Source organism: Manihot esculenta, chromosome 14 (assembly GCF_001659605.2).
Source record: "Manihot esculenta cultivar AM560-2 chromosome 14, M.esculenta_v8, whole genome shotgun sequence".
Classification (NCBI taxonomy): Eukaryota; Viridiplantae; Streptophyta; class Magnoliopsida; order Malpighiales; family Euphorbiaceae; genus Manihot; species Manihot esculenta.
In genome coordinates this window covers 2,788,668-2,931,243 of record NC_035174.2, presented here as the reverse complement: position 1 = coordinate 2,931,243, position 142,576 = coordinate 2,788,668, and the positions used below count along the sequence as shown (strand labels likewise).

At 36.2% G+C, this 142,576-nt stretch overlaps 12 protein-coding genes, 1 long non-coding RNA gene and 1 pseudogene across 15 annotated transcripts in view; 10 read left to right on the top strand and 4 right to left on the bottom strand.

Moving 5' to 3' along the window:
* Positions 1-3,420: 3,420 nt before the first annotated feature.
* LOC110631364 (protein TPX2) lies at positions 3,421-8,346 on the top strand. Its single transcript, XM_021779171.2, has 16 exons — positions 3,421-3,930; positions 4,041-4,228; positions 4,987-5,125; positions 5,227-5,365; positions 5,763-5,813; positions 5,991-6,088; positions 6,233-6,311; positions 6,438-6,500; positions 6,612-6,662; positions 6,759-6,817; positions 6,903-6,978; positions 7,173-7,235; positions 7,357-7,419; positions 7,521-7,565; positions 7,672-7,766; positions 8,105-8,346. Exons 2-16 carry the CDS (start codon positions 4,057-4,059, stop codon positions 8,121-8,123), a joined length of 1,212 nt encoding a protein of 403 aa, XP_021634863.1. The 5' UTR covers positions 3,421-3,930; positions 4,041-4,056; the 3' UTR covers positions 8,124-8,346.
* Positions 8,347-25,034: 16,688 nt separating this feature from the next.
* LOC122721758 lies at positions 25,035-28,121 on the top strand. The gene is made up of 3 exons (XR_006348515.1): positions 25,035-25,310; positions 25,414-25,502; positions 27,837-28,121. It is a non-coding gene; the product is annotated as an uncharacterized LOC122721758 (long non-coding RNA).
* Positions 28,122-29,016: 895 nt separating this feature from the next.
* Positions 29,017-37,330, bottom strand: LOC110600104 (K(+) efflux antiporter 5). 3 transcript variants are annotated; one of them, XM_021736834.2, is made up of 21 exons: positions 36,840-37,330; positions 35,779-35,822; positions 35,144-35,211; positions 34,919-35,003; positions 34,742-34,803; positions 34,453-34,528; positions 34,228-34,302; positions 33,178-33,249; positions 32,970-33,053; positions 32,807-32,875; positions 32,643-32,720; positions 32,461-32,549; positions 32,116-32,212; positions 31,953-32,006; positions 31,257-31,352; positions 30,746-30,934; positions 30,554-30,631; positions 30,372-30,416; positions 30,186-30,281; positions 29,694-29,951; positions 29,017-29,583 (listed from the first exon to the last, which is right to left on the bottom strand). In XM_021736834.2, the coding sequence occupies exons 1-21, from the start codon at positions 37,066-37,068 to the stop codon at positions 29,542-29,544; spliced, it is 1,986 nt and encodes a 661-aa protein (XP_021592526.1). In that variant the 5' UTR covers positions 37,069-37,330; the 3' UTR covers positions 29,017-29,541. The 3 variants fall into 3 exon arrangements, with proteins under 3 accessions (XP_021592526.1, XP_021592528.1, XP_021592527.1); XM_021736836.2 differs by lacking the exon at positions 29,694-29,951 and having other exon boundaries at positions 36,840-37,328; XM_021736835.2 differs by lacking the exon at positions 29,694-29,951 and having other exon boundaries at positions 29,017-29,522; positions 36,840-37,326.
* Positions 37,331-39,216: 1,886 nt separating this feature from the next.
* On the top strand, positions 39,217-41,145 carry LOC110630924 (CDGSH iron-sulfur domain-containing protein NEET). The gene is made up of 2 exons (XM_021778574.2): positions 39,217-39,553; positions 40,804-41,145. The coding sequence occupies exons 1-2, from the start codon at positions 39,339-39,341 to the stop codon at positions 40,910-40,912; spliced, it is 324 nt and encodes a 107-aa protein (XP_021634266.1). The 5' UTR covers positions 39,217-39,338; the 3' UTR covers positions 40,913-41,145.
* A 3,170-nt stretch (positions 41,146-44,315) lies between these two features.
* Positions 44,316-46,413, top strand: LOC110600367 (xyloglucan galactosyltransferase XLT2). The gene has a single exon (XM_021737211.2). It carries the CDS (start codon positions 44,527-44,529, stop codon positions 46,054-46,056), a length of 1,530 nt encoding a protein of 509 aa, XP_021592903.1. The 5' UTR covers positions 44,316-44,526; the 3' UTR covers positions 46,057-46,413.
* A 3,890-nt stretch (positions 46,414-50,303) lies between these two features.
* Positions 50,304-67,163, top strand: LOC110599781 (annotated as a pseudogene).
* A 397-nt stretch (positions 67,164-67,560) lies between these two features.
* LOC110630935 (embryo-specific protein ATS3B) lies at positions 67,561-68,896 on the top strand. The gene is made up of 3 exons (XM_021778585.2): positions 67,561-67,776; positions 67,884-67,991; positions 68,439-68,896. Exons 1-3 carry the CDS (start codon positions 67,576-67,578, stop codon positions 68,760-68,762), a joined length of 633 nt encoding a protein of 210 aa, XP_021634277.1. The 5' UTR covers positions 67,561-67,575; the 3' UTR covers positions 68,763-68,896.
* Positions 68,897-83,536: 14,640 nt separating this feature from the next.
* Positions 83,537-89,968, top strand: LOC110599691 (DEAD-box ATP-dependent RNA helicase 7). Its single transcript, XM_021736224.1, has 14 exons — positions 83,537-84,147; positions 84,509-84,643; positions 84,747-84,887; positions 84,977-85,088; positions 86,795-86,865; positions 87,020-87,174; positions 87,291-87,402; positions 88,028-88,129; positions 88,245-88,305; positions 88,383-88,551; positions 88,644-88,740; positions 88,876-88,970; positions 89,204-89,340; positions 89,506-89,968. The coding sequence occupies exons 1-14, from the start codon at positions 83,686-83,688 to the stop codon at positions 89,751-89,753; spliced, it is 2,097 nt and encodes a 698-aa protein (XP_021591916.1). The 5' UTR covers positions 83,537-83,685; the 3' UTR covers positions 89,754-89,968.
* Positions 89,969-92,232: 2,264 nt separating this feature from the next.
* On the bottom strand, positions 92,233-94,277 carry LOC110630728 (alpha-L-fucosidase 1). The gene is made up of 3 exons (XM_021778281.2): positions 93,580-94,277; positions 93,263-93,502; positions 92,233-93,037 (listed from the first exon to the last, which is right to left on the bottom strand). Exons 1-3 carry the CDS (start codon positions 94,122-94,124, stop codon positions 92,380-92,382), a joined length of 1,443 nt encoding a protein of 480 aa, XP_021633973.1. The 5' UTR covers positions 94,125-94,277; the 3' UTR covers positions 92,233-92,379.
* A 7,596-nt stretch (positions 94,278-101,873) lies between these two features.
* LOC110600646 (transcription factor bHLH36) lies at positions 101,874-103,190 on the top strand. The gene is made up of 3 exons (XM_021737523.2): positions 101,874-102,279; positions 102,520-102,867; positions 102,958-103,190. The coding sequence occupies exons 1-3, from the start codon at positions 101,980-101,982 to the stop codon at positions 103,021-103,023; spliced, it is 714 nt and encodes a 237-aa protein (XP_021593215.1). The 5' UTR covers positions 101,874-101,979; the 3' UTR covers positions 103,024-103,190.
* Positions 103,191-106,241: 3,051 nt separating this feature from the next.
* Positions 106,242-107,574, top strand: LOC110631101 (transcription factor bHLH120). The gene is made up of 2 exons (XM_043950117.1): positions 106,242-106,679; positions 106,830-107,574. The coding sequence occupies exons 1-2, from the start codon at positions 106,365-106,367 to the stop codon at positions 107,205-107,207; spliced, it is 693 nt and encodes a 230-aa protein (XP_043806052.1). The 5' UTR covers positions 106,242-106,364; the 3' UTR covers positions 107,208-107,574.
* A 3,757-nt stretch (positions 107,575-111,331) lies between these two features.
* LOC110600190 (carboxylesterase 1) lies at positions 111,332-112,563 on the top strand. The gene has a single exon (XM_021736978.2). It carries the CDS (start codon positions 111,473-111,475, stop codon positions 112,451-112,453), a length of 981 nt encoding a protein of 326 aa, XP_021592670.1. The 5' UTR covers positions 111,332-111,472; the 3' UTR covers positions 112,454-112,563.
* Positions 112,564-120,452: 7,889 nt separating this feature from the next.
* On the bottom strand, positions 120,453-122,428 carry LOC110631078 (gibberellin 20 oxidase 1). The gene is made up of 3 exons (XM_021778791.2): positions 121,569-122,428; positions 121,129-121,450; positions 120,453-120,997 (listed from the first exon to the last, which is right to left on the bottom strand). The coding sequence occupies exons 1-3, from the start codon at positions 122,123-122,125 to the stop codon at positions 120,737-120,739; spliced, it is 1,140 nt and encodes a 379-aa protein (XP_021634483.1). The 5' UTR covers positions 122,126-122,428; the 3' UTR covers positions 120,453-120,736.
* Positions 122,429-134,796: 12,368 nt separating this feature from the next.
* LOC110600404 (phosphoglucomutase, chloroplastic) overlaps positions 134,797-142,576 on the bottom strand; it is a 9,667-nt gene continuing 1,887 nt past the window's right edge. Inside the window, exons 8-22 of the mRNA XM_021737252.2 lie at positions 142,002-142,070; positions 140,262-140,384; positions 140,131-140,183; positions 139,654-139,732; positions 139,505-139,569; positions 139,355-139,422; positions 137,515-137,633; positions 137,367-137,441; positions 137,140-137,255; positions 135,920-136,061; positions 135,695-135,776; positions 135,565-135,611; positions 135,376-135,453; positions 135,182-135,287; positions 134,797-135,063 (exon numbers count right to left, since the gene is read on the bottom strand). Coding sequence (XP_021592944.1) covers positions 134,996-135,063; positions 135,182-135,287; positions 135,376-135,453; positions 135,565-135,611; positions 135,695-135,776; positions 135,920-136,061; positions 137,140-137,255; positions 137,367-137,441; positions 137,515-137,633; positions 139,355-139,422; positions 139,505-139,569; positions 139,654-139,732; positions 140,131-140,183; positions 140,262-140,384; positions 142,002-142,070 — 1,290 coding nt within the window. The 3' untranslated portion in view covers positions 134,797-134,995. The remainder of the gene's footprint in view (positions 135,064-135,181; positions 135,288-135,375; positions 135,454-135,564; positions 135,612-135,694; positions 135,777-135,919; positions 136,062-137,139; positions 137,256-137,366; positions 137,442-137,514; positions 137,634-139,354; positions 139,423-139,504; positions 139,570-139,653; positions 139,733-140,130; positions 140,184-140,261; positions 140,385-142,001; positions 142,071-142,576) is intronic.

Below are 142,576 nucleotides of genomic sequence, written 5' to 3'. Positions count from 1 at the left end.
CCCAAAACTTAGCCAAAAGAGACTTCTATACCCTAAAATAAGTTAAGAAAAACAAACTAAAAATCAGCTCAAGGTCCAAATTGAATACAAACAACGCCTAAGCCTAGTTACAGTCCAAACAAGTCACGCCTACTAATCTTAGGGGGTAGAAGAGTGCCATTTTCTACTGAAACCGCAATCAGCTTATAAAAGTCATAAACTTACATGCAACAAAAGCCATTAAAGAAAGCAATTAGAGCAATCCAAACCAGTAAATGTATGGAAATTACTTTGCAGGAAGCTCTAATTTTTTAAAAATAAAAACAGATCTTATTTTTCTATAAACTCCACTAAAAAAAGAATGATGGTCCCAGATATAGAGAATAATAGTAACAAATGGACGAGAGTCATAAAGAAAAAAGAAAAGATAAAGAAGAAATGTGAGAGAGAAATAATAGGTCCAATTAAAATTTCACTTATCTGTAAGAATCATTCAAATTTGATTCAAAATGCATAAAATTAAGGATTAAGTTACGTTGTTTAATATTATCCTATATTTTTATTGTTTTTTCAAAAAAAAAAAATGCATCACTTGAATTTTATTTTAAATGAATAACATGGTTTTTACTAATTAATATTATAAATCGAGTTCTTTCTTTAATTAAGAATTTTTTTTTAAAGAAAAAAGGGCAAGTTTATTTTCTTTATTTACGTTTTTTTATCATGAAGAGAAAGTAAATAACTCTTAACATTCAAAATTTGTGCCAATCTCATTATTTATTTGCGTTTAACTGAAGTTCTAATCAAAGAGATCATCCTCAATACATTATGCTTGCTTTCATAATTATTTGTTATGTTTATTTCGTAATATCATTAAGTTTGAATTACTCTTAAATATTATTAGCTTTCGATTACTCTTAAAATCTAAATGATTTGGGATTGACGTGTATTATGATTTTTTCCCTTCACAAAGATAGATTTTATTTATTTATTTATTAAAAACCCTCAAACAAATGGGCCCCATTGTTGAGGTAACATAAGACAGGACCCTATTAGGAAAATTAAATATTCAAAATAACATCGTAAAATTTGATTTTTAAAAATGAGTTGATCAATATACATACATAAAAATTAATTTTACAATATTATATAAATAATTTCTATACGCCAATTGTTTTTTCTTTTGAACTGCATCATGCAAACGATAAACAATATAAGAAAATTATGTGATTGATTTTGCCTTCACAAATTTATACTAATTAATTATATAGGCAGCTACAATCCAATCAGAGTTTATATCGACTATTTTAATCAAATATTTTGTGACCTTAAAACACAGGACGAAAGCACATTTTCTTGGTTAATTAGAATTTGCATCACCTATTATGTAAAGCAAAGTATTTTCTTTATAAGTTTTGGTAATATTTATATTTAGTGTTTGAATTTGAGATTATTAATTAAAAAAGAAAAATCTTTGCCTTCTCATTTAAATCTTGGGATGGATATAATAATTTAGTTTTGTATTTTCAATATATTTCATCAAATTCAGTAGAAAATTTTTATTTGATAACAAGATGATGACGAATGTAGAATGTCTTACCTTGATCTTACCTATAATCCTGATAGCAAGAATTCTCCTTAGATTTCTTACCCATAATCCTGATTTCCTGGCACATCAGGATAAAAGGGCCAGGCATACAATACCCTTCTCAAGCAAATTCAGCTAATGGGCTGGCCCATTGCTGGGAATGCCGAAAACGAGTCGACACAGCAAAACTCAAAAGTTCGAAGTCGTATGCAGAAGAGAGAAAATACCATGAATGATAATGAGGACGCATGGTACGTGTCACGAGCTTAACGGCCAAGAAGGAGAAAATAAAGATGGGTTCTCATTGCCTTTTTCGCATGATTGTCTCATCATGGCTTCTGCTCCTCAACAACCCATCAGTGGGTTATATACATAAATCTTTATCTTAAAAAAATATATATATATTTGAACATATTAATTAATTTGAAATTAATTCAATATAACTTTTAGTTGTAAACTTCTTAAATAGGAAGTTTTTTCAGTACTTGTTTGTATGTGAATTTCGATCTAAGTGAACACCTAATTTTTTCAAAATAATGGGAGTTATAAATACCCATTTAATAATTTTAAAAATAATTAAAAAAAGAAAAGTATTTTTGTCTAGTGTGATGTTGTTTTCGTTGGCGCTCTTTAGGATGGAGGATGGAATCCTGAATGGAATTTGAATTCATATGATAGGAGGAGCGTATGGCTCTTTTTGGGTCAACTGGCAAAAGGCGAAGCTGTGCCTAAGTGTTTTTTATGTGCACGTGAAAATGAATAGCTGAGCTGAGCACACTGGTGACTGGACCTGGATATCAATATCATATAAATGGAAAAATGTGATTAGATTTCGCATTCCACGGGGAAGAAGTTTCATGGACAAAGACAACTACTACCACCGAAATTTTTTAGAAAATGACAACTATATTTACCAAATCATTGTCTTGTCCTTGTCTTCGTTTTTCATTTAAATTTCAAATTATTTACACTATTATTTACATCTCTGTTTCTTCTTCGTGCTTTCACTACATAAATAATTCTACAGATATTCAATTTAATAAATTTTCTCTGATGTTTTTTGTTTGAAAATAAAAAATCAGTTTTTTCTTTAAATTAAAAAAATTCATTTAAAAATGAATTTTTCATGATTTTTCAAATATTAATTTGAATAATTTTACTATAAAATAAATTATATCATACAAACACATATATATTCATTAAGAATATATACATAAAAAATTAATAATCTTCTTTTATCACTAATAACTTGAAAATTATTATAAAAATGTATGTTTGTAATGAATTATTTAATATAAAAAAATTACATGATAAATAATATATTTTTATCATATAATTACCTATTATGAATATTTTATATAATAAATAAAATAATATTATTCACTATATAACTTGTTCCTTCAAATTATTTTTGACATTTATTAATGAAAATTAAAATAATGGTATTAGTTAACTAACTAATATTTATATTTTATCATAGTAAAAATTAAATCAATTCAACAGCGAAGTTAATCAATGTAGTTTTCTTAAATTAATCAAGCTTTTAACCTCTTATGAAAAAGTACAAAATTTCATAAGCGGAGAGGTTTGCTATAATTCTTCTTTATAGCTTTCCAATGATTATTTTATTTGTTCTTCAATTGATTTTTTAATAAGTTTGTGAAATTGTAGTGTTATAAATATTATATATGAATAATTCTTACTCTTACAAATAAATTTAAAATAATAAAAATTCAGTAGATGAGTGGAAGTAGAAAATTTTCTATACACGTCGCCGGCTACAAACTAATCTTATAAGGAGGGTGAAATGGTCGCATAGAGAAAGTTTATTTATTTATTATAATAGGACTTAAAACCCGCCAGTTCAAAAATTCCCACTCCAAAGTCGAAACCACCACCCTACCTATATATAACGTCCATGCTCTGCTCTGTTCTGTTCTGTTTTTTTCGTTCCTTCCTTCCAATTGTATTATATCCAGCGTAATTATCGCCGTTCACTTGTATAAAAATCGTTTCTATCATTTCCCCATCCAGAAATTAGGATTTGCTTAGTCACATTTTCACAACTTTCTCTCCATCTCCACATCTCTCTCCCTCATTTTCCTGGAAAGTTTTGGGAGAGAAGCCACATCACTATAACTTTCTCTCTCATTTTCCCGAGAAAGTTTGGGGTGAAAGAAGGGAGAGAAAGGGAGAAATCGAGACAAATTTGCAAAATCGATACACGATACCTTACCCTAAGCTATCAACAGAGACAAAAAGGAAAGTAACGAGAATCAACTCATGTTAATAATTCTTTCCTCAGGATTTATCCTCTGAAGCCAAAACCGTAATTTTTTATTCTCTTTTTCCAAGAACAAAAGGTATATAGAAATGGAGAATATGTCAGCTTTCTTCAGATGAATGAATACCGCAAATTTTGTTACAATTTTGTGTGAAATGCATATTTAAGGACCTCATTTTTTTCTCTCAGAGAAGGAGGGACGAGAATGGATTTCGATATGGAAGAAGTTTATGTTGAGCATTTTTTTGCTAAAGAAATCGATATTGATTACGAGTTTGATGCAGCTACGTATTACGATTTCACCCGGCCAGAAACCGATTTCGAGGCTCGAGAAGCTGAGCGCTGGTTTGAAACCACAGGATTTTGTTCTACCCTGCGTAAGATTCTCTCATGAATACTACCTGTATCAGATCAAAACCTTCTTCATCTTCTTATCTCCTTTATTTATTTTTTCCAAAAACAGGAGTCTAGATTGGCTTGCTTTTGAGTATGGTTTCTTTGGCATGAAATGGAAGATTATATATGTTGTATTTAGCCAATAGAAGTACTGATCATAATTTATAATTGAAAAATAGTTTAAAAAGACGGTTTCTCATAAGCAGTTAATGCTTGTAGCCTGTAGCTGCCTTAATCAATTTTGAAACTCTTGTTTGTAATTGACTGTTCTACAAGTGCTAACTAATTGTATTTCGGTCTTAAATTTTAGTTCTCAATACAAAACTGAATTGTTAACCAAGCGTTCCAGTGAAAAGTGGAATTCCTCTTTCATTCTCAGAGATGCTGTAAACATTTATTCCATCAGCGCTGACTTGTCTACCAGGATGAACTCTGAAGCTACGTCAGCGACTAATAACTCGGATACATTTTTAGGTTTTAGAATTTCAGCTTCTTTTTAGTATTTTATTTAATGATGAGAAGACTCGGATGTTCACTAGGTGACCCTTCCAAATGCAAGTTATTTGGTGTTTTTACGAGTAATGAAATTATGTCGCTGAATCGAAATAATTAAATGCTAAACATTCGTCCCTTTAGCTGTTCACGTGATAATCACTGAATTATTGTATGAACGAAGCTTAGTTGTGTTTCTCTTTTATCCTTTAATCTTGCCGTAGTTTATGACCATTGATTTCTGCAGAATTACAATCATATGATGAACCCAAATCACCGGTCAAGTCACGTCTACTGAAGAGTTCAAGTTTCATGAATCCCACGGCAAGTCTGTTGGCCAAGCAAAATTGTCCTCCACAAATTCAATGTGACCGATTACTAAGAAGGTATGTTTTATTTATCTAGTTATCACACTGATTACTGATAATTGAGTGTTATATTCAGTTGTTTCATTTAGTTGTTGGGCTAATCTTAATGAAATTTGTAGATCTCAGAAGTTAGTTAAAAATGAGGACAATATGTCCCAGAAGTTGGTAAAAGATGACGAGAAGAGTTCACGGAATTCTTCCATGAACGGAACCCAGGCTACCAAAAGGCAAAAGCTCGAGGCCGGTTTTTCCCGCAAGGTGCAATAAAAATTTATATTTCGGTATCACGGGCTTTAACTTATTTATTCTTTATCTAATAATCATGAGTCGGGGCTCGGGCTTTCTTATTCGTGAATGGAACCCAGCTCGATTATTCATGCAAGTGCACTAAAAAAATTATCCTCGCTTTAATTTATTCAATCATAAGTGAGGCTTTCTTCTTCACAAATATATTTAAACTTTGAAATTGAAAATGAAGCGACATCTGTTTTCTTTTTTGCATTTGCAAATCAATATTTGTGTTTTTGAGTTTGAAGTAGCTAGGCATCATCCCTCTCTCTCTTGTCACCTTCTTCCTTTCTGCATTATAGAACACAACAGCTATAACGAATTTCAACCATCAAAGCCTCAAAAAACTGATTGAATTGCAACGCAGGTTGCTCGTTTGAAGCATCAAGCTCTTTTTTTACACAAGGCACCAAAAAAGGTCAGATATATATCTCAGGAAGTGCATGGTTACTTTGGAATTTTATTTTAATATAGTGCTGATATTTCCCTGGGAAATTTTCAACAATTCCCCAATTGCAGAGATTTTCTAGCTGTATTTTGGGTAAATATTATCCTTGTTATCCGCAATTCCGATAACTCAAGATTTATGTTGCAGGTTGGACTAGTTGACGTTCGTACATCATTTGCGAAACCGAAAGCTACAATTCCGAGAGAACCTAATCTAGAAACAGCTTGTAGGGCAGAAAGGCGTAGGTAGCATTCACATGTTTTCAGTTATCATATCCTCTTCCTTTTTCTCTCTTCATACTTGCATTGGAGGCTTGAAGTCTTGAACCGGGCAATATTGTCTGATTTGCTATAGGTTTGTTATTTCTGTTCACTGTTCTGAATTTTCAGGTCCAAGATTAACGTGGAGTCGGTTGAAAATACAAAATCAAATGCTTCTACCTTTAAAGCAAGACCCTTGAATAAAAAAGTAGGTACTCTCAATCAGAACCGAGTTTTATTCTCTCTCCAAACCTTGTGGGAACTGTATAAAGCTACTGTTTATAGATAGAAGGTCAATATTGGATCTTTTCTAAATGTTTCTTGGGCTTGGCAGATTCTTGAGGCTCCTTCACTTCCCCTCGCTAAAAAGAGCACTCCGCAGCTACCAGAATTTCAGGTAATTGGTAAACACGTGTCAGTGTCTTACATATGCTCTTTTTCTGGAAACGTCTGGAGCCTTCAAGCGTACTTTATGGTTTCTCACTCCTACTTTTTTCACGGCTTTTAGGTGTTTCATTTGAGGACGTCAAAGAGGGCTATGCAATATGAATCTGTTAACGTATGTGAATAAACAATTGTCCACATCCAACCTCTGATAGTTGTGCTACTTAAATTGATATTGACATGTTTTACATTAACCATTTACTCATTCCAGGCAGCAAAAGCACCGAGTTCTAGCCCTAGTCCACAAAATCAAACCAAAAGCTCTAGAAGGTAAAATTCCTGGAATAATAGCGCATACTAATTGTTAAAGGTTTCATAATAGTTACTTGAAGAGGTGGCCACTGTTTTTGAACAGAGTAACCCCTGTTGCCGCCTTAAAGGAGAAATTGGAAGCACTTGATAAATTTAAAGCTCGCTGTCTTAATAAAAAGGTGATATGAATTTCATGATAGGCCTATTGCTAATTTGTGGTGTTAGAGATTATTAACTACTGGAGCTATATTTGGTCTCACACAGATATTTGCAAGTAACAAGATATTAGTGTCTTCCAGACTCTGCTCTCTGATTCTGTCTCATCATTTGATTATTTGGGTTGCTTTAATCCTATGCTTTTACTTCTTCCTAGGAACGCAATATTCCGAATGATAGAAGATTCCCCAATGAGCCACCAATAGAAGCATTTAGTAAGGTTTGATTGATGTCTTTGATGATTTGATTTTGCATTTTTTATTTAAAAAAAAAAAAAAAACTTAACGGATTAACACTCTCCCTGTCCATACATTCCTATGCTTTCTTCAAACCGTATTCAGCTCTCCCTAAAATCTGAAGACTCTGATGCAAAATCTCGGTCAAAAATGCCACTGCATCATAAGGTTAGTTCCTTGAAACTTTTGATTTGTAGGGCTCCAAACTTCTTTCTATAGTTATGATTTATTGTTATTAATATGCAAACACTTCAATTATCTGAATCAAGGGGTCAAAGGAGAATGCACCAGATTCTCTCCATCCAGGATATAAGGTATGATGGTTTGTCCCCATGCATGCATAATTCAAGCTCTTACGTTCACATGGTATTTAAGCTCCAGTGAGAAGTGAATGATGGTCTGATGACACCAATCTAATAGATGAAGAATGCTGCCAAATCACAAAGGCTTTGTGGCAAACCTTTTCAATGTGGAAGCAATGGGAGGGTGCGTTCAATAGTACCACAAATCAACAGGTAGCATTATATCCTGATGAATTTGTTTCTTACTCCTATGTTGGCCTTGAGACTATAGCCTACAACTACACGCAACGCCATGCCGATCTAATAACTGGTTGCCCCTTCATGCCGATCTAATTACTGGTTGCCTTTTCATGCCTTTGCTAATCTGATTCTCGAGCACAGTTACAAATAAATTTTGTTTCCTTCCCTCTCTTTCACGAAGATATCATTTCTTACTAGTGGCGTGCATTTTAGCGGTGAAAATGTGACAGAATTCAAAGTGAAAATGTGCTTTTGGCGTGCATTTTAGCATATTGCTTTAACGGCTTGTTGTTGATGGCTAATTGTGACAGGAGCTTTCACATACGCTGATGGCGGTGCAGATAAATCCTTCCAAGGTCCTAACATTGTTGAATTTTGCCTACTTGTGTCTACGAGTTGTAAATAAATATTATAGATACCCATCCCAAACCAATAGGCTGTAAGTAAGGAGTAGCTTCAAGAGGAAATAATATGTTATTCATAGCTGCAAAGGAAGTGTAATCGATTTTGGAGACCAAGTGTATATATAGCATTGGTGTTAAAATTTCTTTTGGCTTTATATATCTTCTTTTATTCTTCTGCAATCCTTTTCTTCTTTTTTCTGGAGTTCTCTCCAATGGTGAAGAGGTGCGGTAATTACAGATCAAACGCAACATATCCTCGAAACATTGGGGTATGTAAATGAAAGAGTGTTGTTGGATTTAACTTGCTTGAAACCAAACAAATCACTGAACATCAGAATTGTTATCCTGTTGAGCTGGGTTAGGGTGTTGACTGCTGCTTCTGTCATTAAAAACTAAGCATTGTTTATGCGCGCTTTGTTGGAGCTGAACAAGGTTTTGTAGGAGGTCCAACATTTAGCCTTTTTTCTCCATATTTGAGATTTTAATGGTTTAGAAATTATGTGGTCATTTGTTTCAACAGATCTTATTTTATAAATAATTATTAAATAAATTAATTTTTATTTATTTAATAGAGAATAACAAAAAAATAAATTGTGATGTTTGAGATCGGAGAATAGATTTAGGATTAATCGTGTTTTGGTAACTTTAGTTTCTATTTTCTTTTTTTTTCCTTTAATTCATATTCCTTCTTGTCTTTTTTGGGAGTGCTACCATCTTCCTACACCCGTACTTATGTGTCACTTTTACGCAAGTAGTCTATACGTGCATACTGCATCTTCACCCTTGCCAAGCGGCTATTTAATTCCTTTCAGTGTTATTTTCACGTGGGCAGTCTATACGTGCGTACCGCATCCTCACTCTCGTCAGGCGACTATTTAATTCTCTTAAGCATCATATTTGGACATGATTCCTAGTATTCAAACTTTGACTTTATATGAAGACTGGCAATCATTTGGGCCGGATTGCCCCAAGCTCGTTCAAGTCGTACCCAACTCACTGGGATGGGCCTGCAATGGCATGAGGCTTATCTTTTCATTGCGTAGTGGGCCAGCATCAGGCCAGTCTAGCCCTTTCCAATTGGGCTGCGGTAGGCCTAGTGGTCTGGAGTCTGGTAGTCATCAAGTACCCATTTACTCTCTTATTAATTATTTCATGATCAGTGAGGGAGTAAATTTTAAAATTCTCAATTATTTTTGTGCGGCTCAAGAAGTGGATTCTGTTAGACGTTACTTCTTTCGTCTTCCTCACTTTGAATCCTCACTTTTGCTTGTTGCTCTTCATTTTGCATCGCTTTGGCTATTTAGCCTCCATTCTCTTGATTACCTCAATTCTTTGATTAATATTGCTCCTCTCATGGCTTCTACTGAGATACATGTGATGGACGGTTTAGTCTCCTCTGTCACTTCTTCTTCCCTGCTTTAATATTTTTCTCGCGACCTAATAGATATAGAGATTTTTAAGATTAGGGCGCCCCTGCGTAATAAGGGTATAGTCCTTCCTAACCCACCTCCTAGAGGCTTGGTAGATGCTCAGCAGGGACGCAATTTGGTCTTTTTCATAAAGCAATACGAGTTCGGATTAACTTTTTCTTTTACCCCTTTTTTCATCGAGGTCTTCCAGCGTTTTAGGGTAACTCCTCGATTGTTATCTCCTAGCTCCATCTTATTCATGTATTGCTTCGAACCTATCTGTCTATGCTGAGGTTTTGCCCCTTCTGTTAATTTATTCTCTACCTTCTTTCATTTAGTTAGGTCTTCCCACGGGTTTTATTATTTTGGTCTTCGAGCTGGGTTATTCATCTTTATTGGCTATAAAGTTTCTATTAAGAGCTGAGTAGAGCATTTCGTCATTGTTGAGCTAAAGGAGAGCTCAGGGGTTGAGTGGGATGTTGACCTCTCTTGGGGGGAGGTGCCTCAGGATTGCAATGAGTTCCCTAGGCTAAACCTCATAAATCAGATCTACCTTTTTCGACTAACATTTGTAAAGAAGAAATATGATGTTGAGAAGTACATGTTAATGTCCTCCCAATAAGACTGTCAACAAGCCGATACTTTTAAGTTTTTCTCTTGTGTTTTTCCTTTGTCATACTAAGTTCTAACTAAATCTTTATTTTTTTTCCAGCTTTTGACATGCCGGTGGACAAGATTAAGTTTTCCAAGAACTTCACCCAGTCTCGGGAGAACCTGAAGGACACTATGGCTGCTTTTAAAGCTAATAAATTTGTTGCCGATGTCTCAAGGGAGGTTTTTCATGTTGCGGCTCAAACGTCATCAACTCGTCCTCCTACTCGCACCCCTACACCTTCGCTAGCTTTGGTGCCGGTGTCAGAAGATTCTTATTTTGCAGCATCTATTCCCAAGACGCCGGCCTCCTCTAAGACTCCTGCTGCTCCAAAGGAGGTCTCTAAGGACCCCATCGTCGTCAACAAATCGAAGGAGGACAACTCAAAGGAAGGCACTAGGTCTCCAACTCTGAGTGTTTCTCCTATCTAGGCTATGAACAATATTGTCATAGAGGGTAGGGCTGCCAAGCGAGCTAGGATCTCTGCATCTGTTGAGGTAGGCCCTCCCCCTTCCATCAATAAAGGGAAGAGGGCAGTGGAGAATTTGTCTTTTGCGCCCGACAATGATCTACTGAATCCTACTGAGGTCGGCGTTGACTCCACACCGGGCTCCATTGGAATGCTATGCAACAAGGTGTCCGGGGGAGTTTCAGATGTCTCTGATCCCTGGTTCCTCGCGGTTGTCTGCAATTGGGCCTGTGCCACTAAATAGCAATCCGTTTGCAGCTCGCGTTCTCTAAAGGACAATATGAGTGAGTTACTTGCCTTTCTTTCCCATACTCTAATTTGAAGTTTTCTAACACCTTTTTCTTTTCTGTGGCAATCCTTGGATACGTTCATGGAGATTGATGTGCGAAACCAATCTCTTCAGAGCTCTATGGACTATCTCGTCGAAGAGGCGCGACAAGATGAAAATCTAGCTGCCACGACGGTGTGTTGTGAGTACATTATTAACCTTAAAGGGCAAGTCACAAACCTCACCAGGCAACTAGGGAATTAAGGGAGGAGGTCATCCAGTCATCTAAGTGGGCCTCTGTAGCAGAGTCTAAAAGGGATGAAGCCCTTGCGCAGTCGTCTTCCTTAAAAGAGACTCATTGTCAGCGAGATGAGTCCTTGGCTCATGCTACTGTTCTTCAGCAGGAATTTAACAAGCAAGCCGATGACCTGAAAGGCATGACTCTAGCGGTGGAGAAATCTCATCTTTAGCAACAACAACTCTATCAGGAGATCTCGGCTCTAGAGGAGAGGTGTGCTTCTCTGCTGAGGGATGCCAAGGCTACTAAGGACAAGGTTCAGCGGGCCTGCGAAGAACAGTTGCAGGAGTACAAGAGCTCAGAGGAGCTGCAGAAGAAGGTCTATGAGGAGGCATTCTGGATGTTCATTATTGGCTACAATCAAGGCCTCAAGATTGCCTGTGATACCCCTTTCGCTCTATTAGCTAACCTGAGAGCTCCGAAATTCGATTCTAACGACAAGGAGGTCCGCTATGGAGAGGATAATAACTCCCTTCCCAAGGATTCCTCTCCTTTGCCTTCTACCCTGCAAGGAGGTTGACTCTTCTAGTGCTCCTGTTAATAATAATTTAGTTAGTTCTGCTTCTCCCTCCCCTGCTGCTTATGTAACGAACTCCAATGGTGTAGCTAACCAATGAATAATAAATTGACTTTCTGGTCTATTTTCTTATCTTGGTTTCTTGATAATGGTTTGAGTTTTATTTGCACGTCTGTGACTTTAATGTGTTTTATGACTGTTACTTGTTGACACAACTATATAATTCGTTGAGACAACTGTATGCTTTATGAACGTTTTGTCTTTTCAATACCTGAACCTATTTCTAGGCTAAGTCCTAAGGTTATTTTAGTTGGACTGGCTTGGTGTCAGGGGTCAGTTTTTGAGGTCTACACCTACCGTGATTGTAACGATCCAGAAATCGGACCGCTACCGGTGCTAGGATCCAGATCGACATAAGGCCGCCGGGACCCGTAGCAAGCCTACTATGCATCCTGTACAGTTGGTATAATCCCAAACATGATCATACATTTCCATAAAACATTTAAAACTTTACCTTTACCAAGCTTGACCTGTGTATGCACTATGACTGAACTCATAGAACCCCTAGGGTCAGCATACCCTATGTCAAACTCGGTCCAACACATATATCAACATAATATAAAACTCATGTACAAAGGGATTATCCAACTCGAGCCAAGCACAATACTATAACTCTGAACACATTACATAATATCATTTTACAATACAACTCTTTTACATTATTACATAACCTTACATTACATCATGTCCACTACTATTCTATTACATATCATAACCATAGTCATATCCTGTTGACTTCCTGAACTATCTCTGACCCTGCAAACCTGGGGTTAGGGGAGAGGGGTGAGCTATAAAGCCCAGTGAGCAGAACGATAATAAAAAAAATCATTTGAACATATGCTTTCATGAAATGCATCACATCACAAACATATCACATCAAGGATGAACTTGTCACCAATAGCCCTCCACAAATCGTAACATGTCCAACTGTGCCAGGGGCGATAAGGCCACACCTGGTCTTTTCTTACATAACTCATATCATAACATGTCCAACTATGCCAGGGGCGATTAGGCCACACCTGGTCTTTTCTTACATATAATGTATTGCCAAGGGCGATTAGGCCACACCTGGTCTTTCCATCTCATGTCATACCATGTCATATCATATCATATCATATCGTACCGAGGGCTAGAGGATCATTCAATATTCATCCACATCATCATCATCGTATTATGCAATGCATCATATTCGTGAATTCTAATGCAAACAACCTATTACATAACATGGTATTCGTGATGCATGAACATGCTTAAATCAATTGTTTTAAATTTAACAAAAACATAAGGTTCAGTTCTACTCACCTCTGACTAGCTCTGGGCTAACTATGAAGCAGCTAACTCACTGCTGAACACCTCGGTTCCTTGGGTCCGATCCTACACAGGTGGACTCAAATGAGGGACCAAACACACTCTAAACAACTCATAAACAACTCCCCAAAAACCCCCTAAAACATCATCAAAGCATGCATAAAAATACCCAAGAAAAGGCTGGACAGGGCACTTTCGGCGACAGGTTCGGCGGCCGAAAGTCCCTCCAGAGCCGAAACTCAGACACTTTCGGCGGCACCTTCGGCGGCCGAATCTCCCCTCCAGAGCCGAAAGTCCAACTTTCGGGGGCAAGGTTCGGCAGCCAAAAGCTGCCTCCACAGGCAGGTTCGGCGGCCGAAAGTCCCTTCGGCTGCCGAACCTGAGTTCATCCAGAACTCAGCCTCATACACAAACAAGCCTTCAAACATCCTAAATATGCATACAACTTCTCAAAAACATGCATAAATCCTTAACCATGCATCAAGGAGCTTAACAACTAGATTAAACTCCAAAAACAACATCAAAAAGCACACATAAATAGCTTATGACCCACATAAGCCAAAACCATTAAAACAACCCATAATCTCACTTGCCCTCTCCCAATCATGCATACACTCTCCCACATGTAACAGCCCGGAAACCGAACTGCCACCGGCACTAGGATCCAGATCGACTTAAGGTCGCCGGGACCCGTAGTAAGCCTGCTATCCTGTCTGTATACCTGTGAAATCCCATACATGATCATACATTTGCTGTAAAACATAAAACTGTTCTTCATTCCAAGGCTTAACCTGTGCATGCACTCTCTCTGTGCTCTACTAATCCCTACTAGAGCTCCTCATGGCTCTAGGCGGATCAAACTCATAATGTTAAGCCTGGTTTTGCTCATAAACATACAACAATAAAGAAACATATATAAACTGATCATGTGACTCCACAAAGGGATTACAAGTCTTATAAGTCAAGCACTATGCTATACACTGTACATATACACGATCTCTTTACATTTACATGTCCACACTAGCTATTACAAGACTCTGAACTCTTCCTGTACCCTGCTGACCTGTCTCTGACCTCTGAACCTGCACAACTGGAGTTAGGGGAGAGGGATGAGCTACAATAGCCCAGTGAGTAGAATAGGCAAATACAGGTGATAAAACATGCTCTCATGGAATGCAACACATAATCACATAACCTCGGCCGGACGGATCAAAACTCCCTCTATCTCATCTGGGGTACCTAAGTACCATGTGCCTGGTCCCCGTAGGGCTGTTCCAGGTCTTTATATATGTGCCTGGTCCCCGTAGGGCTGTTCCAGGTCTTTATATATGTGCCTGGTCCCCGTAGGGCTGTTCCAGGTCTTTCCTCTGAGGGCTAATGAATCCTCACGAAGTCCGTGCCGTCTCACATAAGCAATGTACAAGGAGCAATGCCAAGTACAAGGATAAATGCAATGCATCATCTTTGTGTACACTAATGCACTCACCCTATAGCATATTCATGATGCATGAAGCATGAGAAAATATTCAGTTCTCATATTAAAACATTAAGTTAATTCCACTCACCTGTAGTTCTCTCTGAACTGACTCTGCAGGTTTTGACTCTGGACTCACTGCTGATGTCCCTGATTCCTCTGGTCCGTACCTACACAGGTGGACTCAAATGAGGGACTAAACTCACTCAAGAACATCTCTAAGAAACTCCCCAAAACCCCTCTAAACAATCCTCAAACCATCACATAAAACATGCAAAAGAAAGCTGGACAGGGCACTTTCGGCGGCAGGTTCGGCGGCCGAAACCCCACTCCAGAGACGAAACTCATGCATGTTCGGCGGCACCTTCGGCGGCCGAAGGTCTCGTCCAGAGACGAAACTCACACATTTTCGGCGGCCGAACTTCTTCTTTCGGCGACCGAAAGTCTCTGTCTAAACCGAAAGCCTAGCTTTCGGGGGCAACCTTTGGCAGCCGAACTGCCTCCACAAGGGGTTCGGCGGCCCAACCTTCCTTCGGCGGCCGAACCTGGTTTTGCCCGAAGGACAGAACCCTGCTCTGTTTCATGCAAACTTCGCCCAAAAACCTACAAACATGCATATCAACTACGCCCAACTAGCATATACCCATAGATATGCACAAAGGGGTCTAAAACTATCCTAAAACCCCAAACAAACATAGCACATAACACTTAAACATGTTTGAACACCACAAACAACCAAAAACCTCACCTAAACCTAAACATGCATACTACCCATACAAACTTCATAAAACCTTTCAAAATCATCAAAGAAGCTCAGGATCGTCACTTACCTCTTACACAACTTGAGGCTGAAGGATCCTAACGTGGAGATATGAAGAAAAGCTCTTCCAAAGCTCCAAGCTTCAAAACGTGGTTCTTTTGCTCAAAACCTTCATAAATCACCAAAACTCTTAAAACTCTTGAAAGATTTGATGAAAATCATGGAAAACATGAAAGTCAACGTAGGAGAGGCTGAAACTCACCTCTGGCTGCAAGTGGAGGAGAAATAACCTCCTTCCACCGACCCTTGGCCCTTTTATAGGTGGCTGGCCAGACCACCTTCGGCAGCCGAACGTGAAGCCGCAACCATGCAATGTTCGGCGGCCGAAAGTGACCTTCGGCGGCCGAACCTTTGCATTTCTCCCTTGTTGCTTTTCTTTAAAAACTCAATGCTTCTCACACTTCAAAACATGAAAACAAGTGAAAATACCTTGGAAAACATATGCATTACCCTTCTCGAGGGTTCCGACACCCGAGATTCCACCGGACTACAGGAATGCCGATGCCGGACTCGAGCCGGGTATTACATTCTCCCCCCCTTAAGAACATTCGTCCCCGAATGTCCCTAACACAACATAAACACATAGAAAAGGGGAAACACTAACCTCAAAACAAATATGGGTATTGCTGGAGCATGGACTCCCGAGTTTCCCAAGTGCACTCTTCTAGGTTGTGGTGGTTCCACAGCACTTTCACCATTGGTATCTCCTTGTTTCTCAGCTTTCTGATCTGGGTGTCAAGGATCCGCACTGGCTGCTCTACATAGGTGAGATCACTTAAGATTTCCACCTCCGGTTCACTAAGAACCTTCTCTGGATCTGACACAAACCTTCTCAACATAGAAACATGGAATACCGGGTGAATTCGTTCCATAGAAGCTGGTAAATCTAGCTTATACGACACAGGCCCGATCTTCTGCAAGATCTCAAAGGGACCAATGTACCGTGGGGCTAGTTTACCCTTCTTTCCAAACCGAACCACTCCCTTCATCGGAGACACTTTGAGCAATACCATATCCCCCTCCTGGAACTCTATCTGCTTCCTATGGATGTCTGCATAGCTTTTCTGTCTGCTTACAGCTGTTCTGATCCTCTCTCTGATGATAGGTACTAATTTGCTGGTTATCTCAACTAACTCTGGCCCTGCAAGAGTTTTCTCTCCTACCTCTTCCCAGCAAACAGGTGTTCGGCACTTCCTCCCATATAGAGCTTCATAAGGGGCCATCCCTATGCTAGCATGATGGCTGTTGTTGTAGGCAAACTCCACCAGAGGTAGATGCTGCCTCCAAGAACTGCCAAAGTCTAACACACACATTCTCAGCATATCTTCAATGGTCTGGATGGTCCTCTCTGACTGACCGTCTGTCTGTGGATGGAAAGCAGTGCTGAAATCCAACCTTGTGCCCATTTCATTTTGCAGACTCCGCCAAAACCTGGAGGTGAACTGAGGTCCTCGATCTGATACGATCGACACTGGAACTCCATGCAACCTTACTATCTCGTCTACATATACCTGCGCCAACTTGTCCACAGAGTAGTTACTCCTGACGGGAATGAAGTGAGCAGATTTCGTGAGTCTATCCACAATCACCCATATGGAGTCTAGTCTGTTAGACGTCGCCGGTAACCCCACTACAAAATCCATAGCTAGGTTCTCCCATTTCCATTCTGGAATCGGTAGTGGGTTAAGCATTCCAGCCGGCTTCTGGTGCTCTAGCTTCACCCTTTGACATGTCTCGCAGGCTGACACGAACTGTGCCACTTCTCTCTTCATTGCTGGCCACCAATACACCCTTCTCAGATCTTGATACATCTTGGTGGCTCCCGGGTGAATGCTATACCGCGTATTATGAGCTTCCCTCATAATATCTGCTTTCAAACTGCTATCATTTGGTACACATAACCTCTTACCCTGTCGAAGAATCCCCTCACTATCAAATCTGAACTCTGCACTGTTGCCCGACTGAACAGTCCTGGCAATCTTCACTAATTCGGGGTCTTCGTGCTGTTTTAGAGCCACTTGCTCTAGAAACACTGGTGTCACTCTCATCTGTGCGAGCAAAGCACCCGTACCAGATAACTGCAACTGTAACCCTTCTTCCACCAGCTTGTAGAAATCCTTCACCACCGGTCTTCTCTCTACTACAATGTGGGATAAACTGCCAAGTGACTTTCGGCTTAAGGCATCAGCTACAACATTAGCCTTGCCCGGATGATACTGGATCTTACAATCGTAATCACTGAGCAATTCTACCCACCGTCTCTGCCTCAAGTTTAAATCTTTCTGACTTAAGATGTGCTGCAGGCTCTTATGATCCGTATAGATCTCACATTTTACCCCATAGAGGTAATGCCTCCACATCTTAAGTGCAAAGATAACAGCTGCCATCTCAAGATCGTGTGTCGGGTAATTTAGCTCGTGCTTCTTCAGCTGTCTAGAAGCATAAGCTATCACTCTGTCATTTTGCATCAACACACAACCTAATCCCACTCGGGATGCATCACAGAACACTGTGAAATCTTCAGCACTGATCGGCAGAGCTAACACCGGTGCTGAAGTTAACCGTCTCTTCAACTCTGTAAAACTCTCCTCACATTCCTCTGACCACACAAACTTCTGATTCTTTTTGGTCAGTCTGGTCATAGGAGCAGCTATCTTCGAGAAGTCCTGAACAAACCTCCGATAGTAGCCTGCCAAACCCAGAAAACTCTTGATCTCTGTCACTGTAGTGGGTGTAGGCCAGTTGGCTACTGCCTCTACCTTTTTGGGATCTACTGCTATACCTTCCTCTGATACAACATGTCCCAAAAAGGAAATGCTCCTTAGCCAGAACTCGCACTTGGAGAACTTGGCATACAAGCCATGCTCTCTCAAGGTTTGCAGCACTATCCTCAGATGCTGGGCATGGTCCTCTGCATTCCTGGAGTACACCAAGATATCATCAATAAAGACGATCACAAAACGATCCAAGTACTCCCGGAAAACCCTGTTCATGAGATCCATGAATGCTGCAGGGGCGTTCGTCAACCCGAACGGCATCACAAGGAACTCATAATGCCCATATCTGGTTCTGAAAGCAGTCTTGGATACATCTCCTTCCCTGATCTTCAACTGATGGTATCCGGATCTCAGATCTATTTTAGAAAAACAACTTGCTCCTGCCAGCTGGTCGAATAGATCATCGATCCTGGGTAACGGATACTTATTTTTTATAGTGACTTTGTTCAACTGTCTATAGTCGACACAAAGTCTCAGAGGTCCATCCTTCTTTCTGACAAATAATACTGGAGCACCCCAGGGTGAGGTACTCGGGCGGATGAAACCCTTAGCTACCAAATCCTGTAACTGTTCTTTCAACTCTCGCAACTCTGCTGGTGCCATCCTGTAGGGAGGAATAGAGATCGGTCTAGCATTGGGCATCAACTCAATCTCGAACTCTATTTCCCTATCTGGTGGCAATCCTGGAAGCTCTTCAGGAAACAAATCTAGGAAGTCTCTGACAACTGGTACTGAGGATGGTTCCCTAACCTGACTGTCTAGCTCTCTCACATAAGCTAGGAACCCCTGACACCCCTTCCTTAACATCCTACGAGCCTGGAGGGCTGATATCAAACCCCTAGGTGTCCCTCTCCTGTCTCCTCTGAAGACACACTCTGACCCATCCTGGTCTCTGACACTGACTACTTTGTCTCTACAGTTCAGGGTAGCATCATACGTAGATAACCAGTCCATCCCTAGAATGACATCAAAATCTGTCAACTCTAGAACCACCAGGTCAGCTGGAAGGTATCTACCCTCTATGCACACTGGACTGAACCGATAGACTGACTCTGCCAAAGATGGATCACATTTGGGTCCACTGACCCATAGAGGACACTCTAACTCAGACACCATCAGACCCAACCTCTCTGCAGCTCTAGAAGAAATGAAAGAGTGAGAAGCACCGGGGTCCATTAAAGCATACACCTCAGAACACCCAATGATGAGATTACCTGACACCACCGTGTTCGACGTGTCTGCCTCCTGCTGAGTCAGGGTGAAAATCCGTGCTGGGGCTGACGGACCTGCACCTCGGGAACCCATCCCTGATGAAGAGGCTGCCCCTCTTCCTCTTCCTCTGCCACTGCTTGGTGGTATGGCTGAAGCTACTGGCTGTACTACACTGCCCGTACTCATCTGCTGGGATGGTGCAACTAAAGTCGCCTGAGGACATTCTCGTGCATAATGTCCCTCCTGCCCACATCTATAGCAGGCTGTGGATCCCAACTGACAAGCTCCTCTATGCTGTTTGCCACACCTCTTGCACACTAGAAAATCTGCACCAGAACTGGAGCCACTACTCATTCCTAGACCCGACTTAAGCCTGTTCCAGAACTTGCCTCTCTTCCCTCTGAATTTCTCCCATCTCTTCTTACTTGCACTTGCTGTACTCTGTGAGGAGGAACCTGGTTTAACACCAGAAGACTGTGCCTTGACTACACCTTGACTTATGGCACTGGCCTCCATCTTTCTAGCAGCATCCACAATAGAGTGGAAACTTTCCTTCTCCGCATGAAGAATCAAAGAGAAATACCTGGGATGAAGCCTTGTGGCATATCTCTTTGCCTTCTTCTGATCTGTATCATATGCCTGACCGACATATGGCAACAATTCCAGGAACTTATCTGTATATGCATCAACACTCATCTCCTCCGTCTGTCGCAACTGCTCAAACTCCACAACCTTTAATTCCCTGGAACTGTCAGGAAAAGCCCATCCAGCAAATTCATTGGCGAACTCTTCCCATGTCATACTCTCAAGTCTCGGGTCCACATAGTTCTTGAACCATTCTCTAGCTTTCTTACACTTTAAAGTGAACCCTGCCATCTCAATGGCTCTACCATCATCTGCTCCCAACTCACTTGTTATCATTCTGACTGCACTGAGATACTCAAAGGGATCATCTCCTGTATTGAATTTCGGAGCATCCAACTTTAAGTACTCGGTCATCTTCACCTTACTTCCCCCTGAAGAACTGGGTTGCTGTGCTTCCACAACAGGGGCTACTGGTTCAGGAGGTGGTGGTGGAGGAACTGGTTCCCTCACTACAGGCTGTACTGGACTTGGAGGAACAGGTGGGGGTGGATACATGTGATATGGTGGATAAAAGGAAGGATAGGGCATATAGGGCATGTAGGGTGGATAGGGGGCAAAGCTGGAGTAATCCGACGTGCCTCCCATCGGATACTCTGGGCCCTGAGGAAAGGGTGGATAGCCAAACCCCGAGGCCTGCATGCCTCCCTGGGACTCCCCCATACCTTCTTCTGACCTTCCGACACCCATGCTTATCTCTCTACTCTGATCCTCTTCCATCACACCTCTTTCTTCTACTGACCTTCCCCCTCTGCTTACTCCTCTCCTGCTCTCGTCAGAAGACCTTCTAGGGTCTCGTGACGTTCCTTCCCTGCTTGACCTATGCGATCTTGCCCTTGGCAAGGCAGGTGGACGAGCAGCTGTACCCTCACTTACGGGTGGGACTCCGGTCAATCTCGCGGATCGACGAGTTCCTCGCATCTTCACTCTCTGGAAAACAACATCACATAACACATCAGCAACACATCAAACACATGCACATGCAGAACTCATGGCATTGCACATCGGCATATAACGACAGGACGGACATCCTATCCTAGTGGACATGTGTGCCTATGATGCTTGACCTGATAAACCTCTCTATGAGCCCAACTCTCTCTCTATAGGTCCGACCATGTGAACCTAGGGCTCTGATACCAATCTGTAACAGCCCGGAAACCGAACTGCCACCGGCACTAGGATCCAGATCGACTTAAGGTCGCCGGGACCCGTAGTAAGCCTGCTATCCTGTCTGTATACCTGTGAAATCCCATACATGATCATACATTTGCTGTAAAACATAAAACTGTTCTTCATTCCAAGGCTTAACCTGTGCATGCACTCTCTCTGTGCTCTACTAATCCCTACTAGAGCTCCTCATGGCTCTAGGCGGATCAAACTCATAATGTTAAGCCTGGTTTTGCTCATAAACATACAACAATAAAGAAACATATATAAACTGATCATGTGACTCCACAAAGGGATTACAAGTCTTATAAGTCAAGCACTATGCTATACACTGTACATATACACGATCTCTTTACATTTACATGTCCACACTAGCTATTACAAGACTCTGAACTCTTCCTGTACCCTGCTGACCTGTCTCTGACCTCTGAACCTGCACAACTGGAGTTAGGGGAGAGGGATGAGCTACAATAGCCCAGTGAGTAGAATAGGCAAATACAGGTGATAAAACATGCTCTCATGGAATGCAACACATAATCACATAACCTCGGCTGGACGGATCAAAACTCCCTCTATCTCATCTGGGGTACCTAAGTACCATGTGCCTGGTCCCCGTAGGGCTGTTCCAGGTCTTTATATATGTGCCTGGTCCCCGTAGGGCTGTTCCAGGTCTTTCCTCTGAGGGCTAATGAATCCTCACGAAGTCCGTGCCGTCTCACATAAGCAATGTACAAGGAGCAATGCCAAGTACAAGGATAAATGCAATGCATCATCTTTGTGTACACTAATGCACTCACCCTATAGCATATTCATGATGCATGAAGCATGAGAAAATATTCAGTTCTCATATTAAAACATTAAGTTAATTCCACTCACCTGTAGTTCTCTCTGAACTGACTCTGCAGGTTCTGACTCTGGACTCACTGCTGATGTCCCTGATTCCTCTGGTCCGTACCTACACAGGTGGACTCAAATGAGGGACTAAACTCACTCAAGAACATCTCTAAGAAACTCCCCAAAACCCCTCTAAACAATCCTCAAACCATCACATAAAACATGCAAAAGAAAGCTGGACAGGGCACTTTCGGCGGCAGGTTCGGCGGTCGAAACCCCACTCCAGAGACGAAACTCATGCATGTTCGGCGGCACCTTCGGCGGCCGAAGGTCTCGTCCAGAGACGAAACTCACACATTTTCGGCGGCCGAACTTCTTCTTTCGGCGACCGAAAGTCTCTGTCTAAACCGAAAGCCTAGCTTTCGGGGGCAACCTTTGGCAGCCGAACTGCCTCCACAAGGGGTTCGGCGGCCCAACCTTCCTTCGGCGGCCGAACCTGGTTTTGCCCGAAGGACAGAACCCTGCTCTGTTTCATGCAAACTTCGCCCAAAAACCTACAAACATGCATATCAACTACGCCCAACTAGCATATACCCATAGATATGCACAAAGGGGTCTAAAACTATCCTAAAACCCCAAACAAACATAGCACATAACACTTAAACATGTTTGAACACCACAAATCACCAAAAACCTCACCTAAACCTAAACATGCATACTACCCATACAAACTTCATAAAACCTTTCAAAATCATCAAAGAAGCTCAGGATCGTCACTTACCTCTTACACAACTTGAGGCTGAAGGATCCTAACGTGGAGATATGAAGAAAAGCTCTTCCAAAGCTCCAAGCTTCAAAACGTGGTTCTTTTGCTCAAAACCTTCATAAATCACCAAAACTCTTAAAACTCTTGAAAGATTTGATGAAAATCATGGAAAACATGAAAGTCAACGTAGGAGAGGCTGAAACTCACCTCTGGCTGCAAGTGGAGGAGAAATAACCTCCTTCCACCGACCCTTGGCCCTTTTATAGGTGGCTGGCCAGACCACCTTCGGCAGCCGAACGTGAAGCCGCAACCATGCAATGTTCGACGGCCGAAAGTGACCTTCGGCGGCCGAACCTTTGCATTTCTCCCTTGTTGCTTTTCTTTAAAAACTCAATGCTTCTCACACTTCAAAACATGAAAACAAGTGAAAATACCTTGGAAAACATATGCATTACCCTTCTCGAGGGTTCCGACACCCGAGATTCCACCGGACTACAGGAATGCCGATGCCGGACTCGAGCCGGGTATTACAGCATATAGGGCATAAACACTAGTCTAGACCCCCAACAATCAGCACATAAACATACATTGGGCACAAAACCCACATAAACCTTAACATGCAAATCTACCCATACTCAACCATTAAAACTTCTTAAAACTTCATTAAACACCAAGGGAAGCAAGGATCTACACTTACCTCTTGAAGATCGAGGGTTGGTGCGATCCCTAACTCGGAGGTGTGGAGGATCCAAGCTCCAAAGCCTCCAAGCTCCAAAACTTCTATTTAAGTTTCAAAACTTCAAAACAAGGGTAGAACTCATGAAAACTTGAGGGATGGGTAAAGAAAGCATGAAAACGACCAAAGGAGGACCAAAACTCACCTGAGCTCGAGAATGGGGAGAAAACTCGCCCATTTCCAATCTGAGGGCTCTTTTATAGGTGGCCTGCTGAACCACCTTCGGCAGCCTAACGTGCCCCCTAAACTCATGCATGTTCGGCGGCCGAACCTTGGTTCGTTCAAACAAAGCTTTCGGAGGCCAAAAGTGCTCCTGAAACCTTCCCATGTTCGGCGGCCGAACTTCACTTTCGGCGGCCGAACCTGGCAAATGCCTCCTTGGCCTAATCTTTTCAAAACTCATTTCTTTGTCATTGAAAACTATAAAATCATGTGAAAACATTTTAAAAACTTACTTTACCCTTCTAGAAGACTTTGGCATCTTCAGAATTCCAGATTCCAATGGAGACTCCGCCGGAAGATAGGGATTCCGATGCCGGAATCTAGCCGGGTATTACAGTGATTGCCCATTTCTTTTATTTGATTTCCCAACTTGACTTTCATTGTACCAGGGGTCCATTTCTGAAGTCAGTCCTCGTAGCGATTAGGTTTTATTTATTTAGTTTTCAACTCGGCTTCTATGGTTCCAAGGGTCATTTTTTGAGGCCGGCACTTGCCTTAGGTTTTATTTACTTCATTTAACCCCTTAACTCGACTTATATAGTGCTAGGGGTCATTTTTCGAGGCCGGCACCTACCATGGCTTGGCTTTTTTCTTTGTTTAAGTCCTCAACTTGATTTATATAGTGCCAATGATCATTTTTCGAGGCCAGCACCTATCGTGATTGGGCTTCTTTCTTCGTTTAAATCCTCAACTCAGCTTATATGGTGCTAGTGATCATTTTCCGAGAGTGGCACTTGTCGTGGTTAGGCTTCTTTCTTCATTTAAGTCTTCAACTCGGCCTATATGATGCTAAAGGTCATTTTTCTAAGCCAATACCTGTCATGGTTGAGTTTCTTTCTTCGTTTAAGTCCTCAACTTTGCTTAAATGGTGCCAGGGGTCATTCTTTGAGGCGGGCATCTACCTTAGATTTTCTTTACTTCGTTTAAGTCCTCAACTCGACTTATATAGTGCCAAGGGTCATTTTCTGAGGCCGGCACCTGCCTGGATTGGGATTCTTTCTTCGTTTAAGTCCTCAACTCTATATGGTGCAAGGGTTCAATTTTTGAGGTCGGTATCTGCCGTAGTTGTAACATCCCAGAAAAAAAAAATAAAATAATTAATTAATTAAATAAGAAAAAAAAGAAGAAGAAAGAAAGAAAGAAAAAGATAAATTAAATTTTAATTTAAGGACAAGTGGCAATTTGCTGGCCACTTAACAAAAAAAAAGAAAAGAAAAGAAGAAAGGAGAAAAGACTAGAAGAGGAAGGGAATTCATATTTCCCATTCATTTTCTTCTCCTTCCCGTGAACATGCATAAACCCCACTTCTCCATCTTTTCTCTTCTACACTAAATTGCTTCAAAATTTCACCTCCAATAAATTACCCATCTTCTCCCAACACCTTTCCAAAGTAGAGTTTGAAGAAAAGAAGAGAAAATCAAAGAGAAAATTCAAGGTTGAGGGAGAGTGAATTACAGTAACCAAGGGTTGGAAAATTTAAAGGTATGTTAGGAGTTTTGATATAGGAATGTTTATTATCATTTTTATGTGAATATGTATGAGTAATATTGTATTAATATGATTTATTTGCTTATTTTTTTTAAAGAAGAAGTGGAAAGGAAGAGTGGAAGTTCCAAAGGGAAAGAAAAGGAAGAGTAGAGAACTAAAGCTTGTGAAAGATTTTGGAAAGTTAAGGTTTGTGCTCAACTCTGTTTGAATACATTTAAGAATTTGTTAATTATGTTCTATTTGAAAATTTTACTACCCTAGTAGAAATAGATCAAGTGAATAATAGTTTAATTATATTTGTATAATCAAAGTTTGAGAAATAATAGATTTAATAGATAGAAAAGTTTAAAATTAATATGTAATTTAACCAAAATTTAAGTTATAGATCTCATGAAATGACTCTATTTTCTTTGATAGAAATATAATTTGGTTAGATATAGTGCCAATAAAAAACATTAATAGACTAAAAAAAAAAAGAGATATTAGATTAGATAAAAAAAAATAAATAAATAGAAATTAAAAAAATAAGAAAAGGGAGATACAGTGTAAATGTGATATCTCCAACTCGGTTAATTAAATGACCGGGTAGGGGGTGTTACAGTAGTTAGATTCTAAAACTTTAAAATAAAAAATGAACTCAGAAGAGGAATTTCATTTCTTTAATGCCACAATTACATTATATTTTTTATTGGAAATATCTCTTCAAATGTTGGATGTTCCAAGCATGAGGTTCTGGATTTTCTTGCTGATCCTCGATTATGTGTACCCCTGGCCTAATGTCCTTAGTGACTCTGGATGGACCCTTCCAGGTCGGCACCAGTTTGCCCACAATAGCTCTTTTCCTAGTGGCTTTTAGCCTTCTTAGTACCAAGTCCTCAACATTTAGATTTCTTTCACAAAACTTTTGGTTGTAATATCTGACTGCTCTTTGTTGATATGCTGACGTTCGTACTTGTGCTTCATCTCTAATTTCCTCAAGGGCGTTCAATTACTTCTCAGCTTCTTACCGTTGAGGTATTCGTCGTTAAACTATACTCAATATGTTAGGATTTGCAGCTCTACGGGCACTACGACTTCTGTTCCAAACGCCAGCACAAATAGTCTCTCCAGTAGGTGTTCAGGGTATGGTCCAAAATGCCCACATGATGCTGGATAGTTTGAATGCTCAATTCTTCTTAGCCCCATCTAACTACTTCTTCAAGCCTTGAAGGATAGCCATGTTCATCACTTCAGTTTGACCGTTTGTCTGTGTATAGGCCACTGAAAAGAACTTATGCCATATCCTTGTGTTTCTGGTGAAATCTCTGAAGGTGTTACAATCAAACTGCTTTTCATTATCTGAAATAAGTATTCTCGGTATTTCGAAACAACAGGTGACATCACCCCATACAAATCTATCATCTTCCTAGCTGTAATGTTGGGAATAACTTATGTCCCAGGCCATTTAGAAAAATACTAATATCCTACACTCGTACCTATCTATCATACTCAAGTGGGCAGCCTGTACGTGCGTACCCTGTCCTCAGCCTCGTCAGACGGTTATTTAATTCCCTCCAACGTCATTTGGACACGATCCATTGCGGGCTTTGTTTTTATGTGGAGGTTGGTAGTAATTTGGATCGAATTGCCTTGAGCCCATCCAAGTCTTACCCACCTCACTGGGACGGGCCTGAACTGACATAGGGCTTATCCTTTCATTGCGTATTGGGCCAGTATCAGGCCGGCCTAGCGCTTTCTGTTTAGGCTGCAATAGGCCCAGTGATTTGGAACGCGGAGTCATCAAGCCGCTTTAATTTTCATTAAATATTAATGAACTTTTTATAATTTAAAATTAATTTTAATATTAATAAAATATAAATGTATTTTAATTCTAGCCGTCAACACAAAAGTAATTGTTCAACGAATAAAAAAAAACTTTCTTCAATGCATTTCTTCAGATAAACACTCCATTTTTTTTCTTTTTTTCATATGGTAAATATCTCAAAATATAGAATATAAATCAAATTCATGTTTAAATTGAATTGAGATATTAATGCAAGTTCTTTCATTCTAAATTGTTTTCTTTATTTATTTAATTGGTCAGACGCTGAAATCTCTGATACATTGAGCGCAACATTTTTATGGACCTATTTCACATATTAGGCTCTCTATTTAGTGCTATGTCTTCTGTCTTGTATTTCTAAATAAAGAATTTAAATTCAAATATTGAAGAATACATTATTAGAAGGATAAGCATCAACTTCAAGATATTTATATGGATCATAAAAAGAAGAAATGAGACATTTGGTGAAAGGAGAAGAAAAAAACATTTCAGTATTGGCTGGTGGACCATGTCTTTACATAAGAAAATAATGAATTTTTCTTTTTCCAATAACCACTTTGTCCTTTGAACTCACACTCATCAATGTCCATTTTCCATGGGAATGGTGAGTTTGTAGTTTTAAATTCTCTCTCTACAGTTCTCTCTACAGTTCTCTCTCATTCTCTATAGGGTCTAAGGTTCTTGACACTTTTTGCTAGCCAGTTGAGCTTGGATAAAAGATTCCTCTTGTTAGATGTGTGGAGTTCCTCCCTCTCCCTTTGGGATGGACTGTAAAAATGGCTTTTGTGATTTTGCTTGAGGTCCCGTGCTTGCATGGTGGTCCTATCGGTTCATGCTATTCTTTTTGCAACATTTAGTGTGACTTATATGGGATGGTGTTCTTTCGGAGGCTTGAAGATTATTGCTCGTCTCCATGGAACCCTTCATTGGCAGATTGTTTGATTGTGCTTGTTTTGGTTCAATATACGTGTTTTGCTTTGTGAGGTGCTTCCTGTGTGTTTTGCATGAGGTATCCTGGGATCTTTTTAACTGATCGATTACGTTGGAATGGTTGGCCTTCAACATACAAATGATGCCAATGAGCTATGTGAAAACAACCCCATTTCCTTAGCTACCAAATTCTTAAAAAAAATTAATAAATTATAAAAAATTTTAAATAATTTAATATAATGACAATTAGAATGAATCTTTTATAAATATAAGAATAAAAAAATACTATAAAATTATAAAAGACAGAAAGATCCTTCGAATCTAGTCATATCATTTCGTTTTCATATTATGAGTATACTGGCGGTCGGATAAACACACCTCATCATCTAATGGTTCAAGACATCTCTCCTAATTCAGGACATTTATTTCAAGGAGGCAGCTGGATTCGTCTAACTCTCCTAATTTAAGACATCAGAACATTTATTTCAAGGAGGCAGCTGGATTCGTCTAATAGTTCAGGACATCTCTCCTAATTTAAGACATCTATTTCAAGGAGGCAGCTGGATTCAACTTCCCATGAGTAGGGTATTATAAAAGATAGTTTAAGTTCGAGATTTTAGGTTTGCTTATCTTGATTTTCTGACCATTATCACGCTCCCTTGCCAGTGAATGTTTTTTTTTTTCTTTTTGGGTCTTAAGTAGTCTTTTTTATTAAGCTTGTATGTAATGCCTGTAACCCTCTTCAAACAACCAATGAATCATGATCTTCGAGAAAAATGGTAGTAGTGAGTTTTGCTCTCATATACAGTAAGAAGAGAAGGGAGGTGCCACATCATAGCAAACAAAACCAAATGGAACTTTAATTTAAGTATAATTTAACTTAAAAATAAAGAAACCTATACTTAGCCTAACTAGTCCCATTCATTTTTAAACAAAATAAAAACCCTCTGAAAAAGAAAATTTTAAATAATATAACCATTAAATTTAATAAAATCAAATTAAACCGGATCAATTTGAAACTGTGATCCGCCTAAAGAAGTGGCCGGCCCAAAACCGGGGTGACCGGCCCTATGTAATCTATCGTTATCCTTTACATCTCTCTTTTTCCCACTTACAAAATATGAATATTAGATCACAAAATCTAATTATGCCAGGACAACAACGGCTTTTCGGCAACAGAATGCCAAAAGAAATCACTACTAAGAAGTGGGCTAAAAAATATATATACACACTATTCAATGAATATGAAGATTTTATAATCTTGGAGCTAAATTGTTAATGGAACTGAAATTCTGACGGCCCATCTGAAATCTGACCAAGGAAGCGGCGGCGAGTGAAACCCATATATTTACAAACTGCTGAGGCCTTCTAACTTTACTTCCTGATATATCCAGATTGTAAAACGCGCCAGGTCATAACAATCTGTTATGCGTTTCAATCATGGAAGCTCTCTCCTGTAACCAGATACAACCATTATTTCATTCCAGATGTTCTTTCAAGATTCTTCACAATTTTCTGTGTGCAAACAGGAATAGTTAAAACAACATTCAAATGGCGTCCCCATGGATTAAGATAAAAGATTATAGCTTCCTACATAAATCCCTCCTGAACTAATGAATACATACCATGAGAACACCACAAATGGCATCCCCCTCGTAACCTATGATCAATGATGCGATGATGTGAACTGGGTAATGGAGTCCACCAAGCCTACTACTACTAAAAGTGCCCAGAATTACACTATAAAGCCAAGAAAAACATATGAAAACCTTACATAGTTCAAAAGAACACTTCATATGAGTCTTCCCAGGGAAATACGATGCCAACAACTCGGCAGTAAAGAAACTGCGGTTTAGCTTTCTAGGGATAACACCAGCAATTTTCTGTTTTTAATGGTACTGGTCAGTTTTGTCCTGATCAGGTCCCATACAGCACAACCCACTAAGTGTACAAATATTTAGTTTTCCTTTTTTTTTTTTTTGTTTAAAAAAATCTTAATATATTATTTAGTGATAAACATGCAAATCTCCAAGTGTAAGCACGCAAGTGCCCACCTATGTAAATGTCCATCACACACACACAGCAGAGACACAAAGATAGAGAGAAAGAGACAGAACCTCATTCTGCATGCCGCTTTCTGATGGAAACCATTGCAATAGAACGCCCAAATTCATGACGTTAGGTATCAATTTGAATAGAAGAGGAGTTGTTACCTGAAGAAACATTTCAATAAGAAAGATTAAATCCAAGAGAGGCAAAAGTATCATTAAAAGTTCTCAATGCTAATGTGTCAAGAAACAAACCAGACTAAGAGCTGTTGTTCCAAGAAGAAGAAGATACATCTTCCCCTGAAAAAGGCATGAACAAGGTTAAGCATCAACCAAGTTGTGAGTGTGTATAAACACGTGCCATTCACATACATCAACTTGGGTGATCTTACAGTATCATATCCATAATAGACACACACAAAGGAAAGAGAGGTCACCTCAACAAGATGAAGATTTGAGGCACGGCTTAGGAGAACAAAAGCAAATTCTCCAATTTGAGCAAGCAATACTCCAACCTAAACCACAAAACATTGAATAATTATCTTCAAAAGAAAAGGGAAATTCACATAAAATCATCACGTCAAACAGCTTTTTGTATCTTCTTCGGCGAGGTCAATAAGCCAACTCACATGGAATGATGTTCTCATGCCATAACCAAAGGCCTTAGTAACCATAGCAGCAACAGCTGTCTTAACCACTACAACAAGAATCACAGAAGCTAGCAATATATCCACATGGTTCCACAGAAAATGTACATGTATGAGCATTCCAATACTGGAAAGGAAGAGAGCTGCAAACAAGTTACGAATTGGTTCCACCTACAAAGAAGAAAAGCAACAAATTCAGAAAGGCAACTGTCAGGGTTTAAAAGATTGCATATTCCCCCAGCAGAATAAAATATATATAAACTATAATTTCAGTACATCTGCGCTTTAAAATTGAGGAGCATAGGCCATTTTTACACTAGCTCCTAGAGAGTTCATCTTTGATGATCAAGAATAATCTAACATATAATGTAATGACAGCAGCAACAGCTGTTCTCAAGCAGATACATATCATGAGAATGAAAAATACAGCAAATATTTTAAGTGTATAATAAATTTGGGATGATATATGACATCTCATTGCCCAGAAGAATACCTGGTCTAAGGTATGTTGCGCAAAGTCAGTGGTAGATATCATGACTCCAGCCACAAATGAACCCAACTCAAGACTAAGGCCAAGCTTGTCACTGCACTGAAATGGTTAAAGAAACTCCAATGAGTATTAAGAAGTGCTAAAAAATTTCACAACTAGCAATATGCTGGATTGAATCATACAAAAAGCAAATGGGAGAAACTAAAATAATATAAAATATTATTTATCACGAAAAAATGAATAAATGCTATTGCTTTGTGGCTTAGTTCTTAGCAGATGTAACATTCTTAAAGGAATGCAATGTCTGCAATGTCAGCATAACAAACATATGTTAGTTATCAACCTTTATTTTGCCAGTCTTAATCTTCCTTGGTTAATACTGATGTTTGATCTAGCTTCATTAGATAAGGAAGCAACAATTTTTAATCAGCAAGTAGGTTAAGAAATCTGCTATCCAATCTGCCCCCCTAATGATGAAGAATGCAAAAACTGTGGGCATGACCCTGCCAATTTAAAGGGCCTATTTATCTAAATCCCATTCGCTTTTGAACTTCGCAACAGTAAGTGAGCATCCAAAACTATGCCGACTACTTCAGAGTTCAGAGAGAGGTTAATATTCAGCAGGATACAAAATCCAAGTTCAACAATGCATTTAGTTAATTGTTTCAGTAAAAAATGGTTATTGTATTTTACACTTACCCAAGCAGATAATAAGCAGAAGGCCACAGCAGCAAGCTGATAAAGTTCATTTGTCTGAATGGAAACGAAAGATGTACTTATGAGTGTTAATCCAGAAAAGTACACAAGTTAAATCATATGAAGCAAGTTACACAATTTTTGAAAAACCACATTGAAAACTTACTTGAGATGACAGCTGTATCATTAACTTGAGAAAGCGAGGCACAAATGACCAGCACAATATAGATGAAACAGTGAGGAATATGGACAACACCACCAACCTGAAGTTAATAGCAAATAGCAGTTAAATTTGACCCACAGCATTTGAAAGGGGATCATAGCTTGTAATACCATTTAAGCTTTTTAAGAGAGAATAAAAGAAGCCACTCAAGGGAGAGGGTGGCAGGAACAAAGGAGTGGATAACTGCAGTAATTGTCTCTCTCTCTCTCTTCTCAAGCTGAGAAGAACACATGTACACGCGTAGTCACACAAAGAAGGGGAAGGGGACTAGTAACAAAACAAACTTACAGTTTGCCCATTGAAATTATTCCTTGAAGCAGCCCGCTACCGCCACCCAAGACGGGAAGCAAAGCAAATAACAAACCAACAGCACAATCCTGCAATAATTCATAGTGAAAGATATCAAGCCTTTCCAACATAGCAAGTCATCAAATAAATACAAACAATGTAAAAAATTATAACAATGAAACCTGAAGTATAAGCGTTCCAATTGTCACTTGACCATGAAGAGAACTACTACTATTGCGTTCAACTAAAAATTTCACCACCTGTTAAAGGATAAAAGGAAAAACATGAATTCAGCATTTTATAGGAAAGTTAGACATTGGCATCAGAAACTAGTCTAGAAGAGTACCACTGCAGTCGATGACATTGACAGGAAGGAGCCCACAAAAATGCCCTCGGACAACTTAGCTCCACATAACTGCATAGGCAACAGATATTCAAGTTCAACAGACTTTTTGATAGGAACCATAGAAACCTCTAGCAGATTAAACCACACACTTCAGGCAACATACCACAGCAGTTATGGCACACAATAACATAAATATCACAATTTGAAGTAGCCCTCCAAGAACAGCAACAGGCCCAACAATTTTTAACTGCAGTAACATGAGTTAGACAATTTCTAAACAGAAATGTTCTTGTAAAGAACTAGGTGACTTTGAGAAAAAGCTGAGGCAGAAAATACTGCAAATAAGATTTCCCAGACCAAATGTAGATCACCTTTGTCATAGAAAACTCCAGCCCTAAAGCAAAAAGAAGGAAAACAACACCAAATTGTGCCACAGTTTCAACCTGGGATGAAGCAAATGAGAACATTAACGATCATATAAATCTTATACCAGGTGCAGAAGCAAGCTAAAGGGCACATGCTGATGCCACATCAAATATTATTTCTGTGATGGTCTATTAAAGATATGGAAGTCACTTTTCCAGACAATTATTCCCATGAGTGACAACAAGAATGCTACCCAAAGAGTAGGTGACAATGATGCATTTCATAATCAACAGAACGTGCACAGGGAAAAAATAGAGATAGCTACACCTAGATTAACAACACTCCCAAATGGCCATGATCAACAACAATTTAGTAGGCAGCCATTGGTCAGACAGTGAAGAAGAAAATATTGCCTATCCATGCCCCCTTCCTTTCCCACCTAAACTTGAGAGAACAAAGATTCTTATAGTACATTTTTATTGGGCCAAGACCCTTGCCAATAATATGTTATTGGCAATATATCTCGTCATCCCCATTTTAATTAAGATCTGCTAATGAAAATTAGAACAAAATTGAAAATTTCTATCGGTAATGGCAATGGGGAAAGGGAGGGAAACTAAAGCCGGAGGAGAGAGTAAGCAATGAATTACATTCATACATATTTTAAAATTTTGGGATAAAATAAAAATGAGAACAGGGTGACTTAAACCCATCCCTGCCAGGTTCATGTGGATACAATTGTCAAATCTAAGTCTTCCACCTATACATAAATAACCTAGTGCTAAACTAGAGGACGATTGTAACACAGGTAATAAACCCACCATAAACTTTAAATAAGTCAGCTGGAAAAAAAAAATCCCGTCTCCTGGCCTTATGGAATTTTTATTGCCATCTAAACTTTGACCTTGAGAACATTAACATAGCAACGATGCCACAATATAACAAAATATATTGGATAGCCCCAAAATAGTTCAGTCCAGGCAACACACTTGTGGCTAAAAGCATGTAGAAAAAAAAAAAGCACTTAGGAAAATGGATAATAGAAAATGGCATACCTGCACCATCTCACTAATGAATTTCAGACCTCCCGGTCCAATAATTGAACCCGCAAGAAGATAGCCCACAATGACCTACCATGTGCATCCATATCAAATGAAAAATTATCACCTTGAATAATGCACAATACATCTCACAAAATAAACTTTCATGAATATCTCAACCTAAAAAACACAAATACAAGCAATTCAAGATGAATATAACAAACATATACAGACACTAACCGGCTGTCCCAAACAAGAAAAAACAATCCCACCGATGGCAGCAGAAACTATGACAACAACCAGATCTGAAATTAATCTGTAGAAATGTCAAACTATATGTTAAAGCATAAATCTAAATCAGTATAAACTATAAATACATAAAAGTCAAAAAAATTCAATGAAAGAGTTAGACCAAAAGAACAAGTTGTACAGACCATGTGCAACAGTTCAACATTTTATACAATGGGACCTCAGAATAACATATAACCTTGTATAATAGTAAGAAATAAGGATTTAAAAAGATATCAACCTCAAATCTACTTGAAGTACCGGGTACTTGGATTTCTTGTTTGACATGACAAATACATTATCCTACAATTAATAAGAGAAACATTTTATAAGCAATGAAAATGGAAATAAAACCAGTTCAATTCACAGCCAGTTCAAAAGCATATGCATAAATGGCTCATACTGAATTTCAGCACACCTTTTTGTCAATAAGTGTTGTCATGTCCTCAGAATCTTCATTTTCAAGTGAAAACACATTTGGAAACTGGAATGATTTTGTTCCACTGATAAGAGAGAGAGGGAGAGAAGGGCATATAAAATCAAACTCTCAGTTTTGAGACTGAAATAGAGAGAAAATATATCTCAATACAAATTGTCCAGTTCAATAATTTTGAACCACAAATATAATTATGTATTGCCTTACTTAGCCTCTTGAGTATCATTTTTCTTGGGCTTGTCATGAGTGATCTTAGCAACAGTCTCCAATACAGCCTGTAAAACACAATCAGAACTCTTCTTTAACACTAATACCATGATAATAGGCAAGAAACAACTTAACTAAAATATCTACCACATTGAAAGCCAAAAGAAAAGTTCTAGTTCTATTATGTAAGAGGTGTAAAGAATAAAAATGGCATATAAAGAAACCCAGTTTTCCCCGTTAACTATTAAAGATAGGACAAAAGCTAGATTTCGTATTAATCCTTTATACAAATTAGATCCCTGCAAGCATTCTTTGCTTTTTCTTCCAGTTATACATTAAAATAAAACCTTGTAGCATGCTCTAGTACGGTTAAAGCTTGATAACTGCTTCACGAGGGGATTTAATTGCAGAATGAGAATAAAAACATAACCTTGAAGGAAAAAAAAAATCAAAATCTATTAAATATAGCAAGGCAGCAAATCTGATTTCTCGCTCTGGACATTTTTGGAATATAGACCCAGATTTTTATCGGAGTGATGAGGGTGTCTTCTTATTTAAAATATATTTCATTGATGAAAAATAATGAAATGTGTTGCATTTTATCCAACATTTCTTTAAGGAAAATTTAAACCGACCTGTTGATCAGCTACACTGCTGTTGAAGCTGCTTCCATCAGAACCTATGTAAAGAATAGAACAAATTTAAATATCACCTAAACAACATTAAATGAATCAATACCAATGAGCATAGAACAAAGTAGGATATCATCATTTGGCACATAAAAGATATTTCTATTGATCTTAATTTGAAGCCGTATCACAGTCCTTCTGGCACCTCCGTGGCTCTCATTCTGCTGGCTTTCTGAGCTGTTATGTTCACTAAATATTAATCCACGGCTGATTTGCTGCTACCCGAGAACTAAAACCCACAAAGTCTAAAGTACTTGTATTCTGGGTTGTAGAGAGCTCAGGGTTTCCAATACTTCATTTCTACTGAATCACAAACGTTAAGCTCAGGGTTTCCATTACATCGCCATAGGCGTTAGTATGCCTAATTAGATATTTTGCACTTGAATGGGGGGCTAGGCCTATCTTTTCATCCACCTATTTGCTCCTAATAATTGTCTCTTCGTCAGCTTAATTCACTTAAGAGTACTAAATTTTGAGAACTGTTTCATGCAATCTCCATACCGCTTCCTCTCGTTATCAATTACAAAATAATTAGTCAAGTCCCTCTGTAAATTCTCTGATAACGTCAAGCTTCAAAAAATCAACTCAATAAAATCATATAATCGAAATCAAGAAAAGTGAGGTCATCCAAGCAAAACCGTCCACTCCCTTAATTGACAAACTTCATTTCTTACCCAGATTTCAGTCCTTTGCCAGTATGGTTGGCCACTTCCTATTCAACAAAGTCGCATATATTACAGATCTAAATAGCATTACTATGGATTTCACTCTTATATTCTCTCAGAAGCACACCACTTGCTTTAATGCAGCATTATATCTCTTCTTGGCCCTCCGTAGGCGTGCTTTTATATTCTACTGCTTTGCTAGTCCCTCATGCAAATTAAGCACCCATTATGTTTCTCCCATTTATCAAGTGAAATGCAGCATTGACTAATCAAATTGGGTCTAATTGTGAAATAATTCATAAAAAAAGGAAAAACAACGAAGTGCAGGCAAAGGCTGCTAACCTTCAGGCTGATCATTTTCGGAGAACTCTTTCTCCAGAACTCGATCAAACATTTGGGCTATACTGCCTTCTCCATTATCAGGCGCAGAGGAATTCAACAAATTCCCGTAAAACCGCTCCCTAATCTCCTTGTCAGATCTGGCGGACACACAAATCCTCGTGTAAACCAAAAGCAATAACAAGCAACACCAGAATCCAAATACTGCCCGTTTTGCACCAAAGATCGCCATGGATTATGGCAATCTCTCTCTCCCACGGTCTCCCTCTCCAGCAAGTTTGGAAGCAAATCGAATTTCCAAAGGGAAAAATTCGCAGAGAATATTACAACAACGGGAGATCCTGCGGGTTTCCAAGATCGAACACGAAAGGCTTTCGATAGTGTTTTTTAAATTTCCTTGTTTATGTTTTGTCAATAATTAGGATTGTAAAATAAATTAAATGAAAAAAGAAAAAAGGAAAAAGGAACGTAACCACTCATGGCGGGATCATAATGCAATTGGGATGTGGATGGAACGAGAAGTTAGCATCACTTTGACGTTTCGCACGTGTAAAGGTGTTCAAGCCTGGACCGTCTACTCAAATAAAGATGGTTTTTTACTATTATTTTGCTTAAAATAAGGTTCTTTCCAATAAATTTAATTTTCTAAAAAATTATGTATTTATTTTAGAAATTTTATTAAAATACTAGTATTTTATAAAAATAATATAAACATATATATAGTAAAAAATAAGTATTTAATATGATATAATAAATATACGTATAACTCTATATTTTTAAATAATAACTATTGAATACGATAATTTTATAATACCAATGAATAGTTTTATCTTAAAAAATATAAGTAAATTATTATTACTGTATTATTCGTTGATTTACATATTTTAACAGCCATCCGAGGACACGAATACAAGATAATACATATCTTCCATCAGCGAAGGAGCGAGAGCCAGCATCGGTGATCCTTTGCTATAGTCATTGGATTTCTCCATTTTTTGGTGGAGTTGGTTCAATGACTTTTCTTAGGTTTTGTTAGTTTTTATCTTAATTTTTTCTATTTTTCTCATTTTTTTTTTGTGAGTTTGTTTTTATTGGTGAATTTATTTTTATGAGATTTAATAAAATCCATTAATAATTAGTAATTTCAGAATAAAAGGGTGATTTTTTGATATTGAAATTTAAATGACTATTCAAACTGTTCCATGATTAAAAGAGATTGAGAATGTCGTGAAATAATTTTTTATATTATGAATAACAGCGATAATTCTATTAGTTTGCAACAACAAACGTTGATGGTTAGAGAATTGAGCTATTTAATTTTTATTGATGACGGTGTGATGATTAGAAAATTAAATTGTTTAATTTTTATTAATAACATTAATGGTTAGAGAATTAAAATGATTAATTTTTATTTACAACGATTACTTTATTTTATGTGTATTTAAGAAAATTTAATTTTTTTATTTTGAAAATTATCTCATACAAAATGGCCATTTAATACAACCTTTTAAAAGTTAAAATTGATAATTACACATACAGGCGATTTTTAACTTTTTATTTAGTAACATAGGACACTTAAATTCTTCTTTTTTTTTTTTTTTTTGATTTGTTGTGTCAAAGGAACTCAATAAATGATTAATTAGAGTTTATCTTTTTAATAAGTGTAGGTACGCCTTTAATCATTTAAATCTCTACCCTTCTATTCCCCCTTCTAGTAAACTATGATTGGTTTTTTCAATTGCCTGCTGGATCGACTTTAACTTTGAGTAGTGGAAGATTTGGTGGTGCTCCTCTATAGTTTCAGGGAGTTTTTTAGTCATGCATGATTTCTGATAATGGGAGTTTCACCACCTTCTATAGTTGGTCAACGAGAAAGATTGGCGGAATTTGCAACGCATGCGTCGTTTAGAATAGGATCATTGTCTCGGGTCCTGACCCATTTTTATCATGGGGTCCTGCTTTGCTACATGAGCTCGTAACTTACTGGGCTAGAAATAGAAGTATTTCTGAAATTTCTACTGAACTTTGTCCTTTATGTAAACAGACTTTGGGCCTTCATAATTCTGTTTGTATGACATAAATCTTACACGTGTGTGTATAATGGGCATGTTTTTTTTTAAAATATTTTTCAACTAGACAAACGACGTGTAGTTCACTAGTGAAGCCACATAAACTGATAAACTCAAACGGCATATAACGTTTCTTCACGAAGGACGGGAACGACTTGTCGTAGATTTTCACATAACGACAAAAATGCTGTTTATTTACGCAACTGTAAACAGGGATCCGATTTGCCATTGAGAAATTGACGTCATGGCTTACCCGATTTTAACGTCATCAAAATTCAACAGAGAGCGTGCTCTCCACAAGTTCAACACCCACTTTTAAATCTTGATAACCTTTCATCACCACCTACCATTACCAACCTCCTTCAAGTCTTTAGAAATTTGAGATACACAATTCCGAAACGACTAAGATAGAGAAACCTATTTGCCCATTTCAATGGTGACAATTGCTAGTACGTTAGTTGCTGGTTTCTGTTTCAGCAAATCGAGAGTCGAGGGACTTAAGCCAAGCACTCATTCATCTGCCAGGTCAAGGCGAATGGTGGCGGTGAGAGCTCAATCTATCAACCCAGAAATTAGAAAGAATGAGGAGAAGGTGGTGGACTCCGTTTTGGTCGCGGAGCTTTCTAAGCCCCTCACAGCTTATTGCAGGTTTCGTTCACTACCTATTTTCTTTTATTATTTTTTTAATAACGCATAAAAGGGAACAGAGAGAATATATACTGCTTATTTTGATAAGGTTTAGTGATTTGATTATATCAACATTTCATTCCAAGGGAGAAAACTACTAGGAAAAGATATTTCTGTTGACATTTTTCATGAGCGCCCTCTTCAATAACCCTCTTTCCTTTTCTAGTTTTAGCTTCAGTTTACATTGGATTCTATTATTCTACGAACAAAGGAATGGTTGTGTTTGAAAAGAGTGAGCGAAAATCATCAATTTCAATATTTGATTATTGACTGTCGTCCACGTTGTTACTGAGATACATTGCCCATTCTGGCACGTTAGTTCCTTCAATTGTATCAGGATTAGCGAGCATATTTTGGGGATAAAATTTGAAGTTAGAAGATGTGGTTAATTGAGTCTCTTCTTTGATAAGCAATAACACGTTTGAAAACAAAAGTAATTAACGATCTTTGCCTACAAATAGACATACCTAACCTTTTTCTTTTACTCTGAAAATGCAATTACCCACAGAGTTATTAATGATCTTTGCTCACTGTTCATGTTCTGTAAAATTACAATTTCCCTGTATGTATTTTATGTTTTCTCCAGGTTTTTTTTTCACTTGGCATGCCCTTGGTAATTGGGAAGGGTGTTTGGGTTTTATTTTCGGGTTTGGATGGCAATGCTAATGCTAATTTTTACTGGATTTAGAACAATAAAAACTTCCTTATTTTTTTAAGAAAAAAACCTACAGAGTGATGTGTTGCCTTGAGGATCTAAATAGATAGTTTAGAGACATACCAATGTGTTTAATTAGCAAGTGTTTTGGTGACCTTTTAAAAAAAAAATTATGGTTGAGTTCTTATATATCCACCGACTTTAAGGTTGACAATGCTGAGGTGACTGGAAGAATCTCACCTGCAATCTACAAGTATAAGATAATCTTAAGTGAAGTAGCATAGTCATTTCCTATCTGAAGTTCTTGCCAAGTTAGAATTTTTCTGCAATTCATATTTTCCCAATCTCAACTTCCAAATTTATGTGTTTACAAGAAGTTTGTCAAGCTAGAGCTTATACAAGCTTCCTATTACATGGTAGCATGAAACAATTAACATAGTCCAAAACTCCAAATTGCTAAATGTTGATGTTACAATGTCCTGATGTGATGTACGTTTGCTATTTGATCTCCCTTTCTTTATCTCAAATTCAATAACTTGTGCGCATTATATGCTAGATGTTGGAGATCAGGAACTTTCCCTCTATGTGATGGAAGCCATGTAAAGCACAACAAAGCTACTGGTGATAATGTTGGGCCTTTGCTCTTGAAAAAGCAGAAAGAGTGATTATGTCTTTCTTTTTTTTCCATTGTTTATTTCCTGTTGCCATGTAAAACTTTTTACTCTGGAAATTCGCATTGTTTGTTTATGACGAAGTCAGCTCGCTTCCTCTGGATTAGGGTGATTTCCCTACTTTAGCCACTTTCTTAATAGAACTTTTGCAGTGAGACAATATCAAATCTGTACTTGTTGGCATTCGTTATTGCATTTCTTATCTAGATGTAGCGAACACTTCTCCATAGAGTGGCATAAGGCTAGTTGACTTATTTTCTGGATCATGTTGATGTCCAATAATTAGTGTATAGAGTTTAATAGAGATATCCTGACATTAAAAAGACTTCAGCAATGAACTTAGATGTTCTACCAAGTCTTGGACGTGTTCTTTTTCTCTTTTTTGTTTTGAATAAAAATGGGAGGCAGCATAGGAAATTCAATGCCAGTTTGAAGTTGAGCCATCCCACAGATTCAAATTCTTGTATCTTTGGAGGAGTATGGGCATAAATGGGTTTCTATCTGAGATATTCTTTCTAGTCACTAAAGACTGTCTTTTCATGGATTCTTTGCAGCATTAGTGCACTGTTGTTAATATACATGGTCAGAAATAAGATTCTCCACAAGTTGTGTAGTCTCCATTTTATTCTCATGCAGAATGGAAACTGCAGCTTCATTCCCTTTGATCAATTTATACTTTAAGGGAAAAAAAACTGAGAAAATAAAATCTTTTTTTTCAGCTTTTTCTGATCAGTTGTCCTGTCTTTTTCAAAGAAACTGTTTCTTTTATTTGCTTCACATAGTTCGGAATCGTGGTTTTCTCGTCGGTGTTCTTTGTCGTTTACAAGTCTGGGAATAAAATTTATTCTCATTTTCTTTTGATCAGAGATAGAATCCAAATTCCTGAATCCCTTTCATTTGTATTTGTATCAAAATGGTAAATTTAAAGTTCATTAGCGGCAGACTAATCGTTTGCCTCGTAAGCATACTTGCTCGTCACTGCATAGCTCCATTTGTTGCAAATCCATGCTGCTTTTGTCATTGTATTGCATATCACAAAGTTAGAACCCTTTGTGCGTAGTAAGTTATTTGAGATTTTTCTTCTTTCTCCTAATCCCAGATGAATGCATAATTACCAATTGCCTAGTGTGTCATTTATGCAGGGTCCTATGCATCAATGCAAGAAACAAGTGAAATCATATGAATGATGGACCTTTACATAAATTATGAGAGTTTAAGAAAGTCGGAGTGAAAATTTGTTCAAATTTGATTTATTTTAAAAATAAATTAAATTTAAGTGGAATTTCAAATAATTCATGAATAGCAATTTGATTAATTTATCATTTTTGTGCACTTAAAGTTTTTTGTTTTATACTCTTAAAATGGAATTGGAGATTGAGAAAATAAAATTTAAAATCTCTTAAATTTATTCAGATACACTTATTATTAAATTAAATCTGTGAGTGTAAATTTTTTTATTTTCTTGTAGGCTATTTAACTAATGATGATTTTAGTCTATTTTTAACTGCGATTTCATTTAATAGAAAGCGATTAATACATTAGAGTTGGTCATTTATATTTGCAACTAAATTAGGAAAATATATTAAAATTACACATCAAATTAATGGAACTCATATTATCACACACCAGCTATTTATCGGTGTGGAACGCTTGAATTACACTCACTAATTTGGTATTTAGTTGATAGATTCTCCTAACAGGCCATTTCTTCTCTCGCTGCCATCTTTGACAAGAAAAAGCAACTCTTGATTGGAAAAGTTGCAAATATTAATAAAACAGAAGGCAATTAGAAGGAAAGTTTGACGCTAAAGAAGCAAAAAAGAACCCACAATGACAAATATTAATAAAACAGAAGGCAATTAGTTTATATCATGTCATTGATTTAAAATAAATTAAAAAATAAATCTATTTTTTTATAGCATAAATAATTAATTTAACCATCATTTTAATCTGAGGGCTCGAGAATCTAAAGCACGCTAATATTAGTGCAATCTAAGTATCTTGTGTCGGTAAATTTAACTGTAATTATATTTTATTTGTAAAGTTGTATACGGTGTTGTCCGAATCATGAAGTTTCCTCAAACCTTTAATTCTAATGCAAGACACTAATTAAATTATTTATTATCACGTGATGAATCACATCATATCTCTATCTATTAATTCTCATATTTTTTTTTAAATTGTATTAATAATTTTTTATATTTACATTTTTATCATTAGAATATATTAATTTTTTTAAAATAAAAATTAAAAATTAAAAAAATAGAATTCGAGATCACTAATTTATATTGCACATTAAATTTAATTATAAATATTTTACAATTTATATATTTACCAATATTATTTTTCCTATGGTAAAATCAATTTTCAAGCTGGAGATGCGAGATGCTGGTACAAGTCGCGTTATTTAAAATCCATTTTGTCGGCAACAATTTTCTTTTTTGGAGAGAACAAGCCCCACATTACGTGTCGTAATCAGTCAAAAAATTTTATATTTTATATATCACCCCGTCAACGCTCTATTATATTATTATCATCAGAAGTTCTACACACAACGATCTGGTTTAGTCTGGCGACAAAATCCAACAGGTGTCTCGGTCTGCTTCATTGGTCCACCTCAACGAAACGATGGTAATAATCGGTTATTTGCATACTCGATTCGAATAATATTAATTTAAATTTTATGTATTGAATATTAATTAATCGAAATCATTTATTTAAATAAATTAATATAAAAAAATATATTTAATAATATTTATAATTTTTTATATTTTTTATTTAAAATTTTAAATTAAGATATTATTTATAAAAAATAATTTATAAAAAAAAACTGATAATGAAAAAATATTTACTTGATTAAAATATATAGAATTAAATGGATTCATGTATGAATTTACAAAATAAATTTTAATCGATTTTGAAATAAAATTTAAAAAATTGAAATTTTTTGCCTTTTCAAATTCACATATATTCTTTTAAATATGTAAATTATTCATTCTATATTTATCTTTCTTCTTAAATAGTAATTTATTTTTAAAGAAATGAGATTTGAGAATGATTCGCTTCCTTTTTTTTATTTTTAAATTCCAAAAAACTAATTTTCTGAAAGTCATGAAGAAATTTCTGCTCAAAATATAATATATATTTTTAAGAATAAAAGGGTCAGGGGAGTTTCCAGTAAAAGGTGTCGCAATTAATTGCGGTGAAACTGAAAATTACACATTTTGGAAACATATTAATGAAAAAATCGCTGATTATTTAAGTTTGGTCTCGTCCCCGGATGATACTGACACGTGCCAGTTATAACAGCTGAATTGCTTGTCGGTTGCCTAAACAGCCAGTAATCTTATCGTACACGTGTTAGCCCTTCACATCTGTACTCTCTCCTGCCTTTTATCAGCTAAACCTCACTGCGTCCATTTGTACAAAAACCTCCAAAAAGCTCACAGCACAGACAGCAGAAATAAACGCCCATCTCTCACCGCCACCGAGCTTTTTCACACAGGAATAAGCTCCAACACTTTCCCATCGAGTGTATATGCATCGACTTTTCCGGTTCAGCCATCGCCGGTAATTTCAAACTCTAAACAACACATTCCATATTTGTGATGCTTTCCTTCTCCCGTCAGTCCTCACCGGAACCCTACATCAGAAGACCCAAATTTCCACCGGACAATGTCCTTTCTCGCAAGAGCTCTTTTATCTCGCTTAATTCTATCCTCGCGCATTCGTACTTTACTCAATCCCGCGCACGGCTCCTTCTTTCCATCTTCTCCGTCCAGATCATTCTCCTCCTTGCCCTCCGCTCAATTCCTCTCTCTTTTCCTCACCGCCGTTTCCATTTCCGCTCTCCATACATCGCTCACCTTGATGCGAACGTTTCCACCGACACAGTCATCAATATCAGCCCGAATACAGTAAAAATTGAAGATCATGAATGTGGATCAGGCAGAATCTTTGTCTACGATCTCCCCAGTAGGTTCAACACTGATTTGATTAGAAATTGCGACGAGTTAAACCCATGGAGTTCCAGGTGTGATGCGTTGGCGAATGACGGTTTTGGCCAGAAAGCCACCGGGCTTTCTCCGCTTGTTCCAAAAAATTTGGCTCCCGCCTGGTACTGGACCGATCAATTCGTCTCGGAGATTATCTTCCACAATCGGATTTTGAAGCACAATTGCAGGACCACAGAGCCAAACAATGCGACCGCTTTTTACATTCCATTTTATGCAGGACTTGCCGTCGGTAAATTTTTGTGGAATAATTACACTGCCAAAGACCGCGATAGGCACTGCGAGATGATGCTGTCATGGGTTCAAGATCAACCATACTACAAGAAATCAAACGGATGGGATCACTTCATTACCATGGGGCGTATCTCGTGGGATTTTCGACGGTCGAAGGATAGGGACTGGGGTTCGAGCTGCATTTACTCGCGAGGTATGAGAAACATTACCCGCCTCTTGATTGAGCGAAATCCATGGGATTATTTCGACGTTGGTGTGCCATACCCCACCGGGTTCCACCCCCGATCGGACTCTGATATCCTGCAGTGGCAGGAGTTCGTGCGTAACCGGAACCGCACGAAACTTTTCTGCTTCGCCGGCGCGAAACGTGGCGCTATTGAAAACGATTTCAGGGGTCTGTTGCTAAGCCACTGCCAGAATGAGTCGGAGTCGTGCCGAGTCGTAGATTGTGCTGGGACTCGGTGTTCAAACGGTACCTCTGTGATACTGGAAACGTTTTTGGATTCGCATTTTTGTCTGCAGCCGAGAGGCGATAGTTTCAGCCGCAGGTCTATCTTCGATTGCATGATAGCGGGTTCTATTCCGGTTTTCTTCTGGAAAAGAACCGCTTATTACCAGTACGAGTGGTTCTTACCGGGCGAACCGGAGAGTTACTCGGTTTTTATACATCGGAATGAGGTAAAAAATGGGACTTCCATACGGAAAGTGCTCGAGAGTTACAGCAAAGAAGATGTAAGGAAAATGAGAGAGAAAGTGATTGATTATATACCCAAATTTGTATATGCTAGAGGCCATGAAGGTTTAGAGAGCATAAAGGATGCCTTTGATGTCGCCATAGATGGGATATTGAAGAGATTCAAGGAGCAAGAGGATTGGGAATACAAATGGTAGTAAGACAGTAAAGATGAGGGTAAATTGGGGTATAAGTCCCTCTTTTCTGAAGCAGATAAGGGGTGTTATATGTAAAATGCACTTGTATTCATGATTTAGTACCACATTTCAGAGTGCAGGTTGTTGGCTTGGTTAATTTTATTACTCATCAACAAAGTAGATCAAGCGTCCCCACCCACCAGTTGGCCATTGGTGTTTGGATAGCAAACTGCGGTGGAGGCTATAATATAAATGTGGCTTTGGTTTGATGCATTGCTGTGATCAGTAGTTCAGTACCCCCTGATATCAGACAAATCAGAAACTGGTTATGTACAAAAATAATGTATACGTGGTAATGAAAATTTTATTTTCATTTTCTATCTTTTATTTCTATGATCTTATTGTAATTTGAAAAAAAAATTGAAATGGAGTAACATAAAGAAGGATGTAACAATTGCTCCATAATCATAATATTCCTTTTGAGAAAATTTCACAAAAGGGAAGTAGTTAAGAGCAATTGTAACAGTTTTGAAGTTACATTGCCTCTATTCATTAGCCTTTTTTCATAACATATGTTATTGATTCCTTTGATAATGACATTGCTTTATGTTAACATTATTATTATGTAGAGAATCTAACCGGTCCCACTAGAGGGCCGCGTTTCAAAGGTTAATAACCAGGAAGTGGCAGGAAGCACAAAAATTATATTAAATTGGCTTGTTTCTGTTGGTGTTTACTCTGCAGTTCAGTTAAAAGTAAGGCAGGAATTGGTTGGTGGGAATTGGGAGGATGCCTGAAAAGGATTTGAAGGAATCTTCCTTTATATTTTTGTAGTTTTCTTTTGGTTTGGATTGATGTGAAAATGGTTTATTCTATATTTTAATTGATGCTTCAAGTGTTTGTATTGGGGAACACTATGATAATAAACTAATGTATAAATTATCATGGAGTCCAGTGATAGAGATGCCATTCGTGGTAGCAGCACTTTCAAAATTCATGGAAGCCTCACATCAGGTTAAAATAGAAGGCAATATCAAAATATAAGAGCAGAACGTATTGCACAATTGGATTGTATTGTTAGTGTTACATAGCAAAGACAAAGTGGTAATGGAAAAGTGAACAAACAAAACGAGAGACAAAATACCATATCTGCCTGGCATGCTATTATTCAATAAAAAAAGGATTTTACTCATTTATATCATTGCACACGCGGAATCATTCTCATGGCTTGGACACGTTATAGTCATTGTGCAAATTTTAAATTATAAATAAATATCTATTGCAATTATGCGTTACTAGAAATAAAAAGATTTGATTGAATTTCAAATAAAAAAAGAAAAAGAAAAACAGACTTGATTGAAGAAGTCTCTGCGCGTTTCTTGGGTTGTGAAAGTAGTGATATACTGATTTCCGATATTTTTTTTTTTTCCAAGTGAAATAGAAAAATAAACTGTAACACAAGCAACAATAGCATGAAACAGCGAGTACTATTCCTATTTCCTACCTAATTTCCATGCGTAGATAAAGATAACAAAAGTAGAATTGATTTGTCGGCGACAATGAAGGGCACATTCACTAAGTTTCATGTGATTATTACTGACTAAGGTTTGCTTTCGGGTAATTAGAAAATGCAAAATCAGTCAGCGCTCTCACTCGCACCTTCTTGTCAGCGTGTGTGGTGGGAAACATGGTTATGCATATTTCAATTTTAATAATAATAAAAAATATCAATATCAATCTATTTAATTTATATTTTTTAATTTTTTATTAATTAATTTTATTTTAATTATTATTTTTTAAGTTTTTATTTACAATTAATTCAATTAAAAAATTAAATTAACTAAATCCAACCGTTTTGACACTATATTACGTCGTTTTTAATTATAGTTGAGGCTACAATACATCATTTCCTCATAATTGATATTTTCTCACTTTTCACACACACGGGCGTGTTTCCTTCTCATATTGTGAGACGAGATTTCAAATTAATTAATTCTATTTTTTATATTCTTTGATATAATGTAATATTTTAGATTTTAAATTTGATTGTATTACTTATTGGCTAGGGTTTTCTCGTGTTCTAATATTCCTCAATTCTATTAATAAAATTTGTAATTTTTCAAGAAAGCACATATATATATATATATATATTGTTTAAAATCTTCCACCTCTCCTTACATTTTTCAACTTCCACCTCAACAATTCCATGGAATTTCAAAATTTTATTATACAAAAAATTATTTCCACCTCTCTAGTGTATTTTTCTCTTTTTTTTTTATATTAGTATATAAATAATAATAATTATTTTCCTTGCATCTAATGTGGAAAGGAAATTTTCAGGTCTGTAAAGCAATTTTTTATATTTTATTTTTCATTTAAAAATGTGGTTTCTAATTCTCTATAAAAATAAGAAAAATATAAAAAAAGGTATCCATTTGTCATCAATAATATACAATTTTTTAATTTAAAAATTCCTCATATATATTTTCCCATAATTAAAAAAATAATTATAAAATATATTTAAATTTTATTTTGCTTATAACATTGTTGAGTATGTAATTTTTTATTTTATTTTATAACATTACAATTATTTTTTTTATCCTTGTAAATAAATAGTTTTAAAAGTTAATTGTCAATTTTAGTTATAGAAAAAACGTTATTTTTTATTTAAAAATAATTGAAATTATAAACTTTGTTTTGTATACATATATTAGTAAATTTATTGATTGATTATATGATTAATTTGAAATTAAAAATCAAGATAAATATTTCATAGAAATAAAAATTAAATTTAAAAATTAAAAATTATTTATAGAAGGAAAAAACATAAAAGGGAAAATAGAAAAATTATTTAATTTTATCTACAAATTAAAAAATTAGTGTATTTTTAATTTATTTTTATTTAATGTATTAAGAGATAAAACTCATTAGTTCAAAGAATAATTTAATAACAAAGTTATTTAACTTTTAATAGAATAATATAAGTAAAGAGTAAATTATGAAATGATTAAATAAAATTTATTATTTTAATTATATTAAATTACGCATACAAAAAATAAGCATAAACTACACCACACTAAAATTCTCAAAACTCAAAGAACCATCCAAGCGCTTCCACAGACAATCAAATGCGGAAATCAAAACAGGTAAAATGCAAACTAAGTATCAAATTTTAAAAAATATATATGAAAAAAAATAATATGCATCATAAAAAATAGAATTTTTAAAGTTGAATCGATTATTTATTCGATAAAACAAAAAAAAATACTAAAACGCAGTCAAATACGATATAAAAAAATAAAAATTATCGAATATAATAATGTGATCCTAAAATATTAACGTTATTAAAAATTAAATTTTATTTAATGGCAATATGAAACCTTCAAATAAATTTTAAATTTAAAAAAAAAAACTCTCATGATAAAAATGCCAAACTTATAAAATGAAAAAATAATTAAAAGTAAATAAAAAAAATCACCCATACAATCGATAAGAGCAATCGGAGGGTGGAAGAAAAAAAAACAAAAGAGAAATTAATATTTCCCTTTCCCGAAAGTAAGGGAAAGAAAATCAAAACTAAAAGATAACCAAGACAAAACAGAGACGGAAAAAATTCGAAGAAAGAGAGAAATGCTGAACAAAACAGAAATAATCGGTCCGACTATCGATCCAAAAACACTTTTGTTCTCGATCTTTCTTTTTTACTGTTCAAAAACCCTTTTTTTTTTTTTCTATTGGTTCTTCTGCCTCTCGCTCTTTCTGTTTCTTATACATGAAGTACCGGAGATTTTCTTTTAACTTATTCATACCTCACGAAATAAGGAATTTTTTGATATTCATATATAAAATTATGAACTTTTTCCTTTATTTTTTAATTAATAATATTTAAATATACAGACCTTTCACCAATATTGGAATTGATGAAAATGAATAGAAAAAAGAAAATAAGATTAGAATGTAAAAATGAAAACTTATTTTTCTTTTATTAGGAAAGAAAGGTTATATAATATTTTTAATTTAAAGAGAAAATATAAATAAATAAAAGATAATTATACTATTAAAATTAAATTACAAATTAAAAAAGTAAAAGACAAAAAAATTTACACATAATATTTTATTCTTTTCAAATTTTGAACTTTTATTCTTTCTTAATTTAAATAAGATAATATTTCGAAAAAAATAATTAAAAAAAAAGAAGTAAAAAGGTCCTTTTATAATTTTCTTTTCTTCGTAATATAGGGCTGAGGAAATAAAGAAAGGTCATTGCCATGGGCTATTTTGTTGGTATTAGGCGGAGGACAGAGCAGAGACGACGCGTTGTACGCAAGGCAATCTACCACACCAGCTGCCGCCCATTCAGCTTCTTCTCTTTCTTCTAAATCAGAGTCTTCAAAAGGAAGGAGGCTCTTTCAAACAACTGGAGAATATTTTTTTTTTTTTTTCTAAGTCTATTGTATATTTAATTTGTTGAATTCATTATTATTATTAAGTAATAAAAGCCTTTCGAGGTTAAAGTGCATAAATATAAATTAAAAATAATATTTTATTCTCACTTCTTTTTAAATAAAAAGAAAAGGATATATTTTCCTCACACTATCAATCATCATCCACCAGCCCGATCCATGAGAATATAGTTTTGTTCGTCATTTTTTTTGGTAGAGTTCGTTCGTCAATTATTATTATTTTTGTACGTGATAAGTTCGTCAATTATTAATTATCCTTTGGTTTTTCGGATATTTTTTATATTTATTTAATTATTTTGTAATAAAGAATCGTTGCATGGTCACCATCATTCTTGAGATCATGTCTTTGGTCCTCTGTATGTCGTTAGCTGCCTTATAATTCCAATGCATTCATTCGAACAAGGTAAGAAGAACTCAGGAGCTTTTGTAGATAAGAAGGATCATCCTCGTTTAGCACAACCAACAACAAAGAGAAAAATATAAATCCAGTCATTCTAATAAATCGTCCCCACTCCATGCCCTTCATTTTTGACAGAATTATTTCTCTGCGTGCTTGAATATTTCATTCATTCTTCTAATCGAGAAATTGCTACAGATAAGTTGGTCTCTTTGCTGTTCCTTTTCTCTTCAAACCATTCTGTTGCTGTTGTTACCCTTCATTCATAAACCCAACATGTCGAGTATGCTTCAGCTTCACACACAGTTCTCATAGTATACTTGTCCGGTTAATTGTTGTATCACTGCATGCCTCATAATCATCACTGCCTTTCCTTTTCTCTATCTATACCTCATATTCACCTCTTTTACTGCTTCATTTCCCTTCTCCCTCTCTTCTCAAGGACCTCAACCCATTTCCGCGCACAGCTTAGCCATAAAAAGTAACTCCTGTCCCTTCGGTAAGGTCTTTGTATATCATCTTCCCCCTATGTTCAACCATGATCTGTTAAGGAATTGTCACACATTGAATCCATGGAACTCAAGATGCCAAGCAGTATACAACGGTGGGCTTGGCAAGAAAGCCACCCACCAGCTTGCATGAGTCCTGCCGGAGAGTCTAGCACGGGCGTGGCACCAAACTGATCAGTTCATGCTGGAAGTTATTTTTCACAATAGGGTTCTTAACCTCAGTGTAGATATTGATGGATCTATAAAGTTTATTAGGTAGCGTATTTTAATAAATGGTTAATTAAAATAAAATATATATTTAAAAATTAATAAATATTGATGATCTGAGATCCAATAGAATAGGGTTTTTCAAGGGTTTTGTGTTACAGAATAAGGCTTAAAACTTTCTGAGGAGGGGACTCCTCTTTTATACATTGTCTTGCTTGCTGGTGACGTGTAAAGGTCTCTCCAGGATTGGGCCACGCGTCTCTGCCATACAGATTCGGGTGTACTAGGGTATCAGCTGCCTGTTACATGCGTAACGGCCTCTGATTCTCCTCATGCGTACGTTCGAGCGGATCTGCCAGGCTGTCTGGTGAGTACTGTTCTGGACCCCGGGCTGGGCCGAGAGTTGGGCTGGACGCTGGGCCTGAGAGGGGTCTGCTGGTCAGGGATCAGGCTGGACTGAGTGAGGAAGCTTGGTCGAGCCCGGCCCGGAAGCTGGAATGAGCCAGGCTTGTTGGGGGGTATCAAGTACGTGGGCCTCTGTGTCATGGGCCTTTGGCTGTGGTCAAGCCCCTGTTCTGGGGTGAAGAAATCCAGCGGTCATCAATTGCCCCTTCACCTTCTCGGGAGTTATTGCTCCAACTGCCGAGGGGGTGAATATCAAAAACCATCATGGCCGCGCCTGTTCGTGTCCAGGTGTCTTTATAATACTCTTTCATTTTTTTATCTTTGCGCAGTTTCTGAATCCTATCTGCTCTTTCCTCTTTCGGACTTTTCTTTATTCTCCGCGTTCTCGGTTATTTTTGCTTTCCTGTCATTGTTATCTGGACATGTCTTTTCTTTCCTTTCTCATGAATATCTTTGAAGGATTCTGACAGCATTAATTGAGAATTCGGCTCTACCTTGTCCTGCAAAACATAAACTTTTGGATATATATATTAACCTCACCTCTTTACCATTCCCAGGCACTTTGTTGGAACAGAGAGATTTTCTTGTTTTATCTGTGAAGGATCCATTTGGTGCCTTCTTCAAGCGGGCGAAGGCGAGCTTGATATTACATTGCTGTGTTGCCCCAGGAATTTGTTTTAATCTTACTTTTATCATCTCGACGGAAAATTGTGCTAACTTATCTCTGTTTTGGGACTCTTTCGTAGTACCTGAGACGAAAATGAGTCAATTCAAAATTTCAGAGGAGTGGATGTTACCTCTAAGGAGTTTGAATGTTGCTTTGGGGATCCGTCTGGTAGGGCGGTTGATGGGTGGGACCATTCGGCAAGTTGCTGAAATTATTTTGCCCAGATCTTCTGGCCGACCTCCCCCGTTGCTGCCTTCTTTGGATATAAATGGAAGGGGCTCAAGTGCTCGGCTTGTTGTTTTCTTTGATGTGAAGCACCAGTATTATTAGTCTCTTTGATGTGAAGTACCAGTATTACGCGAGACTGAGATCTGCTACACTCAGTCAAGCTTCTGCTGGTACCTTCACACGTTAACCCGGCGATCCTCCTGAGGTCGTAATCTGAAGCCCGTGTTTTTTTATGCGTGATATACACACAGCATATGACATGTGAGTTTGTCACGCGTATCACACTTGGGCAACCGAATGCCGACCTACAGAGGATCCATGGGAAACGCTTATGAGGATTAACTTCTTGGCTTTCTGCAGCTCTTTCTGCCAAACTCACATATCGAGCTGCGAGAGTTTCTCCGAACCGAAGGCCGAAGTAGTAGGATAGGTGATAACGATGTAATTGTTGATGATGATGCATGTGGCTATGTAAATCCTTTAAGGATAGTCTTTCGTCCCGTAGTGTAGGCCTTTGTAACGTGCTGTAATGTGCTTTTCTTTTAATGAAGTTCTCGTTTTCGTTCATACTTGAGTTGTTCTTTCTCTACCATGGATGGAGTACTGAAACTGCTTTTCTTCGTAGCTTTAACTGAAATTTGTTTTTTCCGAGCTGAACTAACTGTACTCGTGAGCCGGACTTCGGATCCATTTAGCCAACTGGGCTTTCATATTTCCAAACTGGGTTGTCTGACCGATCTATGAGCTCGGTCTCTACTTAGATGAATTGAGCTTTGAGTCTCCTTCATCCGGGCTCTCAGGTGCGTTGTCCGAGCTAGACTAGCCGACCTGAGAGCTCTGTCTTTCGCTTAGTGAAATGAGCTCTGGGTTAGCTGGCCGGGCTCTCAGGTCATGTTGTCCGAGCTGGACTATTCCGACCTATGAGCTCGGCTTCTGATAAGTTGAACTCTAAGCTCTCAGCTCAGTATAGATCCGAGGTACCCTTGTTTTAACAAGTCAAATCTTATATATTCTATGTGATGAGTAGGTCTAACCTTTATCATGCTTTCATCTGCTTGCATCTTTGAGTTTTTCTTTCCATTTCCTTGATACTTGCCATGGATGTGGTGAAGTGATGAATCTTGTGGGTTACGTTGTCTTGGCTGGAGATCAGGTCTGAACAAGTTGGGCTTGCCTGGGCCTTTAAGTGATGGGCTATCATTGTGGACCTGGCCCTTGATAGATGTAGACAAGCCCAGCGATCATCCTTTTGCCCCTTTACCTTCTCTCCGGTTATTACTTAACCGTTGAGAGGGTAAACTTTGAGAGCAATTAATGATCGCGCCGCTCCAAGACAAAACTGTTCAGATCAACGTTCCGTCTCATCATTGCCTTTCATTTCGAATTCCTTCTGTCTTCCGAAGAAATTAGCTCTCTTCTGCTCTCTGGCTTCCTGCGACTCCTTTTGCGTTTTTCACCTTATTGTGTTCTCAGGTACGCTCCCTTGTTCTTCAATGGCAAGTTCAAAGCTTCCTGATGTTGTTAACCTTGAGTCACGTATTACGTCTTCCAATATAACTGATCACATCTCCCGGAGGCTTCTAGATACTCCGTTGTATTTTATTCGAGCACCTCGTCCAAATGAGAGGATAGTTCTTCCCTACCCTCCCCCTCCTGGTTTAGTGGATCCCCAAGAGGGTCGTAGCATAGTGTTTTTCCTAAAGCAGAGAGAATTTGGTCTACCATTTCCTTTTTCCCCTTTCTTTGTTGAGGTCTTTGAATACTTTGGGGTAACTCCTCGAATGTTATCCCCAAATTCCATTTTATTCATGTCCTGTTTCGAGTCTATCTGTCTGTGTTGGGGTTTTACATCTACGGCCTGTCTGTTTGTTACTTTTTTCCGCCTGGTTAGGGCGAAGCAAAACTTCTATTACTTTTCCCCCCGCAATGGGCTATCTCTTCTTACGGGCTACAAGGATTCTATAAAGGGGTGGATAGAGAATTTCCTTGTGGCGGAGCTGAAACTAGGGTCCTGCCGATCGTGGGATGTGGGCCTAAGTTGGGGGGAGATCTTTCCGGGCTGTAATGATCTGCCCGAATTGAGTCTTATTGAGCAGGTTGGGCTGCTTCGACTGACTTCCGTTGAGAGGAAGTATGATGTCGAGAAGTGTATGTTTGCGGCCAACCTTAGGGATATCCAGGACACGGGTATAGTGCTTTGTCCGGCTATTCTGTTTCTTCGTTGTTAAGAATATCAGATAATATGCTGATTCTGTATAACTTCTTATTTTTTGCAGCTTCTGAGGTTAAAATGGACGGCATCAAATTCCCCAAGAACCTTGACCTGTCTCTGAAGAACATGCACGCAATTTTTGACGCCTTCGGGGATGGGCGTTCTGTAACTGAGATTGCTATAGAGCTAGCTCAGGTCGCTTCCTCCGAGAAGGTCAGCCGGCCTTCTGGTAAAGCTTCTTCTCGAGCTTCCAAGCCGAGCTCTCACAGCACTAAATCAGCTCAGCCATCTAGCCGTGGTGGATTGAGCTCAAAGTCTACTGAACAAGTGGGACAGGGTGCTGCCCATTCTACTGAGGAGGTGTCAAGGGGAAAGTTTAAGTCCCCTGCTGAAGACAAGGAGACCTCTGGGACGGGGATGGAGATCATCCTCCTAGGGGGTCAAAGTCCAGAGGTTTCTGGTGAAAGTGCCCCTGCCCCTGTGAGGACTGAACCTGAGGGTTCTGAGGGCATTCCAGCAAAGATCGGAGGCAAGCGCCCAGCCTCTTCTGGAAAATCTGCCTCTTCTCCTGTCCGGAAGAAGTCCAGGGTTGCAACAGGATCTTCTCCAGCTCTTCCTCCCATTGGGAAAGGGAAAGGTGTTGCTGCTGACCCGTCATTGCCTTCTCCTGGCAATTCTCTAAAGACGTCGGGTATTACATCCGAGTCTCCGGCCAGTGTTGTTGCCGACCTTCTTAGGGAGCAAATGTTTGGTGGAGCCACAGAGGCCTCGGATCCACGCCTTCTTGCTCTGACCGGCCTTTTAGCCAGCTTTACCAAGGAGCAAGCATCCTTCCAGTCTCGCTCTCGTGAGGAGCTCGGATCGTCCATTAGGGAGATGCTTCTAATGGTAAGTCATTTTTCCCCCTCCTTTCAGTTTGCTTTGTTTCTTTTTCTTGATGGTTGCGTTTTCATGTTAGGTGACGGGCCTCTTTATGGAGGTGGATATCCGTGATCGCTCCCTCCGGGAGTCCGTAGATCACCGAATTGAAGAGGCACGTCTGGAGGAGAATATATCTGCCACCAGTGATGCGAGGGGCAATTTGGTAGCTGCTCGGGAGCAAATCCAGTCCCTCCAGGTGGAATTGCATTCTGCGTTGGAGGCCCTCAAAAAGGCTGAAGAGAAAACAGCCGAGACGGCAAAGCATACCTCGTCCTTAGAAGATGAGTTGTCTCGGACTCGCAATGTTCTCCAGGAGGCTGATGAGAGGGCAGCTACCTTGGAGGTTCGCTGTAGAGGAGTGCTAGAGCAGCTGTCCTCTATGACAGAGGCTCTCAAGGAGAGAGATGAGGCCGTTAGCCAGAAAGCTGAAGTCCAGCGCCAATTTGATGCCTTAAAGGCTGATCTCGAAGGACTTCAGACTCATCTGGAGGAAGTAAAGGCTCAAAGAGAGATGACCTTAGCTCGGGTGCAGGTCCTTGAGCAGGAGTTGAGCACAAGCTCTGACCGTATCAGAGACTTGACTTCCTCGGCTGAAGAGTTCGACCTTCGCCAACAACAGCTGAAAAATGAAGTCAGAGTTTTGGAACGTAAATGTTTAGCCCTGCTTGAGGTGGTAAAGTATGCCGAAGGGAAGGCTCAGCTGAAGCGCGATCAGTACATAGCGGAGTATCAGGAGTCTGATGAGCTAAAGGGTAAAATTGAGCAGGCCTGTGAAGCTCATCTTCAGGACTACAAAGATTCTTCTGAGTTTGAGGAATTTGTAGCCGAGGCTTGTGAAGAACATCTTGATGAGTATAAAGCTTCTAGTGAAATGAAACAGGCTATCTTTGATAAGGCCTACCGCATGTATGTAACTGGCTACAATCGCGGTTTAAGAGAAGCTAGACAGGCTCCTGATATTCCTTTGGCCAAGCTTCGTAGGCGCGAAGTGGACTCAGATGGCGAGTCAGTGCTATACGGGGAGGATGATTTCCCTTTGCCCCGAGGAGATTGCCGGAGGGACCGAGATCGGCCAGCTGAGTCTTCTTCAGAGGGATCCGAGCTAGGGTCGGAGGAGGACGATCCTGATTCTGTGAAAGAAGGCCTTCACCCTGGGTCAGAAATTGCCCCTACTATTGAGAGCTCTGGTCCGAAGGACACCGAGCTTCCTTCAGGGGTGGCTGTAAATAGAAATAGTGAGGGTGTTCTTATTGATGTAAGTCCTTTAAGGACTATTCATCCTCCTTCCTCACCGGAGAAATAAATTGTAATAGTTATTAATGGAATATTAGTTTCCTTTTTGTTTTTCATATTCTTTGACATTTATCTTTACTCTTCGTATGTGTAATGTAGACTTCATATGTTTATTCAGAAGCTCTAAATTAATCTTTAGTTGTGAGTTCAGCTCTTAGCTGTCGTCTGAGAGATCAAATCTCGTACCCATTTGATGGCAACTGTCATGCTAGTTTTTGACTTCTAGTCCTTCTTTCTTCGTTGTGACTTTGTATATTTATTTTAAATAAACTGATTTAGGCTTTTGATTATAGCCTTAGTATCCTCCTAAGGATTTATGAGTTCTTCTATGGAGGGAGCTCGGCCTTTGTTTTTGGCTTTCGTATCTTGATCTTTTGAAGAAATGAATCTATCCGAGCTAGGAGCTCGGTCTTGGGCTTATCGGTCCGAGCTGGGAGCTCGACCTCTCTCTTTTCTTTTCTTTTTTTTTTTTTTTTTTTTTTTTTTTTCGGCAGCGCCGGACCTCTCTATGTTTGTGAGGTCGGAAATATAGTTTTGTAAGTTGTTCCTGCATAAAGTTATGGGAAATTTTCGTTTTTTGGGGGGCCCTGAAGTCCTTCACCAACTATTCTTACCTTCAGGAGGTCTTACGAGATCCTGGCTGTGCCGGGGTGACCTTGGGGCCTCACCGGCTATCCTTTATTTTGTTTTTCCGGGAGTTCTACGGGATTCCGGTCTTCTTCTTTACTGAGGTCTCTATGTCTTAGGGAGGTTTTCTTTTGCCAGGAGATCTTGGGGATCCTGGTCTTGTAATTCCGGGACGACCTATCCTGGTCTTGTAATTCCGGGACGACCTTGGGGATCCCGGTCTTCTACCTCCAGAAGGTCTCTATGTCTCAAGGAGGTCTTCTTAGTGCCAGGAGATCTTGGGGATCCTGGTCTTGCATCCGGGAGATCTTGGGGATCCCGGTCTTCTACCTCCAGGAGGTCTCTATGTCTCAAGGAGGTTTTCTAGTGCCAGGAGATCTTGGGGATCCTGGTCTTCTGCCTCACCGAGGTCTCTATGTCTCAGTAAGGTTTTCTAGTGCCAGGAGATCTTGGGGATCCTGGTCTTCTGTCCAGGAGATCTTGGGGATCCTGGTCTTGTGTCCGGGAGATCTTGGGGATCCCGATCTTCTACCTCCAGGAGGTCTCTATGTCTCAAGGAGGTCTTCTTTCGCCAGGAGATCTTGGGGATCCTGGTCTTGTGTCCGGGAGATCTTGGGGATCCCGGTCTTCTATCTCCAGGAGGTCTCTATGTCTCAAGGAGGTTTTCTAGTGCCAGGAGATCTTGGGGATCCTGGTCTTCTGCCTCACCGAGGTCTCTATGTCTCAGTAAGGTTTTCTAGTGCCAGGAGATCTTGGGGATCCTGGTCTTCTGTCCAGGAGATCTTGGGGATCCCGGTCTTCTACCTCCAGGAGGTCTCTATGTCTCAAGGAGGTCTTCTTTCGCCAGGAGATCTTGGCGATCCTGGTCTTGCATCCGGGAGATCTTGGGGATCCCGGTCTTCTACCTCCAGGAGGTCTCTATGTCTCAAGGAGGTCTTCTTTCGCCAGGAGATCTTGGGGATCCTGGTCTTGCATCCGGGAGATCTTGGGGATCCCGGTCTTCTACCTCCAGGAGGTCTCTATGTCTCAAGGAGGTCTTCTTTCGCCAGGAGATCTTGGGGATCCTGGTCTTGCATCCGGGAGATCTTGGGGATCCCGGTCTTCTACCTCCAGGAGATCTTGGGGATCCTGGTCTTGTATCCGGGAGATCTTGGGGATCCCGGTCTTCTAGTTTTGTTCTTTCTTTTTCAAAGAGAAGTAACATTCTTAATGGAGATAACATCATTGCGTAAAGAATGGCGTTATTTTATTTATTTGTGCCTTTCAGAGTACAATATTTTTCTTTACATATATTTCAAGGGAAGTACCTTTTTAAGTGCTGGATGTTCCAGGCGTGGGGCTCGGGGTTTCCTTGCATATCTTCAATTCGGTATACCCCGGGCTTAACCACTTTTGTCACCTTGAATGGACCTTCCCAGGTCGGTGCTAGCTTGCCTGCGGCTGCTCTTTTTCCTGTAGCTTCCAAGTTTCTTAAAGTCAGGTCTCCCACCTTTAAGCTTCTTTCTCTGACCTTTTGATTATAATATCTTGCCGCTCGTTGTTGATAAGCAGCAGTTCGGACTTGTGCTTCTTCCCTAACTTCTTCAAGAGCATCCAGGTTGCTTCTTAACTTGTCCCCATTAGTGTCCTCGCTGAGAAATTGAACTCGATGAGTGGGGATCTGTAATTCAACTGGAACTACGGCCTCTGTACCGTAAGCGAGTGCGAACGGTGTTTCCTTAGTGGGTACTCTGGGAGTAGTTCGGAGTGCCCATAGGATACTATTGAGTTCTTCTGCCCAGTTTTCCTTTGCACCATCCAGCCGCTTTTTTAATCCTTGGAGGATTGCTCTGTTAGTGACTTCCGTTTGACCATTGGTCTGAGGATGGGCCACGGAGGAGAACTTATGCCATATGCCCACGTTCGTCGTGAAGGTTTTGAAAGTGTTGCAGTCAAATTGTCTGCCGTTGTCTGAGATAAGCACTCTGGGTATGCCAAATCTGCAGATGATATGCCCCCATACGAAATCTATCATCTTTCTGGCTGTGATTGTTGCTATTGCTTCTGCCTCTGGCCATTTCGAGAAGTATTCCACAGCTACCACTACAAATTTTCTTTGCCCCGTAGTCTTGGGGAAAGGGCCCAGGATGTCAATTCCCCATTGCGAGAAAGGCCATGGACTGGATATGCTTGCTTGAGGAGTGGCAGGGGTCCTGATGGCATTAGCAAATCTCTGACATACGTCGCACCTTCGGACAAACTCTTCTGCTTCTTTCTTAACAGTGGGCCAGTAGTATCCTTGCCTGAATATTTTGTTAGCTAATGTCTCTGCTCCCTCGTGAGCCCCACATAGGCCTCTATGTATTTCCTCCATTACCCTTGCAGCTTCTTCCGGACTTACACACCGGAGCCATGGGCTGGACTTCCCCTTTCTGTACAAAGTTCCCCTTATTACTTGGTAATTGGCAGCTCGAGCTGCTATCTTTCTGGCTTCGTCTTTATCTTTAGGGAGTTCGCCCTTCTCCAAATATTTCAGATAGGGGCTCATCCAAGTTGGGCTCTGGTCCACCTGCAGTACCGTGTTTGTCTTCTTGAAAGCAGGTGTGCGGATATGCTGTATGTATACTTCGTCAGGGAGCTGCTCTAATTCTTCTTTGGTCAATCGACTAAGCAGGTCTGCCTCCTCATTTTCATCCCGAGGTATTCTTTGAAATCTGACAATAACTCCCCATTCTGCGAGCTCGGCTTCTATGGCTTTTACTTTATCAAGATAGTTCTGCATGATGGGGTCTCTGGCTTGATATACCCCCGTTACCTGGTTGATCACCAGTTGAGAGTCACTATTTACTTCGAGGTCGGTTACCCCTACTTCCGAGGCTACCAACATCCCATTCACCAAGGCCTCGTACTCGGCCATATTGTTAGAAGCCTTGAATTCTAACCGTAAAGCATAACACACTTTGAAGCCCTCCGGCCCCTTAAGCATTATCCCTGTGCCGCTGCCCTCAGATCCTGATGCTCCGTCTACATATAGCTTCCAGCTAAATTCTTGGGAAAGCTCTCGCTCTCCTTCCTTTCTAGGCATCTCCGAGGATGATTCTTCCTTCTCCTCGTTGAATGAGCATTCTGCTATGAAGTCAGCCAGCGCTTGAGATTTTATGGCTGTCCGAGGTCGGTATTCCAGACAGTAGGGGCTGATTTCCACGGACCATGCTAACATCCGTCCTGAAGTTTCCGGCCTACGTAGGATCTTCTTTAAGGGTTGGTTCGTCATCACAACTCCTTGGTGGCCTTCCAGATAAACTTTGAATTTCCGGACTGCTAACAACAAGGCATAAGCCAATTTTTCAATGTTCGAGTACCTGACCTCAGTGTCTCTAAGTACCTTGCTGATGTAGAAAACAGGTTTCTGCTCTCCTCCTTCTACCCTTACTAGTACCGCGCTGATTGCCTGTTCTGAGGCTGCCAAATATATCAGAAGCTCTTCCCCTTTTATGGGACTGCTGAGCACGTGAGGCGAGCTAAGATATTTCTTAAGTTCCGCGAAAGCTTTTTGGCAGTCTTCCGTCCATTCGAAGTTTGGTACCTTTCTCAACTTTTTGAAGAATGGTAAACACTTTTCTGCTGACTTCGACATAAATCGGTTAAGCGCCACCACTCTCCCGGTTAATCTCTGGACGTCCCTTACGCAGGTCGGCTCTGGCATATTCAATATGGCTTCTACTTTCTCCGGATTAGGCTCAATGCCTCTTCCACTCACCATGTATCCCAAGAACTTTCCTCCCCTGATGAAAAAAGCACATTTTGCTGGGTTTAACTTCATTCTGTATTGATCTAACACCCCAAATATCTCCCTTAGATCTGCTATGTGTTGTTGAAAAGTTGAACTTTTAACCACCATGTCATCCACATACACTTCTACATTCCTGCCAATCTGGTTCTTAAAGATTTTATTCATTAATCGTTGGTAAGTTGCCCCGGCGTTTCTTAATCCGAAAGGCATAGCTTTGTAGCAGTAAGTCCCGTCTTCAGTTATAAATGAGGTTTTCTCCTCATCCGACTTCTCCATTGGGATTTGGTGATAACCAGACATAGCATCCAAAGAAGACATATAATCAAATCCGGCCGTTGAATCGACCATTTTATTAATATCGGGGAGGGGGTAACAATCTTTGGGGCAGGCTTTATTTAGGTCGGTAAAATCTATGCACATCCTGTATTTGCCATTGGCTTTTTTGACTAACACAGGATTTGCCAACCATTGTGGGTACATTACTTCCCTAATAAAGCCTGCTTCTTCTAACTTCTGCACTTCCTCCCGGGTGGCTTGCTGTTTTTCTCTTCCTACTACTCTCTTCTTTTGCTTCACTGGTCTGGCCTCGGAGAGGACATTCAATCGGTGTGTCATCACTTTGGGGTCAATTCCTGGCATGTCTGAGGGCTTCCATGCGAAGGTCGACGCGTGACCTCGGATCAGAGTCATGACTTCACCTTTTTGTTCTTTGGTGAGGTTGGCATTAAGACTGAAAACCTTGCTTGCATCTGCTTCTGATAAGGGGAAGGTCTCCAATTCTCCGACTGGCTCTGTCCGGGCTTTTTTTGTTTCATCTTTGACCTCCAGAACTTCCGAGTCGAGTGCTTCTCCAGTTGAGCTCGGTTCTGTTACTGTGGCCAAGTATACCGCCCTTGCTTCTTCCTGGCTGCCCCGAACCATTCCCACTCCTTCTTCCGTTGGAAACTTGAGTGCCAAATACCTGATGCTGGTGACAGCTTCAAAGCTAAACAACGCCGGCCTCCCTAAAATCGCATTGTAACTCAGTGGGAGTTTAACCACCAAAAACACCTCATGATGGGTGCGAGCTCTGGGTGCTTCTCCCAAGGTAAGGGCCAGCTTCACCTTCCCTTCTACAAATACCGGTGCTCCTCCGATCCCTTTGATGGGTGACTGGTCCCGAACCAGCTGTTCCTCCGGGATTCCCATCTGCTGGAAAACCCGATATGGCAATAAATTGACCTTACTCCCATCATCCACCAGAACCTTCTTCACCCGAAAATTATGAATGACTGCTTCAATAACAAGCGCGTCATCATGGGGCATCTGAATGTCCTGTGCATCTTCTGAAGAGAAAACGATGGCCATGGGTGAGTGTTCAACGATCTGCATGACCTCGCCATTGCTGATCTCTCCTTCCCGGTTTCTCTTCTTTCCTCGACGGCTCATCCGTCCTCCAGTTCCTCCAACAATCATATTAATAGTCCCACTAGACCCATCATTCACTGGTCCAGCTCCGGTTCTCCTGGGCATCTGGGCTGCCGGACTGGGCGGAGGCCTCTGCCCCTCCGGTTTCTTCACAAAATTTTTGAGATGCCCCCTTTTTATCAATCTTTCAATCTCCGCGATTAACTGAAAACAGTTATTTGTATCGTGGCCATGTGTCCGGTGGTACTGACAATACTTGTCAGGATTCCTCTGATCTGCTTCCGACCTCATGGGTTTAGGCCACTGGAGGAACTCCTTATCCTGGACTGCCATGAGCACTTCGGCTCTGGAAGCGTTGAGGGGAGTAGGCTTCTCAGGAACCCAAGGGGGGAGCACTCGTGGTTCATGAGCCCTGGGAGGAGGGGGGGGGCCTTTGATCCCTTCTTTCCCAGGCCTGCTTATATGGCTCAGGCCTCTTCCCACGCTTCTTCTCGTGTTTCTCCAGCCTTCCTTCCTCCGGGGCTTTCTCTTTTCCTGCCACCCCTTTGGCAAATCTACTCGTTACTAAGGCGTCATCCTGCCTTATGTACTTTTCCGCCCTCTTCATCAACTCGGCCAGTGAGGTCGGAGGTTTCCTGCTCAAAGAACCAAAGAACTCGGCAGAGGTTGTTCCCTTTTGCATGGCCTCTACCGCCCTTCCTTCGTCGAGCTCGGGAATCTGCAGGGCCTCCGTATTGAAACGGGCGACATACTCTCTGAGAGATTCACCAGCTTTTTGCCTAACTGTTTCCAGATAGCTTGTCTTCCTATCTGCTGGCACCCCGGCTACGAACCGGCTGATGAAGCGGAGGGCAAGGTCTCCAAAACTTTTAATGCTTCCGGCCTCCAGGCTGTTGAACCATGCCCTCGCTGGTCCCGAGAGCGTTGTTGGGAACACCTTGCACATCAGAGCATCTGACAGAGTTTGCAACTCCATGAAGGTCTTATAGTTCATGACATGTTCTCTCGGGTTTCCAGCCCCATTATAGGCCGCCATCGGCGGCATCATAAACTTTTTGGGAACGGTCTCCTGCTGCATTACCTTTGAGAAGGGAGAAGAAGTAGGCAAGGAGGTTTGACTCTGATCTTTCTTACCTAGCTCGGCTAGGAGCTGCTCCTTCAACCTTTTCAGTTTTTGGTTCATTTTCTCGTCTTCTGGGTTGGATCTTTTGCCCAAACTACATTCTTCCTCCTCTGTTTCAGTTCCCGTTTCCCTGGTTGTTTCAGCAGAATAGTCGTCCACCTCTTCATTTTCTATCATCTCTCTTGCCCTTCTCCCATGGATTCGGGCCTCCGGTTCTTCCTCTTCTCCGACATCGTGGTTGTTAGTTTGGAGGCGGATAGAGGTAGGTCGGGGTTCATCGGTTCTGGGTTCCTCCACTACTGGGAGTGCGTTTACTGGGGTGCTAAGTCCCCTTTGTTGCATTATCTGCCCCAACCAGTGAGCAGTGGTTTGTAGCTGGAGAGCCATGGTTTGAATGTCTTGGTTAGACAGGGTCATGGTGGGAGTATTCCCTGCCAAGCCTGGCGAGGGATTAAGAGAGATGGGTGTTTGGTTATTCAACGTCGTAGGGCTAGAAAAAGAGAACTGCTGCCCCTCTTGGGCGGAGCTTAAGTCATTTGGAATATTAAGGTTACTTTCTTGGTGGTTTGCCATTGTGGATCTCAGTGGGTTTTGAAAGTGAAAACTCCGGTGATGAAAAGATCTCCTTCGTTTCCCACAGACGGCGCCAATTGATGATCTGAGATCCAATAGAATAGGGTTTTTCAAGGGTTTTGTGTTACAGAATAAGGCTTAAAACTTTCTGAGGAGGGGACTCCTCTTTTATACATTGTCTTGCTTGCTGGTGACGTGTAAAGGTCTCTCCAGGATTGGGTCACGCGTCTCTGCCATACAGATTCGGGTGTACTAGGGTATCAGCTGCCTGTTACATGCGTAACGGCCTCTGATTCTCCTCATGCGTACGTTCGAGCGGATCTGCCAGGCTGTCTGGTGAGTACTGTTCTGGACCCCGGGCTGGGCCGAGAGTTGGGCTGGACGCTGGGCCTGAGAGGGGTCTGCTGGTCAGGGATCAGGCTGGACTGAGTGAGGAAGCTTGGTCGAGCCCGGCCCGGAAGCTGGAATGAACCAGGCTTGTTGGGGGGTATCAAGTACGTGGGCCTCTGTGTCATGGGCCTTTGGCTGTGGTCAAGCCCCTGTTCTAGGGTGAAGAAATCCAGCGGTCATCAAATATTATAATTAAATTATAATTTATTTAATATTTTATTAATTAAAATATATTAATAACAACTTTATTTTTAATATTTATAAATATATTTTTTAATAATGTCAATGAATAATCGATTAATAATTTATTTTTTATTTTATTATAAAATTAATTTTTAATAATATTTGTTATAGAATAAACTCTTTTTACTATCATGACATATAAATTCATAAAAAAATATCACTGTTAAAATAATATAACAATTTAATATAATATTTATTATAAAATTTATGTATTTTTAAATAAATTAACATATTATTTTTATAAAAATAATATTTAATTTATATTTAAGTATTTTTAAATTTAAATTATTTAATTTATTGTCCATTAAATTTAAATAGTTCGGAAACTTATTAATTAATGAATATTTTTATTTATAAAAATCTAAAATTTATTTTTTTAAATTTGAATAATTTAATAAATAATTTTAATTATATAAATAAATTAAAACTAATTAAATGAGATAATTATTTTTTAATAATAGAAATAGTGTATAAAATTAAATTACATAATAAATAATTTAAAAAAATTATGTATTGGAGTTGAACTTTTAAAAATAAAAATAAATTTTTTAAATTAAAAAATGAAAATAAAAGAAATAAAATAAAATAAAAAATTAAAATTAAATGAATTACATGTTTTAAAATTAAATAAAAATTTAAATTTATAAAATATAAATATTTTAATTGAATAATTTTAAAATAAAAACTAATTAATAAAAATTATCAATATATAAAAATTTAATAATAATTTTTTCTATTATATGTTAAATACTCTACATAATTTAAAATTTTCAAGAGGCCATCCCTGCCTCCAAGGTGAATCCGTCCGTCCCTGAGTGTAGAACTTTGGAGCCAGAATCCGCTAAAGGAGGTATCTTTGGACTAACTACACTTTCCAGGGACGTGATGGGGACTGTAAGATGCTGTTGAGGTTGATCACAGAACAACCCTATTGGAAACGATCCAATGGCCATGATCATTTCATCACGTTGGACGCATCACATGGGATTTTCGTCAGTGGGAAGATAAAGAATGGGGTTCTGCTTTCCTCAACATGCCCGCAATGCAAAACGTGACCCGTCTCTTGATTGAAAGAAACCCTTGGGACCATCTTGATATCGATGTGCCCCACCCCACAGGATTCAACCCGAGATCAGACGCAGACACGTTTCTTTGGCAAAACTACGTTCGCACGTGTAACCGCAGAACGCTCTTCAGTTTTGTAGGAGCGACGCGTGGGCCGGTGAGAAATGATTTTAGAGGGCTGCTACTGAGTCAGTGTCACAGAGAGCCAGAATTCTGCCGGGTTGTTGACTGTACAGGGACACGATTGCATCAACGGCAACTCGGCGATTCTTGAGGCTTTTTTGGATTCGGATTTTTGCTTGCAACCAAGAGGAGATAGCTACACAAGACGGTCGGTTTTTGACTGCATGGTGGCCGGTTCTATCCCCCTTTTCTTTCTGGGAGAGAACGGCTTATGATCAATATGAATGGTTCTTACCGAATGAGCCAGGGAGTTAGTCGGTTTATTTAGACCGTAATGAAGTGAAAAATAATGGGACGTCTATAAGAAGAGTGCCGGAGAAGTATAGCAGAGAAAAAGTAAAGATTATATTTTTAGAGTGAAAGTATCATAAAACTGTCTTGTTATTAAGATTATATTTTTGTTTGTAATTAATCAGATCGTAAGATTGTTATAGTTTGGACTATATTCTGTTTCTCCCATTTAAAAGTGTTGTTTAAAAAAAAAAAAAAAATCTCTGCCCCACTTCCTTTTGCAATTTAAAAAAATTAACCTTATTATTATTGTTAATTCATTTATCTTTTAATCAATTATTAGTATTTATCTTTTAAAAATAAGAATATGCCAATGATACTTGAGTAATTTCCTTTTTATCAAAATGAAGTTATCCATTTATTTCATACTTTTTGTATAAGAATCTTTAAAAAGGATAAATTGAAGTAGGATGCTATTATACCGAAAAGAGTTATATTCCACATGGACAATGCAAGGGGAACAGGGCCTCCGTTACTTCCAAGCAATCTAATGCTGGGCTGGGCTGGGCTAGGCTGGCTGCAGTTATACCGAAAGCAACACATCATGCGCTCATTGACAAATGAATGACCTTTTTTATTGTAGATTTTCCTTCATCCTTCGACGCCGCTTGTCTCCCATATTTTTGGTTTTTCACCGCTTGGCCTTGGTTCATTAACAAAACGATGAAAGCCTTTTACTTTGCCTTTCTATTTATCATATCAGCAGCAGAATCAATCAGCCTCAAGCCTCATGCTCTCGATTCTTTCAATCTCAGTTTAATCCAGGTATTTCCAAAGTCACCTTCATATGTTATCTTGGATTTTCTTTCTTCTCCCCGTTGCTGGGCTGTTAAAATCCTCTATTTTTGTATATATATGGGGGATGAATTAAGAACGTGGGAAGCTGCTCTTACCAAGTGATAATCTCAACAAGCTGCTCCTCACCCAAATACACCCGCGATGCGATCAGCCTTTCTTTCGGAGACGCTTATGGCAATCAGGTTCGCTTTTTTCCTTCCCTGATTTTGCATTTTTGCGTGTATTAATTGACTGCCTTTAATTAAAAAAATCAACAAATTCATTTCTCAATACAATATCGAATTGCATCTTCCATATTAATAGAGAGATCAACACAGATGGCAGAGTAGCAATTAGTCGGATACTTCAACACAAATCCTGATCGTACGATTTTTTTTTTTTGAAGTTCATAAATAAGTTTGACCTGTGTTCATAAATGCAGTACTGACGTGTCGATTGCTGGGTCGTTAATGACTATGTCACTAACGACAAACGAGGTAGATAGAATCTGTGGCTAGGAAATTTCTTATCTATTGATTGGTCCCAACTCCTAATTGATCGAATGTTGTCTTTTTGAAGAGCACTTTACTTCCATGTTTGGAAACTAAGAAAACTATACAAATATAAGCTTAAACAAGTTGTGAAATCAGGTTTACGCTCCAAGGCTTGATGATCCATCCACAAAGACATTCGAGCGGTGCTCTTCCGATACATTTCAGATAACTGGGCCATGCGCCTATCAGATATGTTATGCTTATCTGTACAGAACTGGACCGGATGGCTGGAAACCAGAGAGTGTGAAGATTTATGCGTATAATTCGTATCCTGTTACATTTGACTACAACGTTTTCATTCCCAGAGATACTTGGTATGGATTCAATCTGTGCCAAGGTGCCTCTTCTGCGTATGTTGGACGAGTTCAAGTATGGTTTGTGTTTGTTTTTCTGTTAGTCGTTGTTGCTGTTATATTCTGATTCTGCTCATACACATTCTGATCAACTAGGTTCTTATGGTAGTAATAGATTAAGTTGTAGCTGTTGAAGTGAAACTGAACTGAACTGAAATGGTACAGATTTCATAAACAATAATGCTTTGAGCTTTTGTATCAGATCACAGCCCCAAAAACCATTCAAAACTACTAGTGTCTGAGCGTTGATTGCTTTGATCAATTCAAGGGGTGGCTGGAAAATCCTGGAGCACCCTATTCAGTGTGTGGATGTCTCGAAATGAAAAAGAAATGAGATAATTACAGTTTTGAATATGCCGTGCACCGTTTCCATCTCTGGTTAATGGTTACGGAGACCTTTTTCTAGTGCTACTAGAACGTACAAGTATGATAAAAGGTTAAGAAGCTCTCTACTATAGATATGAGAATAATTTTATCAATTTTTTCATAGTTTATTTTTATTTTTTATATTTAATACCGCGGCGATTTACTTTTTAATCTAAATATTTAAAACTAAGACTAATATAAAGAAACGAAATTCAAGTTTTTATGTAATTGACTCTAATGATAAATTTTTTAAAATCTCATTCTTCTAAAGTAAATCAATCCTGAAAAATAAAAGAAATGCTGTTGAGAGAGTACCAATATATTCTTAGCAAAGCAATTTTTATTTATAGTGGACTGAAAATACAAATAAATGAATCCCAATTATTTTTATTTTGAATTTACAGGAACCAAATTCAGGTAAGTTGATTGCCCATTACCATGTTTCAATCAATACCAGTTAAAAGAAAAAAAAATAGTCAATATATAACCAATAAATAAGATAATACAGTAAGAGATGTAAGAAGTAAATCGGTTGGATATATCGAAATTTTTGAATATTCATCAATATTCAGTGAAATTATTGTATAAAATTTGATAGCATTTGCGAGTGGGATTTAATTTAACAAAGTTACAAATTTGATCTCACTAAATTGAATTTAATCGTATATTAAATTAAGATTGTAATTATTAAGTTAATTGATAATTTATTTATAAACACATTATAATATATTAATTTCTTTTTGCGTTGATAATTTATTTATAATCACCTTATAATATATTAATTTCTTTTTGTGATTATAGCAAATTTTAATTAGTTGTACCATAGATGTGTTTGGAACGTGTATATATATCTTAAATTCTCTTCATATTAGAAAAATACCTTTTAACCTAATTTTAAAAATATATTTATAATTTTTAATGTTATTGAAATTCAGTAAAGGGTGAGTTCAAAATATATTTTAGTAGATTTGATTTGGTTTGTCCCCTTTTTTTTTTTTCTTTTTATTTTCTAATGACGTGTAACTATCCTTCTGCATTTGTACTTTCCTGTTATAATTACGTTTAGTCATATGTATGGATATGCTGCGTTCTTTGCTATCGTCAGTTGACCATTTAATCTATTCAGTATTATATGGACATGATCCTGGACGTTACGGGGTCTGTTGTCCCATCCAGCAAGTTAATCGAGATAGGCCTTCCATATGTATGCTCAAGTCTGGTTTGGTTCATCAAAATAAGTCTTAGACTTGTATGTGAAGCAGACCTATATATTGTGTAACGACCCGAAAATCGGACCGCTACCGGCGCTAGGATCCAGGTCAACATAAGGTCGCCGGGACCCGTAGCAAGCCTAACATATATCCTGTATACCTGTTAAATCCCCACATAATCAAACATATACATAATAATTTAAACTTTTTCCTTTCATTCATCAAGCTTAACCTGTGCATGCATAAACTCATAAACATAAAACCCCACATTGGAGCCCTCATCAAATGCTCCAATGGGGTAACATATCATACATTAAGCTTGGTTTACATAAACATCATTAAACCTTTCCTTAAAAAGATCATGTATCAAAAAGGGATTAACATACACTAGGGCCAAGCACAATTCTATCCTCAATACAATTCTTTATATTACACTACATTAAAACATTTTATAAAAACATGATTTTGCCCTTCTCGAGGTTTTCGACATCCGAGATTCCACCGGATGGTAGGAATTCTGATACTGGAGTCTAGCCGGGTATTACAATCTCTCCCCCTTAAGAACATTCGTCCCCGAATGTTCACCAAACAACACAAGCATAGCATAAAACATGAACATACATACAAAACACATAACACTAACCTTAGAAGAGATGAGGGTATTGCTGGAGCATAGACTCTCGTGTCTCCCAGGTACACTCCTCGATGTTGTGGTGATTCCAAAGGACTTTCACCATCAGGCTCACTAAGAACCTTGCCCGGATCTGACACGAACTTTCGTAACATGGAAACATGGAAAACCGGATGGATTCTCTCCATAGAAGCAGGTAAGTCCAACTTGTACGATACATTCCCAATCTTCTGCAAGATCTCAAGGGGTCCGATGTACCGTGGAGCTAGCTTACCTTTCTTTCCAAACCGAATCACCCCTTTCATAGGAGACACCTTGAGCAATACCAAATCCCCCTCCTGAAACTCCACTTGCCTTCTGCGGATATCTGCATAACTCTTCTGCTTGCTCACAGCAGTCTTGATCCTTTCTCTGATTATGGGCACCACTCTGCTGGTGATCTCTACTAGCTCAGACCCTGCCAAAGCCCTTTCTCCTACTTCCTCCCAGCATACAGGTGACCTGCACTTCCTTCCATACAAAGCTTCATATGGAGCCATCCCTATGCTAGCATGATAGCTGTTATTGTAGGCAAACTCCACCAAAGGTAGATGTTGCCTCCAAGAACCGCCAAAATCTAGCACACACATTCTGAGCATATCCTCTATAGTCTGGATGGTCCTCTCTGACTGTCCATTAGTCTGAGGATGGAAAGCAATGCTGAAGTCTAGCCTGGTACCCATCGCACTATGCAGACTCCGCCAAAACCTGGAGGTGAACTGGGGCCCTCTATCAGACACTATTGAAACAGGAACCCCATGCAACCTGATCACCTCATCAACAAACACCTGCGCCAACTTGTCTACAGAATAGCCACTCCTAACAGGGATGAAGTGAGCAGATTTGGTCAGTCTGTCCACAATCACCCATATGGAGTCCAATCTGTTGGACATTGCCGGTAACCCCACCACGAAGTCCATAGCGATATTCTCCCATTTCCACTCTGGAATAGGTAGTGGGTTAAGCATTCCAGCCGACTTCTGATGTTCCAGCTTCACCCTCTGACATACTTCGCAGGCTGACACGAACTGTGCCACTTCTCTTTTCATAGCTGGCCACCAATAAACTCTCTTCAGATCTTTATACATCTTGGTGGCTCCAGGGTGAACACTGTATCTGGCATTATGAGCTTCCCTTATAATGTCCCCTTTCAGACCCACGTCATCTAGTACACACAATCTTTTCCCATAGCGGAGGATCCCCTTGCTGTCAAATCTGAACTCTTCGTTCTTGCCTGACTAAACAGTCCTGTCAATCTTCACTAACTCTGGGTCCTCGTGCTGTTTCTGAGCCACCTGCTCCAGAAACACAGGTATTACTCTCATCTGGGCTATCAAAGCACCTGTACCAGACAACTCTAACTGTAGACCTCCATCAATGAGCTTATAAAACTCCCTCACCACCGGTCTCCTCTCTGCTGTAATATGGGACAAACTGCCAAGTGATTTCCGGCTTAAGGCATCTGCCACGACATTCGCCTTACCCGGATGGTATTGAATCTTGCAATCATAGTCACTAAGCAGTTCTACCCATCTTCTCTGCCGCAGGTTCAACTCTCTCTGACTCAAGATGTACTGCAAGCTTTTATGATCTGTGAAGATCTCACATTTTACCCCATAAAGGTAATGCCTCCACATCTTGAGTGCAAAGATTACAACTGCCATCTCTAGGTCATGTGTAGGATAATTCAACTCATGCTTCTTCAAATGCTTAGAAGCATAAGCAATCACCCTTTCATTCTGCATCAGCACACAACTCAGTCCCACACGGGACGCATCACCATACACTGTGAAGTCTTCATTACTAGTTGGCAGAGCTAACACCGGTGCCGACGTCAACCTCTTCTTTAGCTCTTCAAAGCTCTCTTCACACTGGTCAGTCCACACAAACCTCTGATTCTTCTTAGTCAATATGGTCATAGGAGCCGCAATCTTAGAGAAGTCCTGAACGAACCTCCTATAGTAACCTGCCAAACCCAAGAAGCTCTTGATCTCCGTCACTGTAGTGGGTCTAGGCCAGTTAGCCACAGCTTCTACCTTCTTGGGGTCTACTTCGATTCCATTTTCTGACACCACATGCCCCAAGAATGAAATGCTCCTCAGCCAGAACTCACACTTGGAGAACTTGGCATACAAGCCATGTTCCCTCAAGGTCTGCAAAACTGTCCTCAGATGATGGGCATGCTCCTCTGCATTCCTGGAATACACTAAGATATCATCAATGAAGACAATAACAAAGTGATCCAGATACTGACTGAAAACTATGTTCATGAGATCCATGAATGCTGCAGGGGCATTGGTTAACCCGAACGGCATCACAAGGAACTCATAGTGCCCATATCTGGTCCTGAATGCCTTCTTTGGCACATCATCTTCTCTTATTCTCAACTGATGGTACCCGGATCTCAGATCTATCTTGGAGAAACAACCTGCTCCTGCTAGCTGGTCGAATAGATCGTCGATCCTAGGCAACGGATACTTGTTATTGGTAGTGACTTTGTTCAACTGCTTGTAGTCGATACAAAGTCTGAGGGATCCATCCTTCTTTCTCACAAACAGAACTGGAGCACCCCAGGGTGAGGTACTCGGTCGGATGAAGCCCTTATCTACCAGCTCTTGCAACTGCTCCTTAAGCTCCTTCAATTCTGCTGGTGCCATCCTGTAGGGAGGGATAGAGATCGGTCTGGTTTCAGGCATCAATTCAATTTCAAACTCTATCTCCCTAGCAGGTGGTAAACCTGGCAGCTCGTCTGGGAAGACATCTAAAAACTCTTTGACCACGGGCACTGAGGCGGGCTCTCTGACATGACTATCCAGCTCTCTCACATGAGCTAAAAAACCCTGATAACCCCTTCTGAGCAACCTACGAGCCTGTAGGGCTGATATCCTGTATACCTGTTAAATCCCCACATGATCAAACATATACATAATAATTTAAACTTTTTCCTTTCATTCATCAAGCTTAACCTGTGCATGCATAAACTCATAAACATAAAACCCCACATTGGAGCCCTCATCAAATGCTCCAATGGGGTAACATATCATACATTAAGCTTGGTTTACATAAACATCATTAAACCTTTCCTTAAAAAGATCATGTATCAAAAAGGGATTAGCATACACTAGGGCCAAGCACAATTCTATTCTCAATACAATTCTTTACATTACACTACATTAAAACATTTTATAAAAACATGATTTTGCCCTTCTAGAGGTTTTCGACATCCGAGATTCCACCGGACGGTAGGAATTCCGATACCGGAGTCTAGCCGGGTATTACATATTGGGCCTTAATACAGTTAAGGTCTGACCTTTCTAGCACGGGCTCCACCTGGACTGGGGTGTACATGACTCGGTTATCATCAAGTGACCTTTCCAACACGAGCTCCACTTGGACTAGGTCCCCAACCTTCAGATTTCTCTCACAGACTTTCTAGTTATAATATCGAGCTGCCTTCTGCTGATAGGCGGTTGTTCGTGCCTGTGCTTCATTGCTAATCTCTTCTAAGGCATCCAGGTTGCTTCTCAATATTTCACCATTGGTACTTTCATCATTGAATTAGACCCGGTGTGTAGGGATATGTAACTCTATGGGGACTACAGCTTCTATCCCAAATGTTAGCGTGAACGGTGTTTCTCCTTCCGAGGTGTGGTCCGAAATGCCTATAAAATGCTATGCAGCTCGGCTACCCAATTATTTTTAGCACCACCTAACCATTTTTTCAGCCTTTGGAGGATAGCTCGGTTTGTCACCTTGGTTTGATCATTCGTCTGTGGATGAGCTACTGAGAAAAACTTATGCCATATACCCATGTTCCTTGTGAAATCTCAAAAAGAGTTGCAGTCGAATTGCTTTTTGTTTTTTGATATGAGTGTCATGGATATTCCGAACCGATAGATGATGTCTATCACTTTTCAGGCTGTGATGGTGAGTACGGCCTCTACTTCGAGCCACTTAGAGAAGTACTCTACAGCCGCGATTACAAATCTCTTCTGCTCCACTGTTTTAAGGAATAGCTCTAGAATGTCTATCCCTCACTATGAGAATGGCTACGGGCTTGATATACTTGATTATGGCGTAGTTGGGCTATTGATGGCATTGGCAAACCTTTGGCAAATGTCACATCTCTTCACTAATTTTTTGTCTTCTTTCTTCACTGTAGGCCAGTAATATCCCTGCCGAAAAATCTTATTTGCCAATGTGGTTGCTCCCTTGTGAATTCCACAGATCCCCTGGTGTATTTTCTGGATTATCTAGATTACTTTTTTCAGTCCTACACATCTCAGTTATGGGCTGGACTTTCACCTCTGATATAGGGTTCCTCTTACTGCTTGATCATTGACAACCTTAGCTATAATTTTTGGAGCTTCAACTTTTTCTTGAGGTAATTTCCTAGTCTCAAGGTATTCTAGGTGTGGAGTCATCAAGCTTCACTTTTCATCAACTTGCATGCCAGAGACTGACTTCTCGAAGGTAGGGATGTCCATTTGTTGCACATATACTTCATCCTGGAACTACTGTAGCTCATCCACAGACAATTTGCTGAGTAAGTCTGCCTTTTCATTCTCTTATCGAGGTATTTTTTGGTACTTGACAATGATTCCTTGCTCCTCGAGCTCGACTTCTAGAGCTTGTACTTTAGTTAAGTACCTTTGCATGACAGGATCCTTTGCCTGGTACACTTTTGTTATTTGGTTCACTACTATCTGCGAAGCGCTATTTATTACGAGGTCGGTTGCCTCCACCCCTGAGGCTATCTGCATTCAATTTAGAAGAGATTCGTATTCTACCATGTTATTGAACGCCATAAACTCAAAGCATAGGGTATAACATACTTTGAACTCAGCAGGCCCTTTTAGAAGAATTCCTGCCCCACTACTCGTGATGCTCGATTCGGCATCCTCCCTACCACTTCTTCCTTTGAACTCGACAATGCATCATTCTGTTTTTTCTCATCCAAGGTAAAGGAGCATTCAGTTAAGAAGTTAGCTAAGGCCTGAGTTTTGATTACTGTCTGAAGTTAGTAAATGAGGCAATACGGGCTGATTTCTACTGACTATGCTAGCATCCGTCCTGAAGTTTCAGGCTTGTGTAAGATCTTTTCCAAAGGCTGGTTCATCATCACTACTCCCTGGTGGTCTTCCAGATACATCCTGAACTTCCTCACTGCCAATAACAAAGCAAATGCCAATTTCTCTATGTTTATACACCTGACCTCGGCGTCTTTAAGTACCTTGCTGATGTAGAAGATGAGTTTCTAGATCCTCGCCTCTTCTCTTACAAGTACTGCGCTCACCGCTTGTTCTGATGCAACCAAGTAGATCAACAACTCTTCTCTTGCTACGCGAGCACGTGCAAAAAGCTGAGATATTCTTTGATCCTTTTGAAGGCCTCTTGGCAATCTTCCATCCATTCAAAGTTTGGGACTCTCCTTAGCTTCTTGAAGAAAGGTAGGCATCTCTCTGCTAACTTGGACATGAATTTGTTAAGCGCTATTACCCTTCCTGTGAGCCTCTGTACATCCCTTACACAAGTCTGCTCAGACATTCTCAATATGGCTTCTACTTTTCTAGATTCGGTTCTATGCCTTTCCCACTGAGCATATAGCCCAAAACTTATCCTTTTCTAATGAAGAAAAAGCATTTCGCTAGGGTTGATAAGTGTAATACCCGGCTAGACTCCGATATCAGAATTCCTACCGTCCGGTGGAATCTCGGATGTCGAAAACCTCTAGAAGGGTAAAATCATATTTTTATAAAATGTTTTAATGTATTTCATGGGTTTAATCAAGAAAGAAATTAAGTTTTGAATGAAAATAGTCTTGAGAGGAAGACTCAGGTTCGGCCGCCGAACCTCAAGTTCGGCCCCCGAACATGTATGCACTTCGGGCGTGCTTTAGGCCCCCGAAGGCAGAAGTGAGGGAAGTCCAGGTTCGGCAGCCGAACCTTATGTTCGGCCGCCGAACATGGCATGCATGCGGAGGCACGTTAGGCCCCCGAAAGTGGCCTGGCCAGCCACCTATAAAAGGGTCCCCTTGTCCGAATGGGCGAGCTTTTCTCCCCATTTTCAGCCAAGGTGAGTTCTCCGCCGTCCCTCGCCGATTTTGAGTCCTTTTCTTCAAATCTTTCATGATTTTCATGAGTTTTTACCTTATTTTGAAGATTTTTGAGCATAGAGCAAGTTTTGAGGCTTGAAAGACTCAGGAGCTCTTTTCCCTTGGTTTCCAAGTTTAGGTCGTCTCTCTCTCGATCTTCAAGAGGTAAGAGCCGATCTTGAGCTCATTGTATGTTTTAAACAAATTTTAAGTTGATCTATGGGGTAGAAATGCATGTTTAGGTTAGTTGAACTTTGTTAGGTTTTATGTGATTATATGGACAATGTGTGTTGGTTATGCGTGTTTGATGTGTTTGAGTTGGGGTTTAGGATAGTTTGAGACCCCTATGTGTTGATGCAAGTGTCTATGCATGATTTGAGAGAGTTGGATGCTTGATTGGAGGGTTTGGGAGGAAAGTGTGCATTGAAGAGCTGAGTTCGGCCGCCGAACCTGTCTGTGAGGCAAGCCTTTCGGCTGCCGAAGCCTGCCCCCGAAAATGGACTTTCGTCTCTGGAGGGCACTTTCGGCCGCCAAAGGTGCCGCCGAACCTGTATGACTTTCGGCTCTGGAGGGACTTTCGGCCGCCGAACCTGCCGCCGAAAGTGCCCTGTTTAGCCTTCCTTTGCATGTTTTCTATGGATGTTTTGAGGTGTTTTAGGGGGTTTTTGGAGAGTATTTTAGAGTCATATTCATGAATGTTTGGTCCCTCATTTGAGTCCACCTGTGTAGGTTCAGACCCGAGGAACCGAGGACCCCAGCAGTGAGTTCAGCTGCTTCTGAGTCTGTTAGAGCTTCAGCCAGAGGTGAGTGGAATACCTTATTTTGTTTCAAAGTAAATAAATAAATTCTGAGCATGATACACGCATCATGAATGCCATGAGATATATTAGGGTGCTTGCATTAGAATTCACGAATATGTTGCATTGCATAATATGTTGTTGATGTGGATGAATGTTGAATGATCCATTAGCCCTCACACGTTATGACATGATGTTATGCTATGGAAGTCCAGGCGTGCCTGCACTACGCCCCTGGCACTATGTAAGGGAAAGACCGGGTGAGCTTGCACTACGCCCCCGGCACTATTGGATATGTATATTATGCTATGGAAGTCCAGGCGTGCCTAAACTACGCTCCTGGCATGGTTTGACTGTATGGAGGGTTAAATGGTGACAAGTTCATCCTTGACGTGAATTGTTTGTGATGTGTTGCATTTCATGAAAGCATGAAATTTAAATTGAATGTTTAATTATTCTGCTCACTGGGCTTTATAGCTCACCCCTCTCCCTTAACCCCCAGGTTTGCAGGTATAGGGTAGACCAGGAGGTCAGCAGGAGTAGAGTTGTGTATTATGTAATAGCTAGAGGTGGACATGGATTTGATGTAATGTAAAAGTATGATATAGAAGTGTTATGTAATGATGCTTATGGAAGTTTAGAGTTGTGCTTGACCATAGTATGTGTTAATCCCTTTTTAGTACATGATCTCAAATGTTTAATGATGATTATTGAAAACCAAACTTAATGTATGTATGTTACCCCATTGGAGCATTGTTGAGGACTCCAGTGTGGGTTGATGATTATGATTATGTATAGTGTAATACCCGGCTAGACTCCGGTATCGGAATTCATACCGTCCGGTGGAATCTCGGATGTCGGAGACCTCTAGAAGGGTAAAACCATGTTTTCATAAAACGTTTTAATGTATCTTATGGTTTTAAGCAAAAAGGAAATTGAGTTTTAAATGAAAAAGACCAAGGAGACATTTCCAGGTTCGGCAGCCGAACCCCAAGTTCGGCCGCCGAACGTGGGATGATTTAGGGAGGCAAGTTAGGCTTCCGAAAGTTTCAAAGGTTCGGCCGCCGAACTTGCATGAGTTTTGGAGGCACTTTAGGCTGCCGAAAGGTGGTCTGCTAGCCCCTATATAAGAGCTCCATGGCCGAAACGGGCGAGTTTTCTCCCCATTTTCGGCCACGGTGAGTTCTTGCTCTCCCATGGTTCATTTTAGATGTTTTCCCCCCAATCTTTCATGTTTTAACTAGTTTTATGTTGATTTGAAGATATTTGAGCAAAAGAGCAAAGTTTTGAAGCTAGGAGACTAAGGAGCGGATTTCTCCCCACCTCCAAGCTAGGGTCGTCTCTCCTCTCGTTCTTCAAGAGGTAAGAGTAGATCTGTAGTTCATTCCATGTTTTAAACAAATTTTATGAAGTTTTTATGGGGTAGAAATGCATGTATAGGTTATGTTGAGTTTATGGGTTTACTTTGTGTTTTTGAGCAATGTATGTTGGATATGTATGTTTGATGTGTTGTAGTTGGGGTTTAGGATAGTTTGAGACCCCTAGGTGTTGATGTATGTATGTATGCATGCTTTGAGAGAGTGGTTGCTTGTTTGGAAGGTTTGAGGAGGAAAGTGTGCTTTGAAGAGCTGGTTTCTGCCCTTCGGGAGAAACCAGGTTCGGCAGCCGAAAGGATTTTCGGCCACCAAACCTGTCTGTGAGGCAAGCCTTTCGGTTGCCGAAGCTGCCCCCGAAAATGGACTTTCGTCTCTGGAGGGCACTTTCGGCCGCCGAAGGTGCTGCCGAACCTGCATGACTTTCGGCTCTGGAGGGACTTTCGGCCGCCGAACCTGCCGCCGAAAGTGCCCTGTTTAGCCTTCCTTTGCATGTTTTCTATGGATGTTTTGAGGTGTTTTAGGGGGTTTTTGGGGAGTATTTTAGAGTCATGTTTATGTATGTTAGGTCCCTCATTTAAGTCCACCTGTGTAGGTTCGGACCCGAGGAACCGAGGACCTCAGCAGTGAGATAGCTGCTTCAGAGTCAGTAGAGCTTTAGCCAGCTGTGAGTGGAACTAAACTTAATGTTTTAAATTGAGAAATTAAATGAAAGTATTAGCATGATTCACGCATCATGAATGCCATGAGATATATTAGGGTGTTTGCATTAGAATTCACGAATATGTTGCATTGCATAATATGTTGTTGATGTGGATGAATGTTGAATGATCCATTATCCCTCATATGTTATGACATGATGATATGATATGGAAGTTCAGGTGTGGCCTGCACTACGCCCCTGGCACTATGTAAGAGAAAGACCGGGTGTGGCCTGCATTACGCCCCCGGCACAGTTGGTTATGTATGATATGCTATGTATAAGAGAAAGACCATGTGTGGCCTGCACTACGCCCCTGGCATGTTTGGAATATGTAGCGGGCTAAATGGTGACAAGTTCTTCCTTGATATGATTAGTTGTGATATGATGCATTCCATGAAAGCATGAACCTTTAATATAAATGTTTTATTATTCTGCTCACTGGGCTCTAGTAGCTCACCCCACTCCCTTAACCCCAGGTTTGCAGGTACATGGTAGACCAGGAGGTCAGCAAGAGTAATGAAGTTATGGTCATGTAATAGCTAGTGTGGACATGAGAAATGATGATATATGATGTTTAGTACAATTATATAATGTAATGATGATATTGAGGATTAGAGATGTGCTTGACCCTAGTTGTATGTTAATCCCCTTTGTTTACATGATCTTTTAAATGTAATGATTTTAATAAATGTCTATGTTGAACCAAACTCCATGTATGTTATGCTACCCTATTGGAGCATTGTTGAGGACTCCAGTGTGGGTTGATGATTATGTTTATGATTAGTGCATGCACAGGTTGAGTTTGGTGATTGAATGGAAAGAATAATTCAAATTTTTTATGTATGTTGTTGATCATGTATGGGATTAAACAGGTTCACAGGATGAATGTTTGGCTTGCTACGGGTCCCGGCGGCCTTAAGCCGATCTGGATCCTAGCGCCGGTAGCGGTCCGATTTTCGGGTCGTTACATATAGTGCATGCACAGGTTGAGTTTGGTGATTGAATGGAAAGAAAAGTTCAAAATTTTTATGCATGTCGTTGATCATGCATGGGATTAAACAGGTTCACAGGATGAATGTTTGGCTTGCTACGGGTCCCGGCGGCCTTAAGTCGATCTGGATCCTAGCGCCAGTAGCGGTCCGATTTTCGGGTCGTTACAATAAGATCTTTGCTTCTTTCTCTCCCATCGGTGTTTGTTCAATGCCTCCGGTCTCCGATTCTGCCTCCTCTCCAGCCTGTCTTGTCTCTTGTCCTCCGCAACCCTTCATCTGTCTCTGTCATCTTTGGCAAGTCGACTGGTCGTCAAGACGTCATCCTGCCTTATATATTTCTCAACCCTCTTCATCAGCTCTGATAAGGAAGTGGGGGGATTTCTGCACAATGGCCCAAAGAACTCCGTGGAGGTTGTGCCATTTTGTAGGGCTTCTACCGCTCTCCCTTCATCCAGCTCAGGTATCTGCAAAGCCTTAGAGTTGAACCTGGCGACATATTCCCTGAGGGATTCATTCCTCCTTTATCGAACGGTCTCTAAATAGCTCGTTTTTCTTTCTACAGGAACTCCAGTGATGAATTTGCTAATGAATACACTAGTCACGTCTATGAAGCTCTTAATGCTTCTTGCCTCCAAGCTGTTAAACCTTATTCGGGCTGGTTAAGGCGATGGAAAAAACCTTGCATATCAAGGCATTCGAGTGGGTTTAGAATTTCATGAATGTCTTATAGTTCAAGGCATGCTCCCAAGGGTTTCTTGTCTCGTTATAAGCTATCATGGTTGGCATCATGAACTTCTTTGGAATGGTTTCTTGTTGAACCCATCTCACAAATGGTGATGAGGTTGGCAATAGGGGACTGCTGCTATCTCGTGCTCCTAACTTTGTGAGTAGTTGCTCTTTCAATCTTTTTAACTTTTTATCCACATTCACGTATTCTCTTTTAGGCCTCTTCTCCAAGCGGTAGTTTCTTTCTAACTCTTCACTTTTCGACCTTTTTGTTGGTTCGGAGGAGTATCTCTTAGGCCAGTCATTCTCAATGAGCTTTCTCACTACCCTGCCTCTTGCTCTGGCTATTGGCTCGTTTCTTTGATTGGCCTCTCCATATCCATCATTTGTTATCCTACTGTTCTGCTGAGGGGCTTGATAGTTTAATATGGGTTGGGGCTCATTGATGTTGAGCCCTTCAGCTACAGGGGGTATACTCAATGGGGTGCTGAGCCCTCTCTGTTGCAACATCTGGCCTAGCCACTGGGTAGTGTTTTATAATTAAAGACCCATACTTTGCAACTCTTGATCAGACAAAGTAGTTCGAGGCATAGTTTCGGCTGAGCTTAGTGATGGGTTAAACAATATAAGTGGTTGGTTTAATGGGGCAGTTGGGCTAGAGAATGAGAACTGTGATCCTTCTTGAGTTGAACTCAAGTCGTTTGGCGTGTTTCTAGTATGGTTTTCACCGTGATTGGCAATGTGGATCTCAGTGGGTGAAATGAGGATGAGAACTCCGATAATGAAAAAATCTCCTTCATACTCCAAACAGCGCCAATTGATGTCCTGAGATCCAATAAAGGGTGAATTCAATGTGTATTTTGGTAAGTTTGGTTTAGTTTGTCCTCCCATGCTTTCTTTTATTTCTTTTCTCTTTTGCCCTCTACTAACGTATAACCATTGTCCTGCATTTGTATCCTCTTGATATAGTCATGCTTGGCAGTATATACAGATATACTGCGTCATTTTCCATCGTTAGACGACCATTTAATATAATTTGGTGTCATATGAATATAATCCTGGACGTTAAGGAATCTGTTATCCCATTCAGCAAGTTAATGATCGAGTCCGGTTCAATTCGTCAAAATAAAATTTAAATTTGTATGAAGCAGAACTATTTATTGGGTCTTAATAGATATTTTTATTTGTTAATAGACATTCTCCGCTCACCTTCCTCCATAGGCATTTTGTGCTTCTACTGTATCTTTCATCGGACATGGAAGTTTTACTTTTTTTTATTATTATTTCTTTTACTCCCTGTTTAGACGGAAGATTTTTATAATAATTTAATTTATTTTGTTTTTTTAATAATTATTTTATTTTTTAATAATTATTTTATTTACAACGAAAAGAATTTATTTGTTTTAATTTAAAATTTTTTAATTTTATATGATTTTATAAAAATTTTATTTTATTTTTTTCTTTCAAAACTAATAAAGCCGGTGAGTGTTCTGATTTTGACGTGCATTTCTAAAACATGCAAGGACTTGTATAAAACCAGGCGATGGCGGCGAGGCCACTTGCTTGCAGCACCAACTCTCCCTCCGATCTGTAGCTGTAGGCTTCTTCCTGTTATTGAGCCTTGGGCTTTTAGGTTTGAATCTGTATGTAGGCTTAAGTTTTTAGAGAAAGAGTTAGGCCTCCAATTTCCGTTAGCTTTATGCCTGTTCTAATCCGATTGGACCCAAAGCCCTCTTGTCAAATTAAATATTTTATGTTATCGGTGTAAAAAGAAAAAAGGAATCAGAATTTGATGCGAACCTACTCGGATTCTAATCTAACGGCGAAAACCAAAATTAAATAGGGTTTTATAATCCAACGGCACCAAATTGCGCCCACCGCAAAACCATAAATTGCAACCCTAACATCAATTTCTTCTCCTCTTGCTCTCCTGCTTTTGCAACTCATCGCTACAACCTTCCGTAGCAGGAGAAAGCACGCACCTCTCTCTCTCTATCTCCCTTCTCTTTCACACACAGAAGAACTACATTCAACCTCTGCTGCTGCGTCTATAATATAATGCCATCCATAGCTCTAGCCAATAACTCCTCAGATTCTAAAGACAAGAAAGAGAAGAAGATGAAGAAGAAAATAGCTTTGGAAACCTCAGAGCCCCAGGATGAGATCTTTTCTGACAAAAAGCAGAAGAAGAAAGATAAGAAGAAGCGAAAAGCTATGGAAATTGACTCTGAAGATGAAGAGAGGAGCGAGACGAGTTCGGAGCTTGTCGAGCCCGTTAATTTGAAGTCAGAGAAAACAAAGAAGAATAAGAAGGCAAAGTTGGCTGAGGAGGATGATGAGGGAGAGGGAGAGGTAGCGAAGGCCGAGGATCCCAACGCTATATCGAGGTTTCGCATATCCGGCCCCCTTAGAGAGAAGCTCAAGTCTAAAGGGATCGAGTCGTTGTTCCCAATTCAGGCCAGAACCTTCGATGATGTTCTCGACGGGTCTGACTTGGTTGGGCGCGCACGGACTGGTCAGGTACAATATCATTCTGGGTTTACTCTGCGTTAGTTATACGTTAGGTTTTAAGTTTCTATTGTGGCACTACTTTGCCCCCCTCCCTGGTTTCCTATTTGTTTGCTTATGGTCTAGCTCTTGTTTCAATCTGTCTGTTTTTGTTTCAGCACCTTGATCAAAACTCTACTTTTTTAATAAGTGGCTTTGGTTTGTTATTATGTCTCGGTCAAGTAATGAATTTGCGAAGAACCTTTTTAGCAACTTGTGTGCGAGATACTTTTGCAATCGGTATCGAATGTGATTCTGCATTTTCATTGTTAAATACCTGACATGAACGAAGTGTTTTTTGATATCTGGTTTCTTTCCATACTAAATTCTGCAGGGTAAAACTCTGGCTTTTGTGTTGCCTATTTTGGAGTCTCTTACAAATGGGCCTGCAAAGGCATCAAGAAAGACCGGGTATGGCAGGCCTCCAAGCGTTCTGGTTCTTCTACCCACCAGGGAGTTGGCCAGTCAGGTACAACACAGATGGCTACTTCTGGATGTTTCTTATAGTTTCTGGGTATTCTTATTTTTGCCTTGTTTTTTTAAAAATTATTTATTTTATTATTGTTGAAAAGGTGTATGATGACTTCAAAGTTTATGGTGAGGCATTGGGCTTGGTATCTTGCTGTTTGTATGGAGGAGCTTCATACCATCCTCAGGAGATGAGCTTAAAGAGAGGGGTGGATATAGTTGTTGGAACACCAGGCCGCATAAAGGTGTCCTATTATTGTTGTACTATTTGACTCGTTGTAATGCTATATATATTTCCTCATAAAAAATTTAACTTTGTGGGAACTCCATACAGGATCACATAGAGAGGGGCAATATTGACTTAAGCTTGCTTAAGTTCCGAGTCCTTGATGAGGCGGATGAAATGTTGAGGATGGGTTTTGTTGAGGATGTTGAACTTATTCTTGGTATGTAGCTCTGAATAAAATGTCATGAGCATCACATTTAATTGATTGTTGTTGAATACCTGGTTGCTGTCATGGAGTTCATAGGGTGCAGTTGAACTGTTATGCTGCAAAGGTTATGATGTCATGATAGTTTATTTTGATCAAGCTAAGAACGTTAGATAATTAAGATGCATATAATGTTACAAAAATGTTTGGGAATTACTCGCTCTATTGAATGTGAGATATCACAAAGAAGGGGACAAAAGTGACTAATCTCAACAAGAAACACATGCCCTTTTGTGTTTTGAGCTTCACAATGGACTTCATACTTTTATATCTCCTCTAATTAAATGATAATAGTATTTTTTTTTGTCCCTAGGCCTGGTGCCTTGACTTTTATTTGTGCTCTATAGCACTGATAGGCATTACATAATAGTGGTTCACTGATTGGTTGTATTTACCTGTTCTCAATGGTTTGCCTTGTGTTTGGTTTAGAACTAAGTTGAACTGAGCCATCAGATGTTTTATGTATTCATTTTTTGATGGAATTTTAGTTATTTACTGCCAAGAAATGTAATTTGCATTTGGCTTTTGGATGCATCCTTGTTTCCCCATCTTATCCTGCATTTTTCCTTTCTACTGACCTTTCTCATTCCGTGTGCAATGTGGTGTAGTGACACATAGGCATTACATAATAGTGGTTCACTGATTGGTTGTATTTACCTGTTCTCAATGGTTTGCCTTGTGTTTGGTTTAGAACTAAGTTGAACTGAGCCATCAGATGTTTTATGTATTCATTTTTTGATGGAATTTTAGTTATTTACTGCTAAGAAATGTAATTTGCATTTGGCTTTTGGATGCATCCTTGTTTCCCCATCTTATCCTGCATTTTTCCTTTCTACTGACCTTTCTCATTCCGTGTGCAATGTGGTGTAGTGACACATGGTCACTTTCCTTCAGCCTTTCATAGCATTCCATTATGGATAATGGATAAATTAAATCCATAACAAATAGATTATATTTATATGTTATTTTATCTCGCCTATCTTATCTTAGCTCTAGTATTTTATCTTATCTTATACATTTGTTATTAGATTTTGTAGAAGTTCTTTATCTAATAGTTGTTTGTATTAGACTTCTATTGTAATTAGAAGTATTATAATTGTATCAACCTCCACTATATAAGAGATTTATTTTTATTCAATAAAAACGAGCAGAATTTATTCTTAAAATTGTGAGATTTAAGACTCTCTCCTTGGTGAGTCTAAGGTGTTAAGAGCTCCCTCTAATGAGCTCCTGTCCTATCAACCGCACCATGACGCGATCCATAATCCAGGATTGTAACACATTCATACAAAAGAAAAATCTTTAGATTGCCACACCATGTTCATTTAAGCTCCATTGCTTCTTGTTTGTTGTGAGCTTAAAATTGAAATTATGGTATCCAATGCTTTCTTCATATCGCAATTTAATTGGTTTAGCCATTTTTCTTGTCATACATATATAAAAAGAGATACAGATGCTACTTTTTACCACTTGTTCAATCTTTGTTTGTATAGTTTATTTGGCTTCTAGACAGAGCATGCTTGATGGCATGAGAAATTTCTAAAAGTTTTTCAATAGCCACCGTGTACCAGATATTATTAGTTACACTCCACTGAGCTGCTGACTGCACTTACATGAGGAATTGAATATGGGGTTATTTACTTTGTCCTTTTGTTTTGCAGGAAAAGTTGAGGATGTAAGCAAAGTTCAGACTCTTCTCTTCAGTGCCACCTTGCCAGATTGGGTGAAACATGTTCGTTTCTTAGCTATGATATCCACTTATGCCCCTTTCTGAATAAAGTTTTGAAACTGCTGCATCTTCTCTTTAAAAAAAAGCAGCTTTAGTATGTGTTATAGTTTCTTTGCCATTTTCCATATTTGACTATTATTTTCTTTTCCACTACCAGATCTCTTCTAGATTTCTGAAATCAACTAAGAAAACCATAGATCTTGTTGGTAATGAGAAAATGAAAGCTAGTACCAGTGTTAGGCATATTGTGCTTCCCTGTTTTACTTCAGCAATACCTCAGCTTATTCCTGATATAATTCGTTGTTATAGCAGGTCAGTTGGTTCTTATGCTACTTCATTTATTTGTGATACTTTGATAATCATGGTCTTGGTGAACAGTTTTGTTTAGCCTTTTCTGTGTGGAAATGTTATTTTTGTTTTTGTTTCAGTGGAGGCCGTACAATTATTTTCACCGAGAAAAGGGAATCTGCAAATGAACTTGCTGGTTTGTTGCATGGAGCTCGGGCTTTACATGGGGAGATACAACAATCTCAACGTGAGGTATGATTTGTGTCTGTTTGGAATTGCTGTTGGAGTTGCTATTGAGAAAGCAGTTTCATAAACATATTAAGTGTATGAAAAATGGTTTTAAAGTTAAATTTGATAAGTCTTAGTAACAAGAAGTACAAAACAATTAACCTTTTCCAACATCTAAAATGGTGCTTTTTTGAAAAGCACCTTTGTTTTTGATGTTCTACACACATCATCTTGATGTTTCTCCATGGGAGAATGCAGCTAGTTGTAGAGTTTGTCTTTATTATTTTTAATTTAAGTAGAGGACATGTTTGGTATTTAAAATTTTTAACATAAGAATGAACTTAAATATAATTTCCAAAAGGGAGTATTTTGTTCTCTTCCATTCCCTTAGTATCAGTAATTTTTACTTGGCTGTACCATAGCAGCACCTATTTAGAGCATCGACAGGTAATTTTAGTTGAGGCTAATCCAATGATTGTCCTGAAAATAGAAATGTACTGACAACAGGTTCGTATGAACTTTGAGATGAATCATGTATGTCCTTGATTTGAAAATGGAGCTCAACTCATTGAAAAAGGAAAGCCACATGGCGAATTTAATATGTTAATCCTTTTATTTTCTTTACTAATTTGAGATATAATGCCTACAGGTCACCCTTTCTGGGTTCAGGTCGGGGAAATTCATGACATTGGTAGCCACGAATGTGGCAGCCCGTGGACTGGATATAAATGATGTGCAATTAATTATCCAGGTGTGTGATTCAGTTCGCTTGTGTTCATGTTTGCATACATTAGAAACCTTTTCTGTTTTTCAGTTTATCTTCTTCCAAATATGTTTATATTCGGTTTCTATTTTTCCCTCTTTAGTGTGAGCCTCCTCGTGATGTGGAAGCTTATATACATCGTTCTGGACGCACTGGAAGGGCAGGTAATATGAAAAAATGACAACTTCTCTCATCTAAATACTGGGTTATATATGTGCTGACAGTCAATTGTTACTTTTAGGCAATACTGGAGTTGCTGTAATGCTCTACGATCCAAGGAGGTCCAATATATCAAAGATTCAAAGAGAATCTGGTGTGAAATTTGAGCATATTACTGCCCCTAAGCCTGCTGATATTGCCAAAGCTGTTGGGGTGGAAGCAGCTGAAAAAATAACCGAGGTTTCTGACAGGTAGGTTTCGATTAGAAATAAATGATGGGTTATTTGCATTTGGGTGCTTCTAAATGTGGACTTGAGGTACTTAAGACTGGCGAATGTTACAGTGTGGTTCCTGCATTCAAGTCTGCAGCAGAGGATCTGTTGAATAACTCTGGTCTGTCAGCAGTAGAATTACTTGCAAAAGCCCTTGCCACAGCTGCTGTGAGTCCCTCCCTTTGTCAAAATCAGCTTACATTTTAACTCTACTTTTTTTTTTTTTTTTTTTTTAAAAAAAATTGCTTTATTTCTTTTATGTGGTCATAAGCACAATGGACTGATCACATCATACGTATGCAGGGTTACACCGAGGTAAAGAGCAGATCACTTCTGACATCTATGGAGAACCATGTTACGTTGCTCCTTGAAGCTGGGAAACCCATCTACACACCATCGTGAGTTCTTGGCACTTCAGTTCTGTCTCTAATATTTGATTTAACTAAAGTACCTAATACAAGTGATGACATTCAAGCATACTTTATTTTCAATACATACTGCTAAATTATGTCAGTATAAAATTATAGAATGTGGTTCTCGAAAGTTACTACGTTATATAACTTATGTTGTTTGTCGTGATGATAGTTATCCGAGTACTTTACTTGTGTCTTTTGAATGAAATCTTTCTCAGATTTGCTTTTGGCATGTTGAGGAGATTCTTGCCAGAGGATAAGATCGACTCATCAGTGAAGGGTATGACTCTCACAGCCGATGGGAATGGTGCTGTGTTTGATGTGCCTGCAGCAGATCTAGACGCATTTCTTGCTGGTATTATTTAGTTGTGGGATTTTTTTATCCGCAAGACATTTATATACGGCCAAAATATATGTTTTTTCTTTTGATTTTAACTGAACGGCCATCTGAATGTTGTGGTCTTAATCTCTCTCTCTTAGATTTGGTCTTAATTTCTCTCTCTTCCAATTGGTGTTGTAGGTCAGGAAAATGCAGCTAATGTCAGCTTAGAAGTTCTACAAGCATTGCCTCCCTTGCAAGAAAGGGACCAATCAAGGGGAAGATTTGGCGGTGGTGGTGGTGGTCGAGGTCGGGGTGGCTTCAGTGACAGGAGTGGTGGTAGTAGGTTCTCGGGGGGCAAAGGTGGCAGGGGTGGGGGATTTTCTGATAGAAGAAATGATAGGTTCTCTAATGGCTTTGGCGGTCGCAGGAATGGCAAAAAATGGTGAAGGACCTTAAATATATCAATTGTAGTCTGGATTGGGCAACACAGGAATACAGTTTTTATCACTTTTGCTTGTTCTAATGAACCTTGTATTTCCTTCAAAATGTCGATGTATCTTTGATTTTTCCGGGGAATTTTGCAGTCTCCCCATTTTGTATTGAATTATGCTGGACATTTAAGACAACGATTAATTATTATTTGATGATTATTTGAAGGTAAGCCCTTGGAATTAAGACGTCCTTCAGCACCAGAATTATAGAATTTTGGTTAAACAAGGGATGAAAATTTCACCACTAATCACTCAATTAAACAGTGAACAGTAGCATTAAGTTTTAAGCAATCAGAGGAAAACAGATCATCTACACTATTGAAATTAATGTCAAAGTAATACATTACGTTGAATTTGAAAATAATTCAACAAGCCCACGGGACACGCATGTGGGGTGTCGGCTTTTGCCTACCCTTATCCCTGCAATTAATACTGTATAAATTTAATTGCCTTTTGTGTTGGTTTTTGCGTACCCTGTATAAATTTAATTATTTTTTAATTAAATATTATCTTTTATTTTTATTCTCTTAATTTTGGATGAATAATTTTATAAAAAAAATTTAAATGAAATTATAAAATCAGTCGTAATTTTATTTTTATTTATAATTAAAATTTTTCATAAATTTTTTTATTTGAAATAATTAAATTTTTATGAAATTCTTGATTTTAATATGGTAAAATTTTAATAAATTATGATACTCAATTATAAAAATTTTATTCATAAGAAGAGATACTCAAATATTATAATAATTAATATTTAGAAAAATAATCGAAGATCTATCTTTTTAGGCCGGTAGAAACTTTTATAATATTTAAATTATTATTAAAAAATATTATAGAATAGATTTTATTATTTCTGTAATCACATATTTTTTATTCATTAATCAGCATCCATCAAATTTTTAAAAGATTTATTAACTCTAATAAAAGCAAAATATATCAAAAAATTCAAGACACCACCTATTAAATTCAAATAATTTATTTATATTTACTTTTTAAAATAATTTATTAACTTAAATGTTAGATTAATTATTCATGAGCGCTGAACACATCACTTTTTTTATTTTGTAAATCATCTTTTATATAAAATTTTAAATAAATATTTATTTAAAAAAAATATTAAATTTACTTGTACACAAAAATAAATTTGTATCAAATATATTTTTATAATTAAAAAAAATGATAAAAAGAGTGTTAAAAGACTTAATTACCATATATTTTATTACAATCTAAATATAAAATATTATCGTGCAATACACAAAATGATATCTTTCCTAATGAAAGATGATTTTATTTTTCTCTTATTTTAGCAATTCAATTAATTTAATGGGCAAATACATCTTTCCTATTACCGTTAGAATAGGATTTCTAAAGAAAGAAAAAGCGATGAAATATATAGAATAACGTGCCAATCTACATATACATTATTTGGATATTTATGAACCTTCAGCGTGCTGCATCTGTAGTTAGTGCAGATTTACACCAAGTTCTTTTATCCTCTGTTTTCGAAATGAATTATTTTTTTATAATTATTTTATTTAAAATAAAAAAAAATTAATTATTTTTAAATTAAAAAGTTTTAATTATAATTTTATAAGATTTATTCGTATCCTTTAAAAGAAGGATTAAGTCCACGTGGTTGGGCGTGAGATTAAATATTCTTTAAAAAATTAAGAAGGTTTAGCAGAAAATTCTCTTTGATCTTGTATTAGTCTTCTCATGCTCTGTATTCTAAATACAATTTTGTTTTCCATTTTTTGGTCATTAAAGATAATATTTTATGATAGTTTATTTATTGACTTTCTAATTCTAAAGATAAAAAAATTATCGCTTTTTAGAAATAATTTATTAATAAAATAATATAAATAAAAAAATAAAATATTGACTATAGAATCAAAACCTATAAGAAAGTCAACAAATCTGTGCTTCGTATTTCCAAAGCAAGCATTACCAGAGAATCTGAATGATTTGGTTATGAATGTATTTCGGAATTTTGTCTGAATTATGATATTATCAATTAATGCATATCACATTAGTTTTACATAGTTTTTTTTTTTTTTTCTTAAATGCTCCTAAATGCATTATAACATGGCCCTTCTCAAACAATGAACCCAAAAGGAAAAGGAAAAAGAAAAAGAAAAAGACATACAGAAAATCTAATTTATTTTTAATTTTCATATATAATTGAAAGAATAAATGAATTTTTCTTATTTGTCAAAGTTTTCCATTATTCACAAATATATATGTACTGTGTACCACCCTTTTCAATTAAATCTAAATCTTTTCACAGTACATTAAAAGAGGTGGTTTATTTTTTATTTTTTTCATTTTCCGTTCTAGTGTCGAGAAATTTTGAAGAATTATTTAGAGAGAGAAAGTCGGAGAGAAAAAGCAACAATTAAGATGAAGATGAATTTTAAGATAATAAGAATAATTACTCCAAAGAAATTTCATTTGCATTTAGACATTTGTGATTGCGGACACTAGTACACGGCCACATACAGGCTAAAAGGCAAAACAAAAAGCGAGATAAAAGCCTGAAGGCCATAATTTATTATTTTAATTTATTTGCTTCTAAAAGCTAAAAAGGGTCATAGTGCAAACCAATGGAAGAAATCACTGGCACTTCTCTTGACTTCAAAAACTTAATCCTCACAATTTGGCCCTTAACGACCTTCTCTTCAAGCTTATGGAGCCTCTTGTACCCCACTGTTGTCCCTTTACCAACCTTCTTTCCATCTACATAAATTTCATGCCGTTTGATCCTCTGACCAAGACCAATTGCTTCTTGAATTCTAATGACGTTAAATCTTAGCCCTTCATTACATCGAATCTCAATCCAACTGCCCTCTTTTTCTTCATCTCTTGGAACCCAGTATGTTCGCAAATGGTCCCTGTCTATCACGTTTTCTGGTCCAAAGTCACCATCTTTACCTCCTCTTTGGCTGCTAGCTTTTATAGAGCATTTCTCTGCCAAATTGGAAGTAAAAATTGTGTCAATTGCGTTTCTGAATTGCTTCAATCTTTGAACATCAGTGTCAGATATGAGGCCAGTTGAATTGGGTGGAACATTCAGCAAAAGTACACAGTTTCTACCGACAGATTTGTAGTAGATATCAAGTAGTTTGCTCAGCTTCTTGGGTGACTCAGATTTATGCCAAAACCATCCCTTTCTGATGGAAACATCACACTCTGCTGGTAGCCAATCTGTCCCTTTTGGATCACCGGTGTTCAGATAACTGCATCATTGAAATGCATGTGAAACCAACTACTTTTGGTATGCCGAATTAATAGATCCCCAGCTTTTTCATAAAAAAAGTAAAATTAAACAAAAGAAGTATGCACAGTGAAATTGTCTCGTTGTCGAGTTCCAATCTAATCAAACTCAAATCAAGTGAAGAAATACTAATCATGAATAATAAGTTGACATGTGAGATTGTGGGTGAGAGAGAAGAGAAACTCACTCCATAATACTACCATTTCCGATTGAAAGAGAAGTCCGATTAATGGTGGACCAGCTTGTAGTTCCTGCAAATCCATTTTCATTGTCAACCCATCTGACATCAGGACCCGCATCAGAGAATATATTGATGGAGCTCTGTAACTCTTTCACCATCGCAAACCAAGATGAGAAGTAATATGACATATTTGGCGCATTTGAACCCTTAGCTCCATCAAACCATATCTCTCTCACATCCCCATACCTGCCAAAACAATCTCATTTCAATAAAATATTCACACGCAAACACTATTGGATTAATCACTTCTCTTTGCTAATTACTTGCTTAGCAGCTCTTGCAACTGAGCCAAGTAGTACTCGTTGTATGGTAAATTGTGTCCATATCTTCTATCGTGTCGATCCCACGGTGATAGATACAATCCCACGTCAACCCCACCATGGTTCTTGGCTGCATTCACAAGTTCCTGGACTACATCTCCATGGCCGTTCTTCCATGGACTACTAGCCACAGAATGGCGAGTGTATTTACTAGGCCACAAGCAGAACCCATCGTGGTGTTTTGCAGTTAGTATCACCAGAGAGACTGCTGCTTCAGCTGCTGTATCGACCCACTGTTTGGCGTTGAGACCAACCGGGTTAAAAATGGCTGGATTCTCATGGCCAGTGCCCCACTCGGAGTCCGTGAATGTATTGACCCCGAAGTGGAAGAACATGATGAGCTCCCTCTGTTGCCATTTCAATTGGGAAAATGATGGGAGTGGTAGGATTGGTAATGGTGGGGTTGGAAGTAGCTCCCGTTTTGAAATGACAAATTTGAAAAGTTGAATGAATGTAATTATGCACAGAAAGCACCATAGCTTAGCCATAGTGCTTTATGCTACTGTGGTCTGTGTAGTGCTTTATGCTACTGTGGTCTGTGGGTTATTTATAAAGAGTGATTAAAGAGAAGAGGGACACAGAGAGACTATGAATGGGATAAGGGACAGAACAAAAATGGGCGGAAAGAGGGGTGGGGATTCTGCGGATGGAGCCAGGCCAAAGGGAATAAAGGTTGAAACTTGAAATTTGAATGTGAGTGTGGTTTTGATTGGAATTTAGTTCGATTCTTTCTCTTTCTATTTGTTATGGTTCTCTTTATTATTTGCTTTCATGTAGCAATCATTCACGGATGTCGATGATGTTCAATCTTTCATCTCAAACAAAGTAAAAGGTGGGTTTCACTTTTCCCACGATCGTCCATTTTCTCGTGTTTTTACTGTCATTAGCTTTTGTTATCTGGGAGGGAAATAGTTTTTCCTGGCAATTGGGTCCTGAGTGAGTTTTGGTTGGCTATTGGGCTTGCTTATAGCAACCCACCCCACATGAGGTTAATGGGCCAAAATCGGGCCTAAACTTTTTTATCATCTTATGGGCTTTTTGAGGAGGATGTCGCAGAAGTCAGATACGTCGATTAAATTTAAACCTTTTATCTATATTCATTTTTTTAAAATGTTTTTTTTTAAAGACATCAATGTGAAAGAATTAAAAAAATTCATAGATCATAGATTGATTATTAAATATTTACAAATTAGAAATATGATATTATTATAGATTAACTTAATACTACTACTACTACTAATAACATAGAAAGGAAAGAAATTTTTATAATATAGTGTAAATAAATAAAAAAGAGAAAAATAGTAAGATATCAGAATCATGATAAAAAAAAGAAAAAGAAAATTAATTTTTCTTTAAAAATTAGCAAAAAGAGTTTGGCTTTTAATATTCTCCATAAGGGTGTGAAAGAAGTACAAGAGAGCTTCAACGTTTTGTAATTTTTTAAAATTAATTTGCTTCTTTCTCTTCATTTTAATTAGTGTTTACTTATAATGAATGATCCAAGTCCTGCCTTTTTCAACTAATCGAGTCTTTAATTGGCTACAAGCAGTTCTTTGAATTTTGAACAAGCAGCTTTCCTTTCCTCTTTGTAGTTCTTTGGTGAATGATCTAACTATCCCTCCTGTCTGGAACCTTTTCTAAGTTTGGTGAGCAATAATAGCTAAAGTAGTTCTTTGTGGGTTCCACTATTGGTTTTAGCAAAATTGTTACTTTTGCAAGTACTAACAATCTAACACCACCAATACCTGCTGTATATCGCATGGTGATTGTAATACCCGGCTCGAGTCCGGCATCGGAATTCCTGTAGTCCGGTGGAATCTCGGGTGTCGGAACCCTCGAGAAGGGTAATGCATATGTTTTCTAAAGTCTTTTCATTTGTTTTCATGGTTTGAAGGGTTAAAAGACTTGAGTTTTGAAAGAAAAGCAACAAGGGAGAAATGCAAAGGTTCGGCCGCCGAAGGTAACTTTCGGCCGCCGAACATTGCATGGTTGCGGCTTCACGTTCGGCTGCCGAAGGTGGTCTGGCCAGCCACCTATAAAAGGGCCAAGGGTCGGTGGAAGGAGGTTATTTCTCCTCCACTTGCAGCCAGAGGTGAGTTCCAGCCTCTCCTACGTTGACTTTCCTGTTTTCCATGATTTTCATCAAATCTTTCAAGAGTTTTAAGAGTTTTGGTGATTTATGAAGGTTTTGAGCAAAAGAACCAAGTTTTGAAGCTTGGAGCTTTGGAAGAGCTTTTCTTCATATCTCCACGTTAGGATCCTTCATCCTCAAGTTGTGTAAGAGGTAAGTGAAGATCCTGAGCTTCTTTGATGATTTTGAAAGGTTTTATGAAGTTTGTATGGGTAGTATGCATGTTTAGGTTTAGGTGAGGTTTTGGTGATTTGTGGTGTTCTAGCATGATTAAGTGTTATGTGCTATGTTTGTTTGGGGTTTTAGGATAGTTTTAGACCCCTTTGTGCATATATATGTGTATATGCTAGTTGGGAGTAGTTGCTATGCATGTTGGTAGGTTTTTGGGCAAAGTTTGCATGAAACAGAGCAGGGTTCTGCCCTTCGGGCAAAACCAGGTTCGGCCGCCGAAGGAAGGTTCGGCCGCCGAACCCTTTGTGGAGGCAGTTCGGCTGCCAAAGGTTGCCCCCGAAAGCTAGGCTTTCGGTTTAGAAAGGGACTTTCGGCCGCCGAAAGAGGGAGTTCGGCCGCCGAAACTTAATGTTTTAATATGAAAACTGATATTTTATCATGCTTCATGCATCATGAATATGCTTTAGGGTGAGTGCATTAGTGTACACAAAGATGATGCATTGCATTGATCCTTGTACTTGGCATTGCTCCTTGTACATTGCTTATGTGAGACGGCACGGACTTCGTGAGGATTCATTAGCCCTCAGAGGAAAGACCTGGAACAGCCTTACGAGGACCAGGCATAAAGACCTGGAACAGCCCTACGGGGACCAGGCAAATGGTACTTAGGTACCCCAGATGAGATAGAGGGAGTTTTGATCCGTCCGGCCGAGGTTATGTGATTATGTGTTGCATTCCATGAGAGCATGTTTTATCACCTGTATTTGCCTATTCTACTCACTGGGCTATTGTAGCTCATCCCTCTCTCCTAACTTCAGTTGTGCAGGTTCAGAGATCAGAGAGAACTCAGCAGGGTACAGGAAGAGTACAGAGTTTTGTAATAGCTAGTGTGGACATGTATTTGGACAGAGATAATGTATATGTACAGTGTATAGAATGGTGCTTGATTTATAAGACTTGTAATCCCTTGGAGTCACATGATTAGTTTATGTATGTTTCTTTATTGTTGTATGTTTATGAGTAAAACCAGGCTTAACATTATGAGCTTGATCCGCCTAGAGCCATGAGGAGCTCTAGTAGGGATTAGTAGAGCACAGAGAGAGTGCATGCACAGGTTAAGCCTTGGACTAAAGAAAAGTTTTATGGTTTTACAGAAAATGTATGATCATGTATGGGAGTTCACAGGTCTACAGACAGGATAGCAGGCTTACTACGGGTCCCGGCGACCTTAAGTCGATCTGGATCCTAGTGCCGGTGGCAGTTCGGTTTCCGGGCTGTTACAGTGATGCCCTCGTTCCACAAGCTTGAGATGAGAAGGAGAAAGGAAAATGAAGCCAACTTACTTGTCTGCCATATTTTTGGCCTTGGACCTTTTGTTTGGATTGAGGATCTCTACATGCCCATGTTTTGAGCTAATGGAGAAGGGACCATTCAATCATCAGAAGTGCTGACTTATTCATGGTTGCTGATTGGGCTCATGTTCCCCAAACTACCAAGAAAGGCTTGAATTCTCGGTCAATGTATTTGGTATGTTTACTTGCTCTGTGGTAGGTGAAACATTGCAATTTTTCACCTGTTCTGCCCAAAAGTTAAAGAATTTTTTATACTTAGCTCTATCATTGTGGCAAATAGTCCATCAATTCATTGACAACACGAAGCCCCTTTGATTATCTCTGACGAAGAAAGAGGGGAAATAAAAAGACTGTCCTTATATGTCTTTTATCAAGTCATTTGTTCTAAAGCTTCAAATCGAGTGTTTTCTCAAAATTTTTCATTAAAAATAAATTTCTCATAAGTATTGTTGATGTACTCTTCAGCTACTTTTCCAGTGATGCTATCTGGCTACAAGAAATTGATTTCGTATTCTTTATTTTTGTTTGACTTGCATATTTGATATTGATCTGAGTCATAAGATTATGATTTTATAATTCACTTGTAAGACTGATGAACTTCTTAGACACACTACGACTTTTTCCTAAAAAATTTTAATACATATTCAATGGTTTAAAAAATTATTATGATATGTGCACATGGACGAAAATACTTTCACAATAAGTCAATCAATCATGTATAATATGGTGCGTTAGATAATTATGCACAACAAACTTTGAGAATGTCTCCATATTTATGATCTAAATACATTCGTATTTGCTCTTATCGTTAGAATCATAAAAAGTTAATATTTTGCACGCATACGCACGCGTACGTTGATTTAAAATTTAAATAGCGTATACTTGTTTGGAAGAACTGTCTCCTGTGTATTGAGGATGAAGTTGATGAGTTTTATTTAAACCATTATACATGGCAATTCGTTGATGAGTTTTCAAGTAAAGGAGACGCTTTAGCAAGCAGCTTTTGTGGGTTCACAGGATTTTGCTATGTTAGAAAAACTCCCAGTTTTTGTCAGGACTTCTAGAACCTGAGATTGAGAACCATAGCGAAGTCAGATGGGCCTAAGCCTTTGAACGGAATTTTGGCCCTTCAGTCTTAATTTTCTAACCCATTCATGCTTAAGAAAAATCTTCCTATTTCCCTATCTCTGGGAAGATCAGACACGGTTCATTCTCTTTAAAAATGAAGGCACCGGCATGTTACTTCGGGTTTTTACATTTCATCATGCTCATAGACTGTAATTGACTTTTTAAATTAATTAAAGGCTGAGTTTGGAATCAAATAAATAATAATTCATTTCATTTTCAGATAAAAGGACATGATGATCCTTTACTTCTTTAGAACGTCAATTGGGCTTATATAGCTAAGCAGTAGATTGAGATTGTATTGTCGCACATAGGACATTGAGCTTTGCCCAACCCCATAAGGAAAAATTACAGTCCCTTGGAATAATGATGCTGTGTTCATCTAAAATTACCTCTACAAAGAGCTTATATGTTAATTAAATATTTTATTATATAAGTACACTGAAAAAAGTTTATAATTTCAATTTAATTTTAAAAAATAAGCTTAAAAAACTGGACCATTCAATTATAAAAAAAAATCTGATTTTTAAAATAATAATAATAATAAGTAATGCGTAGATTCCTTTAGTTAAATAAATTAAAGGAGAATCATATATAAGTATTGGTCCTGTACCAAACTAGTGTCAGCAAATCTCAAACACATGATACGAATGAAATACCTTTATCAGATGATTTCTTTAATCTCTTTTTATATTATATATAAATCTCTAACATTGTTTAATTAATTATTAAGCAAGTACAAAATAATTGTTTTGTTTTTTCCTTTTTCTTTTCAAATGGGTGGTGATCATCTCTCATTATCTCCTCAGTTGGTCTTAATATATATTTATGATAAATCCAAATGTGGATCAAAGAATAAAATCCATTTATTTATTTAATCAAATAATTAATAAAGTAAACAGCTTTATCCATAATATCATAATATCCTTTTTTATTTTTCATTTTTTTTATACACTTTTCTCCTTTAACATACACAGAAATTTAATGTAAAATGGTAATTAAGCACAAATAGGATGAGAAGAAGCAAAGCAGCCAAAATACCTAGTAGGGGAATCCCAAAACTTGAAGAGCTGACTGATTGGTTTGGTTTGGTAAGCACTATGAATAATAAAGAAAAAAATAATTCAGTAAGCAAGACGGCAGGAAAAAGGCAAAAAGAAATTAATCTTATAAAATAATAATTATAGAAAGCAAGAAGTGGTTCCTGGAGATCTTTTTTATTCATCCTGTTTGATATGTGTCTGCCCCTTTTCATTTCTTATGATTACTGCAGAAACTAAGCTGCACCATTTGGAATTACAATTAACTAATAAAATACCAATTTTCTACTCCCTTTATTAAGGTTCTTGCGCTCGAGGACGTACTGCTATATTCACAGTTTTAAATTCATAATTTTTTTAAAAAAAATTTATTGGCAATATTTACATTTGGGTTTGGACTAAGCTGAGTACTGATTAGGCAGATCATAATTCCATTTAACTTGATGATCAAACTGATTACATCTGATTTTCTGCAGATTTGTCATTCAGTTCAAGTAACTCAGCTTTCATTGCAATTCTTTTAAAAAGTTCTAAATTTTAATTTGTTTCCATGAATTATATTATTTAAAATAAAACTGAAAAGATTAATTGTTAATATATATATATTTCCCTTTCAGTTTCACCAGGCTCAATGGCTTCCCTCGCTAGGCCTTTGCAATTATTCTCCCTTGCTCTTTTTTTGTGATTCTTCTTCTTCTTCTTGATTTTTTTTTTGATTATTCTACGCATTTCCACCTGCAGACAATACAAAGTTGTAATTTTTGGGAACCATGCAAATCCACATGCAGATGTATACATTTGAGTTTTGACTATGAATTTGTGAAATTTTCATAGTCTCACGTCTGAAATGATGAATGCTAGGTATTGTAGGTTGATAATAACTGTAATAGCTCCACCTTATACACAAATAACTACTTCCTTCTGAGCTTACATATTTTGCTCAAATTTTTAACTGAAAGTGGCTCTAATACTATCAAGTCTAAAATGATTAGACCCAAATTTTTTTAATAGTTTACTTAATAAAATCACACATAAAAAAGTATTTAATTAGTGTATCTAGGATACAAAATAATAATATGTTTTTATGCTAACAGATATGAAATCTTTCACTAATATATTGCATTCGTCTAAAACAGAACTTGGAGTATTGTTCACAATTTCTCTATGCACTACTTTTTTAATGAATTTATTGAGAATAAAGTTTAGAAAAACTTAATATAATTAAGTAGAATAAAAGCATAGTTTATAGATACACCAAACTAAATATATTTGAAACAAGAAAAAACAATAAAGAAAACCAAAAGACTAGTAGGACATCAACCAAAACAAAATGCCAAAAAGATATTGTAGCCTCAAGACATGCCTTCAATGCATTTCCAACATGTTTAAAATACAGAATCGATGCACTCCAAGACTTAATCTGGTGGAAAGTGCACCCTGTAATCTTGAAAGGTCTAAGATTCGACTCCCCCAACCCCTATTTCAAAAAAAAAAAAAAATGGAAAATCGATACCATGATAAATTATTCACTAAAACCATATTATATAGATTATTAATTATTATAATAGAATTTGTACTATATTTATATTTATTATGAAATTTCACTAAAACCAAAAGAAACTCTTAATCTATATTCCTACAAATATTTAGTAGCATGTCATGAAAACCCTTTTCGCTCCGCTTAGCCCTATCCCCTCTAATGAGTAATTGAAAAAAATATATATATAAAACTAACATTAAACACAGATATAATTACCGTTGTATGAGAATAAATAATTGAGTTATTTTCATAATATAATAAGTGATTTTTTTTGAAATGATAATAAAAGAATAAAATTTAAAATATTTCATATTTATTTAAATATATTTATTATAGCGATATAATTTTTATAACATAATAAAATAATTTTTATTTATAATATATTATTTTTTTTAATGATATTCAAATTAAATACATTATTTATTGGGCAAATTATTGTAATAATTATTATTATTTCAATGATGGTAACTTAATGAAAAGGAGAGGGAAAAAAAAAAATCAAAGCAGTCATCATCGTGCATTTATGTCGTGATGATGTCGACCAAGTGTATCTCACCCGGAGTTCTTCTTGTGCAAAGTCAAATCAATAATGTAGCCCTTTTGAATACTTGCTTGACACATCACGCCCTACTCATAATCCAACGGATATTTTGCTCTCAAAATTGATGCAATGATGGAAAGAAAAAAGGGTAAATAAAAAATAAATAAATAAAACATTGTTTATGGAGAAATGCCCACCATATGTGAAAACGAAGAGTGGATTAACTTTTGTACAAAGCTACAGTGTCCACAAGCAAGCTTTTAAGAAATGGATCGTTAAGTCACATTGTTTAATCGATATAATAAAAAAAAAAGGAAAATTGAGGGAATCTTGGCATCTCAGGGCCATAGAAGATCAAATACCCTAACAAACATATCTGCTTCTTTAACCTCCATCGCTTCTTGCCACCTTACCCTTTGAAGCTTCAAATAATTTTTGTGACTATGTTTCCTTTACAACAAGGCAATGAACTGTGCTTCCAGATTTCTTCTAATACTCGCAACGAAATCCCACAAGATTTGATTACCTCTCATCCTGCGCTTTATGGCAGTACTGATGTAGCAGATGACTTGGGACAAAGTAGGCGGCGAAAATCCATTTCTATGGACAATGATCAGAGTGCTAGGGATAACAGTAATGATAAGAAGAAGTTGTTGCATAGGGATATTGAACGCCAAAGAAGGCAAGAAATGACTACCCTTTATGCATCCCTTCGATCTTTACTCCCTCTTGAATATATCAAGGTCAGAACTTGCCCATAAGTTCCTGTTTCTACAGTCGCAAATAAATTGTACTTGTAAAATATTATATGGGTTACACTTACGTTTAAATTGTAAAATTTTGCCCAGAAATTAATGGGTTCCTATTTGTGGCTCTTGCCTCTTGATTTCTCAAAGATCCTGTTCTCTGTGTGTGTGAGAGAGAGTTTTGGGGCTAAAGATTGACGCCACAACTCACAAGGTTTATTTTGCTGGGTTTTTCAGGGAAAGCGTTCAATATCTGACCACATGAACGAGGCTGTGAATTATATAAAGCACCTGAAGAAAAGGATCAAAGAACTAGATTCCAAGAGGGATGAGTTGAAGAAGAAGACTAATTTCAGAAATATTCCCATACAAAGTAGTGGAAATTCAAATAACTGTTCCCTAAGTACGGGATTCATAATCCGTCCTTGTTTGAGCGGCATTCAGATTGTGTTTAGTAGCGGCTTTGGGGAGCAAAGTTCGAGCCTATCAAGAGCACTGCAACTACTCCTTGAAGCTGAAATTTCTGTAGTTAACTGTGTTTCCACCAAAGTGAATGAAAGGGTATTTCACACCATCCATGCTGAGGTATATATATAATCACTTATTCTCAGTTGCTATGTTAAGGGTTTTAAGTTTAGGATCATCTTAGCTTCATGTATGATGCTTACTCCACAGGTGAAAGATTCAACTTGCGTAAATCTATCCGAGCTGCAGCAGAAATTAAACCCGCTTGTCCCTTGATCTTGGTGATGTTATTTATTCAAATAACCATGTTCCTGAGTGTTGAGGACACCATAGTTCTGCACTGTACATTTCTAACTTTTGATCCGAAAACTAAACTTGGTTGTAATTGCTTAGTTAGGCTTTGACCTGATTTTCCTTAATAATATCACTACAAAGATACTCTATCCTCGTGATTCTGAGAAAATAATGTGGCTGTACTTGCTAGTTATCTTGTAAGCATTTTGAGAAATATTTGAGGTTCATTAGTTCAGAAACTCTCTTTAAGCCTCATATATGTGTGACATGGTGTGCATACACTTGTTGGATTTCTAGGATTCAAGTTCTCTACTGTTTCGGTTGTAATTTGGATAATTATAAAAAATTAGATACTTCTTGCATAGAATTGATACAGGAAGTACTTAAACATAAAAACTTGAATTCTATTTAATTTTCATGTGCTTTAGAAATAAGTACTCAATATCTCAATCTTGAGCTTCTTTCTATGGAATTATGATATGTAGATTAAGTTTTTGTTTGCGTTTTTTTTTTTTTTTTTTTTTTTTTTGATATTCATGGCAATATCTTTGCCTTAGTTCCTCTTCCTTTTGGGGGTCCTATTATTTATTTGTGTTCTTATTAACTTTGATATTTTCTTCATCCGCACATATTTTGCATTAATGCTTAATATTAATTTGTTTGCCATTTGTTTTTTGTTAAAAGATGTTGATCAACTTGCATTTTGATTATTATTATTATTATTTGTACTTAGTTTTCCAGCCCTTTTGCATGCAAGTATATGTATATATGGCCAAGTGAGTGATCTCTCAAATGGAAATATATAAATTTTGTGGGTTAGTTTTCTAACAATCTGGTGTGCTACCAACCAGCAGAATGATGTGTCTTGTCCAATGTAATGAGTTGTACTGAATCCAATTCCAGCTATGCATATATATATGCCCAACTCACAAAGATCCCTATCCATTATCCTGTAGGATTTGATGCCAGCTTGTGAACATGTACACACCTGTTATAAAATATCCTTGTATTATATGTTTACAGTATACTCTCCCATTGGAAACCTTGGCATTGATGAGATAGATGATGGGGTCACGTCCTGCATGCAAACACCAGCCCTATTATTGAGATAGTACCTTTGTCATTGTTTTGCTCCACATGCGTAGATATAATGAACAGCTTCGGTTTCTCATCTTAGAAATTATTCTAATTACCTTTAGGATGATATTTTAGGAATTAATTACAAGTCGTGGAGTCATTGTAGTTTGCTAATCTTTAATGTCTATCTCTAAATAGTTTGCTTACTTGCAGATCATCATTTTTTTTTTTTTTTTTTTTGTAATGGAAGTAATGTTTCTTGCTTCTAGAGTAAATGAGATTCATTTTGTTGTATGAAAAATTTTAATGTCAATTCAAGTTGGTGGATTATTGCAATCCAAGAGGAAAATTAATGCTTGTTTGTTTACTTTGATCAAATGTTTTTTTAACTCTTCATTTGCTCAAGGACACTCCATGATGAAGCTAAAATATATTCAAATGTTGTAAAATATATAATTTTATTAAAAAATAAAATAATAAATTAGCATTAATAGCGCGCAGGAAGCTCGCATAGGTTGAAAACAAATACAATTGGCTCCAAAAAGCTTATCATATATGGCCTCATTTTTGCAATTAATTATTTACATATTAATTCTCTCTCTCTTATTGATTTCCCTTTCTACAAATTAAAATAAATAATGAAAATCCAGATGTAATCCCAATAGACTACTTAATTTTTAGTCCGCAAGAGAAGAGTATAACGAAATTTGCCTTATTTGTATTTAGATCAAATTTAATTAATAATTTGATATTTAAATTTATTTGTTATTATTTAGATCTGTTTAATTTTATGTATTTTAATAAATAATCTATAAGGAATATTTTTACTAATAATTTATATTTCAAAATTTAAATATTTTATATGATATATAATTCTCTTTATTTAAAAAAGTTCAAGAAATTTATAAATATTATTATAAAATATTTACTCAATTAAATTAAATATATTTATATAAATAAATATCTATACATATATTTAAATTAAAAATAAATATTAAAAAATAATTGACGGCTATTATAGATAAGGATATCAAAACCTTCAATAAGCATGGCTCCATGATTGTAAGCGATTTGTTGACAACAATCACATGAATAAATGAATAGATTAAACAACCACCAACTCCCGTTGGATCATTATAACCCCAGCCAAATTGAATGGTCGTTTTTTCTTGACACGTGTGATGTCTTTAAAATATTAAATCTATTTTTATATAATTTTCTTTATTGAATGAGTATGGAAATTAAGGTGATGGGAGCATCTTCATCTTAACCTTTACTTTTATATGTTGCGTTCACAAACTGTAGTAAAAGCAGCTGCGCTGTTAGACCCATAATTCATTTTTATTTGTTGAAGATCTTCACATAACGCTTTGACTTCTAATGTTAATAACTAATTAATTAGTCTGTTAATATTTTCGGAATGCTTATTGATTGTGAATGCTATATGCAAGGTCCTTATTTGATGAACAGCAGACTCTCCATATTCTCAAAAAAGCTATTGAAGCCGCTGATTGACTTACAATCATTCTAAGAGTTATATTTTTAGAACTCATGTGATTGTTTTGGTGCCAGGAAATCTGAAAGAGCTCACGAGGAAGGATTTGTGTGATGCGTTTAGCGCCTAGCTTTAATTTCTTTGTCAACCAAAAAAACAAAAGTAACTACCACTGAGAGTTTCGCATATTCTCCTTTTCTCTTTGCTCTCGCTTAACACTGCCACTGCATAATTATTTTATAAAATCTTGTCTTTGAATCTCAATTAAATACAAAAAGAATTAATCAATGAATTATATGACGAATTTAATCAATTAAATTATTTAACCTCTAATATAAAACACATACAATTTTGAATAACAAATTATATTAAAAATGTTTTAACATTTAAATTATAAATTATATGTGAATTTTTATATTTATTTAGAAATCTTAACTCGACAGTGGTTCAATACTCTTAAACTAATCTATTTTAAAGAATGAGTAAATGATATAACGCCCTTATCCTTAATGAATTATCAATATAAATTAGGTGGTGGGTGAGGATCACTTCTTTTAATATGATGAAAAAATGATATCATTTTGAGCGTATCCATCTTATTTGGAGAGACAATCAGACAGTGGAATCTTGGCCTTGTTGACCTCCATCCCATATCTCAAACCCTAACAAACGTATCCAGTCTTTGTCCTAATCCAGGTTGCAGGCAAAAAACATACACCCAAATCATTGCATACCCATCTACGGCGCTGCCATGTTTCCCTCACACCAGAACAACGAGCTCTCCTTCCAGATTTCTTCTACTCCGTACCAAGAAACCTCAGTTCCACAAGATATGATCCTGATTCTGCAGGGTCATACTACAGCAGATGGCATTGACCCATGTAATGAGAATAAAAAGAGAAAAGACCAGCAGCGAATCCCATGTTTTAGTCGCAAGAAAGACGAGAAATCTGCTGAAATTAGTACCAAGAAGATTATGCATAGAGATTTTGAGAGACGAAGAAGGCAAGATATGACCACCCTTTACACTTCTCTTAGAAATCTGCTACCTCTTGAATATATCAAGGTGATGAAATCGTCTTTGTTTTAATTTCTTTGTATATGATTGATAATAATTGTTCAATTATGTCCAAGGATATCTCTATTTATCTCGCCCTCAGCATATATTTTATGGGTTTCATTAGGGTATATGCATTTTCCCTTTCTGGAGTTGCAGGGAAAGCGTGCAATATCGGATCAAATCCACCAAGCAGAGAAATATATAAAAGATTTGCAAAAGAAGATTAAACAACTTAGTTTGTACAGAGATGAGATGAAAAACTCATCCAATTTGAGAGCTCTCGGCCATGAGGCTGAGGGTGAGAGGATAAATAGCTTTGCTCCAACTTCGGTAGTGGTACGCTCATCATTTCTTGGGGTTGAGATCGTGATCAGTAGTGGTGGCTTAGGGAAGCAAGTTTTTCACCTTTCAAGAGTATTGGAATTGCTTCGTGAAGAAGGGCTAGATGTCGTTTGTTTTACTTCCGCCAAAGTAAATCAAAGAGTTATCCACACCATCCAATCTGAGGTACCATTACCAACCATAAATCAATGATCACTAGCTAGGTTTAGGGTTCAATGTTTAGTTTTGTTTATTTATTCTCAAGTTCTTGTCTAAGTGCAACACTCCTTTGGCTTCACAGGTCAGCTACATGACATGCATTGATATATCTGAGCTGCAAAATAAACTAATTGAAGCAATGCCTTCAACAAGTACTGAAAATCCCAACTAGTTAGCAAAATATCTGTGAACATTAGGAATAAATTTCTCCATTGCATAGGGTATCATCTGATCTTCATGTATGAATATAAATTATCGCACCAGATTGCTTGTGAGATACTGATTAGCATATTAACATCTTCAGAAGTTATAAAAATAACATGGTTGCCGTGTTGCCCTCACCTTTTTCTAGCTTGGCTTCTCTTTTATTTAGTCAGATTTCTTCACTTGATAGGTAGAGTTTTAATTGAATGCTAAGTTTTTCTAACAATTCATAATTAATATTATTGATAAATTTTTTCTCATAACAAATGAATATGTTTGGTGTTAATGATATTACGCAGCTATATCTAGAAAAGGCATGGGAGGTTGTAGGATAATGTTGGGATAAAAATATACTGACGAAGATAGAAAAAAGTTTGGATGGCGCTAATTTTTCTGTACAACTCAATAACTACAACACTAACTAAATATACCGTGTATATAGCATTAAAGATTTAACTAAATGTAATAAAATCTCTATAATCTCTTTACAACTAGCTAGGTATAGGATTGCGATTTTTTACTTTAGAAATTGAAATAATATAATCTTAAAAATATAAATTTAAAATCTTATAAAATATTATAAAAATAAAAACAACCTGAAATAAAACTGTTTATCTTCCGTCAAATCGTCAAATTTTAATATATAATGTAGAAAACCGAATGTTAAAACCTTAAATTTCTTATTAATTCTTAAAAATTGAAAAGTGTCTCAAACAGTTTAAAAAATAATTATTTATAATAGAAAAATTTTTAATATAAAAAATTATGAAATAAATTTAAAAAAATAATAAAAATACAAAATTGATTTTGTAAACGATAAAATTTTCGTTTCGAACTTTATAACAGTTATGTGACTCTCGTCACACTTTTGAAAGTTGTGCGTTTAGAAATTCACGTTTTTGAAAAACTAATTTGGGCCTCCTATGAATGCCAGCAATAGAAATTATACCCGGTCCAAACCTGCCATAAAATTTAAAGTTAATTGCTCTGCATCATTCCCTTCCACTTATAAAGAACTTGACCTCGAGTTGTCATCAGCAGAGTAGTACTAAAATAGATCTATCACGTTAAATATTTTAGAAATTTTTATATAACCTGAAAGGTAAAAAATATAGGTATTATTGTTAATTTTTTAAATAATTCGAAATGGACCAATCTTCTTTGCATCAAGTTTTTTCAGTCTTCCACCACATTCTTGTACAGATGCACCATAAGTTGATCATAAATATTGAATAACTTGAAGCGCCTATGTTTATCAGCTGCAACTTTATACTTGTTATTAGTTTCTGTAAGATATTATTGTACATATTTGAAAAATGTCCACATATTGATTTGCCAAATTATTTGCTGCAATAGTATTATGAAAACCTCTAGGAAAAGCAATAAGATTAACTGCAATATTGATTTGCCAACTCGATCCTCTTTCACATTTATAACTTCGAAATACCGATCATCCTCCGCTAACCAATTAAGAACAGATTCTATATCCAATAAACCAGTAATTAAAGTTTTGAAAATCTATCTTTATCTTATAAGTTTCGTGATAATCCTATTGAAAATTTGTGACTATAGGATTTGAAACTGGCTGTGGGCGTTCAACTGCGGCGGATTAGTTGTTATTCCGTTATAGGGCTAATTGTCTGATCATCTTTCTCAATTTTGCCAACGATACTTTAATTACACCGAATCGTGCCTTTTGGTTGTCGGTTGAAAACGAAAGGCTAAAAGTCAAAATTTTTAATTGATTCTTGAAAATTAAAAAGTATTTTAAACAGTTAAAAAAATGTTTATCATAGAAAAATTCTAATATAAAAAATTAAAAAAAATCTAAAAAAATAATAAAAATATAAAATTTCTTTTAAATGATAAAATTTTCACTTACAACTTTATTATAAACTTGTGGCACTTGTCACATTTTTAAAAATCGTACGTCTCTAAATTTTTTATCCGAAAATTTATTATGGATCTCTGACAGATATCGGCAACAGAAATTAGGTACAATTTAAATCTGCTATAATATACAAGACTAATTGTTCTATAGATGAAATTCAATCTTTGGTAAATTTTAGATTAATATTATAAAACCAATGGAAAAAATCTGGTTAGTAAATCTGTAAAATTCTTGGTGTTAATATGCCGCCAAAGTAGGACGCTTTTCGGCAGGTTAATTTAGTTTTGCAAAAATAATGTTACAAATGATATAGAATATATTTAATATTGTAAAATTTAATTTTCAAAATATTGAATTAACCTTTTTAATTATTTTTTTAGGTGCATTGATATTTAAGGCTGTAGCATAAGAAAGAGATTCAGCAAATTTAACCACTTTATGATGCCTTTAATTAATAAGTCCGTTGATTTGCTGTTAGAAATAAAAATTAGAACTATAAGGAATATTTCATCATATACGCAGTATTTAAAAATGCTGTCAGAAAATGAAGATCGAGATTGCTCTTTCTCCTCTCACACATGATACTCTAAATGCAAATCCACAAATGCACTTTTAAGTTTTGTTAATTAGAATGAAATAGTAATTGATTAAGCTATCTTTAATTAATATTTGCAATCGAGAATCGTATGCATGGAGGAAAGTGCCAAGTCCAAAGGTGATCACATGATGTGAGGGATTTGTGGTAATTCGCTACGAGTATTATGGCATGGAGGAAATTGTTCAGTAGCATATGTTCGCTGAACAGCACAATAGGGCGCTGGTGAAATTCAAGAAGCTGTGCAAAAGATGAGAAAGGAGGATACAAAATTCTTTCATTAAAGCTCTTATTGTTTTATGAAAAGAAAATTTTTTACTAAGGCTGAAGCCGATAAAAAAAATATAAAATTGCCTGCATATATAGATATATACACTTAATTATTAAAATATTGTTAATTTAAATTTGAATGTGGAATATGCGCTATTAAATTAAATGGAACAACCCATGTCACAACGGCCCGAGAGTGAGGCCCAGTAGCTCTAAAATAGCCTTTCTCTAAATTTAGGCCCAGTAGTACAACGAGACTCTTTTTTAAAAATTAAGGCCCTGAAGTACACCAGCAACAGACACAGAAAGCCTAGGACAACTTGGCCTTGACATTGTGGTCTTTGTAAAGTTTATTTCGCGTTTTCTTCCTCACCAAGTCACCTCGTTTCTTCTTTTCAATAAATAAATAAATTTCTGCCAACCGTAAGAAATATTAAGTGGTGTTTTTTTTTAATTTTACTATTATACATATATATTAAACACAATAATGATTTATACAATTTTTTAAAACACATGAAAATGTCAGATAATTAATGTAAATAAAAACATAAATGATAAAATGCGTTATACTAATGGAGAGATAATTATTGAAGAAATAATTAAAGTAAATACTAAATAATTTAGTCAAATTATTATAATTTAAGTAATTTAATTACTTTTTTAATTAATGCTCTGAATTTATAAGAAAATGGGAACATAAAAATAATAATCCATAAAGTTGTAATAAAATTTTTTTATTTAAATTTAGAATATTCAATGGGTGTTTATGTGAGATTTTTCTTTTTAGACGTGAGAAACTCACCGTTGCACTCACAGGTTTAGCCTGGTGGTAAGTGCATCCGTGTAAACCTGAGAAGGTTTCAGGTTCGAATCCCCAAACCCCAATTAAAAAAAATAAAAAAAAAAAAAAAAAAAAACTCACCGTTAACATTGCGGTTTATATATATTTTTGAAATTCGGTTTTTATATAGTTGGTTTCCCGTTTAGTCGTTTTACTCAACAAGTAACGTAGTCCTCATCACCTCATAAATTATGAGGACAAGTTGCATTAAATACAAAAATGGAAAAGAAAAATTCTGCCAACTGTTTTCTTCCTCAACAAGTAACGCAGTTGACTTCACAAGGACAAGTTGCATTTAAAAAACAAAAAATTTCTGCTCAACTGTCTATCTAGCACTAGCAGATTGAGCTATTTAGCAACACTCTTGTAAGAATTATTTTTGTTCATTATTAATACCGACTTTACAAGAAAACTGGAAAATATTTCACAAATTATCCTCCGGTAAACATAGTCCTCCAATGTCTGGTCAAAATTCGGCATCCAATTGCAGAGTCAATCCGTACGAATATCTCCAAATTCTGGTAAATCCCGATGGCACGATCACAAGAGATCCCAACCGGTTCCCAAATTCTGCACCTTCACTTGATTCTAATCATGTTCTTTCTCGAGACATACCCATCAACCATTCCAACAATACATGGGTCCGTGTCTTTTTACCTGATTCTTCCTTTTCTTGCAGCAAACTTCCTCTCATAGTGTACTTCCATGGCGGAGGATTCATCAACTGCAGTGCATCCTCAACGATTTTTCATGATTTTTGCTCCAACATGGCCGCTGATATTCCCGCTATTGTTGTCTCATTTAACTATCGACTGGCTCCTGAGCATCGTCTACCCGCGGCCTACGATGATGCTGTGGAGGTATTCCAGTGGATCAAGAACAATAGCCAACTCGACTGGATGAGAGAATGTGCTGATTATAATAGATGTTTCATTATGGGTAGTAGTGCAGGAGCTAATATAGCCTACCATGCGGGCTTTCGTGTGAGCAAAGAAGTTGATAGGCTTGAGCCGTTGAAGATCAAAGGGCTGATATTACACCATCCATTCATCGGTGGAACCCAGAGGACAGAGTCGGAGTTGAGGTTAGTGAACGACCTCCATTTGCCACAAAGTGTGAGCGATCTCATGTGGGAGTTGGCCCTGCCAATTGGGGTCGACCGTGATCATGAGTATTGCAATCCAATGGCAAATGGTGGGTCGAAGCTCTGGGACAAAATGAGGTTGCTGGGATGGAGAGTGTTGGTGACTGGATGCAATGGTGACCCAACGATTGATCGTCAGATGGAGCTTGTGCAAATGTTGAGGGCTAAAAATGTAGGAATCACGGGCCATTTTAGCGAGGGAGGTTATCATGTTGTGGAGCTTAAGGAGCCCTCCAAGTTTAAGGCTATGCTTTTGGTTTTGAAAGAAGAGAATTCATGGTTTGTTGAGCAGTGATTAGAAAATTAGTAAGTAAGTTTTAATTAATTAAATAAAAGAATTATGAGTATTTTTAATTAAGAAAGAAAGGAGTTTACTTATGGCAAGTCTAATTTTCATCCAATAAATAAAAAAAATCAACTTATTTGGATAAATTATATAATTTAGTTATAAACTCAACTGCAATTTCATTTGAAATGTGGCATAGTTTATGAAATATTAATTACGACTTTTATTAGGGCAAGGATTGTAAATAATTAACCTAGATTATGAAATTATATTATTTTAAACTCATGTTGAATTTTCAAATGGAACTGCCAAGGGCCTACTATTAGTCCAGGAAAAGGCCCACATGAATAATTATTCCAAGGGCCTATTAGTCCCGAAATTTCAGCCCACAGAAACAAATTAGGTTCCTAGTTTCTAGGAGACCTTCAGGATTAGCTTTAGATCACCCTTCCAATTAAAACCCTAGCTTATCTCAGAAATTTCAATATAATTGGTATTTTATAAATATTAAGAAGATAATTATTCATTTATATGAAATTAAGCTACATGTAAATACAAATGTTTAATATTTATAGTAAAAAATAAAATTTAATTGATTTATTTAAGGCGCAATATTTAATTAATATCTTTATTTAATTTTTAGTGACTTATTATTGGTCAAATTGTGGATGTTAAACTAGTGATACATCAGCCGGGTCTCTGAGCTGGATTTAATAACAACGATATTTAGGACAAATTTTTTAGTGCACCACATAATTTACGCAAATATAAAAACCAAATATACGCCAATGCATGCAACACATGCATCCAATGAATATATATTTTCTGAAAAATAAGATTAATTAATCCTCTATAATTATAAGCAACGCTCATTTTCATCCAAAATGCTTAATTCATGATGCAAAAGTTTTGTACTTTATACTATTATCCTTTTCAAACAGTTACGTGAAAGCATAAAATATCACTATAATGAAAATATATATATAAAAACAATTATTTATCGGCTTCATGTTCTTTGCATTGCGTGGCGAATGCTTATCCCCTCCTTGCATATTTTTAAGAATCCATGTGAATTTGTTTATTTAATTTGAATTACCATTGTTGTAGATGTCTTAGAGTGAGAGAGGATAAGAGATATGAGGAGTGAATACATATATGTACATAAATATTTCGTCGTTTTTTCTCTCTATGTATACATTTCATTATCAAGGCAAGCAGCCAAGACAAAAGACAAGGAAATAGAAGAAAATAAGATTTTGTGTCATTGAATAGCCGTTGTTGTGTGTTCGACATCCTGGCACGTAATTATAGAAGAAGGGATCTTCTATGCAACAAAAATATCACTCAATTGTTTAGAAAGGAACTAGCTAGGTATCCCAATTCAATCTGATCATGCTCTTTGTCACTATGTGGTCCTAAATCTTAATGGGTCTAAATTAGCCAACTCGAACAAACCTTTGAGTCAGCTAATCTCGTAGTGGTAGGTTATTTTATATTATCATGTAATTAACAGAAAGGTAACTAGGGTTTTCACTTTTGTCTTATACGCCACGAAAACTAGATGATGTAAACCAGGGCAGCAAACACAAAAACTTGCAGTACAAAGCCCAATCTAAGGCTAGTGCTAGTTGATAAAGACATGAAAATGATAAGCTTTTTAAGCATTGGTTGGGCATATTATTAATGGAAACCATTTGAACTGTTGCTTTGTTGTTTTTGCTATTTGTATATGGGGGAGGTTTGTGAGTATGCATGTTAGTTTATTTTATGTATCGCACTTATTATTCAGCAAGATAACGACACATTTACCTATTGAGGCAAGCCCCAGTTTGTCCTTATAACCAAAATCCAAACTACAGTTGCATGGGAAGCACTGGATAGAGACCTCTCATGTGCATTGGTCCCAACATTTGAAGTGAATCTACCACGCCATGATTGAAGAACCTCTACATAATCATGGTAGATTTCAGGGTTTTTGTTTCACACAGGAAACATGCATGTGGGTGCGCTAGCAAGCTCTGCTGTTGGTAACATTAATTCTTTAAGTCCAACGTCCTATGTATATGCTTATTTGGGTTAATAATTAATATAATTTTGCCAAGAACTGAAGGATTATTTAAGAATAGATGAAAGAAAGAAATGGGGGAGTAAAGTTTCTATGGATGTGGTGGGGAAAGGCAGGTGAGGTGGATATCCATGAAAGAAATCCTAAGAAATGTCGTGTAGCGACAGGGGAATAGTTTGCTGGGAAAAATGTTGGTGAATGGAGAGTGGAGGCAGGACAAAGAACAAATGTTTACACGTGATGCGGGCCTTTTGTAAGGGAGTACGGGAATGGCACTGTCGTTGTCCTTACCTGCGGCGGCTGTGTAACTAAACTACATTTCTCAATTGGAAAAATTCATGCATAATCACGGTTTATGTTTCCACAGTTCCACTCATGACACGGTGGTGCAGGTCCAGGTGCACCCACCTAAGATTTAAGATAAGCTGTCACCACCAAAAGTTCGGACAACTTGCAATATATAAAATCTTTTTCTATTTTCATTGATGGATCTGAATTTGCATTAGATTCAGCTCTTAGTTTCTGAATACCCAATTAACAGTGCGCCTTACAGAGAAACGTGGCAATGATAGACTCGTTGCCGCCACCGACGTCGACGTTGGGAATACTCAATTAACAGTGCCTTACAGAGAAACGTGGCAATGATAGACTCGTTGCCGCCACGGCCACCGCCACCGACGACGTTGGGAATGGAGGTCGACGTTGGGAATGGAGGTGTTGGAGTTAAAATAGTTGCAGTCATGGAAATTGAGCCGAAAGTATAGGTAAGCTAAATTTGGAATTGAAATTAATTTAGTATGGAGTAGGAATGCAATGGAGCTGATATTTTTTATTATTTAATTTGACTTAATATTAATAAAATAAATTTGAGTAGTTATAATTCAGTTTGGAATGGATTTGAATTTAAAAAATAATACTAGTAGTGAATTTGGATCGGGTCTGAGTTTTATATATAATATATTCATTATTTGAATTCGTTTATGTAAATAATTAATTTTTAATATAAAAAATATATGTTATAATAATATTTATAAATTTTTTTATAAATTTTTATTTAAAATTTAAAATTTAAATATTTTTTAAAAATATTAAATTTTTTAAATAAAAATTATTAATAAAAAATATTTTTTATATAAATTATTAATTAAAATATATAAGAGTAAACGAGTTTAGATTTTATTCAGATAATAATAATCGAGTTTGGGATGAATTTAAATGGTTTAAATTAATTTTTAATCGTATTAAAAATGGATTCAAATATTACTAATATAAATCGAATTTGAGTTTGAATAGTAAAATTTTAACGAATATCTTATTTATATTCGAGTTTGAATCAAATTAAAATAGATATATAATTTTATAGTTCAGTTTAATTTAACTCATAATTTTAATAAAAAATCATTAAATTGTCTTCATCTTAATCGAGCTGAATTAAATATTGGAATCAAATCAATACCATAGTGACTTCGAATTACTTGGTCGGGTTTGAATAATTGAATTGGTCCAAAAACTAGAATTATCGATTTAATATGAAAGTGCCATTTATTCCATCCTGTATCAACAATGTTATAATCTCACGTTATTGAATTAAAATTGATTGTTTATTACTATATATATATATATATATATATATATATATATATATTTGTATTATAAATCATCATAATTTTTTCTAATTAAATTGTGCCCAATTAATTATTATTAGCTCTTTGTATTTTATCAAAACTATTTGATCTCTATTTTTAAATCATTCAATTATTACATTTTATTTTGTAAAATTAAAATTTTTATTTATTTTGTTAAATAAAGTGATAATAAACTTATTTTAGTCTTAATTATGGAGATTAGATAATATAAATATTTAAAAAATTACATAAAAATTAAATAATATAAATAGTTAAAGATACATGTACTAAGCAATATATGTACAAAAATTAAAATATATTGACTAATTTTTTTAACAAAATAATTGAAATTTTTAATTTTATAAAATACAAAGTATGTTTAAGTAGAGGGTTAGCTAGGGTTTAATTGAGACAAAATACATAAATTGAATAGAAATTCATCCTGAATTAATTAAATATAAATATTTTAATGGAGACATGTAATTGAATTTTAAATATATGGCATGGATCTGTTTTTAAATAATCTCAAATTGACCCCACAAAATTACATAAAGAGAATTTATGGAGACTGCATAAAAGAAAATTTAGGTTACATAAGATGTAAGGTTTAAATTACTCCTCGGTTTCATAGAGATGGCTTTATATTTATTTTTCATATAAATTAAAAAAATATAATCAAAGGAATAATATATTTTTAATATAACTTTCACCCATATAGTTTAATTATTAATTTATTATTTAAATTAAAAGTTTTATTTTTAATAATATATTAAATAAAAATATAATAAATAAATTATTATTTTAAAAAGAAAAATAAACTATGTTTTTTAATGGACTTAGAAATGGAAAGTTTTATGGTAGGTGGGATTGATGGTATCAGTGAAAGAAATAAAAAATAAGAAAAGCGGCGTTATATGACGTTTGAAAAGACTTTTTTAATAATTTTATAATTTAAATTTATTTATAATTTAAATAAATTTAAGTTATATTGAATTTAATTATAATATAATCAAATTTAAATTTAAATTTAAATAAGATTAAATTTAAATTTTTTAAATAAAATTTAAATTAACATTCGAATTTCAACTCAACTCGAATTTAATATTTATTTTATGAATTAAATTTAAATTTATAAATAAAATTCAAATTGATATAAAAATAAAAATTTATTTTTAAATTTATTTTTTAATGGAGTTTAATAAGTTAAGACTCAACTCTGTTGGATTATAACCCTGTGTATACGAAGGTTACAAAAGGAAAGCTCTGTCAATCCAATCCTGCTCCTTGAATCATTCAATTGGTGGGCCATATGATTTTTCGGTTTGAGATTAGTGTTATCCTTCTTCAATATTTATATTTTTATAATTTTAAATATTCATATTATGTAATTTATTTTATTAAATTTAAAATAAATAATTTTTTTAATAATAAAATTAAATAATTTAATTTTATAAATATAAATATATTTTAATTAAAATAAAAATAAATTAATAAATCTTTTAAAAAGTTAAGAATCTAATAATAATTTTTTATCATATTTATTTGAATCACTCCTAATCCTACCGATATGTCGAAGGAGGTCCAACAACAGCAGCACACAGCAGCAATGGTTGATGTTAGCCCTGACGTAGGATTTTGAATCGTGGAAGTTGTATTTTAACTTCAATCTCAACTTTTACGTATGTACATATTTTTTATATAATCGTAATATGTATACAAATACACTGAACTCTCTTACGTGATAAGAAATTTTAATAATTTTTAAAGTCAATTATCAATTGGTTTTCTTGGAACTTGACCTGCTTGTTCGGTGATTTCGGCACATACCAACACACAAGGCAATTTGGTTTGCATCAGCTTGTAACAATATATAAGCGACACTGAAAAGCGGCTCCTCATCTGCATGGTAGTCTATTTTAGAACAATAGCAATTACGGATCACTAGATATTACGATCAGTTTCTGCAAATGCATGTGCAGCACGTAGCTTTTGTGTGGCGTGCCGCTGCTACTGCCACATCTCCTCTATGATCTTGGCAATAACTATAAAAATATTTGTATGCCCTATCTATATCTGCTTTGCTGTATGGATCTAATTAGTTATGAAAAGAATATTAAAAATAAGTAACATTCGTATCTTCAATCTATCATCAAATCAGTGTTATTAAAGTCATATAAATAATTTTGTGATTCGATTCCATTCTAATTCAAAAAATTTAAGATTTTATTACAATTATGGTTGAAGCCACCTTAAATAAAAATTATTAAGAATTCAAAAATCACAAAACGTGAATCATGAAAATTGTTATAAATTAATTGATTTATCGGTTTATAAAGAGAATGATAATAAATGACTAAAATTTTTTTTTTTTTTAAAAAAAAAAAAGAAAAGGTAGAAAACCCACGAGAATCACAACAAATTAATGAAAAAGATTTAATCAAGAATTTATAAACATATCAGTATTTTCTTCTCATCTTATATCCTTCCGAATAAGAATAAATAAATATATTTTTCTCTTCCTTCTTTATTTTTTACTAAGAGAAATGAAAATAACAACATGAAAAATATTTTTTTGTTTTCCTTTCCCTTCAAAAAATTTTCCAAGTAAAGCGTAAAAGTTAATATATTTTAGTATATATATATATATATTATTTATAATTGATTTTTTTAAAAATTATATAAAATTTTATGATTTAATTCGATTTTTGAGATTTTAATTCTCAATTTGATTTTTAATTCAATAACTATGTAATAACCGTTCGCCCTCTCACCTTTCCCTGAGCCGAGTCAGGGCCGCAAAAATAGATCATACTTAGAATTCAAAACGATCTTAGATAGGCCTGCCCGTCAGCCCAAACTTGGACCACCAAATACTCAGCGGGCTGAATCGCATTTGAGCTCAGAAACCCAACATTATAATAGATGAACCGATTTAGTTCTTCCGCAGCCCTTTTTCGTATGCGCACTAAAGAAAATTAAATGATCGTCTGACGTAGGTAAAAAACTGACACTTTTACACGTACGAATCTGTCTGACAGGAATAGACGAGTAAAAAAGCCGTTAGAAGTTACTAGAAAGTAAGAAAGGGAATAAGAGGGAAAAGGAAGCCTTCAGCAAGCATCAAGCTCACTCAACTATTATAAATTCTATTTTCTCTGAATTTCAAAACTATCATTATGATTGAAACCGCTTTCAACAAAAATTATTAGGAATTAGACAAAAATCACCATAAATTAAACATGAATAAAAAATAATTATGAATTGATTGATTTAACGGTTTATAAAGAACGACGATAAATGACTAAATTTTTTAAAAAAATGGAAAAGATAGAAATCCAAGAGAATCACAAAAAATTAATTCAAAAGAGATGAGGAAATGGTTAAGATAGTTTTAATTATTTTTGTTTTAAAGTTTTAATTTGCTAATTTGATACTTTGAATTTGCTGCAACATAATCATTTGCTTCGTTTTGATTGTTAGGTTTAATACCTGCTTTTAAATTAATATATGTATATATAAACACAACTAAATGTTAATATTTTTAATATGTATATCTTATTTTCAATTGATTTTTTTAAAAAATTATATTGAATTTTATGATCCGGTTCTAATTAAAAAAAAAAATTAAGATTTCGATTCCCAATCGATTCTTAAATTAACAACTGCGGTTCAAGTTACTTTAAAAAAATATATTAATTAAGAATTAAAGAAATTGCATAAAATTAAACGTGAATCTTGAAAATTATTATGAATTAATTGATTTATCAGTTTATATAAAGAACAACAATAAATGACTAGATTAAAAAAAATGAAAAGATAAAAAGCCCAAGAAATTGCACTCTTAGGCTTAGCCTGATGGTAAGTGCATCCGGTTAAACCTGATAGATCTCATGTTCGAATCCCCATCCCTATTTCCAAAAAAAAAAAAACCCAAGAAATTAGTGAAAAAGAAATCCCATCCCCATTTCCAAAAAAAAAAAAAAAAGCCCAAGAAATTAGTGAAAAAGAAATGGGCAAATGGATCGAGATAATTTTAATTATTATTGTTTTAAATTTTTAATGTGCTAATTAATTTGATACTTTGAGTTTGCTACAACATAAATCATTTGGTTCATTTTGATTTATATAGGATATTATAACCAAATTTAGAAGTTCTATATTAATAGAGAATATTGGAAAAATATATATATTTTATATGATATTAATTGCTTATGATGTAATTCACGTGAAGTGATGTAAGGCTAGTAATATGAGTTTTTGGTTTTTTAAGGAATATTTTTTCTATACTTAAAAAAAAAAAAAAAAGAAATACAAGAGATTAGAGAAACATCAAAGTTTTTATTGATTCTTTATATGTCCATTGTCTCACTAGCAAAGTAAAACTAAGTTACATGCGACTGTGAAAATAAAAACTGGCACTTTCATCTCTTAAGTTATTGCTCCTATTTGTCTTCCTCCATATCTTAACTAAACTTCCATCTCAATCTTACCCTTCCCTTTCCTCTCCCACCATGTCACTTTCCTGGCTAAAAAAAAAAGGACCAATAGCATGCAGAGGTCTGAGTATTTGTGACTCGCTACTGGCTGCCCCACTTTATTTAGCTAATTTGTCTGCTGAAGCCATTTTTTGAACATTTCAAGGGTTTTCATGTCGGCTCTGTAATGCTTCTGTGTAAATTCAAGCAGCATGGCCCATGTAAAATCAGGACATATTCTTGGGTTGCAACTGTCCACCAGTTCAGTTGGTGGAGTAACCATCTTGTCACTCTTTGGACATAGAAAAAAGGCCAGAGATTTCCTTTGTGCCACACTGTTCACTACGGCTCGATGCAAGCAGCTCTTGTATTTCCCATTAGAAAGAGCCTGATAAAACAAATGAAACAAAGGAAGTCCAATATTTATATTCTTCTCCTGAAATTTAATTATCATCCTATTTAACAAACGCATCATATCATCATATATGGCTATTGCGTTAAACAAAGAAGGAAAATTACCATGAATGTGTCGCCAATGTTGACGACAAAGGCTTTGGAATTTGGGTTAATTGAGCGCCACTCATCATCTACGAAAACCTGAAGACCGCCCACTTGGTCTTGATGAAGGATTGTTAATGATGTTGGATCGCAATGAGGCCCAGTTCCTAACGTCAGGTCAGGTTTTTGGCACGTAGGATAGTAGTTAAGCCTCATTATGGAATCGTTATCTTCGAAAAATTCTCTGAAATGGGCTTTGCTTACTCCTAAGCTTATTCCAAGGAGTTCCATGATTCCCAGTGACAGAGTGCTCATACACTCGCAGTAGCGTTGGTATAGCTTCCTGCTCACACAAGATAGACGAAAACTTAGTGCTTTTACGTCTTTAATCTTAAATTATATGGAACCAACAAAAGAAAAAAGAAGGAAATATAGTATTATCTGTCTGGTCTCTGCCTTACCCGAATTCTGCGTAATTATCACCCATTGTATTAAGGAAATAGTCTTGGACGAGTTTTACTGAGTTTTTGTCAGCAGAATAGCGAAAAGAAAGCGTTTCTTTCCATGGAAGCTTAGAGCAAAACCTGCCAGTGAAGCTACTGGCATATCCCCAGTGCTCGCCAATTTTCCTCTGCGCCTTTTGCTTCTCAGAGAGTGGCAATTCAAAGAAGCTGTCCATGTAGCGATGGGCATCTGCTATGAGCTTTTCGTCGACTCCGTGATTGACAACCAGAAAGAAACCGTGCTTCTGGCATGCCTCGCCAACTAGCTTTGAAGCCTCCATTGCTGCGACAGGGTCACCAGAGAGGAAGCCACCCAAGTCAATAAGGGGAACAAGGAGTTCTGGTGCATTGACCTTAGGCTTTTCAGTGTCTGGCCAAATGAACTGTTGGGGTATGCTGGATTGGTGGCTAAGCACTCTAGCATCGAAAACTAGAGGTTTCTGTTCATCTTTGCGTTCTTCTTTTGGATTGTGGTGAGGTATTGATAGATTGGTTTTGATGCAGTCTAATGCCATTGTATTACAATTCTTAATTTTCAGTTAAGTGATAGGGAAATTGAGAGAAGGAAAGGTCAGTTATGGGGATATAAGAAGAAGAAGAAGAAGAAGAAAGGAGGGAGAGAAACAAGTAGATTTGAGAGGAGCTACGCGTGTTGTGTTAAAAGAAAAGCCAAGACCGCTCACATCGGGAAGATCGGTGAGCAAAAATTTGGAATCTTAGTAGCTCTCTGTGGGATGCTTTTTGCAAGGGAGGGCTTGTTGAGAGAAAGCATTGCAGTTTGAGGAGTTTCTCAATGAGAAATTTAGGTGATGGTCCAATCTACTGGAGTTGTGTCCTTTTTATAGCTGGGGGGATTTTTTTTTTTTTTTTTTAGGAGGGAGGTAGAGAAATGCTACTCTCACCAGTGAAGTGTGATCTGTCTTGTATCAAAGGAGAGGACTTGCTCTGCCTCTTACACCCAGAAGAATCCCAACTTATTATTCATTTATTGTATACCCAGAAGAATCCCAACTTATTGTCCATTTATTGTGTACAGATAAGATCTGCAAATAAATAAATAACCAAATCTATATTTAAGGAAATTTTTAGCTAGATTGAAAAAATAGTAAAGTGAATTTTATTTATTTTTTTATTATGAAAAAATTCATTTATCATTTAGAGGTGTTTTAATTTATTATGAATATTTTTCTTACATCTATAATTATAAGTTTGGAGTTGTGTCTTCCGACGAAATAAGGATGACCAAACCGAACTTGGTGATCTTGGTGTCCAAAGAGGTTGATTTAAATTTAATTTTACATAGTTAAGTGTGTTGATGTAGGAACATGTTTATGTCGCTGCAGTGTAACTTAACACACATTATAGTCTCTTTGGCAATACTACTTATCATGGACTATTTTCCTTCTAGTTATTAATTCCTTCAATGGTTGTTAGATTACTATTTTTATAATTTTAGTTTAAAGAATAAAACATCTCAACACTCTGGTTTACATGTATAAAATAAAATGCGATAATTAATTGAATATTTAAATTCAATATTAAAGAAAAGACGTTTTGAAATAATACTGTTGCTTTTCCATGTCTAGTATAATCTACTTTTCAAGAGCTGTTGGCAGAAAACCAACAGGATACAGAACAGAAGCATTAGAAATTTAGAATGGGATAGATGGGAAAGTTGAGGACATTTCCCAGGGTTATCAATATGCATATCCTTGGTTCATAAACCACCTACCTATTTAAATTTAAGAAAATATTGAGTTTAAGCTGCTCCTGAAATCTCTGCTTCTAATTCATAAATTTAATATAACCTTTTAAAATTCAACAAGTAAAATTTGAGCGTGAATTTGTTGCTTTCTTTCCTTCGAATTCCCAAGAGACGTTCTGTTTATTCTGAAAAGAAAGGGAAAGGGCTTTAAGGGTCCCACTAATGTTCTCAGCTGAGCCTACCAGGGCAAATTTGTTGTTACTGATGCCCGGATCTTCTTCTCTTTTTCTTTTCCTCTTATTTTTCATTTTATTTTTATATATTTATTCAGAGTGAGGTTGGGAATAATTTCGTCATTATATACGCAGGTCATTATCTTCTTTCTTTAAATAGACATTTTAGCAAAAAGTTACAAATCCTCAATCTTCTCTCTAGAGTGTGAATTTCTCTTCCACTCACTACTTCATGTAATTAGTCAACTTTTTTCTATTTTATCTAGTCGAGGGAAGTTTTATTTTTTACGATTTCCCTTCTCCTCTCTGAATGATGTTTTGAATTATTTATTTTTTCTTTGTTTTTATTTGTTTTCTTAGTAGATATTAAGAGAAAAAAAGAGATCTATTGATCAGTTTAATTTTTATAATTATATTTTTCTTTCTTTCTTTCTGTCCGCTCAAATTCCAAATCTTTTTTCTCTAGTTACATTCGGAGAGAGAATTTTTATCTTTTTTTTCCCTGAAAGTTAATCTCTCTATATTCTTCTGCTAGCCAGTTTCTACTTGCTCAAACTATTTTCGACAAGCCTAGAGAGTGAGTTACTGTCCCCATCCAGTGGGTTCTTTGTTTTGATTTTGTTTCTTTCGTAGTTTTCGTGGCATATATAAGGAGATCAAAGAGGTCATAGAATATAAATTTAGTATATATTCTCTTCTCTTATATTATAGGTGTAAGTAATTTTTTTATTAATAATGTATCTTTATTATATTTTTGCAGAAAAGTAAATGATAAAAAAAATAGATCAAAATAATAAGAAATGAAGTTGATTATTTGATTGAATAGATTTGATTCAAAATTTACCTAAATTTTTGGGCAAACATCCGAATAGAAGCGGAAGTAGACCTAACGAAAAAAAAAAATCAGATCTTTTCATTAAAAAATGCATGATATCATACATTTTAGTTCAGATATCACTTATTTAAATACGGCATAATCTCTTCCAAAACTCAAGAAATCTAATCTCAAAAAAACAAATTAAAAAGAGATATCTTGTTAAAGTAATTCAAATAAAACCTTTACGAAAATTTGCAACAAATGTGCTAGGGTTTGACGTCTGCATAATTCTACTTGGGTGAATAGCAGTAGCAACAAACTCTTTTTCTTTAGCCGATTTTTTCTCTTTTTTTTATATTTTCTTTCACGGATACCTAAACTCTTTTCTTCTAATCGAAAATAAAGTAAAATTCCAATTTCTTCATAAATTTATCTAAATATCATGATTTATTTTTTATTTTTTTAATATTTATATAATTTTAATTTTATTATTATGACTGCTTTATTATTCATATTTTTAAAATAATATATTATTAGCTTTAACGCTTGAAATTCATAATTTCTTGATATATCAATAACAACTAACAATTAGTGTAACTCACTAACGAATTGCATTATCTAATTTAAACTCATCACGCAGTTTAATTTATTAATTATAATTAGGTCTTTCTATTTCTTTAGGCGCTTGATAAATTAAATTCAATATACATTCTTTTTTGTTATTTACTGATTAAAGTTAATTAGCGAATATTTTTTAATTAATTAAAATTTAAAAGAGAAATTGATTATATCGAGCGTTTTTCATAATTAGAACTACTTTATTAAAATAAATAAAAATATTTTTTTATTTTTATGATCAATTCTCACCATTAAAAATGAATACTAATTTTCAACTAAAATTTATTTGTATTAATTTTATTTTCTCTTAATTATTACTTTATTTAATTATTTTACTTTTTATTTTGTTCTCTTTCCATTAAAACTCTTATTTTTATTTTTATTGTTTATTTTTTTAATTATTGATTGAAAATTTTTGATGTCAATTTTTTATAAATTTAATTTTATTCACCCTATATATAATTGAATATATAATTTATACTTATTGAATTTGAATCGATTATTACTTAGAATCTCTTTATCTTACTCTTCACTTTACTGTTCAAGTCCACACGAAAAATAGAATCGATGATCTTCATTCTTAAAATAGACAATTTAACCTGAAAATTAAAATTTCACCCCATATAGGGTAGATTATACATATTAGTCATATATTCTTAGAAATAAAAATTTATAGTGGATAATATTTTCTGGCATAAATTATAAGCTCGTTAATTTTAAATATATATCAGTATATTGTTTTCTATCTATAAAAATTTTTTAATTTAAAATATAAGTGTAGACTAATTACATAATTATAAAAAATATTATAATATATAAACATAAAAAGATTTTAATTATATATCATCGCTTCAAAATTTTTGTCACTATATCTAAATGGAACAATATAATTTGATTTTTCAGTTTTATTTTCTATTAACTGGTTTGATTTTAATTTAGTTTAAAAATCAATTTTTGGCCATTTGATTTTTTTTTCGATTTAATTTACTTATAAAGTTTATTTTTTTAGGAAAGATAATTATTTAATTTTTAATTATTGCAATTCAATTTGTTATAAACTGAAATAATTAAATTTAATTTAATTCCATTTGAAATAAAAATAATTAATTTGAATTTATTCAATTAAAATTAAAATTATTAATTTCAGTTGGATTAATAATTGTATATTTTTTAATTGTATATTAAAAAATATTGATATACTCTTATCAATATTTTGATGATCCAAGTAAAATATTAGTAGTTTATAGATTCAGAGTTTAACTAATATATTATTAAATTGTATATTTTTTAATAAAGAATATAAAATATAATAATTTAATTAAAAAAATAAATTATCTCTATTTATTTAAATTATATTTTTATTGTATGAAATTTTTTTTTCACTGTTTATACGTATATCATAATTTTAGTAGACTATTCTATAATTTTAAATAAAATTTATAATAATTTTAAATAATATAACATCTTTTAATTAAAAGCTATTAAACAAAAAAAATTAAATATATTATATTCTATAATTTAAATTTTGAATTGTAAAATTAAATATTTTTAATTTGTCATAATTAAAATAAGAGGACTAAATTAAATTTAGAAAAATTAATAATAAATTATAATATAATATTTAAATTTTATTTGACTAATGTAAATATATATTTTTATTACAATAATATTATTTTTTATTAATTTTATTATTTATTCTATAATTTCACTTTTATATAATATTATAGATTATGAATTTATTTTTACTTTTATATAATATTATAGATAATAAATAAAAATTTAAAATATAAAAAGTAAATAAAACTTTACCATTTAAAACATATAATATTTTATTTTATTTAAAATATTATTAATAAGAATTAAAAATTTTCAAATATAAAAAATATACACATAATATATAATATTTAATATAAATCCTCAATGAAATATTTTAATATATATTTTTTATATATAATATTTTATATAATATAAAATTTTCTGTAATAAATATTTATAATATATTTGATATTATATATAATAAATATAAGATATATTTAATTTTAATATAAAATTTAAATTAAAAAATTATATATTTTATTAATAATATAAAATTTCAAAGACTAGTGTAATTTAGTATTAATTTTTTAAAAATTTAATTTAGTCATTTTAATTATATAATTATGATAAATTAAAATATTTAATTTTATCATTCAAAATTTAAAAATTTAAATATAAATATGAATTACCACAAATATTTATATATTTTTATTAAATAAATATATAATTAATTGAATATATACTCCAAATATAAATAAAATTTTAGCGAAATTATAAGAGACATATTTATGGCCCCTCTAATTATCTCTCGTAGTTCCAGCCGTGCCCTCCATTCAGAAATGCTTTACCAAACATCCTTAATAAATTTCTTAATTATTAAAATTTCACTTTCATTCCCTTTTTCTTATATATAATCAAACGCACCCTTAGCTTAGGTGTGCAACAACTATCTCTTTATTAATTATAAATCATTTAGAAAATGTGATAATCATTTATTTATCGAAATAAGATTAAAAATTAAAATTAATAGCATAATCTCTTTCAATTTAACTACCGAGCATAAACTTATACTTTCAAATACACATGGTCAAAATCTGATTTAAATATAAAAATATTAAATTATATAATATAGGTCCATTATTAGATGAATTTTTCAAACACTTACGTTCAAAAGGGCCTCCAAAGGAAAGTGAATTTTGACCCAAGAAAATGATAATTAGAACTAAATAAAATTTTGCATTTAATTTTCCACTTAAATTATGAAAGTTTTTTCCTTTTGTAGCATGTGTTCCTTTAATTTTGTGGATTTCATGCACTTTATATAGAATTTATTTTTTACTTTTGATTTCAATTTAAATTTCACAATGTTAAAGACCATTTTAATATTTAAACATTTCAATTTCTCTATAGAGTTGGTTGTCGTTAAAGTTCTTCTATTCCAATTGAGAAATTGGATATAATAGACAGCAAAAAACCAAAAGATAAAACTTGAAAATCTCAATCTTAAGCAATGGGGTATGACAAAAAAATTTATGTGTGATGGTGTTAGGGCAGAAGGAGTTTCCCAAAAATGAGGATTAAAACAATGGGAAATTCCGTAATTATGTGAAACTTGCAAGAAGAAAGTGAATAGATGAATTGGTGGATTGTAGGTGGCAATTAGGGTGGAAGTGATTGATGAGGCAACTAGCAAAGCAATGGTGGTGGGTTGGACAAAACGTCATTCATTCACATAGAACGAAACCCTATGATGTTACTCCAACACAGGTCCCTCCCCAAATTTGATTGAACATCTTATTTGTTCACTATACCCATAAATAGAATGTTAAGCCCAACATTTACACTTCTATCTTCTCCAAGTACTCACTCCACCAATATTTGCTTTGCTTTTTTTGCCCCCATTTTCTAACATCATTTCCTAGTGGGTCCAATTAATGGAGATTTTCATTTCATTTGAAAATGACAAACCCAATTCATCATTCTTTTCCTCTCTCTCTCTCTTTCTTCCATGTGTTCTTTGTTTTTTTTTCTTTCTTTTTAATTAAATTTGATGGAATAAGTCTCGTAATCAACTTATACCTTAACATATTACTTGATAATTATTGCATGTTTTGTGGAAGAATTCTCCTTTAATTTAATTTTTTAGGATATGTGAAGTTGAAGCAGTCCTTTACATAGATACAAACAAACACTGTACCACTTGCCATAAGAAGCTCCGCCATGTCATACAAGAGAAGGGACAAAAACTAATGTTGCAACTTGCAAGAGACTGTATCTGTATTGTATATATTACGTGGCTGCCCATCAAAATCTAACTCTTTATATTTTAATTTAAAACAAGTGGAAAAACAAAAAAGAATAATCTTTTTCAGGTTTCACTTATGCAGACACTAAATGCAGATTTGATATAATTATAGTTAGTGAATATAATATGGCAATCTTGGGTATTGAAACGTAGAATTCTAAAGTTTCAGTCTAGATCCTAACTGGGGGACTGAAGCTGTGTACGTAACTCAATGCAAGGATTTGATGTAGAGATCGTGGCAGCTCAAGTTTAGGCACTGTTCTAGAGAAGCCAATACTGTTACAAATGGTTTGGCGAGTCTATCTGTTCAAGTTGAGATTAGCATACATCAGTTATGAATATTTAATTCTATCAAGTGTTCCACTCATGTCTGCGTTTGAATGGTTTAAAAAAAAACATATTAGATGGTAGATCAACAGATATTTTAGAATGAATAAGCAGCAAAGTAGAATGAATAACTCCAAATTGGAATTCAACTTAAAACAGGAGAAGAAAAAAAAGTTTACAACTTTGAATTGGAGGATGAATGACTAATTAGTATACTGTAAATAAAAGCAAGATATAGATACGTAATCTTCGAATTTCAAAAGAGTTCTCTAAGATTTGACTTTGCAAGTTAAATCTATGTTGCAGTTGCTGGGTCCCAAATTCACATGTGTTCTTGTCTAATTGCTACTTCTGTATAATAATTAAATTAAATTAAATTAAATATTTAGTTAGTTTGGAGCATGCTTGATCCTAGCTCTTTTTACTTGGGCCAAAATACCATGGAAATCATATTGAAATCCTTAATTTTCACGAGCAAAACCCTTTAAGTGGAAGGATGTTTGACTCCCAAGTAAAGTGTTTTTTTTTTTTTTTTTTCTCTCTAATTCAGTATATTATGTATATTGAAAAGAGACAATTTTTTTTTAGAAAATAAGAAAAAGAAATAAGAAGAAGAAGAAGCAGAAACTGTGAAGGAGACAGAAGATCGTGGTAACTATCAAACAGAAACACTTGTTGATGAGATAGTCTATTCAGTACTATAGTAGTGGGAAATGAGAATGAAAGTGCGCGTAGGAGCACTAAGGTACGATCACAACTACTGTTTAAACTATAAAACTGAAAAAAAAATAATTAATAAGAGAATATTTATTTATTTTCGGTTGACTTATAAAGTTGCATGTTAAAGCATCATGCATTACCCCATTCCATATTGAAACTGAAAGGTGATTTTTTTTTTGAAAAAAAAAATCCAATATTATTGAAAATAAATTAAAAAATATTTAACTATTCATAAATTTAATTTTAAATATATAATATATTAAAAAAATCACACATCTTAAAAGATCCTCCATTAAGCATTTGAAAGAAGTGGGAGACTGAAAATAATTAAGAGACTCTTTTCAACAGACTTAGTACTGAGTGATGAGTAAGCAACAGTGCAGCAAAAAGAGAAGATGGGTTGTTACTTGCTCCATTTTAATCATTAAGTTTTGACATTTATTAATTATTATCCCAATTATGTCTACCAATAAATTATTTATCTTCTCATAATACAACAATATAAGTAAACGTTACATTAAAAAAATCAAACATATAAATAATTAATTATCGTATATTTAGAAAGAAAATTCTTGAATATTTTTAATTTAATTTAAAAATAAAATTTAAGATTTCTCAAATTTATTTATTATCCTGTTAATCACGAGGGCAAATTTAAAATTTTTTTAATTTGATAAAAAAAAATTGTAATAAACTATTAATTCTGAGTAAGAGTTGTCTCTTCACGGGCCATCCCTTTCATTAGATTTTAAGTAGACTTGTACTCTATCTAAATCATGGGATGCAAAACAATAAAATAGTAATAATATCAATAATAATAAACAGATAATAATTTTTTACAATTATATATATATAAATATTAAAAGAAAAAATATTATTTGTAAAATTCTATGTTAATTGTTATAATAAATTTTACTGTTACATTCGCTGATATTGTACCTATTAAATTTAAAAAAAATATAAGTATTAGTTTTAATAGATAAAATTAATAAAAAAACAAATAATAAATTTTTTAAAACTATATAAATATTTTAATTTATTTTTTAAAATAAAAAAAATTAACTAATGAATTTTTTTAAAATAATAATGATAAGAATGATAATTTTAAATATATTAATAAAAAATTAATTAAATTACATATGATATTTTAATTATAAAAAACTAAATTAACAAAAGTATATTTTTAACATATATATATTTATTTTCAGGAAAAAACATTAATTAAAATATTTGACGGTCGTATTTACATCATGTCAGTATCCTGTCCATCCCATTTTAAATGCTTTTTAAGGTGTAACTTTTTTATAGAAGAAAAATATATTACTAGGAAAGAGCCGATATCACGCAAGATTCATGGGCAAGATCGTGAGCAATGCATAATCTGCTACTGTGATTTTAGGAAGCTGTAGATTTGAGTGATCATACCTGTACAAACAATTCGCTGTCTTTTCAGATATCATTCAACACAAAAGAATTATAAATTATCCCTAACTAACAAATTCTCCAAATGAGCAAACCCCGAGCTAATGAGCCCCAATCTAGAATTGCGGGCAACCAAATTTGCACAATGGTCAGCTAATCTATTAACATGAACCACCACAATGAGAGAACAAACTTGATAAATATGTTCTAATGTCATGAACAATAGGTTCCAAGTCTCAAGGAGAGGAGACTTGAAGGTTAGAAATCAAATCAGCCAGCTGCACAGAGTGCAACGCACATAGCCCCTACCACTGCCAAAGGGGAGAGAGAATGAAAAGAAGCCAAAATGCGATGAAGAAGATAGCCAACTGAGTGTTATTGTAATTCCAAATCCAATAGAAGAAGAACTTGTGTGCTGGGAGGGGAGTAGACGTAGAAGATGCTTGGGGAGCTGGCAGAGAACGTTATTGCAGAAGAGCTACAAGGATAGGATCTGGCACTGCAGATTTAAAGATAGCATTGTTCCAAATTTGCCAACACAAAACACTTGCTAGACTGAGTCCTTGAAGACCCGGATGACTCGGCTTTTGTTCAAAACCACCAACTACTTTTTACAGGACGTAGCCGCCTTTAGTGTTGGGATTAAATACCAAAGAAGAGCCAAATCAGGCAGCACCAAGATGGTTACAAAAGAAGAGCAGATTCTCCAAGATTTCCTCATTTTGGTTGTACAAAAGAAACAAAGGATAAGCGATACACTTTGTCTTGAAAAGGTCGACTGTAGGGGCAACTATATTAAAAGAAAAAGTAATTAACTAAAGTATCCTTGTACTATTGACATATTATTTTCCAATTTTCTAATAACAGATACTACCTCTTTTTACAGGTTATTTTATCCAAAATTATCTATTGTTTTGAGAAAATTAAAGAGTATTAGTTAATTGTTTTTTCCAATTTTACCTTATTTTATTTCTGTCATTTTTTTAAACTTATTTTATCTTTTCCTTTCTCCCTCTCGTAACATCTCACTTTTATAGTATTATATTAATAGAAGGAGAATCATTCAGATTGTAGTAATTGATAAGATAAAAATAATTTATTCAAATTAATGAGTATTTTGTTATAACTTAAGAGATTTTTGTTACTTTTTTTAATCATCCTGCATAAACTTAAGAGATTTTTGTTACCTTTTTAATCATTCTGCATAAACCTTAATAAAAATGAATAGAGAAAGTAAATGCTAATAAGAGATATATGAATCGGAAATAATAATAGAAAATGGTAAAGCTAGTTAAAAAAAAACTTTTTAGTACTCACAGGTTTAATATGATAGTAAGTGTATCTGAGTAAATATAAGAGATCTCAGTTTTATTCCTTTAATTTCCAATCCCCACTTTTAAAAAAAAAAACTTTTTAATATTCTAAATAGTGAATAAAGTGGAAAATTTTTTTAAGTAATGCTTAAAATGGAACGAAAAGAATAATTTAGTAATTGCATGTCTATTTTATAATTTAAGAGATCAGAATTTTATATCCTAACAATCTTTATTTTTTTTAATAACTTTTGAAATATTTTAAGAAAAAAACTAACAACCGGCTCAATATCGCCACTTCTTAAAGCTAAGCAGTTAAATATTTCCTATAAAATTATTAGAAATCTAAATTGAAATGTAGCACAATTTTTTTTTAGGGAGGAAAAAAATCTAATCAAACCAATATGTTTACTTTCCTAATCTTAACAAAATGACTCGGTGAATAGTTGAAAATAGCTCCAGCATAATAAAATTGAGGAATATTTGGGGAGTATTGAGATGGACTGAAGTAGTATAGTAGAAAGTTGGCAAAGGAGAAATGAAACGTTTCGATAGAGGACAGAGGACAGTAGATGTGGAAAAGGAGAAGGGGAACATGAAGGTCCATGAGTAGAGGCAACTAACATGATGGTGGAGTTGTCACAATATCATGCAGATAACAGGTGGGGCAAATTTGAGTTCTCTTCAAGAGCAAATCCCATGAAACTGATAGACCCAACAAGGTTGGATCTATTCACAACTATTGGTGAAGTGTTTGTATCAATTAGGACAAACACAGTTCCATCCTCATACTTGTCTCTACAATTATTTGTTGGTGGGTCTGGTGGAGGACTTAAAATCACATTACAAATGGGGAGCAGAGACAATCCGGATTGATATTGGTTTTGGACTTTTGAAGAAAAAGGCAGCTCTCCATTTCAGTGTATATTAAAACTTATGTTCTCTTTGCCAAAGGAAACACTATTCAACCCTTTGTCCAGTTTCTCAATCAACTTGTGTGCCCATTTCAGTGGCAGCTAAAAGTAAAGTGAGACTCAAGTTTTGTGGTTAGGCCACTATGCAATCCAATGTTTAAACATCACTTGTGAGTTGTGGCCAAATGCCTTTATTCTATTATTGTTCACCAACTGCCCATGCCTATTTCAAGAGGTTTAGCACTAATGTGTTGTATATAAGGAGAAAGAAAACCTTCAATACACGCTGAAAAAAGCACAATTCTAGGGTCCCCTTGTTTTTTTTTTTCTGGGTGACAATAGAAAATGTAGTTAGAGAATGTCACATCCTGAGATGAAGGTATAAAAGTTTCTGAGAGGTGACTTAGTACTAGTACATGCAAAGCTTCAGAGGACAAAAACAGTGTCTCTTTATGTTTGAGTGCTCGCCGCTCCATTATATCAAATTGGGGTTGCTGAGCAAGTGTTGGCTCGCATTTGAAACAAGACTAGTATGAATCCTAAGCACAATATTTCTCCCACTTCAGCTTATAAGGTGGTCATGCTTTTGTCCTAGTTGTACACTCAGCTCCCACAAAAGGTGGTCGAGATAGCTCATTGGATGTTTTCTGATATCATGGGAGATCTTATCAACTTAGGCCAAAAACCAATAGGATCAACCCTGATTCTAGCTACTTTGATTCTCATAGGAAAGGTTAGCCAATGCTCACTAGGTGGGCACCCAACACCAGTGTATCCGTCTTGTTACTTGTGTACGCACAACACACTAAATGCGTATACTATTTCATCAAACTAAGTTCCAACTTGGTACTATCATTCAAGGCAACAACTGCTGTTCTCTTTCCATTGGCTTTTAATCATGTACTGTCACACTGCTCCTATCAGTCATTTCAACCAATAAAGATGAAATAAATTAAAGTTGAATGAAAAAAGGCAGAGTCTTCGGATTTTAATGCTATTTTCCACTAGTTCCCTTTTTCTTTTTTCCATATTGATAATTTACTCGCTGAATTCTTAAACCTGAAGCTCAAATTCCAGCACTGAAACGTGAATAGTGAAAAACTAAAAATATAACTGATAAAATAGAAGTTGAACGGGAATATCTTTCAGCCTTTGAGTAGGCATCTTCTAATCACATTGGATGACTTGAAAGGTTACTCACCTTGATCATAATTAATACCCGAGTATTTACACTGCTATCCATTCGTCAAAATGCTAAATCAAGTAGAGATTAAAAGGCACGAATAAAATGACAGATTTTATTTCCACTTGCATGTTTTTTTTTTATTTACTTTACATAGAGCAACTTATTATATCATTGCACTAGATAGCTACAGAACCGCCAAGATTGAACGGCAACTTAAACAAAAAAAAAAAAACGAAGATGAAATTCCAATATGCCACTTGATTCATCATACTGAAAATTCAAGGATGCTTTATGTGATAACTGTAGGCTGCTCCCTACCTGTGAAGTCCTTCAATTTTGACAAGGAGAATGCCAGATCTGAATCAAAGCATATATATCACAAATACATTTCCGTTAAAAAAGTAAGCTTCAATCTTATGCAATTCAAAGTTCAAAGAAATAACATGTTTCTTGCAGAAATAAATTCCAAACTCACCTATTAATGGTTTCAAGGCTGTTTGGGCATCCATCTCATGTTTAGAGGCATCTGGTTCAAACTGTTCAATGTACATTCTAACAGTTGCACCTGCAGATCCAGTTCCCTGTAACATGTGGAAATTTCAGTTAGATAAAAAAAACTGTGCCACTTAAAGTTTCAAAGCTAAAAGATCAAGGATAAGTGGCACATACAGATAACCGAAATATTATCCTTGATCCATCAGTAAAAACAAATCGAACCCCTTGCTTTGTTACCACACTTCCATCCACCTGAAGAATTGCATAGAAAGACAAGTCAAGCACAACACGAATAGTTTCAAAATTACAATTGCCTCTAGGAAATATAGCAAGATAATAAACTTGCATTGCATTTTAACTTACAGGATCCGTGTACTTGAAGTCATCGGCATACTGAAGGACATAACTACCTGCACCCTCCAATTTTATGATAGTCAAACGAGTCCAGAGTGGAAATGAGATTAAATGAGAAGAACTTATATTACAAGCTTACCATGTTTATCTCCTTGTTTGCTTTTAGAGATCGAATCTCTCAAGTACTCTATCATCTTATTTGCTCCTTCAGACTCACATTCCTGAAAAATAACTTGGATGTATAAAGGAGTTGCATCTACTCTCTCCCAAAACAATCCTACTTACTCTAGGGATGTTAAGTCCAAAATATAACTGCACCAGTAATTACAACATTGTGCAAACTACTAAACCACAGTTATCTTACTTCATAATCATATCTAGAAAAGAAATTTCTCCCAAAAGTTGCCCAGTGCTCTTTCACAACATCAGCAACAGATACTAACTTTTCCCCTGGTTTCTTGTCCTTGTTTCTGTGTGCAATAATTGAAAGCCAAGCTAACACAGCCCTGCCATTCGAGTTTCAGTTATTCTTTTGGGATTTGAAAATATAAGAGGAAAAGGAGCCATGTAAATGATAACAATTGCCTTTACAGATGAATACCAATCACTTCTACCATGAGCATGGTAGTAGACAAAACTGAAGTATGATAGAACTTGAGGGAACACAACTGACATTAATGCTAACCAAGCATTGCTGATATGCTAGAACACAACATGGTTCCAGTAAGGTTTTTGATAATCCAACATGGAAACCATAAATGTGCTATTTCTAGGTTAGGGTCCATTTGGACAGAATAGAATCAAATAAACAGGTATTTGAAATTAACATAATTGGTGTTTTTAATATTTTTCACTTGAAACATATTCAATTCCTCATTCATTATAAATGCAAATTCATCCGAATAGATTCTTGTAAAAATGTCAATCATGCAATCAAAACAAACAGAGCTTTGTGATTTGTACTTTCACTATAAGGTCGACCAACTACTAGGAATAAAATTAGCTAGGTAGGTGATGTTTTTTCCTATTACAGATGCAATAGGACCTTTGGAATACACGACTACATCAGTTGGAACAGTTCCCCAAGCATAGAGGACTGTCTACCTCCATCCACATAATGTATTGTAGGCTTCACACCCTTCTGGTTGGTCCTAAGACTAAGTTCATGGCATATAAATTGGCAGCCTGTATCACTCTTAAGAGGCCCATAAATTTTGCAACAATTAATCAACGGTGAAAACCGCCCAAAAAATTAACCATGGACGTTGACAAAATCACATACCATAAATATAGCCAACCCAGAGTTCTGGGACGTGGGATAAGACTTGCAGGTGGGATTCTCATTCTCATGTTGATAGCCAAGTTTTAATCATAATTTACGAGGTATGCTCTCAGACTGCATAAACATTTTTGTGCATGCATAACAAATTTAAGATGCTTGGGTAGATACCAGAGTTGCGCAGACAGCCTTAAGAAGGAAATTCTACCGAGTTAACAAACAATAAAATATAGGTAGAAGTAAGGAGCCCTAGTGTCAGTATATGAGGGTGATTTTGTCTGATAATACATGTCATAGTCAGTTACCATATCCCATCCTTCTCACGAATGTGATCAGAACCAGTTCCAAAACTCTCTTCCCCACAAATTGACAACTTTCCATCATCCATAAGATTGCCAAAAAATTTCCAACCAGTGGGGACCTAAAACCAAGAAAGAAGAGCATTTAATAGGATTCAAACATCTCCACAGCTGTAAACTGAATCATAAGCTTTTCCTTTCACAAAACCACTTTTTTTGTTTGAAGTGCTTACCTCGAAAAAAGGAAGATTCAATTTTTCAGCCACACGATCCAGCGCACCACTTGTTGGCATGGACCGTGCTAACCCCTGAAAATTGTAACATAAGTCATTTCCTATCCTTCGAAAATAAATAATGGACAGAAAGCTGGATGTTTCCTACCTTAGGGCCATTCTTGAAGTAAGGAATGGCTCCTTGTGAATTGGCAGCAATGATTGCAACAGAGTCTGAAGGAGTAACAAAAAACCCTCTACCTAAAATCATGTTCCTGTCACCATCTCCTAAATTATGAAAAAGAAAAAGAAAATTAAACCAAAAGCCAACGTAAACATATTTATATTAGCTCACTCCTATATAAAATCTGACAAGAATGAATGATAAACAGAAATAAATTTGTACATTCAAAAGAAAAAGATAATAAATAGGACTTTGTAGCATAAGACAACCTAAAATTTCAACTTTCATCCCCTCCCATCCATCTCAACCTTATCAAATGAGCACTCTTAACAAAGCATCCAACACCAAAATAAACTCATGAGCATATATGTTGCTTCCAAAATTTACATCATCTAAGCAAGCAAACCATTCTCATGATCAACATCAAAAATCCTATCCTACAGGCAACTCATGAGAGGACAAAATTTGACATCAGTTCAACAACCCTCATCAAGCTAGACCTTAAAAAGTTTGATGGAAACCAAGCATAATAAAAAGCAAAATCAAATTGTTTGCTTCCCAAGTCAATCAAAGTCGGCCTTTCAAGTCCTTCAAATAACCAATGCAGTTCAGATGCTCCAAAACTCCTCCCCCATTTTGTCATGCTAGACTTGTTTTATTCTTTTTTACTACTTTTCCCCTTGTAATTTCATCTATATATGTATAAGATGATGAGACCAAAGCTTAACACCTTCACCTAATTTGAAACTCAATCGATATTCTTGTTGCATAACTTGTGAAGAAACATAACCTAAAGAACTGATTCTCAGATTAACTTGTTCATTAGCAAACAAGCATGCAAATGATGAACTCATATGTAAACCAGATTTGAATACATGACAGGAAAAAAATTTATTGGATGGTAATTACAATTTATATGACATCCATATTATTATATGTTTCTCTTGATATCAGTATTACATAGCCAGCTTGAAGTGTGTCTAATTGGACCTTTTAGCAACCTATAATCCTCAACTACTGAGTCTCTCAAAAATTATAGATCTATTCATTAGAAATTAGCTCCTCATTGTTAAATTCCTATTTTGATTTGGGATAGGGATAATATGCCCTTGTAAGGCCTAGCACAGCTCCACTCCTAAGCTAGTTTTTGAGAGTGAGTTAGGCCCAATCCATTTTCTTAAGATGGTATTACTATGGTATTACTATTAGTCTCTCCATCCAAAATTAGACCTTCCATAAATATTTCACATTCCAGGTGATCTTGGGCATGAGGGAGGTGTTAAATTCCTATATCGGATTGGGAAGTAATGTGCCCCTTGGTCTTGAGCAATCTTTCCCCCTTCAACTAGATTCTGGCAGTGAGTTAGGCTCGGCCCATTTCCTTAAAACTCATCTTCATATAATGCATTTCAACAATCTTTCTCCTCTAATTTTCAACTTCCTCCACTGGATTAATAGCTTCAATGAGTCAAATATTCTACAATACTACCATGCCCTCCAATCATGCAGTCAAATGGCACAGTCCGAGTAAACCAATACCCCTTGCATTCAGATTGCTCTCCATGGAAAAAAAAATACAGGAATTCCCAAAGCTTATTTGCAACTAAAATTTATTTTGTTGATCATACAAATGTATTTATAGAAACCTTAATAGTTATAACTGGAACTTTTACTCATTTTACCCCCTTCTGGTTATTACCATAAAAAATAATAACCAAAAATTAAAAAAAAAAAAAACAACTAGGAACATCAAGGAAATTACTGAATACAGCATAAAATGCAAGTGAATCTGAGTAAAACAAGGAAATGGAGTCATCTAACTTACCATCACTTGCAGCTCCAAAATCAGGCCCATTCTTACTATACATAATGTTCACCAAATCCTTGGCATATCTGGTTTATAATACAGGACAAAGTCAGTATCCTTTAAAATTACTTCAAATCACTTCCACTTTATTAGCCATTATTTACTTACGTAAGATTAGGATCTGGATGACCATGCCCAAAATCCTCCAGTGGCACTCCATTTGCAATTGAATCCTATACGAAAAATCTAGCATTCCTAGTAAAAACTCAAAGACAGCTGAAAACTATTTTTCCAAATATTGCGTGTGCAGAATTTACCAGACTGGCTCCCAGCTTGTCCACAAAGATGGGCTTTGCATAAGCACCAGTGACAGCATGCATGGCATCAAAAATAAACCTAAAAGATAACGCCCAGTACAACACATTTTAAAACCAAATATGTTTCTTTAATGATAGCTTTAACCATGATTGCAATTTGTATCTCAGGTATAACAAAAGGCATAATTTTGTACAGAGAAAAGGTTTTTTTTTTTGGGGGGGGGAGGGGGAGGGGGGCACGAATCAGAATGGAAAAGAGCAAAAATCACATATAATTGTAATGGAAAATGCAATTGTCAATCTAAACATTTAGGCAATTAGTTAATTAGAATAGGAAGAATTTGTACAACCGTAAATATGACCACAGATAAGAATTGCCAAGTGATATAGATACAAATATAAAGTGCAAATCGTTCATGGCAGTCCTATTGACTTGATTTACAACAGAAACTACAATTCCATTCAATTTTTATATACCTGAAATCTGGCCGTGACAGAAGACTTCTGATGAGCTCAAAATCAAATACGTGCTGCAAAGAATCTCACACAATTATTCAAAATCAACCACATGAATTGGTATGCAAGGACAGGAAAAATTCGGTTCTGACCTCCATTAGCTCTAGGTAGTCAGAAACGGGGTCCACTACTTCCACAATGAAGTTACCATATTTTGTAACTCCAAGACGAGAAAGATCAATGTCAGGAATGTCCGCTATTTTAATCTGAGAGATCTGCACAATAATTCCCAGGAAAAGATCTTCAACAAATGGAAGATCAATGGCTGATGGCTGATAATGCTTAGGGTAGTTCAAAACACAGAGCTTAGTTCACAAAATAGGAATGGCATATCATATTTTTTAGAAAAGTAAAGATGAACTCTCAGATCATGAAATTAAAATATTAATAAACGAAATATAAATATAAGCAAAATAAGGACTTGATTAAAAATGAGCAACCTGCATAGTAGTGCTAATTCATATGATTCTCCAAATAGCAAGATCTAAAATCTCAGTGAGAAAATAATTTAGAGTTTAATTGGCCATAAGAGCCAACCTAGCACATGGGCAGTTAGCTCAAATTTTATACGTTAAGGAGCACCCTTGAATATGTGGTGCCATAATTCTTTGAAATAAAGTTGTTGTTGTCATGTATATTTGGGAATTTTGAATTAAACCAAAATGACCTTTTTGGCACAATATATCCACACCTTTCAGTTTGTGTTCAACTAGGACCAATTTTCACAATGTTAAAAATTATTTACTATTTTAAATAGAAAATTTACTAAACCAAAAAATAATCAATGCAGCCGCTGCTTCTGCCCCACTCAAGAATGAAGAGGCTGGAATTAATTTCTGATCAACAGTATGGTGCAATAATTTTTGGATAAAATTCAAACTGCACCTATAATTTTTGGGGATGTTCAGTTAAGCTCAAAATGGTCCTTTTTAGTTCATCACTCATCAGTCAACACCTTGGTGTTTAAGCTCAAAATAGATCCAATTCTTTTCAAATATTAAAATTATTTACTATTTTTAACCAAAACTTTAAAAAAAAAAAACTTCAAAAAATGGAGAATAAAAAACAAATTTAACCCAGAACTCAAACCAACAATACTGCTATTGTAACTCCTTCTTCTCCTTATCTTTATAAAAGTCCTATACCCAACCTAGATGATCAATTTGACCACAACAGCCACCACCATAATACCTCCTCCTCCAGCCACAATTGCTCGTATTGAAAGCTCAAGCTAAAGGTCAAGCAGTGGATTCTATTTAAATTGAGCAACTAAAATGATGGAGCTGAGGATTTCAGTCTTAATCTGCTTAGGGTTCTTGTTTTTTAGTTTTATTTTTTCAATTTATTTTTATTTTAACTTTATAGCTAAAATATAAAAAACATTTATCAGTAAAAACTTTAAAATTTTTCTCCAGGTTTTTTCCAAAAATTGGGCCTCAACATCAGAAATGTGTAGATTGATTGGACTCAAAGGTCATTTTGGTGATTGGACTCAAAAGGTCATTCTGGGCATAATTGAACATCCCAAAAAGTTTAGGCGCATATTTGAACTTTTATTCTATATTTTTTATCCCCTTGTTCACACCCACAAACAAAAAGAGCATAGAATTGCATCTGAAGAGCAACAAGTAAACTAAATTTCATCAAGAACATGCAATTTACATATACAACGTAAAGTATATTAGGACTTAGGAGAACAGTGAACTAGAAAAATGTAGTTTAGAACCTAATATCCTCATTTTTCTCTTCAAAAATGACATGAAGGCAGGAAGCATATGGCCATACTTAAGAAAGATAAATAAGATACTAACAGAAATAAACAAGAAACTTACAGAAAGGGTATTTCCATAAATCTTATCGGTGATAGATTCAGGAGCAGGTTGCCCGCTGTTGTAATTGAACTGGAAAATCAACAGAAACATGAAGTTTACATCAATGGTTTGAAAGTTCAGAGATTCCTACATTTATATATAACCACTCAGACATGTCAAATTGTAGGTTAAACAAATTTTGACACAAACCCATAACGTTTCTTTATATATAATTTACATTTCAAAAACCAAGACGTACTACTTTGTTTATCTAGAACATCACTCCATAACTTAAGTTGGTCAAATTTGTCTAAGTATTTCATATATAATGTAATACTTTTGCTCATTATCATAAATTAAAAATAATAATAATTCATACTTGATATTTGTGTGCTTGAGCTATATAAACAACATGTGAACTACACACAGAGTTGTTGGATCATGCAAGGAACCATGTAATTTTATATATAAATAAATCAGAACTTGATAAATACATGTGCATACCCTTCTTCCAAAAAAATGTTCAAGAAGGTTTCAATAAACAGCAAAGCAAAAAAGTCAGTATAATCAGAATTGTCAAGTGGCGCACACAAATA

Bases quoted from the DNA above. Each gene is read 5' to 3' on its own strand.
- LOC110631364 (XM_021779171.2), top strand. From the start codon at position 4,057: ATGGATTTCGATATGGAAGAAGTTTATGTTGAGCATTTTTTTGCTAAA. The intron at 5,126-5,226 runs GTATGTTTTATT...TGAAATTTGTAG, and splicing joins TGTGACCGATTACTAAGAAG to ATCTCAGAAGTTAGTTAAAA. The intron at 5,814-5,990 runs GTCAGATATATA...TTTATGTTGCAG, and splicing joins TACACAAGGCACCAAAAAAG to GTTGGACTAGTTGACGTTCG.
- LOC110600104 (XM_021736834.2), bottom strand. From the start codon at position 37,068: ATGGCGATCTTTGGTGCAAAACGGGCAGTATTTGGATTCTGGTGTTGC. The intron at 33,250-34,227 runs GTATGCCATTTT...GCTTCATCCCAG, and splicing joins TCATTAGTGAGATGGTGCAG to GTTGAAACTGTGGCACAATT. The intron at 29,952-30,185 runs GTTCTGTCTCTT...CATTAAAAACAG, and splicing joins AAAGCGGCATGCAGAATGAG to AAAATTGCTGGTGTTATCCC.
- LOC110630924 (XM_021778574.2), top strand. From the start codon at position 39,339: ATGGTGACAATTGCTAGTACGTTAGTTGCTGGTTTCTGTTTCAGCAAA. The intron at 39,554-40,803 runs GTTTCGTTCACT...ATTATATGCTAG, and splicing joins CCCCTCACAGCTTATTGCAG to ATGTTGGAGATCAGGAACTT.
- LOC110600367 (XM_021737211.2), top strand. From the start codon at position 44,527: ATGCTTTCCTTCTCCCGTCAGTCCTCACCGGAACCCTACATCAGAAGA.
- LOC110630935 (XM_021778585.2), top strand. From the start codon at position 67,576: ATGACCTTTTTTATTGTAGATTTTCCTTCATCCTTCGACGCCGCTTGT. The intron at 67,777-67,883 runs GTATTTCCAAAG...GGATGAATTAAG, and splicing joins TCAATCTCAGTTTAATCCAG to AACGTGGGAAGCTGCTCTTA. The intron at 67,992-68,438 runs GTTCGCTTTTTT...TTGTGAAATCAG, and splicing joins GAGACGCTTATGGCAATCAG to GTTTACGCTCCAAGGCTTGA.
- LOC110599691 (XM_021736224.1), top strand. From the start codon at position 83,686: ATGCCATCCATAGCTCTAGCCAATAACTCCTCAGATTCTAAAGACAAG. The intron at 84,644-84,746 runs GTACAACACAGA...ATTGTTGAAAAG, and splicing joins CCAGGGAGTTGGCCAGTCAG to GTGTATGATGACTTCAAAGT. The intron at 89,341-89,505 runs GTATTATTTAGT...TTGGTGTTGTAG, and splicing joins TCTAGACGCATTTCTTGCTG to GTCAGGAAAATGCAGCTAAT.
- LOC110630728 (XM_021778281.2), bottom strand. From the start codon at position 94,124: ATGGCTAAGCTATGGTGCTTTCTGTGCATAATTACATTCATTCAACTT. The intron at 93,503-93,579 runs GTAATTAGCAAA...TTGTTTTGGCAG, and splicing joins TTGCAAGAGCTGCTAAGCAA to GTATGGGGATGTGAGAGAGA. The intron at 93,038-93,262 runs GTGAGTTTCTCT...TCAATGATGCAG, and splicing joins GGAAATGGTAGTATTATGGA to TTATCTGAACACCGGTGATC.
- LOC110600646 (XM_021737523.2), top strand. From the start codon at position 101,980: ATGTTTCCTTTACAACAAGGCAATGAACTGTGCTTCCAGATTTCTTCT. The intron at 102,280-102,519 runs GTCAGAACTTGC...TGGGTTTTTCAG, and splicing joins TCCCTCTTGAATATATCAAG to GGAAAGCGTTCAATATCTGA. The intron at 102,868-102,957 runs GTATATATATAA...CTTACTCCACAG, and splicing joins TTCACACCATCCATGCTGAG to GTGAAAGATTCAACTTGCGT.
- LOC110631101 (XM_043950117.1), top strand. From the start codon at position 106,365: ATGTTTCCCTCACACCAGAACAACGAGCTCTCCTTCCAGATTTCTTCT. The intron at 106,680-106,829 runs GTGATGAAATCG...CTGGAGTTGCAG, and splicing joins TACCTCTTGAATATATCAAG to GGAAAGCGTGCAATATCGGA.
- LOC110600190 (XM_021736978.2), top strand. From the start codon at position 111,473: ATGTCTGGTCAAAATTCGGCATCCAATTGCAGAGTCAATCCGTACGAA.
- LOC110631078 (XM_021778791.2), bottom strand. From the start codon at position 122,125: ATGGCATTAGACTGCATCAAAACCAATCTATCAATACCTCACCACAAT. The intron at 121,451-121,568 runs GTAAGGCAGAGA...TTGTGTGAGCAG, and splicing joins GATAATTACGCAGAATTCGG to GAAGCTATACCAACGCTACT. The intron at 120,998-121,128 runs GTAATTTTCCTT...TTGTTTTATCAG, and splicing joins ACATTGGCGACACATTCATG to GCTCTTTCTAATGGGAAATA.